Here is a 144,179-nt window from a genome sequence, read left to right on the forward strand (position 1 = left end):
AACTCTGAACTTTGTTATAATTACTTTTAAAAAGACGTCTCTCACCAACTCATAAACAACGTAAATGTCCAATATGTCACTCAACAAAGAATTAACCAAACATGACATTGATTTAATTGATTTCCTTTCAGTCATTGTTAGGATACAACATGTTCTAGGTCCACCTCCTCCAGTGATAGATGGATAGATAGATAGATAGAACAATTACAAAGCACAAATGAAAAACAATCATCAAATACAGCGACAATGAATCACAGCACCGTCCTGAAGTGTCAAATCTTTCCTCCCGCCCCTCTCCTACTTACATTTACCATATATTCTAGTTTACATTTATTCAGGTTTACATGGATTAACAAAGGCTAAAATGAAATGCATTAGTTCTTCAGTATAAATTGTGTGACATAATATGATGTAGGAGATTATAGATACTCTAATGTTGAACCGGAGCCATGAAATAATAAAGGTATTAAAACCAGATTGTCCTGAGGATGAAGAGAGCAGCTCATCCTCTGCATGTTAAGTCACGATCTGAGGGGAAAGGATGGTTTCTACTGTCAGGAGAAGGTTTGTGTGGTTTTGGCACTTCTCCCTCTCACAAACAGGTTTTTGCATCCACTCTGTGTGAATCTGTGAGCGTGAGAGAGAGAGGGTGAGAGAGGATGGGTACCGTATAGGCTGCACCCTCAACCAACGGGAGCTGGCAGTCCCATGAAGAGGGGGGAGACGGGCGGAGGAGGTGGGTGGGGGAGTAAAACGCCGTGGATCGAGGTGAGGCTCAGCTCATTCAGTGGGATCGTTGAGCTGCGGCGCTCCTCGGATTTTACAGAGAAAATCCCTCCGTGTGGTGAGTGAACCCGCTCCTGTCCTGGACCGCTGCACGCCCCGTGGCCTCCCGTCTCCGAAGCGGATGCGACAAGACCCTGCGAGGGGACAAGACCAAAAACTTTTTATCACCGTGGTTTTCAACAAAGGTAAGATGCTGCTTTTTTTTTATTATAGTTTTTTTTATTTTAGTCTGCCAGCAGGAGATGATAGACGACGAGCGGTGGAGAGGATGACTGTGGAGCGTCTTTATCGAATCTTAATTTATTTTTTTTGTTATCACAAGTTACAGGTTAATTAAAAACCACTGATTTACCTGAGAGGTTGTTTGTGCGTGAAAACATTTCAGATTTCAAGTTGAGCAGCAGATCTTCCTCAAATGATCCACTGAGGGCTTTTGCACATTTTTGAATACAGAAGTATTTACATATTGCGACACTTTATCATATAGGCGATAATATACAGGTTTAAAGTGAGAGGCTGCGGTGGACAAGTCCCGGAGCGCAGAGCGTCAACATTACATTACAGGGCTGAACAAAAGAGCTGCAGTTCCTCACACCTTTCTTCAGGTTTCTTCAAAATGATAGATTCAGTGTATGTGTATATAACGTAGAACCTTTTCTGCCTCTGTCAATAACATCACAACCAACAAGCAAATGTGCACTTTTGTCTCGGGCAACACTTTCTTAATTATCTTTCTTGTGCGTTTTTAATTGTTGTGCGCGTCAGCCAAACCTTGTGCGCCTCAGCCACGCGCACATTTGTGTTTCACAGAGACGAAGGAAGCTCTGGACTTAATTTCCCTACAGCAGCATTGGTTATAGACACCAGGTGCAGCTGAAGTGATTCAGTACAACCTCTCTGGACCAATCTGGTCAACAAGTTGTTTGTGTTTGAGTTTTCTTGGCTGCTCTTACAGAGACTTTTATTAGATTGGCATGATTTCGTTAACCTGTTTGTCTCTGACAGACATGATGTTTTTTTAATCGTCATTATCTTCCCTCCTTTGATGCTTTATTTATCAGCATTGGAGTCATCCATGGAATCCTGGTGGCACATCAATTTTTTCCCAAAACATGGGAAAACTGGAATTCTTGTTACCATCTCCACCCACCTCTTGAGCCAATCATTGCAGCCCCTTCCCTCCTTCATAAAACACATGCACGCACACGTGCACACACAGTTTTCCAATAGCACCATCAGCGTCACCATGGAAACCAACTGCCTTGGCACCTTCAGTTGGTCGCCCTCAGCATTACTCTTGGCTTGTCACATGAAAACGTGAGCAGGGTGTGTTTGGAGACGCCTTCGTCAACAGCGTATCGATGATTGGTTGCAGGTTGAGGTTCTGCATGGAACAGATAAAGAGTATATGTTGGGTTTTTTCACTGGACATGTTGCCTCCGCTGTAGGTGGTCCATGGTGGAGGGAACGGGCTGTACCATGTGTGTACTGTGTGGAAGGGATGTGATGTGAACAGCCCTTGGCCTTCAGCATAATTGCCGGGAGAGTCTGTAAAGGAAAGTGTCCATGCATCTAATGCGTTTTGTCCTTTTCCCACAGGCTGCTCTGCTACTGTACTGTGGCATTTGCTGCCTTTACGTGAATGAAAGCTCACACATGCTGAAAGGCAGGATGAGTCATTTAAAGGAAAAATGCATGTCTTTTTTCTTAAATAAGGATTACATGCTGCCGTCACAGCCAATTCACACACATGAGAGTCTACATCAGTGGGAGTGTTTGGCCACATTATGCACATAATTTGCATTTGTTTACAGAGAAGAGCATCATGAGTGAACGGGAATTCATGCAGCGACTTTTATCTGGGCTTGTCACATTAATCCTTTTTACCAGCGTTTGTCAGGAAATCATAGGAAACAAATTATTTTTCCTGGATTTTTTGTCTTTCTAATATTTTTCTTAACATTTTATGACGTTAAAAGTTCAAACAATCAATTGATTCAGTCTATTGAGTATATTGGATGAATTTAAGTAAAGAAAAGATTGTATGGAATTATACTTTTCTTTATAGATGATGCGTTTATATCCTAACACCTTATTAAGGAAGCTCCCTTTATAATGTCACTGATGGATTAAGATTAAGTTGAAATTAATTGCATTATTAATCACTATTCAAATATATTTGTGACAGTGATGACAAAACCATGTTAAGATGCGACTATAACTGTTATAGGTAATAAGGTTTGTTGAATTAAGAAAGTACCAACCTTTCATCCACACACACACACACACACACACACACACACACACACACACACACTCATACTTGCAGGCTGTCACATGCCCAGACTAGACCCTGCAGCAGCGCCTTCCCCCGACTGGAAGTGAAATGAGTCAAAATCATATTTCTCAGAAATGTGTTATGTTAACCATCTGTGAAGATGTGTCTTTAATTAGGGTAGTTGCTCAGGGTACTCAGGGCAGAGTAGATGTTTACATGGACGTGTGTTGTGTGAGTGCGTCTTTGTTCTGCGAGGCACACACACACACATAGGGGGAGGGTAGTTGTGTAGATAAGCAAGTCAGGGGTAAATATTAAAGGAGAGGCAAAGGAAGTAACAGCACACTGGCCCAAAAAATCAATATGCTGATCAACTAACAGCATCTCCATTGAGTGTGAAAATTACATTTCTACCAATCAATCTAGGCTGTTTTTATGGATTGGTTCAAGTGGTGTGTTGCGCTTGAGAATTTGTATTATTATTATTAGAAGACGAATGCTCTGGATGGATTTGTGTGGGATACTCATGTGATGAGTGGTAATGGGAGACCAGATGGCAAATGAGCCATCACCAGGAAGCAGGAATGATGATTAAAAGAAAATTGCATTTACACTGCTGCAGAGTAAACTGGGAGATTAATTGAATTCTAGAGGATTTTCACATGTAATGGAGAGAATGTGGAATTATGGTTTTATTTTATTTTTATATTTTTAATAAAATACCTGGGAATTTCAAACGCAGGCTGCAGATAGGGCCCAATCTATTTCCCTCTTTGTCTTCTGGTTTCGTGCACTGCTCCGTAATTTTATTCAGTGCTGTTTAGCGCCCCGGAAAAACAATGAAACCCTTGAACAATGTGGAAACACTTCAGCTTCTGCCAGATAAACTGAGATTTTACACTGCCAGAAGTGTTGGAGAGAGCGGGGGAGTAATTTGAAGATGTGGGAGTGACGGAAAGTGAAGAAGACGAGGAAGACAGACTGTAAAATTTAGACCTCTCTCTGTTGTTGGTAGGAGATAAATGGCCAAAGGATGGAGTGAGGGAGTGTGTGAGTGAAGAGGGTAGAAGATGGGGCCGCACACGCAGCCCGGGGATGCAGCACATGTCACCTGTCCGATTGCTGGCCAAGTCAAACCTCTCGACTCACTGCAGAGAGACTGATGTAGATAGAGGGTGAGAAAAAAGGGGTCGCGGAGAAGAAGCTGGCAAAAGTGTTGGAATTCGAAGAAAGAGGTTTTAAAAAAAGGCCAGGAGCTGGGTAAAAGATGGAAGACAGGAAACAGGTGACAGGGGAGGCGTCTAGCAATATGTTTGTGCGTCCTCGGGTGTGTGTGTGTCCTTGTGCATCCATTCATGGAACTTCTGTATGCCTTGCTGGCAGTCTGTGGCATCCAGTGCTTGAGTAATCCTCCTGGGAATACGCTGAAGCTGCCAAAGTGCCATCCAGTTCCTCTTTTCACTCTTTACCACCCTCATGCTCGTCCGTCTCTGTCTCTTCTTTTCTCACTCTCTCAATACTCCTCTTTTTCTTCCCTTAGCTGTTCCTTTCACTTCCTCAGTCCTCCCCAATTACTTTAATATCTACTCCTTCAATTCTGCACCTAATTTTCCCTGAACGCCAGAACCCGCTCTCTTTATTGCCGGACCTTGGATCATGATCCGTCTCCTCCTCATCACTGTGATCCCGGTGTGAATCTTCCCACTATGAGGGATTCATGCTCATTTAGTTTTGTTTTTTGCTCCTGTAGTCCTGCCTATAGAATCAGTGTACCAGTTCTCAGAGAGATGAACAGAGTGAGGCCTTTCCCATGGGTTGACCAAACAAAGAGCCTGCCTCCCTTCACTTCTGTATGACTGCACAGGAACAGAAACACAGGCATTCAGCAGCGAGTCTGCTGCTGGGTGGCAGAGCGATAGATCTCTGCTGGCTGTGGTCGAGGCATTTCTTCAGATCTTGCTATGAGACAGCAGCAGTCTTTAAACTGCCCAGACAATCTGGAAGGGAAGGAGCAGAACCTCCCAAAGTGGAACCTCGTGTGTTTATCATTGAATGGACACTTTTCTGCTATTAATTTATATGGCTTTGCTTTTTAATAACATCTTATTTGCAATCCATTTTATATATGTGTTCTGAGGATTATTCCATGTGCTGTCATGTCATGACATCTGTCGTTTGGGAACTTTGCTGAGTTGGATGAGCTCCTACGTCAGAACAGAAATGGACAATATTCAATAAATCATAAAAACCCATACATGGATCAGCTGCAGAATAAAACGTTGATACATGAAGTATGTACCATAGAAAGTACTGTGACACATATAGATATTATAAACCAGAAAAAGATGTACGTATATTCTTTAACTGAAACTATTCAATTAAAAAACATACGTACATTTTTTTAGTTGTTTGTGCAACCAGAATTATTTCAATTTATTCTAATTCAAATGTATGAATCTGAAGTGATTTCAATGTTCTTGTCGTTGATCATTTCTTATGTTGAATAAAACATTTCACAAATGTCTGTGCTGCCAGTGCAAACAATATGTGGGAGTTTTGTGTTGGGTCCCATCTGGTACACAGGTCAGAGGTCATGGTAACAGTAGCTCACATGTGTCACAGCCTGTCAGGTCCACATGTTAAAGAAATGTACATTGATTTTCAAAGCTAAGAGACGAGTGTGAGGCAAACATCCTGAAAAATACTGTGAACTCCTCTGATCATTTTTTTTTTACACATTTCCGAGAAATGTATTTTCACTATGACTCAGATTCAGTCACTTCTCAGTGTTAACGTTGGACATTAACATTCACATACTGGCTGGGGGGCCCCAGAGGGGACTGAGTCAGTGTTTACTGGTACAGTGATGGCCCCATCCCACCCACCGCTCCACCACTGCCACTGTCCTCCGAAAACCCCAAACCACCCACATCCCATTGGCACCTGCTATGTTGGAATTCAGGTCAGCGGGGGAGTCACGGAATTGCTCTGAGAGTGGACGGGGGGGGGGGGGGTGTTGTTGTTTTTTTTTTCTTTCTCTTGGCACCAAAGACCATGCCAGTGAGAACAATCGGCCCACTGTGCACCAACAAAAGAATCATAATTAAAGCACATTGAGTTAGTCGTTCAAAACAAATAGACGACTTCATCTGCAGATTCAGTCAGATGGATTTGCACCGTGTTATGAGGTGGGGGTACTTTGGCTTGTGCCATCGCTCTGTAAACATTATGGCTCAAGACACAACAAATTATATGCAGGGTTGGACTGGGAAAGAAAATCAAACTTCTGCGATTGGATGACATGTGACTGGCAAGTGAGCCCAGCGCCTGAATGACATGATGGTCCACCGGCCCACCAATGTGACAGCCCACTTGACAGTCAACCCCACCCACCGATGTGGCCGCCCACTGGGATTTGTCCTGGTATTCCTGATCCTCAGTCTGACATTTCAATATAAATCAATAAATGTTTAACCTTTTACTTTCATTTAAATTCTAGAAAGATGCTTGGACTCGACCATATCACCTTATTCAAATTATGCTTAAAAACTATATTAAGGAGGACTTTTTATGTTCCTTGAAATGTGGAGAAATTGACTGAGTTGCTGCTTGTCTCCTCGCATCCTTTCTCTTTTCTAGAGCAAAGCTTTTATGACAGTTTCATAATGTGGATAATGGGGGGGGATCAGCGAAAAGGGTATAAAGAGGATGAATAGGAAAAAGGAGGATTGGATAATGCCTCGAGGTTCCATATGGTGACAAAGATGAAGCTGGATATTACTTCACATTTGATCCTCCTGCTATATCCACTGAATGCGAAGATGACTGGGAACTTTCCTAAGTTAAAATTCAAATAAAACTATTCTCATTACCCACTTCACTCACTACCCCTCCCCCATCTCTCCCACCTTCCTCTTCCTTTGCCCCTTTTTTTTTTTTACTATTCCACAAATCCTCAATTAAGTGCGTAATGGGCCCCTGAGGCAGGTTTGTGTGCCTCTTTGTTCGGCTTCGGGGGCATCGGTCGGCATTAATGTTCCTCTTGAGTATGTAAATAGCCCGAGCTGTGGGAGCACTGAGCGGAGCTGCCACTTGTCCGCTTAATCTCAGAGAGCTCCATCACTTTCGGGGACGTTTTCTGGAGCCAAACACGGGACATGCATGAGAACTTCGGTGAAAAAAAAAGGAAACACAATGCCCACACTCGGAGGAGTAACATCAGCACCCACGTCCACCTCCCACTTCTTCCGGAATAACCCCCCCCCCCTTTTTTTGCTCTGTCTCGCTTTCGCTCTCTCTTTCTCACCCCCCTCCCCTTTTCTCCCCCAATACTGCCAGTGGCCCCTCACCCCCTTCCTTCCCCACACATGCCTGACCAATCCCTATCCTGCATGTGTGCTGCTCCCCACTGCTCGGCCTATCCCATCCTAACGAGGAGCCCAGCTGATGGACCCCGCCATCTAGTTGTGTTTACTTCACCCACTCGTCCAGCGGAACACACAACAATCCCCTTCATTGCCTGTTTGTTAGCCTGCTTTTCAGACCTAAAAGAGGAGGGGGGCATGTGTGTGTGTGTGTGTGTGTGTGTGTGTGTGTGTGTGTGTGTGTGTTTGGGGGGGGGTTACAAAAACAAAAACGGAGGAAACAATTAAATTGCCCCTCCTCCCCATGAACCCTGTGCTAGCGGTTTCCCAGCTCGAGATTCTGTGAACTAACTTGGAGGCCTGTAAAGTGGCCCATTATTCTGGTCGGGGTGGCGTGTTCCAAGAGCAGCTCGCCTCAATGGCTGATTAACACAGAGAGGGTTTTGTTTGAGGGTTTTGGCTCTGCACATTATGCACTGGTTAATTAGAAGCTCTCTCTATCCATCCATCCATCGATTATTCTATCCTTATATCTTTATATCTGATTATTCCATTTATCTATCATTCTATCTATCTGTCCATCCGTCCGTCCACCTATCTATCTATCTATCTATCTATCTATCTATCTATCTATCTATCTATCTATCTATCTATCCATCCATCCATCAGGTGAACAGGAAAGTGTTAATCACATAATATAATCTCCAATTGTTTTTTGTATTGAATTTACCTCACAGGTGAATTAAATAGATTATACTTTTTGTTGTCGTTTGCTGTCAAGTTAAATTAATTTAGATCTGTGCAGACTATAGGGGGTTTACCCTCCTCTGAGCGGCCCAAGATCACTGTGCTCTGGGGATTTGGCTGCGTCGGGGATCAAACAATGGAAATGTGTCAAAAATGCTTCTGCCCAGATCTTCTGACAAGACTGTGACTATAAGCGGGCTGTCAGAATTAGGCAAGCGTGTTTGCTCTCAATGGCATTCCAGTGCTGCATGTGCCTGAAGAAATATTTACATTGCTTGACAAAGTATGCAGTGAATAATGACACAGGAAGAAAAACAACGAGCTGAGGAGCGGCAGGGGTCCCCCTGTGGCTTTTCATGTGTAACAGCAGTCAGTAATAGGCGAAGGTTCGCTCCTGTTTTCACAGGATTTTAAGAATCTGAGGAAAACACAGAATAGATGTGGTTCTGAAAGAACAGAGTCAGTGAAGTGGTCCTGAAAGGAAAGCAGACGTACAGAGAGTAGAAGCCTCACACACGTAATGTTACAAACAGTTTGATTCTATAAAAAGGAAAAAAAAAGTTAATGTTTCAACACAAATCAGAAATATCACTTAGAACATCTTTGCAGATTTCTTTTATGATATATTCACGTCACACGTCATTGAATTTGTTGATTAAAAACTCTGTTTGCCTGTCTCTGTTTGCTGGACCCAGATCACACCAGGTTTTCATACAGGTCCAAGGGTTTGATGCCCCGTGTGCTTTGGTGCCTAGAAACAAGACAGAACAAGATGAAAACACAGTTCGAAAGGTCCAAGTCCATCAGACCTGTGTGTGTGTGTGTGTGTGTGTGTGTGTGTGTGTGTGTGTGTGTGTGTGTGTGTGTGTGTGTGTGAGTAAGAGGGAGAAACAGGGAGAAGCTGTGGGAGAGACAGTGAGAGAGAGAGAATTTGTAATGAGGAAGAGAGAGTGAGACACTGACAGCTCTGTCACAATTCTCCACTTTCCTGATCCGCCTCTCCTCCTTGTTGGGTTCTGGTCAGATCCTCGATGTGATGTGTTTTGTTCAGTGCAGATGCGCAGACGAGGAGTTTTCAGCTATTTAATGATCTTACCTTACACAAAATGTGTTTCCATCACCCCCACAGGCCATGTCTACATATGTTTCAGCTTATGTTTACAGTAATGAGCATAGCATGACATCTACCAGTAAATACCATATGGCACATATCCAAGAAGCACTGGAGTTCAAGCACTACACTATAACATTGGTTGTAGTGTATACCTCAGAAATGATGTTGTAGAAAGTATCCAGTATATTTTGTGGCACTAGGGTGTGATAACTTAAATATACAGCAAATATGCCTCAGCACATACATTTGTATGATATTCACATTCACACATTTATTGAAACTATCTAATTAACTGGCCAATTTCCCTGCAGTGGAATTATTAAACGATATTTACTTATAGTAATTACTACATTTTAAAATCTTTCATTTTTATAACCATATGAGCTTGACACAATATAACACTCTGTATGAAAAATTTACATATTTTGTTGAGTTATGTGCTTGCTGGATGTATGTGTGTGCCAGTGGTTGTGCTGCTTAGCTGATAAATGAGCAGCGTGTGTGTGTTTGTGTGTGTGTGTGTGTGTGTGTGTGTGTGTGTGTGTGTGTGTGTGCATATATGCATGTGTGTTCAGGAATGCCCTTTCTGTCTACGCTGCGGGGTGGTGTGAGGAGAGCGGGGCACGGCTACTGCTGCGGGCTGTGCTCACTCCCTACAGACCCCTGAGTTTAATTAGTGAGAGAACATCCATCCTCCTTAGTCCTCTTATTGGCAAATCCTGATTGGGACTGTAACCCCGCCCTCACCCCGCTGCGGGACTGGACCAGCAGAGATTTATGGCCGCAGACGACAGTGCAATATTTTGCGCGCGTGCCTGCAACATGTGTTGTGCTCGGACTAATGTAAGCCAGAGGGGGGTTGGTGTCGGGGGGTGCACAGTGAGAGTATTTGCACGTATCGTCTACACATATTTAAATTTGAGAGTGTGGCAGGTGAGTCTAGCGATGTATGAAGTAATGCAGTAATCCCATTTTCCCAGAGCCAGCTGCCCAACACAGATGTCAGCTCCTCATGTATCCACAGATAACCTGGAAACACAAGCGCTCGTCATATCACTATAGAGACGTGCACCGTCTCACTCACCCCCTTCAATTGATTACCTCTAATCTGACATTCACTCCAACCCTGATTTCCTCTTCTGTTTGCCATTTCATTCCTTTGTCTCCATGCTTATACCTTCATCAGCCACACCTTCCATTTTTCCACCCTCCCCCTTTTTTCCCTCCACCCTTCCCCCATACATTGTTACACATCTATTCATTTTATCCCTCCCACCCTTTCCTCTGTCGACTATACATCTCTCTCTCTGCTTCTGTCATCCCTTTCTCAGCAATGTAACGGGTATGCCATAGCTTTGGTTGTAGTAGGGGGAGGGGTGGTCCTGCCTTACTGGCTCATTTAATGAGGTCCTGTGGGGATCGGGCCGAAACCATCAAAAACCTACGTGCTGCTGTATCGCCAGCTCTGTCAAACAGATGCGCCTTTGCTAATGATAACAGTGTGGCATCGCTTCATATGTGGCTGACGTGAACACAGGAGCGACTATAGGTAGAGAGAGATGAGGGATGAGCTGTAGGTGTGGAACACCTCATGTGATGGAGGAGGCTGAGGGGAGGTGCGGCAGGAAAATCTCACATGACTATGGATGATCTTCCTTCATCCGATGACCTTTCATCCGAGCAGCTTTAGGCAAACGATGGGGGGGAGGGGAGAAACAAAATCCTCCGAAGGACCCAACTGAAAAAAATAGCATCACTCTGAGAACATCACCTAGAGACAGTGAGAGTTACAAAAGATTAAACATGGAATACGAGTGTAGGGTCCAGCATATATTGGACCATATATTTGAGTGTCAAGCTAAAGTTTGATTAGATGCTATCAAACTAAGTTTCTCTGTAGACATTAACCAGGCGGATGGGAATCACCATATTCAGTCCAATGACAACCGCTCTCAGGCATAATGGGCAGTTAGCACATAATTACAGTGGGACTGGTCACATCTGAGAGACCAATGCAGACTACAACACTAGCCTGAGGATTCCCAGAGGCTCCCTCTAATGACCGTCTCATTATTGACACAAAGAGTCGTGGCAAACAAAGGGAAACCTTAGAGGATGCTGAGGGACGGGCACCTATGGTTCAGTCATGCATTATCAGGCACTGTCAGGATGCCGTTGCAGCCTGATTGTAAAATAGAATGGTAAAAACTGAAAATGTGGTGAAAGCGCAGGGACAGTGTTACAGCTGTTACAATGCACTAACTGAAAAGGAGATTGATGATGTTGTAGACACAGATGGAGGCTCCATATGCAAGACCACATTCAATTTGGACAAAAAAAACATTTAACATTTAAAAAACTCGCAAAATATATCTATGACCCTTCAATGTATATTTGATCTTGAGGACTGATGAATGCACAAAAGAGTTTCTGAGTCTAACCTTAAGATTTTAAAAGTAGACCTTCTGATTTTAAAGTAGTGGCCCAACACTTATACCATGTGATATTGCAATACTGCAGAGGACCCATGTTCACAGGAGTAAAAAACTGAGAAGAATTTATTTACTTGCCCCTAAACGAGCTGAAGTGGAAGAGAAACCACATTTTTAGTTTTGTCCTTTTGCAGATAATATTAACATGCAAATATTTACTGCTGAATTGCTGTCAGCTGTCAATACATGTGTTATCCTCTCAGTTTATACAGTTGTATATATGATAATAAATAATGACAACTTTCAGGGTCTCCTGCTAAACTGGTAACTGCGGCTCCTTCAGAACTATACAGAGTCAGGTTGACCTGAGTTGAGAGCTCCACTATATCAGTTTACAAGGATCACACCTTGAAGATCAAACTGCCAAATTACTTCTAAAATAGCCCTTGACAATAACTGCAAGAAAGAATCAGATCAACAGCAGGTAATAAAATGTCAGAATGAATTATTTAGATCTTCTACTATATACTATAAAGAAAATAAAAGTCAAAATATATAAAGCATCTTTATCTAAGCTTTTTCATTATAGTGCCTTTCCATTTACATTTCAAAGTTGAACTGTTAAGAGTTAAAGCATTTCTTTCCTCCTAATTGATTCTTGTAATTTCTGATGGCTGTGAATGGCTTTATTCTGCAAAAATAATCATGCTGCAAAAGTGTTTTCTATTCCCACAAATGAATAAAGCCTCAACAATATATTACTGATTACACGCTCTAATAACTGTTGATGTCTGATTTGTTTTGATCTATGCAGCAGCTAAGTAATGTTGTGGAATTAGACTGTAAATGTGTAGAAATAGTGAGTGGGAATGTGGAATTGATTTTGGAGAATATCAGCAAAAATCAGCGTCGTTCACTGTGCAGGTCCTTTGGCTCTGTCCCAGTCTTTGATACAACTTTATTCTCACTCTGTTCTCACTTGGAAACAATTTGCACCGCTGAGTGACTCTGCACACTTCTGTGTGAGGTCACTCTCTTGAATAAAACAAATGCAAAAAAAGGCTACGCTCCTGTAACAGATATTCTGTTGTAGATGATAGGAACCAAGGTAGTAGATGGAGTAGCTTGACATGTATGCCTGAGCTTAATATAAGCAGACATATTTAAAAGATTCATGTGCAGAGCAAAGGCTGATAATGAAACATATTTTCCAATCATTGAGCAATAATATCTCCATTAACCTCCTGAGACCTTGGTAGATTCATTTAATTTGAGCGCTTGTTGGAGAAACCTTGGGAATGTGGGGACACGGCAGTGTTGATTCATTCCTGGTATTTGGGGTTTAGGTTTGAGGCAACTTCCACCTGATGGGAAAGCTTGTTTTGCACCGGTCCCTGCACTTATAAGAGATACTGTTTCTTAGCAAGCGGCACTCTTTGAGGGTCTTCCTCTATTGAAGAACAGAAGGTTGCAATGCTGATGGACTAAACCAGATTTGCATGATAGTCCACACATCTACCTCATCTATCACTGAATGTATTCATCCAAACGTCCTTCTAGGGATACATAAATGAGAGGCGTAGAGTGACAATGCTTCCCTTTCTTCTGATGCTGGAATTTATCTCCCGCTTCCTATGCACGGCACAACCTGAAGTGTTTGCTAAGAGCTTCATTGGGGGAAGTAGAGAGGGGTGGGTGGGGGATGCTTTTTCACAGCTTCTAGGCAGCCACGATGTGTGAGCCCGTTTCTTCCCACTGCATGGCAAGTGGCTGTGAGGCCCACGGGGGCCAGATATATCCGGAGTCTGGCCCGGCTCCAGTTGTCTTTACCTCACAGTATATTGTGATGCACCAGTCATGAGAACGGGCATCGGGCCCCTTGAGAAACCAGTGGGAAACTGGTGTCCTCATTTACATTTCCCCCTGTGCGATCGCAAGGATCAAAATATATATTGAATTAGAGAAGTATAATCACACCAGTGGTCTCCAACGCAAACGTGTTATTATTTAAGATCATGTTGTGGTTGGTAGAGTGGCAATGATTGTCATCAATTATGTAGATGCTTAAGAAGCGTTTCAATGCTTCACAACTTTCTTTGTTGATATGAAATTTACTCTGGTGATGTAAAGATATTAGCTGCTAATCTATCAAGCTGCATCCCATCTTTTTGTGGTGTGTGTGTGGGATGTGTGTGTGGCATTAGCTTCCTCTTTCCCCCCTTCATCTCCTTCTAACTAAGCCACAGAGTGTTGCTACGACAACCCCTCGTGGTCCTTGCTGCATCGCGGCGGCCCTCAATGCCAGCACTCGGGGAACCTCCTCGCACTGGGAAGGCAGCATAAAATCGGGATAATCGCTGTCGATTATGGGACACAATGGGTGCTGCTTCTGAAAGATTCATTCATCCTGGAAAAAGAGACTGTGGAGGGGGGGGGGTGCCTTGGTCCCTCCGCTGCTCTCCCACGGTGGGCACAGGCATGACATCAGTGGTGCAAAAGAACTGGCATTCTGGAAATGCCCACTGCCCTCCCTCCCTGCGCTATACCCTAATACCCCCCCCCCGCCCATTCAAGCCCCCCTCCCTTCCTTTCTCACCCCTGCCAGTTTGGATGCAGCGCTTGGCCGGGCGAGTTGGGGCCACTGCCACTGTTTGCGTGTGAAACAAAGCCCCTCAGAAGGAAGAGAGAGGAAGCAGAGAGCTTCACATGGCACCAGCCAAGAGCAGGGATGGCTGCCTCAGCCTTCCCCTCACAGGCCCCTCTTTTGGCTGAGAGGTGCTGGTGTGACCCCAGTACCCCTTTTCCCCTAGTGTCCCTCTCAAAAACCCCCTCTCCTGTAACCCCTTCTTCTCTGTCTTGGTCCCTCGCTCTCATCCCCGAAAATGCTCCATTTTCCCCGAGAGAGCCCTTTGAATGAGCATGACATGTCCATGGATTTAGGATGAGTGATTTCTCATGACACAACCTTTGCCGACAGAGATGGCATTCCTCTGGCTTTTGTTGTGCAGCCAGTCATTTGTCTGATGAGGAAATAGCTTTCCAACACATTTCCCTAATTAGAATGATGTGATACTGCTCAATACGATTTGAAGTCCCATGCTGCTGGGAGACTAGAGAGAAATCAGTGTGACACCATCCTCACATGAATCACGGTGGCCATTTGTAGCTCGGACCTTGGAGCTCTGGAGTCATATTGAATAGCTGGGATATGTAAATCTATATGTTGGTGGGCATGTGAGAAACATTTTTTGACAGTATCGTAAAAAGACATGACAATGATCATTACAAATGATCCATGATGTCAACTACTCTGCCTTTGAATCAAAAGATATTGATGATTGGTCTTTTGTAGCATCCCCATTTGCAGAGAGCACCTGCTGTGATATAATATTATGTTGCAGCATAACAACAGGCAGCCATAAACATTAACTTCTCTCTGCTGTCCATCAGAATTGACCTCAAAGCCCCCAAACCACAACATTATGGATATTAAATTTTCCCACACGTCATTCCTTTGTTTATTCCCTTCTCAGCGAAAGGGCTACTTACAAAGCATAGCACAGTTCCATTAGCAGGCATCCTCATGCTCAAATCCCAGCAGCCCGGCCTTACCCTCGCCATCCCTCGTAGCTGGGATGAGTCTGCGACTGTGCTCTCTGGGGGGATTACAGGGTCCAGGGAAGGGAGGATCCCCTGATGGATTTGACTGTTAAGCTCCGATATTGACTCCTCCCCTCCACTTTTTCATTTGCAGGTATTTATATTTTTATGCTAGGTTTGTTTGATGTGTATGCGTGCTGTGTATCTTGGTGTGTAGCTTAGCTGGCTGTAGCTGGTAGTGGTGATGGAGTCAGGGGGGTGGGGACTGGGGACTGGGGTGCAGACATCAGGATGGGGTAATTCAGGTTGCTGTGGCTGTGAATGGGTTTGTCGTCTGGGCTGTGTTGACTCGCTCCTCTCTTGATGCGTTTGGACGAGCTGCTCGGACAGCTGAGAGCCCCTAGCTGTCAGCAGAGCTCTGGTGCTTCCTGCCGCCGGCTCTACCAGGGACCTTATCCTCTGACATCTGGCAGCACTTCTTTTGTTTTTGAGATGGAGTTGTGATCCCGTTAACAATTTCTTGTGCTGATTCGCTCTTAAATACCAAAGCCTGGAGTTTTATCCCATAGTTAATTTATATAGCAGTTACCTCAACTCCACTGGAAATGAAGTAAGTACCATGCATCCCATTTACATTTCTAGGTATAACTTACTTCATTTACTGTAGCCCACTCATGCAATCACTTTTTTTATGTCTAAGTTAAAAGTTGTTATTCATCAGCAGAAAATGAGAGAACTTATGTAGGGTACACTTTGTAGTTTTTAATAATTTTATCATCTTATAGTTGAGGTTGTGTCACATATTTGGATATCAGGTGTTTTATTATAATCTTCATGAATTCGTTATGGCTTCAGAGTCCTGTAATGAAATTAATCTGATTAAGTCCTAGGCTGAGATTAACCACTTTCTTAAGTGATCCAATTAGAGACGGAGGAGAACAAACTGTGTGTGATGACTTTCGAATCATGAACTTTGCCGGACGTGTTCGTCAAAATCAATTATAGTCACTTCATGAGCGGCTTTCAACATCGCAGTGAAGGCTTTTGTATTCAGTTTCGAACAGAAGCAGCTCAAATCCATTTACGTGGAGACAGAAGAAGATTCAATTTCCCGGAATGATTCTTTAGAGCTGAGATAATGAATTCAAATCTCATGCCATGTTAATGAAAGTTTAAATAAAAAAAACAGCAAAGGGTATTTACCTTCTTTTAAAATCATGCCATAAAATAAACACCTTTTCCTCTACTAGAATGAAATAGCACCTCTATGCAGGAGTTTATTATCCTGCTGCATATTCTCATATTCATCGATCATTGGGTTGCAGAGACCCACTCTCATCTGTCTCTGACTTGGGGAAAGAAGCGCTAATGAGAGGATCATGACAGAATAATATCCGACCTCTGTGACGTCTAACATCTGCTTCCGCTCTCTTTCTTCATGCTAAAAATAATGAAAAGGGAGAGAAAAGGGTGGAAAACTCAATTAACAGCCGTCATCATCATCACTCTTGTGGAATGAGATCTCCCTTGAATGCATAATATTTCATGGTTTTATTTCTGGGGGTTTTACTAATTCATCCAGGGTTTTTTATCAGAAGTATGAAATAGCGAGAGAGTGTGATGGTGGCGACTGTTTCCCTGCTGTTTACATGTATTTTCTGTTTTTCACACCTCACTTTGAAATGAATAAGATGAGATAAGACATATCCATCTGTGCGCCTGGAAGCCGACCAGGTAGTCTTCTATAGCCAAGCTCACAATGCAGCGATACACAAAGCCGGGGGAGGTGCATCTTTTAGTGTGCGATTCCGTGTGTCTGTGTGCTCATGTGGAATTATTAGTGACTACTTCCACAGCAACAATGACACAATACAGACCCTTCGGTCGAAAGGAAGTTCTCCCACTGATGTCTATTGATTTGAATTTCTTTGATCAAGTTTCAGCTCTAAGAAAAAAAAACCTGACAGGCGACTTGATTAATATCTATGAAGTGTTCTAACTTCCTAGTGGACTATAGGGGGAGGGTGTGCAAACAAAACAAATTAACTTCACCATTGTGGCTTCTCTTTTTGAGTTAAAGGCCATGAACCCAGGGGTGAGGTGAAAGGGCAGACACACATTATTTCTTCTTTGCTTTTCTTTGTATCCACCCCAACTTTCTTCTTTGTTGGGTCGTTAAAGATATAAAGCAACACATAATCATACTCAAAATATATGTCAAAGCAAGTCCCACAATTTGATAAATTGTTTCTTCAACTTTAAAGGAGACAATGGATATAAACGCCCCCCCTCTTCTTTTCTCTCCTAAAATTGAATGAGGTTTTGTGTGATTTCAAATGAACTCTTTCACAGTCATATCTGAGAATGCATAGGAGAGTGTATAACAGGCAATTTTTGCTCCTCCTCCCTACAATTTGTGAAGTGCTAGTTCTGTAAAGTTGGCATTTTCTTTTTTTTCTTCCTCTCCATCTGTTTCTCCTTTTCATTGTCGTCCTAAATTAATTCTCAAAGAAATCCACCAGGAGATTTTTGTCAGTGTTTGTCTGCTCGTGTTGTAATTAATTATAAACATTACATAATGCTCAATGTGAGCTTAATTTTGGTGAGTCTAAAACTTGTGGTTTTTTTTCAGTGTGATCTGTCGATGTGAATGCTGTTTTAGAATGCTGCTTTATATACTTCATGTGTATAACTATGATATATCTAATTATATCTGGATGGTCAAATCATCCAGAAAGTTATTATAATCAGTATCATTACATAATGTTGAAATGCTTGTAAATTCTTCTAAAATCCCATAAAATCATAGCTGTTAATAATAATACTTACAGAAGTCTTAACAGATGTCTACTCTCTACTACAGAGAAAAACTGAATCTGTTCTCATTGAAACCACAAAACTCGAACAGTAGTTTTACAAGCAGCATCCTGTTGTATCCATGAACAGTGTTGGACTGACAGCTTGATGACACACTTGAAATATTTTTCATAATGTACAATTGCTTCTTCATTTATTGTTTTCGAATATTTTAAGCACATGCAGAATGACTGATTTCTGTTTAATGGTGTTCTTCTTTGCATAATGCTTTACCTATTGTCACTGTGACCCCACATGACCGAACGTGACCATGTGATGTAAACTGAATGATAACGCTGTATGGACAAGAGTTTGTGTTGAAGAGGTTGTGCATTTAGTAAGTTGTATTTTCTTTTTGTCTGTCACAGTGCCAACAGTATGCCTAAACAAGTCGAGGTGAGGATGCACGAGAGTCACCTGGAGCCCATTGAGGCCAGGCCTCAGTCCCGATGTGCCAAAATCTGCTCCAAGCTGTTTAAGAACCTTCTGCTCACACTCACCGTCCTTGGTAAGTCAACTCGTTGCTGTTAAAACTTTCTTTCTTTCTAATTTCCCAGGGCATGCTAGAGATGGGCACCACCACTGAGATCAGTGTTCTGTTAAATCAGAGCTTGATTATGCAGCTTGCTGGTAAAATGAGGAGGAGAGGCAATCTGTGCTTGCTCAGTGTACCAGACAGTGAGATGACTTGGTGTCCTGACCTTCCTCAGCTCTGTGCCACCTGTTGCTGTCGACAGCTCTTTGAGGCCCTGGCCACCAAAACAGTGGTGCATGAAAAATGCTGTGATTATAGCAGTGACTCATTGCACCACAGGGGGGAGATTTAATGAAAAAGATATAATGAAAAGAGTAAAGGGCACGAAAGTAATGATGCAATTTGTGGTTATAGGCATTAAATCAGATTTGTGTTTAACCAGCACATTATTTATACTTTGTTGTGTCTGACACCTATGTGGTCTCCTCACAATATTTTATAAGGGTAAGCAATATGGATGTGTTGTGTGTGTGTGTGTGCGTGTAGATCGTTCAGCAATGTGTGTGCCTCTCTATCTGTGTGCTGCTTGTATGTGTGTTTGTGTGCATGTGTACATCTCACCCCACTTGGCAGGATTCTAGCAGGGCAAGTGAGCCAGCATGATCATTGATCATCTGTCACTTGGCAAATAAGAGCCTGAATGGGAGCTTGCAATTGGGCCAAAGGGAAGGCACAGGAAATCAAGTGCCATCCAAAACCGTTGGGTGTGCAGAATCCATGGGATGCTGCTAGACTGGAGGTTAGATTGGATCCCAGAGGACAGCTTACAATTATTTTTTTCAAAGAAGGCTGGAGGGCTTTTGATTCCAAGTTTGTGTTGTTAAATAATGCCTTGGGATGTCTGATCTTTGGCAGTGGTGGGGTAGCAGGGGAAGTGCAGCCCTGGGGGGCGAGAGGGTGGGATGCTGGAGATTTGTCGGAGGCCAAATACCAGGAACTGGTGGGCAGGCCTGCAGGGAGGTGAAAGGACACAGAGGTCATCTTTACTTCGGGGCAGAAAACGAGTTGTTGGAACATACAGTATGTCAAGGGTGAACAGAGGCTTTGTTAGAGAGGGGTTGAACTTTCCACATTTTCAGGATTCTAGAGAGCAAATGGAAGTCACAGAACAAGTTTGGGGTATCCCAGTGAGGCACAAAGTGAGCCTGAGAGTGAGCCTTTCCCCCCTTTACCTAGTGTTAGTATTAGTCTTTTTCACCTTCGGCACCACAAATCCTCGAAAACGTCTTGGGTTTGCAGACATTACAAATGTTCATTGGAGACATGCTGCTGCCACCCTGCTGCTGCCAAGAGATCTGATCTTAATCCTCCATGAGATTTATCTCTTCAACTGTCCTCGCTAAGCAAGCAGCAGACAGCCTCTTTCACAGCTCCAAACAACTCATTGATGAGGCAGGAGTCAATTATTAAGGCTTTTTGAAGGAGAAAATTGTCGCACATTTGTTTCTTCACAGATTGTATATAAGCTCCTCTCAATAGCAGCAAATACACTCATGTGAATGGTTTTCTTTTTATAAAATAAATGTAATCACTTCTCTCTGACTTCATTACTGATGCTCTTCTTCTTTGCCATTATGCACATTTACTTTCACTCACTAACAAATGCCTTGCACTTCAGGTGTGATCTTGGGAGCTGTATCTGGGATGTTGCTGCGTGTGGCCTCCCCAATACACCCAGATATTGTCATGGTGATCGCTTTTCCTGGAGATATCCTGATGAGGATGCTGAAGATGTTGATCCTGCCACTTATCATCTCCAGTTTAATCACAGGTGCAGTGTGACTGATCATACATCACATTATTACAAGATTAAACTTTAGCGATTGCTTTTATCTTACACACTTGATAGTACAAGTTACCAGCTTGTTTATTGTGAGTTTTATTGTGAGGGCAATTTCACTGCTGTTATACGGATAATGACAGACATGATGCAACAGTCCTGCTGTAATTGTAATCTTGATATTTAAATTGTAATTCGCAATATATCATTTCGCTCCATTATGCCAAGAATCGCGCACATGATCAAACACTTTTATGCAATCTCCTGATGGTTGTTTCATTTAGCCCTCATGCAACACAGCATTGAGTCAACATTTCCATTCACTATGACCAAGTAATTATGAGGTAAACACAATATCGCTTGTTTTGGCTGCAGGTCTGGCCGGTTTGGATGCCAAATCCAGCGGTCGCCTGGGCACCAGAGCTATGGTCTACTACATGACCACCACCATTATTGCTGCTGTCCTGGGAGTCATTCTGGTGTTAGTCATCCACCCTGGCAACCCCAAACTGAAGGAGAATCTGGGCCAGGGCGAGAAGAATGATGATGTCTCCAGCTTGGACGCCTTCTTTGATCTGATCAGGAACTTGTTCCCAGAGAACCTGGTGCAGGCTTGTTTCCAACAGGTAATGGAGGACTAGATGATGAACAAGATCATGTCTGGAAGTTGGGAAGCATGGGACTGTTTTTATTGCCTAGCAGAGGATTTAGCTACACATAAATTCAAACACAAATAAATCATAGAGGATAACCAGTTACATTACACTACTCTGTTTTCTCTGGAACTCAATGATTGTCAGTTGAGTGTCATTTGATAGCATAATGGGCCCGGTGTCAGTCAATAAGCTCAGCACTAGTATATCTTCCTTTGTAACCTCAGATCCAGACGGTCACAAAGAAGACAGAGGTAATAATTGAGGAGAACGTCAATGCCACCACCATGGAGGGACTGGTCGCCAACATCACCAAGGAGCCTCAGTTCATCGTCAAGAAGTCCCTGCAGTTCAAAAGTGGCATGAATGTCCTGGGTGTGTGACATCATTTCTTTCTCCCCACATTAAAAAGCTCACAAGATGATTACCACCATTAAGACCAACAGCCATGCTAGCTGCTGTGTGAGGATGTACAGCATGCTAACATTCTCACAGTGACAATGCTAACATGCTTAAGATAAGCAGGCACCACATTAAGCATGTTCACTGTCTTTTTTTAGTGTTTTAGCACACTATTGGCTCATTAGTGCTAAACAGAGTACAGTGGTTGCTAACAGGAATATCATTAGCATTTTACTAGATGAGAAGTTAAGGAATCATGAAAGTCATTACAGTTCATTATAAAAAGAACATGATTGTCTGTTTCAAATGAATTCATGGTAATTCATTGAATATTTGTTGAGACATTCCTCTGTCACCACAACTGGTGGCGATACCGGAAAGGTCAGGGGTCAACAAAGTCATTAGGATCCATTTATATCTGCAGCAAACCTCATGGAAATGAATCTATTAATATCTGACCAACAGACATTAACATCCCTCTATCATAGCTAAAATTGAAAGTAATATCAATACTTTCATTACCACACCTACACAATTTGACAGAAGCCAACCCTTGAACAAAACTGATGACTTTGAGATGTAAATGTAAAAAAACATGTATGATGCCATAACACGCGAAAAGAGATGCGTCCATTTTAAACAATGTATCGGTCACTGCCCACATACTGAAATGCGTCCTTTATGTCGGCATAGCTGTTGAGCCATGCATCCACTAGAGAGCAGCACAGACACAAGAGTTTCTGACAGCAACTAACTTGTGAAGTAACATCATGTAGGATGTCTGTCGTCTATTACCAACCACAAAATTACCTCCTTAAAAATTGACTGAAATGTCTTCCTGACATCCTATGATTGTCTAGCTTGAACTATTGGCGACAGTGCCACAATTTCCGATGGCACTGTACCACTTTGTCCATATCTGTAAGCTCTGAGAAGATGTGCACAAATAAAGACAAAATAAACGCAGAGTGCAGAAAGAAGGCTATGTCCATTTCCGTATATATGAACCTAGCATTCAGCATTAATAAGTCTTAAAATGTCTCACATACGTATAAGAGTTCCTTCATGCTACACACACACAAACTGGTATTCAAATTTAAGGATACATTTATGGTTTTCTGTCACAGGTCTGATTGGTTTCTTTATTGCATTTGGCATCTGCATGGGCAAGATGGGAGAGAAGGCCAGACTCATGATTGAATTCTTCAACATCCTCAATGAGATTGTGATGAAACTTGTCATCCTGATCATGTGGTTTGTATCACTTAAGAATCTCATTGACTCATTTTGAAACTCATTTGGTTATTTTGAGAGAGAAATAACTGTTTATACCAAATTATATGCCAAGTCATTGCAACATTTTGTGAAATTGACAGTTTCCTGACAAACAGTTTTTGTTTAATACTAAATTTATATGAATAACCAAAGCTTTCTCATCTGATCAGGTACTCTCCCTTCGGTATTGCCTGTCTGATCTGTGGTAAGATAATTTCCATCAAGGATCTGGAGGTGGTGGGAAGGCAGTTGGGCATGTACATGGTGACTGTAATCATCGGCCTCATCATTCATGGAGCAATCTTCCTGCCCAGCATCTATTTCGTTATCGTCAGGAAAAACCCCTTCACCTTCTTCCTGGGTATCTTCCAGGCCTGGATCACTGCGCTTGGTACAGCCTCTAGGTCAGCATCAGGATGGATGGATGGATGGATCCTTCTTAATGTTTATTAAGTCAATGTATAACCCTACACTCCTTTTGCTTTTCCCTCCAGTGCTGGAACACTGCCCGTCACCTTCCGTTGTCTGGAGGAAAACTTGGGTATTGACAAAAGAGTCACTCGTTTTGTGCTCCCAGTCGGTGCCACTATTAACATGGATGGAACTGCTCTGTACGAGGCTGTGGCTGCCATCTTCATTGCCCAAATGAATGGTATCCACCTTGACCCGGGCCAGATTGTCACTGTCAGGTCAGGAAATACTTATGATAATTTTTCTTTGTGCTTAAAATATTTAAGATTTGTCATGTTTTCTTTGGTGTTAGTTTGCCTGTTTGTTAGTTAGCAAGGTAAACCAAAAACTACCTAACTGATTTATATGAAACATTTTTCACTTTCTTCATTATGGTGTGATAGGGTGTTATTCTTAGTGGAGGAATGCCCTCTCAGGGGGTTCCTTCTAGTTCTGTATGAAATTTCTACATTAATGTTGGAAAATTCTGCAATTCAATTATTAAAGTACCAAATTACAGCATATGTTAAAGGAACTTTACACAGTAGGGTTGAGACCTTACGATATTGTAGAGAATCCCAACAGTTCCCATAATGAGCCTTACTATAATTATGCATTCTCTGTATGAAAATAGGCATCTTACATGGACTCTATCGATGTGGCACATACAAAGGACTCAAGTGCACTCAGGAATAAGATTAAAAAACAGAGTTTAATCAGTCCAAAATTGAGGGACACAGTCAGTCAGTCAGTCACATAAGAAGAGGTATCCAAAGCACTGAGCTTAGATGCAGGTTCACCAGTCACAAGGGAACAAGACAAACTGGCAGTGGACAGGGAAAACACAGGGACTAAATACTCTTAAGGGGAGGGCACATAATAAGACACAGGTGCAACATATAAGGGTGGAGCAGTTAATCAAACATGGGGGCCGAGGAATTGAGGATCTGACACAAGACAGAATGTCATTATACAAAATGAAACAGGAAGACATATACTGAATTATAGAAAAAATATATAGAGTAACACTATCGCCCCTATTAGATTAAACTGACTCCACACAATATTCAGAAAAGCAATTTGTACCTCTAAGATTTGTAATCCTCACTATTTGGAGCGTTTTTAAATGGAGGCCTGAGGATACAGCTCAGTAAACACTCTTATCTGCACACACCACTTACTTTGTCTCGAGTATCTGTAACTAACTTCCCCAAATACTCCTCTTCTAATAGAGCGAGTCAAGGACGGATGACCTTAAGCCTGACATTTTTATGGTGCACCAGTCTATGAACTCTCAAATTAAACATCCCCTCTCCCACATTTATATCACTTCATGGGCAATGGAGGACCCACTCTGGTGCTCTCCAGCTTGTTACACAAGCACCACAGAGAGTGCATGTCTTCAATTGTAGTAATGAGGTGAAGCCATTTCTTGTTCATTGGCGCCTGAAGAGTTGCACTGGGGTGAAGAGGAGTGTTGTGGATCCTTTGGTGTATCAGATTTTGGAGAATGTGATTGAGTGCTATTTTATTGTGTCTTCCTCCAGTCTTACAGCCACCCTGGCCAGTGTAGGAGCAGCCAGTATTCCCAGTGCTGGCCTGGTGACTATGCTGCTGATCCTGACTGCTGTCGGCCTGCCAACACAAGACATCAGTCTGCTGGTTGCTGTTGACTGGCTGCTGTGAGTTTGACAAATCAAATGTATATTGTTGTTAGAAATGTATAGGTTTGTGTTTTTCTTGCATCCGCAAATTCTTCCTTGCTTTGCCCTCGTTTACTCATTAACTCTACACATCCCGGTGTCTCTCTCTGTAGGGATCGATTCAGGACCTCGGTGAACGTGGTTGGTGACTCCTACGGTGCAGGCATCGTGTACCACATGTCCAAGGCAGAGCTCGATGAGCTGGATGCACAAACGGCTAAGTCAGATGACATCGAAATGATGACGAAGACCCAGTCTTACTACGACGACATGAAGAACCACCACGAAAACAATTCCAACCAGTGCGTCCTAACCGCTACCGCTACAACCGCTTCCACTACTGCTACCAATTCTGTCGTAGTTGATGAATGCAAGGTACAATTAACGCTTACGGACATAGAGACTTGTATATAACCCTCTCTTTTGTTGCATGCTCACTCTGCACCTTTGCTTGATTTTTCTTTTTCAATCATTGCATCTTTGTTTATAATATTGTAAATACACCCACTGTTATTTTATGACAGAAGTGAAGCGAGAGAACAACAGATGCATGTGTATGTATGTATGTATTTATTTCATTTCTCCGGAATAGCAGCTTTTGCATTGATGGGATGTCTAAGAATTTAAAGTGCTCTTACCAAAGGGTTTTTCTAAATTTCAGCGCATGCAAATGAGGGATAACTCAGCCCTAGCTCAACAGGTAGCTAATCTGATGACTATAAGCTGTTGGGGTTTGGCTCTAACTCAAAAGGCAGCGCCTGATAATCCTCATAATAACCCTAAGGAATTATTTAGCAGCTTTCCCATCCATCAAAAGTTCACACTACATCCGTTTTCTAAAACTAAATATTTCTTGATTGGATTTCTTGAGGCTTTCAATTGTTTACCGGAAATACTTCCAAAGGAGTCATCTCTTGCTGTAGAATGGAAAATGCAGAGAGGAGAAGTGTTGCAGCTAATTAGCAGTTCATATATTCCCTGCATACACACATGCAGCGCGCTGCCACTGACTCATTCCCTGTCAGGGCTTTTGCATTTTGACACCATCTATTTTTGCCCATTGTGAAAGCTGTGTTGAGAAATCGAAAAGCTGTGAAGCAGCTCCCACATTGTAAAATATAACACAGTTTGAATTCAGTCTTTGAATGTTGTACGGGCTTTTTAAATTAATGTAGCTCTTTGCTGACACACGCACACACTGGCAGGAAAGGTCTGCTGATGAGCCTATTCATTTATTAAAGGGTGAAAGGTGTTGCCTAGCGACGCTGGCAACCTGTCACACCAGCAATCTGCCCTTCGTAAAAAAAGTTATATCCTCCACTCTGAGTCTCCATTTATTAGCAGACATTTACATATAAATGCAAAGGCTTGCTATTCCCAGTATCCACCCTGACTGTTTCTTCTGTTTCTGTTCTGTTTGCCTGTAAATAGATCGACTCACATTTCTAACACCATTTTTCAAAGATGCTTCTTCCACTGTAGAGCGCTTGCAAACTAGCAAAAACCTCACAATGCATTCATTCTATAGTGTTTGTTGTGTGTATAATGTTTTGTTTTGAATTCATAGTTTGGTCCTTTTTTAATTTTTTTTAAACCTCATGAGATTTTGGTCATAAATGTTTGGTCTGATCCCATCATGTCAGTAGCAGAAACTCTGCTCTTAGGACCAAACGCATGAACATCAGTGGTCGGAAATGGGATTGAATATTACTCCTTAGTTTTTGCATGTTGCAAAGTAGCTATAATAAGTAAGAGGCTGTTTTTTAATTGCCAAGTAACAGAAAAGACAAATACACTATAAAAATATAATATAATGGAATATAATTAATTCCTACATGGTATTCTGGCTTTACACTACTATAATGTTTACAGCCTTTATCATCTAAAAAAATTCACAATTTAGCACAATTTGTTTTTTTGGATGCCATAGCTTGGTTTACGCCATATTCACCCATCGACCAATCAGATTCGTTTGCTGAAGCTAAATCGATGTTTTTTTTAAACCCAGAAAAGAAGTGTGTGTTGTTATTATCATCTGTGCCTTGGATTGGTTATTTAGATCTCCCTGCTGACTGCTTACAGGTAACCTCAGCCACTAACGGCTCTGCTGCGGAGTGCACGCTTGTTGAGGAGGAACCATGGAAACATGAATAATGGCAGCACAGAGATCCCCTGCTCCTGGGCTCCACAAGCTCTCCTACCTGCTGATAAAAAAAGAGTGAATGAAAAAAAAGTCACACGAACAGAACTACTAATTGTTTTTTTTTTTTAAATGTAGTTTAGTTTTCTTTTTTTTCATAGTCCCTTTAAAGGTTTTTGTAACTGTCTATCTGACTGATATATAATACTATAATTCACTTAACCGTGAAAGGATAACAGAGGTATACCTTACCTGTTAGAGCACAATTTTGTCCTTTATAGCAGATACATGCACAACATACTTCAAGGCTTGGGGAGGGAAGGAAGAGAAATAAAAATGTTACTCTCAGCAATACATCCTGGTTTTACGCGACAAGATGAGAGAAGAAGCGGCTGTTGAACACGGGATGCCTTTAGATCATCTTCCAAGTTTCATACAGGTGATTAATTCTTCTAATGCAGGACGATGAGGGTTAGAGCGTTAATCATGGCCACCAACGTAGACTCTGCACCGAACTTTCTCGCTTTGCATCTCTGTCTGGTTCATGTACTCGCAGAAGGCCGCTGCTTTTCATTCCCAGCCCAGTCTCTCATCTTAAGACCATGACGTAACTGCCCAGTATTACCCACAATTCTTGAGGTGCAGCAAACTGATGAACAGGCAAGAGATAGTGAGACAAACAGGAAAACCAATCCTGAACCTCAGATAGATACAAGCACAGTCACTTATAAAGCACAAATAATAACATGAAGCCCATTTTTATCTCCCTTTTGTTTTCCTTCTTTTTGACTACTGTGAAGAAAAGGGACTTTTTATTCTTTGAGTCACCTGTTGAGAGATATAACACTTGTTTGTGTGTGTGTGTGCGTGTGTGTGTGTGTGTGGTGGAGAGAGAAAGAGAGAGAGAGAGAACATGACCAAGTATTGGGACCAAACAGGCAGAAAATCAATCAACTCACAGAGGCCTTCGACCTGCCTCCATGACACAACACACCTTTCAGTTTTTTCGTAGCGACGTCCATTCTAACTGACGCATCCAGCGTTAGCTTCACTTTTTACGACAAAGCCTCAACAACTCAAAGCAAAGACAAGCACAGCCCTTAATACAGAAGTTTATACTAGACTTACTCTTTGTGACGCCAGTGAAATTAAAGTTAAATTAGTGTTAATGTGATTACAACGAGAGCAAATAAGGATCATATGTAATTGACATATCGGAATAAAACGTAGCACAAAGCAGAGATTTATAAAGAGCACAAACGAAGCGAACCGAGCACAAGCGAAGCCAAAATGCCAATGAGGATAATTATCAGTCAATGATTAAATAGAAAGTCATGCACATTATCGTTCCATGTCGACACTGAACACATTCCAAGTAAAAAAAAAAAAAAGAAATAAGGGGGAGGAAAGATACTCAGGCTTGTACGTTTACTCTTTTACAGGGAATAAAATGCTAAAATGTTTACTTGCTCATTACTTGAGCTTTTCACCTCAAGAAAAAAGCCACTTAGCAGCACATGCATGGAAAGCTTTGCCTTCAATGTTGAAAAAGAAAAATGGTTATAAAATGATAAGATGACAGGAAGGGACGGTTCCCCAGCGCATACGATAAAAACACACACACTTGCGGATTTTAGGCTAAATTCAGTAAGGGAATATTGAAAGCACAAACTACTGACAGGTGTGAACCATCGGAAAATTAAAAAACAGAAACTTACAAATAAACATGGCAGAGAGATCATTAATATCGACACTTCAAAGAACAACACTCTTCAAAGAAGGTTTCCAGCTCCTCGTTTAGCCAGACCTAAAAAAGTTAAATTAAAAATTCAGCCACCAGAGCTCCAGACTGTTCCTACAAACCCTACATGCTGCAGCTGTGTGTCCATACAGGTGAGAAGACAGTTCAGTGGACACACACACTAACACACATAATGCCAGAATGTTGCCAACTGTCAGGTAATATCAAACATTTTCCTCTCATACAACCACATGGCTTAAGTAAAACAAATCTGCAAACATTAAAAAAACAATGCTGGACTACTGGCTCTTTATTGTAGCCTGTGTGAGTGAGAGGTGAGACTCCTGTGATGTGAATTCAAATCTTTTTTATCGGTGTCTACTGTCGACTTTTTTTCTTTTGTGCTTAACGATGATCTCACCTTGAAGGTGTTCACTTTAGATAAATGCCGACAACCCACCGTGCCACCCACACTATAGGAGACTTTTAACGCAAATAGCTCAGCACTCTGTCCTTTTAGTTCCTCTCAAACGACGTCTTTCACTTTGCTTCTTTATTGAGCTCAGCTAACTGAAGTGTGCTTCGACACAACACAAGTCAACACTTCTGCCGTGCACTGCACAGACACAAAACACGAATGCACATACACACACACATTTCTTTTTTCAAACACACACATACAAACACTGAAGGTCACTACATTTATATTTGTAATTGGCACACTGCAGAGCACAGCACTGACTCCCTAACACGGCCTTCGAGCCCGACCTTTCGACCTTGTCATCTCCAGGAAAAAATAAAAAATAAAAAATAATAATTATAAAAACAAAAAACCCTCTCCAGTAAGGAGACGATGCAGACCATGGTGTCACCCACGGGGATTGAGTTTTGGACCACTGTTACGATCAAACTCACAGTTTTAGAAGCATGAACAAAAATAAAATAAAATAATTATTATTTTTTGCACCACTATCTTAAAAGCATGATATTTTGAAGTGCCTCCTGGCACTTTGTGTATATATTGTAGGTAACAGATTTTTTTTCCTTTTTGTTTTCTCTTGGGGGACGTTGAAATGGTATGTAGGAGTATAGTTTCATTGCTGTGACATTTTTCATGTAATCCTCTAGAAAGAAAAAAATATCATCTGTGTCCTGAGTAAAATTAGATTAGATACAAATGTATAGAAAGGAAAACTGTGTAATAAATTGCTTGTTTTTTTTATTCTCTTATAGCTTAACTAGTTGTTTTACTGACCTGTCACACACACCAATATATATATCATTTTTTTTTGTATCTAATGTAAGCGTTTTGAATGTTTGTTCCATGAAGATATAAGCCGTGTGCATTCATTTTCATTGTACATAAATAAATATATAATTGTTCTGTTCAATGGCAATGCAGAGTTTTCCAGAATTACAGTGATCCTGACGCAAACGCTGTTTGCATGACGACAAGAAAAGAAAAGGGGAAAAGAGAGTTGGAAAGAGAGAAAGAGGACGGAAGAGAGAAAGGGAATGTTTTTGCTTTGACTATAGGGGCCAACATGAGTTATTTAGGAGGGAGTTATACTGTGATTAGGCGAAGAGAAGAGAGACGTATTAAAGGGAACTAATCTTGCCCAGGACGTAGAGCAGAGTGAGGAATCCAACACGACCCATAGACGCAGATTTGAGCGAGAGAACAAACATCATGTATTCAGATGCCTGTTACAGTATCGAGCAACATTCCTCAGGTGACTCATCTGAACCATTTTGTCTTTTCAGTGGAGTAAAGTGGCTTTAGTCTCAGGCGTCTTTGTTTACACTGTGCAGAGATCTGGATCTTTTAGATCCGGTGTCGACGTGCTGCATCGTCACACATTTTACCCACTGAGACTCAACGTCATGGAGGCTGATAGAAATCTCAACTCCATAATCTGCCTTTATTCCGCATGCCTTTTCGTTCGCTTTCTAAACAGAATATGCACACACAGACACCTGAGTGAAACGGTACCGATCACATGGATATTGACCAACACAGTGTTTCGACAAAGAGCCAGTATATCATCAAGCTTGTCCTTTTCTACTGTCTTTTGGAGGAAAATACCTTAGTAGAGCTGATAACCCGTCTCACTCCTGCCTACAACATGCTTTCCTCATCTGACTTTTCTAGGCCTTCTTTCTTCTTTGTAAAGTTGTTGTAATTCTGATGTAGAGGCAGAGCATATGTGTGGGGGAGATACACTATCGAGAAAAAAAAAGACAAAAAAAAAAACATGAATTCTTTCCTCGGTCTATGGTATACACAAAAAAATCTGTTTCTACATATCAAGTGTTGTACCTTTGGTGTACATATACAAATATAACTAATAAATGTTGATTCATAACTAAATTCTGCTTCCTCTTTGGATTTTTGCACATTTTCACAAAGAGATAAATGTTTGTGTCATGGTCCAAGTTTGAATGCAAACTGATATTATCTACAATCTTTAAATGACTATTGTTTAATATTCAAAAATGGACAATAATCTGTTTATTAGCTTTTCCTAAAGGCATCTCAGCGGCTTTGGTCATTTATGTCCCTGCAGAGCCAATAAGGGATTGAGTAATCAATTACATTTTAAAGATGATGCACATGCTGAAGAAAAACAACAACTCATGTTTGTGAGATTTGACAATATAGACACCTTACACAGAGAGTGTGTGCATCTCTGCCAAGGATGAAGAACCCTACATTCAATTGGTTTTATATAAGGAAAAAAACATCATGTGGTCTGACAACCTAAATGATTTACGCGTCATAACATGTCACGTAAATCACACATCTAAATGTGGACATGAAAACCGTGTGAAAACATATTTAACTCTTCACTATATGTATCTGCTCAAGGGAAATAAAGTTGACATGATAGCAACACAAAAGGAAGGGCTACGGTTTAACAAAACACTACATGCCATAAAAATATAAAAATCTGCTGGATTCTTTCTATTTTGATCAGCCCACTAAATGAAATTCAGTAAAAATCATTTAACTTTGAAAGACAGCTTTGTAATGTTTATTGCCGACATCAAAATAAATTCATGCCAACTGAGCTGCATGCAGTTTAACTCTTTCAAAATGGCCGTCTTTGTATTCTGTGTTAGCGTGTTCTCTCATCACGACCCCGGTGCCATGGAAACCTCACTTCCTCTTATGTTGGGGCGGAGGGCGGGGGGGCAACGTCACAATTCGCATCCCCTGTCATGCCATTCACTCGCTCGCCTTTGTCTTGGCTCACAGTGAGCAATCAGTGAGTGAACACCACATTCCATCTCTTTCTATATACGTTTATTTCGTTCATGACTTCACAAATCTTTTTTTTTTTTTAACCAGCAACATCTTTTGTTAATTGGTCATGAAACCTGCCTACACGACTACGGCTGCTACTTCCCGTCAGAATGAATGATAAAAGAGCAAACAGCAGGAGCGACAATGAAACAACCAAAATGTGTTTACAGTTCAGCTTTACACCAGAAAAAAAACAAGTGGTCAAACCAGGAATAAAACTGATGTGACACAATGTATGTTATATTTAGCCAATGAGAAGGTCAGTAGCAAAAAACTGCAGCATTTCCCTGTGAGTGGTTTGTTGAGACCAGAACACAAGCTTCATTCATCCCCTCATCTCCGATCAGAAAACATTTCAATAGAAGAAGACCTTTACATTGTCAAGTCTTTGCAGCACATGGGCTGTGCATCATGTGATATTTAGTTGATGCTGAATATCATATATGATATTGCATCTCAGTTAATAACCTCGCATTTACAAAATGATCTGCTACTGATTCAATTCAAATCTTTTGCTGGTTTCCCCCCTGATCAAAGTACACACTGTGTTTTCATACACATCATGATAATTGTTCTGCTCATCCTCAGGATAACATCAAGGAATCAAAATACATTTATACCATATTATCTTGGATGATCAAGTTGATTCATGCAATACTCAATATTGCAAAATCCATTTTTACCTCAGGGGTACTTTGTCTGATTGAATTAAATTTCTAAATTAACACATTCTTCTATTTAAAGGGGATATAAAGCCCCAACCTGCCAAAAAAAGAAAAGAAAGAAAGCATGGGCATCTAATGCTAAGGCATTTCCAAACATGTACTTTATATACAAAGACCAAAGAAAAAGGGGACTGAAAGATGCATAAATTAGGTATTAATCCTCAGGTTTTTTTCTTATATTTTTCGGAATAAAAACAAGCTTCAGTCCACAGGCAACGTCTGAAATATACACAAGGTTACAACATTCAGCAAACAAAATGAAAACACATGAACATTCTTTTTTTTCCTGTCTGCAGAATCTCAAATAAAATAACAAAATTTTCATCATCGACTTCCTACATTTAGGATTCACCAATTCTATTACAAAGAGAATAATCTGTAATTAATATGTTTGTCACAAATGACCCCCCCCCCCTTTAAACCGATGCCTCTCCAGCCCCGTCATCAACTCACAAGCGCACAACTCTAACAAACACAAAGAACAAGACACGAAACGCACTCGCACACCCTACTACGCACCCGCGCATGACACCCCACCGTGCTCAGCATTCATTCATTCTGAACTAAGGCTCACCACATGAAGGTCACCATCTGGGATACCACACAAACTAAATGCTGCACATTTGAAAAGACCTGGTCCTCTCTGAGGGGCAACAGCTTCAGACCCAAAACACTTAAGTTAGACAATCGTTCTATAGTAACACAATCGTTCTATAGTAACACACACTCAGCCTCCATTCATTGCTGATCACCAAAGTGGTTCCAGTGTTTGAAGCCCCCAACCCACGTCTGTCTATTCTCTCTCCCTCTTCACCTCACGCTCTCCCTCTTCGCCTTCAAATTCCACGACTCCCGCCTCACGCCTGCTGCTCTTTATCCGGCGACTCCTCTAGCGTGATGACGGTGAACTCCTCTGTGTTGCCGTTCTCCTGGATCTTCTCCTTGTTCATGAGGGTCACCATCTCCTGCTCTCGCTCCTGGGAGCTGGATGCCAATGCTGTGGCGCCGTTCCCCTCGCCACCGTCCTTGGACGTGATCATCAGCGTCTGTCGTTTGTTGCACAAACTGGACATAGACATTTGTTTAGTATTTACAGTTTTTTCAAGCCTGCAGCAGAATATGTGTAACTGGCTAATGTCTACTACTCCAAAACAAATAACATGTTTCATAATGAAATGAAAATACAAACTGAGGTCCTACCTGTTTCTTTTGGCAACAGCTACACATACGAAAAGAATAGCAGCAACTGCCACAATCACCCCAATGATTACCAGCCAGTCTGGAGGGAGAAATAAGAAGCCAGGAGTCGACAGTATTAAAGCTGAGTCAGTTGGAAATAAAAGGTCACTGTCAGGAGAGAATAGGAATAGGAAATATTCTCACCCAGTGAAGTGCTGCCCTCCTTTTGGTCATTTTCCGGCTCATCAGGACTCCGAACCTGTCCTTTGCCATTTGGTTGTTGTGGAGCTGCATGTTGATGAAACAAAAGGCAAACATTGAATCCTAGATACAGATTATTCACATAATAAGGATATAAGCATGTTTAAAGCGTTAACCCGCATGTTATAAATGTTCAGTTTTTGTGGCTGTATCCAAAAGAATCTCCTCTAAATCACGTTTTGTATTTTCATGTCTTTGTAGCACCAAATCCTGCAAGTAATCTGATGAATGGATTTGATTTGAATTCACATGTGCAGCCAGCTGAACTATATTTATATCCACTTCGATGTCTTTAACACACCGTTTTATATTCAAGGTGTTTTTTGAATTCACTAAAGAAATCAAAGTGTTGAAACCACTGAAGCCTGTTTAGTAACAAATTTACTCCACTGCTCAAACTGACACAAGGGGGCGTCCTGTGTTCTTAAAGTTACTTCAGTTCCCTCGAAACCTGTTGCAGCTCATGTAGATGTGATGTTTTTAAAGTGGTGAATATATTTAGAGCACAAATGAACTAAAATGTCACCATTTTCAATCCTCATCTTTGTGGATGTGTAGAGGGTTGACCAGTAAACTTGCAGAACGTACTCCAAAAACTGATAAATCATCAGTCTCCACAAATACATGAATATAGTTTGTACCACTGAGTTGTTTTATTGATTCAAGTAAAGAGCTGAGTTGTAATCAACTAACTGCTGTCTAGTTGTGCTTTTGATTTCTATCAGTTGTGCACTGTTTAAACTTTCATGTGACTCCCTTACACTTTTTGGTGACGTCATCTCTTTCAGGCTCTGTGCCCCCAGTCTCCTCATTTTCACTGGGAGCCTGTGGTTTCCTTGGCTCTCCAACAGGGGCCGTCGGAGAGACTCTTTCGTCCTCAGAGACGACTGGCGTCATCCCAGATCCAGTGGACTGGTCGAGGTCCTCGAGAGTGAAAGGGAGCACCCCCGTGCTGTTCTCACTCCCACCAAGGGGGTTTTCATCCACAGCCCGGTCGGGTGTGGGAGCCTTTGGATCCTCTGCACTCAGTTCTGTGGGATTAGTGGTGATGACTGTGGTCAATTCAATATCCCAGAGAGCTGCTGTGGTGTCACCACCCTCAATGTCAGAAGGGTCCTTGGGTTGTGACTGGAGAGTGGACCCTGGCTCTGCATCGCCTGATATTGTTGGGATCTGAGGCAGTGGTGAGGGCTCAGCTGATTGGAGAAGAGCATGATGTTCACTTCATCATCTGATGTAGTTGTATCATGTAAACATTTACGTTGCACTATTACAATACATATTAAAATGCATGGTAGAGTTTATCAGTGAAGCTGAGTTTCTTATTCTTATGCTGAGCCATTCTTCATATAACGTTACTGCATAATATGTATAGTTAAATAGTGCTACATTATTGAGAAAGTGGTACATGAATGACAGAACAAAATGACTCACTTCTTGCTTGAAACACTAACAATCTGTCTTCTCTTTAAATTTTAAACATTCGAAATCACAATTTTAGTTTATTATGCTTCTTAACATAAGTGTCAAATGACTGGTTGATATGGTTTCGATCTCAGAGATCCCACGTGATAGTATATTTTTTACTACACTGTGTTATTTGTGATTTTGTGCATTCAATCCATTTTTCTGCATTTGCTGCATTTCTTTCTCAGCTCAGATAAATGAGGCAATGCAAAATGTTACTACAGCGTCATAAGTGGTATTCAGTTCAGTTTAAAGCACAAAGGGGAGATAGGATGAGTAACTGATAAGTTGTCACCCAGATTGATCTGCATTGAATATATGTCCCATCACAGGAAATGTAGCTCAGAGCTGAGAGGATGTTGGCGATGAGATCATTCACTAACGAGACTGAGGTTTTATTCAGTTCATGTTTTCTAAAAGTCAGTATGTGTAATGATAGAAACAGTGCTGTATGTACATACATAATTTTAAAGCTTTGATTATCAGTTCATGTCAGTGCTTAAACTTTTGATATATGGCAACATATGAGTATAATTAAGTTGAGGGTGAATAAAACTGACCTGGTTCATCTGAGGGTAAATGTCCAGTGGATTTAAAGGCTTTTTCACAGTTCTTCTCAGGCCCAACTGAAACATGGTGTACAGGAAGGAGACTTTACCAAAATGGAGACGCACACAGCAACAGGTCTGAGAGATGAAAATTGTAAATTCACATAACTGCAACTGACTACTTCCTGTTGTTATAGTCACCTTTGTCGTCGTAGCAGTAGGCGTCAAAGAGTTCATCTGGTCTAAAGTATAGATGAACAATGAAGCCGCTCATGTTCTTTGCACAGAGTTCATGGTGCGAGTGTCTGAGGATGGCAATGCTCCCATTGTTGATCCAGCCGTTCCTGAATGGACACAGCAAAGTTATTATTAGAAGACATTTTCCGACACAATTTAGAGACGTTTGTCGATGCAAGATGTCTCCAAGTAGCCTTGTCTGAACACATTACATCACATGAAAAACGTAACTAATTTAAACATGGTTGAAGAAAAAATGCTTCATTGCGTTTTGTTTTATTGGAAGTTTGTTTGATTTCTGCCACATGACAAATGTGTAACACCCAACTGGAAAACCTGCCACCTCTTTTCTGGTTTTAGATGTGGTGGTGATCTCGTGCATTTAGAGAAGTTGGAAGAAGAAAAAGAAGCAGGATTGCTTGTAGTCTTTGTGTCCAACGATTTCATTTGTGTCCAACCATTTCATTTTGTTGTGAAAACAAAACCAGATCAAATGTTTGCAGTGTAACAAAGACTTGAACCTTGGTTTAGACTATGGTTCGAACTTTCAGGTGAGAAAACATCTTTAGGAAGATCCACTTTATGAGGCCCTGTAAATGCTTCATCATAAAGGTCCAATGTGTACATTTGATTTAACAATTTGATTTTAATAATTAACATTTTTTGTACAAAGACTTGTAGTTTCACCTGCAGGTTTCCATGTCTTTGGCGTAGGCCTCTTGTACTTGTTCCGGACTTGCCATAGTGGTCTCGAGCTGCTCACACACCTTTAGTGCTGTGGCAAAGCTGAGGGAGTGACGGTCGTTTCCCTCAACCAGGAATACTCCGGCATAGCTGCAGCTCCGAGAATTCACTGCAGGGAAGGAAAAGGGGGTAAAATATACTTTATATTATGAATAATGATGATATGTGAGTAATTTTTGTGTTAGTCTTATATTTTGAGCTTTTTGGCTTCAGAGAGAATACAATATTGTTTAGAAGAAATACAAAACTGTTCATTTCACTCAAGAACAAATCAGATTAACTGATTTACACTCAATGCATCTTTTTAAAATACATGTAAAATCAACCAGTCATTTCATTTTGTTCATTTTCTTCATACCTCAGCATCTCAACATCATATTTATAACAGCAGATACTGAAATAGAATAAAGGTTTAGACCCAGAGTTCTTTTGACTCCAAACCACAGTAAGGATGCAGATGCTGTGGCTGTTACAATGGAAATGATCCCATAGTCATGATTAATGTGATACACAGTGGGATCAGTTGGAGACAGCTGGGATTCATTCAGTGGTTTTACAAGAGGAGCTCTTCACTGCTCAGTGATATTTTTCATGCAGCGTGTTGAGGACACTTGGAGCTTTTTTTGTCCTGTTTGAGGAGATGCAGATTTTTACTTGGTTTCACTGTTACATCTTTCATGATGCTACTGATTCTTGTCATATGTTTTGATGGAGCATGTGAATGCTTTCACATCCATGTAATGCACAATTAGTCAAGTAAGTGTAACTACAGACATCACCTTCCATTGGCACACAGTTGAGCTTTTGAGGCACACGCCAAGCAGATTAGAAAAGTTACCACGTCTGTGTGATAGGTACAATGGCTTTTCACCAAATATCCTAGCAGGACATCTTGTCAGTTGATCTATGCTTAGCGTTATTATAAATAGCAGTCATTTGCTATCGCCAAATCAAAATTAAAGAGAAAATAATAACACCTTGATAAAAGTGTTTGACAGGGTTTTTAAAGATCTGATTTTAACTGTTGAATTAGGAAAGTCGGCCTGGTGCTCTTAGACCTGACAGCTGCTTTTGACACTGTCGATCACTCAATCCTGTTGTCATATTTGTGTCGGGATTAAAGGTGCTGCACTCAGGTGGTTAAAGTCCTACCTAACAGAGTTTCTCTGTCCACCTGGCTGATTATTCCTTCGGGATGGCTCCACTTACATGTGGTGTCCCTCAAGGTTTTATTCTAGGCCCCATCCTATTCTCCTTATATATGCTGCCCCTGGTCTAAATTTATGAAAAATATGATGTCTCTTTCCACTGTGTTGCGGATGATGTACAAATAGTTCACTGCAGCCCCTGTTTGACTGCATACATGACATTAAATCATGGATGAACTTAAACTTAACGTTAGAATGCTGCATGCAGGCATCCTTGGTCCTCTAGTCCCTAATATTCACTCTTCTGTGAAGAGTCTTGGTGTTTATTTTGACAGTGTTTTTAAATTTGACAAGCAGATTTCCTCTGTTGGTAGGTTTAGCTTCTGTCAGTTGAGACTTGGTAAAGACCTATCTCCCACCTAAAGATCTAGAGAGGGTGATCCATGCCTTCATAACTTCTACACTTGATTACTGTAAATCTTTATATGTAGGCTTAAATCATTCATCCATTCAATGTCCTGTAGCTCGTCCAAAATGCTGCTGGTCTTTGCAGTAGCCGCCCTAAAGGTGGTTGAGAATGTTTATATTCCAGCAGGTTTTCTTTTCTTTTCTTCTTATCATTAGCATTTTGATATACTATGTATTGCTGTTTTCTTGTTGTACCTTTTACTTAAAGGTAAAAGGTACAACACTTGTAAAGCACTTTGGTCAACCAAGCTGATAATAAACAATCAAATTGTCATTGACAACATCTCTAAAGCAAGAGCCAAGGAATTTGTCTGGATTTGTCAGTAAACTTCAAAACTGTGCTTTTTGTACAAATCAAATTTTAAAGTTATAGATCAATGAAAGGTTGAACAATAAAATCTGAAGACTAGGACACAGTGTGTGTGTAGTTTTAGTCTTCTTGGCTTTGTGTGCATGAGTAAAGGAGAAACTTTGTTAAGATGAAAACAAAAATGCCATCTAGGCCGAGCAAGCTAAATGCAGATTATTATTATTATTATTCAAATAGCCACACATATGAACCAAAGTAAAGGTGAGAAGGAATAGGAATAAAATTTACTTTGGGGATATCAGCAGATGATCATTTGCAGCGTGAATGAAAACAAGAGACCGAACCTGGGAAGATCTTGCAATATAAACAGGGACAGAGCTCTTACTCTGACTATTTACCCATCTCCATAGTGACTTATGTGCTCTGGTTCCCACACAGAAAAAAAGTGTTCAATGTATTGTGAGAGAATTTCTGTGCAGATGTATTCAAAGCTATTTTGAAAGCACATTATCAATAGTTAAAATATAGAACTAAATAAGAGCATATCCACTGCTGGAAAAAGTGGCATCTGCACATACACTACAAAAGTCCCAATTTTGCATTATCTGCTTGCTGCTTGTTTGAATGCGTTACCATGGTGATGGGTGCACGAGTTGCAAAAGATGTATAAGCAACATCCGACACTTACAGGAAGATGACACACCACACACTTTGTTATTTCAGTGTGCATTATGTTGTGGATTATGTTATATCACGTTATATCACGTGCCACCAAATATTTTTGACAAGTACAGTCTTAACTGACAACATTTTTCCGTTCAGCTCAGAGAAGAAGGAATGCTCTATTTAGAAACCACGTGGACAGATTTCTGATAATACATTCTGATCTTAACTCTTGTATTGCAGAATTCAAATAATGAAATATTAAGATGAAGAAAAGAAATTACATTTTGATATTGACCAACGATTTCAGCGTGTTTATCTCATTGTTGTGCAGAAAGCTGATATGAGTAGGTATGATTAAAAAACAAAAAAATCCCCTGATTTTTCCACTGGCTGCGATGAGTAAACAGAGCACTCGCAACAGCAGGAAGTTGAAGTCTCTGCTGTTAGTGGCAGCTGGGCAACACAAGTGCCAACACTTGTTTTGCATGGCAGTTTCTGTTCTTTGTTATCTCTCTCTCTGTCTCACTCTCACACTCTCTCCATCCCACTCTCTCTCTCTCTCTCTCACACACACACACACACACACACACACACACACACACCTCAAAGAACCTCTACACATGCTGCCACATGGCTCAGTGTCCCTGAAAGTAAAGCGGTGAAAAACAGTCTCAGCCTTGCAAACCTGCCCAGAGAGATCTAAGACAGCGCAGCTATCGGTGGGTTGAAAAAAGGGGGGCTGACATGAATCTGAGGCCTGATCATTAGTATGCAGAGGGATCGGTCATGGGTGTCTTTATAAAGTCCAGAGGCCGGCTATGCCAAAGCACAGGCTCTCCCAAAGCCTCCATTGTCACCTAATGGAGTTGAAACCAAGGAGACTGCAAAGTCTGGGTGGACAGAACCAGAGAGAAAGGGAGCTGTAACACAGGGTCTGTGCCAAAATATCCAGCTGCTCAAGAAGTAATAGACAAGTCTGACTCTAACTTTCACAGTCCTCCCTCCCTCTATCTCCTCTCCTCCTGTTTTCTCTCATTACTCTGTTTGTCTTTTCTATGCAAGCAATAAAGTACAAATTACCCCCTGCAGGCTGGTGTGCAAACACACAGGCTCATCACAGATACCTGCAAACACATTTGAATTTCGGCAGACGATTCCTTGAGTTATTGCTTTTGCTGAGCTGTGACCCTGCATGGACAAGAGCAAGTGAATATGTCAGGTCAAGGTTGAAACCACTCACCAAACTGGCTCATATACATTTTTTTCTTTCTTACATACACCTTCCTGTAAAGGTTCTCACCAGAGTTTCCTGGAAATATCACAAGAACATGAACACAGAATCTTCTGGATACTCTGGCTCCTAAACGTAACTATAACCATCACAACTAAATGGCTAACCCCAAGTTTGTCATCCTTAATGAGACTTTGCATTGACTTCCACTCAGCCTAACCAAAACCTTGAAGTACCTTTAATTATGACCATTTCATGCCTAACTTCAACAATTCACATCTAACACCCGACCTTAACCAGGACCTCAGAAATTATGTTGACTTCATTACAACCAGGCTTTGGTCCCCATGAGGACTACTGGTCAGTATTTATGTTGGTCCTAAAGAGGCTGACCACACACACATACACACACACCACACACACTTTCTTGTGCTTCTGTTTTAGTGAGGACACTATTTGACATAATGCATTCCCTCGCCCTTTAATTCTAATCCTAACCTTAACTCTTAACCCTCAAACAGGCCTTTGAAAAAGAGAGGACTTTCCAAAATGTCCTCACTTTCCAAAACTGTCCTTACTCTGTAAGGGCTAGTCTCAAAAATGGTCCTCACAAATACATAAGTACAAGTACACATACACACACACACAATAAATGACTAAATCCACAACTTCAAGATGTCACACCCACACACGCACTTAGCTGAGGGTCACGATGGGACTTTTACTTTCTGACCTTCAGTTTTTCAACACCTCCATCCATCACTGTGGAAACAACCACACATTTTCTTCTAACTATAAAAGGCAGATGTTCTTATAATTTATTTAAGACTGATTTATTTCAGAGCGACTGGCCTCACATTTCTCCTCTGAATTAAATTCAGTGAATCTAAATAGACGATTTGTGATAAGAAGCTCGACCTCCTTCGTTCTTTCCAAACAGTCATAATGGAGACTTAAGTGGAAAAAACAACACTTCTTTCCGCAGAGGACTTCTTTCACTGGCTGCTTTTGTTGGAACTTTAAACTGGCAACCTGAGGTACATTTGACCAGATCAAAGTTTTCAATCAAATAAATATCGTTCTCTTTAGTCTTTTAGTATCTAAATATATAGGTTTAAATTTGCTTTTTTCGCATGTGGTTTTAGAAATGCCCGTACCCACTTGTTTAGCTGAGGGCAGGAGTCTGCTAGCCTAGCCTAGCTCAGAAAACAGGGAGAAACAAATCTTTTGCACGCTCCATATTTGAAAAATGTGCTTACTGGTTTGGTTCATACACTTTAGACATGACCAAGTTAGCATCTCTCTGGTTACAGTCTTCATGATAACAGCTGAGCCAATCGTCTACCGCCACTTGACATTAGTCATGAGGTGTTTTCAGACATGAACTCCATAACATTGGTCCTAGACTTTTCCTAGAGTTCATCTTTCATATCAGAAGATGGTTCAGGTCAGACACGTTCACGACAACAGGAAATCATCCGGAACATTCAGGTGAGGGGTGGCACCTGGAGACAGGACATAATGTAAAAATCCTGCAGAAATTATTTGTTTTTGTTTACAGCACGTAACACCAGCATTCTTCCTTATCGCCAAAAACGTTCAAATCTCATTGTCTTTTCAAAGTATTTAGTGCTTTTTCCCTGTTTTGCATCTATTGCTTGTAAGAATTGGGATCAACATGCCCGCTCGCTTGCTGTGAATGTTCCTGCTGTATTCTCACATGGCCTCGCTTAGTTGTTTTCTGGACATTTTACCCAGAGGCTCTAGCAGGAATAACTCCACAGACTGGAGCACCTGACTCTGACATTTGCATCCTTACATACATCCCCCCCACCAAATTTCAGGAAAATCTTCAGAACATTTCTGTGGCTTGGTGCATGTCTGAAGGCAGTTTTAATCTTCTTATATAATTCCAGGGGGAAAAAGCATTTCTTGATTCCTTAAAATGAGCTGATTAATCAAACTATTCTCTTAATGTAAGCGTGGTTGTTTTTATTAGTCACGTTTTTTCCTCTTTGTGAAACTCTGAATAAGAAACCTCCGTTTTTTTTGGCCGGGTGTGCACATTCAATGTCAATTATAGATCCAATACAATACTCTGTATTTCTGGTGATACTGGAAATCACAGCCTCGTGCTAGAAGACGTTCGTACATTACAGAGCTCTTACTGAGCAGTTTTCCCAGGGACACAAAGACTTTAGTGTATATGAGAAGGGAAAGCAGACGGGGGTGGTGGGGATGTGTGTAGGGGGTGGTTGGTATGTGTGGAGAGCATGAAACTCATAAAATGGTGTTAAAATGTAATTAGTAGGTTTAACTGCACACAAAACCTGAAATTTGAGAACCTCTAACCATTTAAGAGCAGTTCAATCAGCATCTGTGGCTCTGGGAGATGAAGGGAAAGTGAGGAGAGGATGTTATATGAGATATTGGTGCAGGGCCATTTAGCTTCAGGGTGGCTGGTTTGCAAAGGAGGGTACCGTAGTAGAGGAGGCAAACACGTGTCTGAGAGTCTCAGGTGGCAGGAGATGGTACTCAGAGGCTGCACAGGCACAAGCCCTCTTTGTCAGGGTCCGGTCCGAGTCCACGGGGCCCCTGATCGCCCATCACCTTGAAACATGACACAGGCAACATGCAGGACTGGTTGTTAAAGCCAGAAGGCAAATATGGTGTTTGCAGGAAGTCCAGTGGTCAGGTTGGCCTGAGCGCATGTATTTGAGTTTGTTGTTCTCTGTGGTTGTGGTCAGTCTGTTAATCACCATATCTGCACTTGATGGAGAAACTCTAAAGATACAAGAGCACACATCAGATAAAATAACAGACTATTGGATGAGTTGAAAGCTCTGAATATCTTTATCTTTTTGTTCAGCGATGTAAAAAGATTCCTGAGTGTTATGGACGGGAAATTATCAAATTTGGAAGATCTCAGATTGGTCGTTACTCTTTTCAGTCTCATCGTTAACTTAATTATTGAAGCGTACTAATTTATTGAAATTAATCCAAATTGGATTTTTATTACACCCCTTAAAGAGGTCATATAGCTATGAAATTAAATAGATGAGAATAATTCAATTACCAACTGGAACAAACTAATTTGACTGCCTTGAGAGCAGGTTCCGTCAAGAGAAACCAGCAACCTTTATTCCAGTCAGTTTTCATTGAGCCATTCACGCTCATAGATGCCTATTGGTATGCATCCAGAATGCGTTGTAAAGAACCCGCCATAAATCCCATCTTGGTTTACACGGAAGTCTGGCCACAAGTCCACAACTCCTGCTCTTAACGCTGTAGACACAGCTATGAGTTTCGGGTTCAAAGAGGGCATCTGGACCAGGACGAGCAGTAACCACCTCAGGGTGCTTCGATTCAAAACCAGACACCAATTGCTTTCAACACTCAAACATAGAGATACACGCAGGCAAGCCACTAACAAAGGGAGGGGATGCACCTCCTTCCATCTTTACACATACAGTCCGACTACAGTCTCTTATTTGTCTTTGAATAAATGAAAAATATTGGTTGAATGTTTAACTTGATGCTGTTCGTACTTGTACCAAAGGTCTTTGAGAACAACCCCACCACCACCACCTCAAGGGATCAAGCCAAAAAAACCTTAGACCTGTTTGATTCAGCGACAACTTCTCCTCCAGAGATATAAATCGCTCCGAGCAATAAATCCTGTCAAAGCCGTACACACAGAGAGAGCACATGTGAGACAAAGAGAGAAGAGGGAGACTCTGAGGGGAGAAAAGCTACAGCAACTGCTGAACATCCTTTGTGTTAGAGAATAGAGCGTTAAGCGTGGCGGCACAGACTCCAGCTGAAGCAGCACTGTAAGGAGGGGGAAAAAAAGAAAAGAGGAAAATATCTCTTATTTCTGCCTCTAACTAAAACAGGGAGCAGCTTCTGAAAGCTATAGACTGATCATCCAAATCCCTGCTAAATACTTCCCGATGTGTGAATGCATGTGAGACAGAGAATGAGCGAGAGCGCCTGTCTCCTTTGTGTCTAACAGGAGTCTGAGGCTGCCAGACGTAAGCCTGTCTGTGCTGGTGTAGCACGCGCTCTCTTGCCGGCGTCCACATGTCCATTCTTATGAGCAGCAGCAGCCTCAGCCTCTTTTTTACTTTCACTGTCTTCTTCCTTACATGAACACAAATTCTCAATAATAAGCTCAGGAAGAAAAGAAAAGATGCAAAATAAAAAAATAAGAAAGTAATCAATACTGTCTGGTTGTAAGATCTGGTAACAAAGGAGGTTTACCAGACAGTCAGACAGTCACAATTTAGGCAGAGTAAGGTAGGGGGAAATAAAATAAAAAAATCCACAAACAAAGAGCCATCCACTGGGCGAAGGCACAATCTCCTCACCTTGAAGTTGCTCTGACCTGGACGAGGCCAGTAATCCAAAGGTGACCCCCAAGAGAAGCATCCACATCCTGGGCAAAGCGTCTGGCGATGAATGGGTGACTATCTGGTAGTAAAGGTGTGTAACAGTTCTCCTGTGGTCCTGTCTTCCTTCTGCCAGGAGTGGTGTGTGTGTGTGTGTGTGTGTGTGTGTGTGTGTGTGTGCGCGTGTGTGTGTATGTGTGTGTATGTGTGTGAAAGAGAGAGACTGAATGAGTGAGAGAGCAGTAAAAAAAAAAAGAGAGAGAGAGAGAGGGAGGACTGGTACTGTGGAGGGAGTAGCTGTGAGTGTCTGTTCGTTCCTGGAGCTGACTCAGACTTTACCCCAACTTTTCTATTCTGTGCCCGAGAGACGCAGAGGCTAGTGGAACACACACACACACACACACACACACACACACACACACACACACACACACACACACACACACACACACACGCACACACACACGTGAGCACACACCCTTCTGCCTCTCCCACATTTGCCCCACCTCCTGTCCCGCCCCACCTCATGCAGCCTCTCTCTCTCTTTTTTCTTTCCTCTCTCTTGCCCTCCACCCACCCTTCCCGTTGAGGCAGTAAGAGGAGGAGGGGGCAAGAGAGGAAGGTGAGATAAAGAGAAGGTGATCTCTCTCTCTTTTTTTTCTTGTCTAGCCGTCCCTCCCCCTCTTTTCATGTTCCTGACAGCAACAGTTTCTGAGAGGCCATTTTTTTCTTTGCTCTGTCCTGACTTCATTTTCGATTCATCTGATTTTCCCTCCCTCTTGCTCAGCGTGGTCCCGTGCCACCAATTGAAAGGGGTCACATCCATTTCAAAGAGAGACACCTCATCTTCCAGCTTTCACAGATACATAAGACGGAGAAAGAAATCTCCTGTTGCGCACATTTTTCTGCTTTCCTTTTCTCATCTTACAGCAAAAGGATTCACTTACTTAAAATTCTGATTGCAAGACACATGAATGGCAAAAATGATGGTCAAGACAATCTACTCCACCTCAATCTATCTACTATATCTCAGCATCACAACAACCTTCCACTTCCAACCCTCAGGTTTCACATTGCTCTTCACCAGATGTCGGACTGAGTCATCTCAGCTTTTGGGAATCTCCCTGGCAACAGCTCATCTTGTGTTGTTTGCATGTGATGTGCAATATCTCCATTAACAACTGTGAATAGAAAGCATGACTGCTTCTCTGTAATTGTGTGACTTCCTCACCAGCCGACCATAAAGAATGTGTAATGGCGTGGCTGGCAACTTTGTAGTCATGGGAACAGCACTCAAATAAACTGACGTGACCCGGCCTGCCCTTTACTCTAAAACTGTTATTGTTACCATCAAAGGCTCATGGTGTTTAAAACTGTTTAAAATATTCTCTCCATTATATCAAGATGAGCTGGGAGCTGTTGAATTCAGGCTGGGGCCACAGGGAGAGATTCAATATATGCTGCTCATGTTATGATATTCTATTAATAATAATATTCATAGCAATTTAAATCTGTGGCTGTGTACATTGTTAATAAAGTGCAAATTATAAGTTATGTTTCCCAACTTGAAACTTATTTCACTCTTCAGCAGTGAAAAACAGGAAGTAACAAAACATTAAAACTGTATAGTGGCTAAACATCAACAATATAGTTCTACTCAAAATAACAAAGCTAACATGTAATATTATATATATTAGGCAAGTTTAATGATTGCCATGTTAACAATCTTTATTCAGTATTGTATTAGTTTAGCTAATATTTACTACTTACCAGAGCACAGCTGAGGATAATGGGAATTTATTCTCTAAACACATCTGTTAGGAATTGGCTGCTGGTTGCAGGGTTTTTTCTGAAACCTTAAAAGTGACCTGCAGTAATTAACCGGGGAAATTCAGTCGTTACAGCTGCAGGCAGGTCAGAATGAGGTAGACAAGAGAATATTAACATATTTTTAAAAAAGCAGTAGATTAAAAACAAATAAATAAAACATGTAGAGTATGTTGTCATAATCGATAATGTCACTTAGGTTGACAAGTTCCATCCACTGTATCCCGTGTCTTAATGGCAACTAAAGTCAACACTGCACTTCTTTGCGTCCTCAACAACATACATGTCACGTGTGATGCTGATATGATGAACTCTTCTTGAGATATATGAGCCACACTCAGATAGACAGACAGGGATTTCTGGAAATTATATTCCTGTATTTGAAGTGCAGCCCCCGTTCAGCTTTTAAATAAGGGGTTTCTGGGGGTTTAGGGTTCGGGTTATTCTAGTTCATCCAAAGTGGATCACGAATGTACTACATATCATGGCGATCAATCCAGAAGCATTTGGAGAGATTTCATACAAAGCCACTAAAGTCCAGCTTGTAGTGACACAAAAGAATATCCAAAGGCATCAGGATATTTGCAGCAGATTTCATGGACATTCATGTAATATTTGAGATATTGCTGTGTGGACTGAAGTAGTGAACAAACCAACAGATGGATGCTGCCATCCCCATAGAGCCATGCAAAAAATGCCAGAATACACCTGAGCACAAGAGCCTTAGAACGAATCTTTCACACAGCTACTTCTGATCTGTAGATAAACAGGACAATGAATATGTGGAACTCAAACAATGCTTCAAACAATGAGAACAATGGCTGTGTCCCAATTGGTCAATGAGACAAGGCCCTTGACTTCCCTTTTGGCTTCTGGTTTGGGCAGATTAGAGAGTTAAGTCAAGTTTTGTGAGTAGTATGAAAAACTGCCAGACTGATGGTCTGTGGTCTGTGATCGGTAAACGTTGGATTCAACTGGAGATTTTAAAGATCCAGCGTATAACGTAACACAGATTCTAAAAGTTTCTCTTCTAATGAGCTGGCACGCACCAGTCATTTAAAATGAAAAGACTGCATCAAAATGATTCACACCTCTTCCCCCCAACACATACAAGTGACTTCCTGTTTCAACTGTTGCCATAGTTACCTTAGCTCTGAAGCAATGACAGTGAGGAAACAAACATGTTTACACAACGTTTACACCATGCAGGAAAGACTGTAGGTAGAATTTTTTTTTAAATTTTTCTATGTAGAAACAACACTGAACTTTTGCTTTGGGTATCAAATGTACAAGTTAAATAAAGAGAGTGTGATTTAAAATGAGTGTGCTCGCTATGATATGAGGACGAACATAAATGTTGGGAAACAAAAATGTATTTATATTCCGTGGTAAAGGTTAAACAACGACAATGTGACAATGAAATCCCAGCAGATAATGAGAAACTGAGCAGAGAGACAGAGACACTGGAGATAAATGAGTTTTTTTTATCCCTCTCAGAACAATGCCTGTCCTCATTTCTCTCTCTGGAGAAACAACATTGTCGCAAACTGCAACAATATTGAATAGTTGAGTCGGTGTGGAGCATTCGCCATGATTGATAAATCTCTTTTCAAACAGTTGAACAAACACATGTCTTACATGGTCTAGAAAAAGATCAGCTCGGTCAACACTTCAGTGCGATGGAATGCACAAATCTCTCAATCAACGTCAGACCAAGCAAATAAAATAAACTTGTTCACCCCATCATCGATGTTTAAGAGCTTGTGTGAACATGAATGTGACCTAAATGGATCATCTCTCTTTACTTATAGTCTGAAGTGGCTTTGAAAGAAGAGGGACAAGGCAGTTTGTAACCAGAGCAGCTAGACCACAGATGGCTTCAGGGTTTTTATCTTTGCCATCTTTGATGTATGACGTCACTGCAGCACACAAAAGAAAACAGTTGTATATGAGACACCCTAAATTAAACATCTGACCGACTGCTGAGTCAGCAGGGAAACCAAACTTTCCATGATGGCTGCTCAGTGAGGACACCCACATGCACTCTCATCAGACGTCCTCGTAGCCGGGGATCATTGTGGAAATAGCCGACTTGTGGCACCTCCTCAGCATTCCTCTGAGGCAACGTGCCTTTTTCCCCCCATCCAGCGCACTGACTGGAATGTGAGCAGGAGATGACCATATACGTACAGAGCAAGTGGGATGAAAACCATCCAAATTTGCTCAGAGGTGCTGTAATGACATTACTTTGTGCAGTTTCTGGTCCAGAATATTTGTGTGAAATATCAGCTGGTGACAAAGTCATGAAGTTTCCACACATTTTGATCTGAGTCACCTAAAGTAGGACAGTTGTTTTTTTTTGCCTTTTGCTGCTTCCTCTTCAGTGAAGCTACCGAGGGCGATGGAAGGTCTGTCTATGTTGCAGCCCGTGCTGGAGGTCTGGGAGGTGAGGGAGGTTGTTAGGAGTGTGCCCTTATTGTGTATCTCTGGTCGATGGATGAGCAGTGTCTCGGACTGAATGAGCTATCCCAGCGTCATGGGAGCATGACTGGACTGCTTCAAAAGACCAGGCTTTGTGCAACAACAACAAAACATGCGTCTCGCTTGTGTTTGGGTGCTGGGACAGCGCAGCAGGCGTGTTTGGACAGCGAGTGTCACAGACTACTGTATAGCCAACTGGAATGTCGTGTGTCATCCCCCATCTGGGTCGTACGCTCATGATAAGCCTCTGTAATCTCACAGGTGAAATGTTTGCATATGCCATACTTTTTTTTCTGGGAAATTCGCCTCCTGTGACCTTTTAGATTTCATCGTCCCACCACTGCATGTTTTATCCTTGGTCGAGCTACTTATGGAGTATTTGGGTTTGTACTGGACTTTTTAAATAGTTTTACAATTAGCTCTACATCGTAGCTTCTAATGTCAACTTGCCCACATGCAAATGTTAAAGAAATGCTCTACACACAATACCAACACATTATGTTCTGAGCGTTCATGTTTTTTCCACATTTCGACATCAAAGCACATGACACAAACCAAAGTTGAAACTATTTCACAATTCAATGTGAAAAAAAGGACCATCCAAGGAATATGTGAATGTACACTGAGACAAAAAAGCTATGACAAGCTGTATTTCCCCTTTTTTGCCAGGTTTGTGCCTTGTGTCAGTTTTTCCTGAAGTTCTAAATGTAGCACAGCTCAGACAGAAGAAGGAAGTGGAAGTCCAAGGTGGTAACTTTGCAGCAGCTTTTCTATTTAAAGTGTACAACTTAGTTAAAAGACAACTGAATAGAGAGGTGCCGGTAGTGAGGGAAAATGGAGAGACAAGAGGAAATCCTGTCAACAATGGTTGAACAAACTTGAGCGTGAGATAATGTGGATGAGAGCAAGCCACTCCCCAACACTGGTGATCATTCACTAAGCCTATTCACACAGGGAGATGTGTGTGTCTGAGTGTGTTAGGGAGACGAGGGAAAGAGACAGGGAAGGACTTGTTGTAGAAAGTTCCCTGTGAAGCACCAAAGTCAGGGAACGAGAAGACAGAAAAATATTTCACTGGATCAAAATCAATGATGATCGCTCCTCTGTTGCTAACAAGTGAAAAACTGTCAGGTCATACCAAGAGTCATATATTCAACATCAGCTTCTGGAAAACACAAGAGACGACTGGTCACAAGCTGATCACAAGGATAAGATGTTTACAAGCCCCTCCCCCACTGAATTTTCTGTACATCCCCTGAGCATGTGACAAGCGTATGGTATTTACATCAATACAGTTACAAAGGCAGATAACAGAAACTTTATGCTTCATGCTAATTCACTTTCACAGATTCCTGACTGAAATGGTTTATTATTGGATAATGCAGCCATTAGGATTTTTCCTGTGAAGTGAGCAAATTATTCAAAATTGATTCTTATTTTTATCCTGCCAAACACAACCTTCCTTCAGAAGACAGTATCCGTTGAAAATTCATTAGATTTCATTTGAAAGTCTTGGAACAGTTAATTCATGCAGTAGATGTACTACCCATCTTTGATAGAGCCCAGGAGGATGGGGAGGAGCTGGATAGTGAACGGGTGGGGTGCAGACTCAGGTTCTAGCCCCTCATTGAACCCGTCAGACGTGGAGCTCATTCAGACCATTTTTGCGATTTGGACCAACATATTTTTAGGGAAAACAAATACCAGCACAACAGAGGTGCTTGCTTGACCACTTCTGTCTCCATAGCAACTCGCTCCATCCCTCTGCACCATACTGTGCCTCCATGAGTCTGACCTACACTCCTTGCTTGAGCCGCTGCACTATCTTCAAGAACCTTTGTGCAGTTCATCAAAACCTCGGCGTGAAAAAATATCTGATCACTTCGGGTCTGGCTGCTCTATCCATCAGTTACCTATAACGAGATTGGCGGGCAGCAGTCAGAGGAGTAAATGTCAGACTGTGACAGGGAAGCTGATGAAATGTCAGAACCTGTTTTGCTGCATTTATTTTGGGCAGAGCTGATATTTGGACGGGCATTGTTCAACAGCTGTTTAAACAGCTGTTGTCAGGCTGATAGTAAAATGTGTCACAGAAAAAAGTAGTGCACTAACCACAAATAAGAAAGAGAAAAATTATGCAGCTTCCACAGCAAGAAGCACATACTTCTGAATATTATGCCTGTAAGAAATAGCATACTAATGTGGCACACGTTAACACTGTGTACACTGTGACCACTGATATCGAATCAGTCCAAGAGACAACTGGTCAAAATGTGAAGACATTCCTCAAAGGCAGACTTGAGACATCATGTTTAAATGCAAAAAACATCTTTGGAATCAGTTGAGTCTAACTGAACATTAGTGAGACTTTCATGAAGCAAAGAAGTTTTGTGCGGACACAGTGACTTTGACCTTTTAACTCTCAATTCTACTCAGTTCATCTCTGAGTCCATTCCTCAGTGTTTTTCCACATCATTGTACATTACACATATGCTTTAAAAGGGCACTGTTTCTCCTCTCATCACTTTTTATTGAGCTTACCAGACATCACCGTGGTAACTAGCCCTGTTGAAGGTGCATGTGTGTCTTCAGAACAGTAGCCACACTGTAGAAAACAGTGGGAATTTGCCAATTGCCTGTATGGCCCCCATGTACTGTCCCTGTATGTCTCCCTCCTAAATGCAGAATCACGACAATCTGATACCACAGCAACCACAGAACAAAATGTCCTCGCTCCAGCCATTGAGAAGTGGTTAGGTGTGTGAAAACTTGTGGCAAAAGCAGAAAAATTGAGAAAAGGGGCATTTATAGAGTCACTATCATGGGAGTAACAGAATCAGACTTGATAATAATTCAGTCCCTGTACCTTGTTGTCTTCATCTCATCTTAGAAAACAGCACCTGCCCTAATTTTTAATTTTTTTCCCATGTAGCATTATGTGAAAAACAAATCTAAGATGGAGACAAATCACAGTCTGTGATCACAGCTTCTTCCTTTATCTCCAAAAGAAACAATACTAGACCCTGGTCATGCATATCTGGGATAAGCTCTGCCTGACTGGTGCTGATACATACTGTATGTAAACAGCTGTTCTGCCCATGCTTACAGCAAAGATACACATCTGCCAGTGGAGGCTGACCCGTATACTCCGCTCAGCAAATTATCCTAATTGGCTTCTTTGAAATAATTATTATGTAATCTCTTTAGATTTTAATTAAACCCACCCACCCACCCACACACCCACACACACACACACACACACACACACACATCTGTGGTTTCCGTGATAGCTGTAGGTGGGAGGAACATGTTTTAATGAGGCGCACAGACATCTGAAGGTTGAACAGTGTGTTTTATTGGCATCTGAGGACACCAAAACCTAAATGGTTGTATTTAGTCTGTATTTAGTCGGACTTAATGGATTAGTTTTTTTTAGGGATGTCACAGCATCAGTTTTAAATAAGTGAAAACATATTAACATGAACAACGTCTTAAATTTAGTTGGTATGTTGTAACAGGAAATGAGGGGGGGGGTTTCCCTTAGTGGGCACAGCATCGCCAATAAATATATCTGACAAATGTACACAGGTTTTTCAGGCCCATGTTCTATTGCATGTGTATAAATAGTGACACAGAATAGATGCAATGGTTCTGAAAAATACAACTTTAACTTTCTATATATACACAAACTGGTGTGATAGACCAAACATCCCTTTTACAGTATGTGGGCACCCGTCAGTTCGGTCTTGATAATATTTGGCACCACTGCTAGAACCCTGTGTCACAGAAGCCCACTCCATCACAATGCTTAGTTATTATGTGTGAGACAAGCCACAAACTGAAGTTAACACTATACACAAGACTACTTTGTCAGCCTTGATCCAATGGGAATCCGCTTTTTAAGAACCGTCTGATTGTGACAGAATGCCAGGCTTTATCAGGAAGGTGTTTCGTGCTGTCTCTGTGTTTTTCAGGCTAGGGCCATGCGTTGGGGTTGTTCTAGGTTGGCTCGGAATTTATCAAGAAACCGTGAGGCTAATTCGTCATCCACTAGTCGTCCGTCGCTGGACAGTGTGACTGTCATCAGCTGCTGGGTGCGCAGGGTCTGGTCCTCCTCGCGTAGTCGCAGCTCGGCCCTGGAAGTCCCAACGGCGAGGATGCATGCCTGAGGAGGGTTGATCACGGCGCTGAAGCCACTGATGCCGAACATCCCGAGATTAGATATACTGCCAGGGATAGAAATGGAAGAAAGAAGTCAGACTCAGCAAGGGGGAGGGACAATGCATAAAAATTAACTAAGTGGACATAACCGTGGTTCTAAACCAGCTCCTTGATGCAAAGAACATTACCACATGGAGAAAGAGGGTGAATTAAATATATGAATTATAACTGGCTGTGAGCATCTAATTTAATAAAACAGAACATTAATCAGTAAAGATTAATACGGCAGATTCAGCCTTCGAATCTCTCACTAAATGCAGTGTAGGGTCACTTAGACTGACTGGGGGGGCAGTTTGCTGCCTTAATGAGAATCCTAGCTCAGGGGGAAACAGGCAAATGAATGGAGGGAGGGAAGTCACACACATATCCTCAGGAGGACATGGAGGACTGCAGCTCCATTGGAATTCATTGCTCTTGCCTGACACAGAAACCCCATTTATGTCTCAATGACACCATTAATTCTAATGGGCTGAAAAGCCTCTCTTTCCACTTTTTGGCAATTAATGGTGCAGTATCTAATGATCCTTGTCATCCAAGACCACATTCAGTTCAGTACCACATGAACTGTAGGACATGCATAATATATATTGACTCTTTGTCAAACCAGATTTTAGTTGTGAAAGTAGAAAAAGATATCATATCACTGAGTTGGAAGAAAAAGATAGAAGGGCCTCTGTTCCCGCACATAAGGAAATATATCGATTGGATTGAGAAATTGAAATTTTTATGTCACTACTGTGCCTCTTCTTAAGAAATGATGTGTCAGGTTTATGTTTGTAGAAATGTTTCTTGTTCTGTAATTATATTTTTCTTAATGTGAAGCAATCGATGACTTGGGATGCAAGATACATTTCAGAAGAGAAATAAAGTGTAATGTAATGTAATCTAAAGGTTTACCTGAATGAGCCTCCCTGGTACTCCTCAGGTAGAAGTTTTCCATCACGAGCCTTTTGGGCCAAAGCCTAGGGAAGAAGCAATATTCATCACTTACAGAGGAGATAACCAGAGAGCTGGATTTGCCTTTGTGGAATAAGCACACTGCTGGCTGACTGCTGTTCAGTACCACATTTTGTAGATATCCAGGGAAGAACAGTATTAGGATTCATCTACTCGAAAATATCACAATACAAATTGGGCCTGTCCAACCTGTGGATGTTGAGATATTTCACAGGATAAAAAAGAAACCTTTTACTTGTTGGTGGCTCTTTGTGTAAAGTTCTCTGGGACACATGGATACATGTACAATATTTCATGGCAATACATCTAATACCTGTTGCAATATTTGAGTTGATTGGGCCAACAGAGCAAAAAGACCTCAACTCTATCCCAACAGCGAAGCCGCTAGCATAGCAAAAAACGTGTGTAGACCAAGAAGACATATTTTCTTTGTAAGGCTAGACTCAACTATTATGATATTTTGATATTCTATTCTATAAACTCTGGTGTGCTGAAAGAACACCAGAGCTTGTCTATTCCAACTAGAAAAAAAGCCACAATAAGCTTTTAATTAAGACAAACCTCTTACTCACTGCAATTCAGCAAAAGTGTCAAGAGCCTTTCGGAGGTCAATTTTGAAATACCATATTTAAGTAAATGATCCAGTGTCTAACAACCCCTGAGATAAATGAAAACTACCAGACTGTGCAATGCTAAAATGAAGCAAGGGAACATGACAACGCCCAGAGGGAAGATGAGGCACCTGACGAGGAAAACACATCACTGCAGCTACTTCCTATAAAATGTATGTTCTATCAGAGCATGAACAACCCTGGACAAAACACAATGAATCTGTCAGATGAGAACAAAGTATGAAGATGGTATCGTTTCAAGTACATTTGCAGATGATCCACTTTATGTTTACAAAGGATGATTTCTGTGATCCAAGAAACATACACTCATGGTCATATCAGATATAATCGTATAAATCTGATGACAATACAGGCTCTGCATTATACTCCAGACTTTGCTGAAAGACTGAGTGAGCTACTCATGAAAAGGTATTTTTACACAGATCTTTTTTGAAGCTTTTGCTCTCTGTGAGGATGAAACTGTTCATTGGCCACAGCATCTTTATTCTGCATGAATTTTGTTCAAATGTAAATGTACAGAAAGGTTAATGAAGAGGTTGCAACCAACACAGAACATCAAGTGTAAGCATCCATATCTTTTAGACACAGTGGGATATGCCGAGCACATTTGAGATAAGAGTCGTAAGTACAAAAAGAGTCTGACGTTTCTCTCCATCCTCAGTTGCTAGTGGCGGACTGACCTCTCCAAGCCTCAGTCACACCACATGTTGACTTTGATTTGATAGCAATAAGCACATGTAGAGTGAGCTCAAAGCAGATGTATAACTGAAGAGCAGTGGGAGGCAAAGTGCTTTTTGGAAGCTCAATTTGTTTGAAGGAATGTCTGCAGAATTGGTTCCAATGCCTTATACCAGCTGTTATGCATAACATTATGTCATTATAGGTATTGTTATCATCAAATATGGACTGCACAGGTCAACAATAATTAACATGATTCAATTCTTAAAAGCTCCAATAACAACGCAGTAATATTCTGCACTGTATTCCACAGCAGTATAATATCCCACCTTCAACACTCACGTATGCTGTAATATAAACATTTCTTTGTTAATATGTTGCAGATACATACAACTACATCATTTCAACTCTGAGGCATCATATTCACAGCTGGCCTTTCTCACACTTGCAGCATAATATAACATTAATGTGCTAAATTACCTGTCGAGACAAACAGACAAGCAGTAACAATATTTCAGCATCTGATTGCACCATTGCCGCTGGATTGTTAGTAAGAGTCTGAAAGGATAATTACACACCCACTCCCTCAACTCAGCGCACAGCTCTCACTGATAGTTGCAGACATGCTGTGTGCATTCCCCCAAAAAACTACCACATACGTTCTTACCATTGCTGACAATTGTTACAAATAATCATCAACTTTGGCCTCTGTCACAGGTGGACACGTTCATTTTCACCCCTTTTCTGCTCTGTGATGTTGTTCAAACCAGAAGCAACTAATTCTAAATAGTCTAAATACGACACACAGCCCAACACAGCTATGATAATGATGCTAGCAGCACTAACTGACCTCTGAGAATGTGCTGGGCCTACCAGAGTGAATGCAGACTTGGAGGTTTTGTTTGTTTAATCAAAATCATATCTTCACAGAGACATAAATAGCAGCCCTGAGCAATTGGGTACTAGACTGGGTCACTGCTGGTGAGAAACACATTCATTACCTTGATCTCCAGAAATGTATTTATTTTGATTTCTGTGTCTCTTCAATAAGAAAGTGGCTCATAGGGAGTGTGTCTGTATATGAATGTCAGAATTAGATTTTTTTGTTTGTGAGTTGGTGAGTTAATGTCTGTCCCCAGCTGCTGACTGTGGGCAGGGGAAAGAGCAGACCATTGCAACTTTGCACTCCATCTGTGGCCAGTGACAGCTGTGACCTGCAACCTAATGGCACAAAGATCAGACTATCTGAGATCTATCAGGATGATTTGAAGACCACTTCTACTATACACACTCCTAACAATAGGAAATAGACGTAATAAGTGACACAGGGGGGTGTTTTCCCACACATTTGGGATACAGTCAAGCCTAAACTCCCTTATCTATTTCCAAAAACAAGCCAACAGCAACATATCACCTGAAGTGGAACAATGAAAACCCCCATAGCTTCAAGTTAGCAACCAACCATGAGGGAAACTCCCACAATGTTACCCATTAACAAACTGTAAAAAAAGGGTTGATAATATTTTCTTGCTCTTAATTTCTCTTGAGCCTGTGATTTCTACCTTTGCATTAGCTGAGATCTCCTGGACCCCTTTGTTTGCAGCATCCTTGATGATGGGGGTGATGAGGCCTTTGTCAGTCGCCACAGCGATTGAAATGTGGATAGAATCAAGCGCTTGGGGGCCATCACCGGACCAGGTGACATTTACTTCTGGCATCTCCTGTGATAAAAAAAATCAAGAGGTCAGCGCAGTTTCTGACAGGGAAAAAACGACGAGACGTTGACGGATTAAAAAGCCGACTGCTTCCTGGTTACATTGTGTATACAGGCAGTTCATAACTGCAGGTTTGGTATAACACCAAACGTGATCTATGTGACTTTTATAAAGTATTTGTATATCGTATATTGTATTTCTACAATAAGGAAAAATGCACACTGCTCATCCAGGATCAGGCTTGGCTGAGGTGCTGTAGCTTAAAGACCTTCAACTAAATGATAAAAAATATAAAGAATTATATCTTTATATTACATTAAATGTGGAAGAATAATAATAAATCAATGTGTTGGTGAAAGTACACACTTTCTATCAGGAAAACTAATGTACAACATATTTACTGCATCTATACACATACAGTAGATATGTATATACATAATCAGAGAATCAGACTGACTGACATTGATTATGATTAATCTTTTGTGGTGAAGCGTCCATAACAGGTTATTCTACATTATAAATCTTCTACATTCAATTCTTGGTCCTGTGAACACAGAAAAGGTTGTCTGCTCACATAAAGTAGAGCAGAGCACTCTGCCAAAGCATTCCAGTTGCTTAAAGTGGTGACACAAAACTGGCCTCAGATGCCACTTCCTGATGTACTTAGGTCAAAGAAGGAAGTACGGTTGCTTTTTACAGTTTTTGAATGTTACATAAGTGAATCACATATTTCAGCTCTGAGCAGAAGCCACAGAGGTATTTTAACCACGTGGGACGTTGGACTAACAGTAACACAGTGTTTAGACAATGAGATAGTCTTGTGTTGCTTTGCTGGGAAACACATCAATGTTTCACATTCTTCACATTTAATGTCACACTCTCATTGCAGCTTCTCATACATGTCTTCTGTCGTCTGGTACATGTAGATGCTTCAGGGTGACACATTCAGTGATGCATGTACAGCATTCCATGCTAAGTAATAAACATAAGTGGGTTGATAGGGTGCGCAGCTCTTATCGGATGCTGCTGAGACATTCCTCGCTGAAATAACTAAATTACCAGAGGGCCACATCTAACCTGCATTTCCTTTCACACATTCCTCAGATCAAACAGTAGCTTAAGTCACATTAAAACAAGTATTTTAGAGATGTCCCTCTGTTTGGGTTTTCTTCCATTCTTCAGGGAGATGAATGGTTGAAGAAATACCTCAGAACTTTCAAGAACAAAACGATCTGAGCGTCTGCGTATATATTTAGTCTCTTCTTATGATGGCAAGACTAATGCCACCAGTTGAAACACCAGCTGCAAATTGAACCAAAGAAGTTCAGTAACAGAAGTCACAAACTGTGACCACAGGCTTTAGTCACAGCATTAGGGGATGAATTCATAAAAAGATTGGTCTCAACAGGTTTAAGGAAAAAATTACAGCAAAAGGAAAAGATTCTTAACAATACTTACTTTAAGTGTGACAGCAGCAGCCTTGATAATGAAATCATTAACAGACACTTTGATCTGTTCTGAAAAGACAAAGAAGACACAGTGTGTGAGCCTGATTCAAACTCTATGAGAAGTAATTTCTGCTTATTACAACCAGTTTGAGCTGGTCTGGTAGATAGTGTCAAAGAGGGGCCAAGGACAGAGATTAACATTTGACAAAGACGTTTGACATGTGATAATATACAAAGTGGATTGTTAAGGAAATTTTGGAGAATGAAAAATGTTTCCAAAGTGCTGAAATGGGCCCTATTCACGAAAAAGGTGTAAAATTGTTAGCAAATTGTGTTGGCCTGTACACCACTTGATTAGAATCCACCCCTTTCTATCTGTCACTAGCTTTTGTTTTGATCCTCCCCCTTTCTGTGTGTGTGTGTGTGTGTGTGTGTGTGTTTCACCAGCAGACCGAGCGGGTTTGGCCTGGCAACGCTGCCAACTTTTACTAGTGTCCATTAGTGCTGTACTAGACAGTTATGAATGCTGCGAGTGGGATGATTAACGAGCTAACCGTGAAATCGCTCTGCTCCTGAACAATGAGGGTCCGCAAAAACAACCGGAGAGAGAATCCCTCATACACACACAACCTTCGCTAATAGGTCTGGTATGGCCAAACTGTTTCCTCCGTCAAAGAGACGAGACCCAGAGAGATTAACTGTTTGTTTGACAGTTCGGCAAAGTTAAGCTGAATAAACCCATTTAAGCAATAGTGTGTTGAATGTTTAAAAAGATAGGTAAGTGAAAAAGTGCTCTTGCTATATAAACATGAAAAAAGCACAGATTACATTAAAGAAATCCATGAAGAGAAGCTATTAAGGATAATTATTCTGTAGCCTGAATGTGTCAAAATGCTTAAGGGGGGCTGTTGTGACAGATGTTGAGCAAACACACATCCTGACGGCTGTTTAACCAGAACTTGTGGTTTGCTCAAAAACATTTGCCAGAGGATGTGAGGTGAAGAAAGTAACAGAGGTTCCTGCCAAAACATGGGGAATATAGTGCTACATCCTGCGAGTGTTAAATTTTGTATTCAAACTGTACCAGACTCACACTAACCATACAGTACATATAACTTACTGATACTATAGAGATGTACACAGCTATCCACAAGTACACACACTCTCTGAAATATCCCTTTTGATGCGCTTTTTTATCGTGAATACTGTTGTTTATCACACAGGGTGTACCGAAGAGCAAACACTCTAAAGAATCAATTTTAAATAGTCTGACGCAGAGAGAAATGATTACTCTGGTGGAATACTTTACTCTGTCAGCACAAAGAAACAACTCTGTTAATGTAACTGTTGTTTTCAATCACAGTTGCGAAAGAAAAACAGCTTTTATATGATATTTGTCAGTGAGCTTGCTTGTTGATATAATTTGTTGTCTCAACTGTATTGAGCTGAGATATGAGAGGCAGCCACTGTATTAATGAAATGTGATTAGATAAAAACTACGTTATATGATGATGACTATGTGCGTCTTTTCAAGGTACAATCAGCCATGTTGTGATGTGGAGTGTGGGGAAAGAGAACTGAAAATCCCATAATGCATTATTCAGCCCAATTTACAGTTTATCCACTTCAGACACCACAGAGCATGTAACCTGTGAATCACCAACACCAGTTATTGTGTTACATATATGTGCAGTATGTGTACATCAATTTCTCCAAACATGTCTGTGAAATGGAGATGTGTGCCATGTTTGAATCAGAGGAACATGACTGAGAGGACATGTACCACAGCTTCTTTCAATGACTGTCATCTTTGTCAAATGAGCAGTCATGTGAAAACCCTGAAATCCGCATCTTCATGGAAAAGTTTCCTCCAAAACGCCACATGTCCGTGTTAAGTAACAGTGCTAACATGTCCGTGTTAAGTAACAGTGCTAGCGTGTCTGCGCTCCCTCGAAAGTTTTGTGTTTTCACCTTTGGCCAAATCTTTGCGGAGCTTTGTGACGGCAGCCATGTCACAGTCAACGGAGGCGTACGCATGGGGGATGGTGGTCTTCGATTGTGTCAGTCTCTGAGCGATCACACGGCGCACATTAGAGGCTGGGATCTCTGTGAAAGTGCCCTGAGGGAGGACAAGTGAAGGGGAGGGGTAAATAATGAGGAAAGGAGTGAGGAGAAAGAGATGGCAGTTTGAGAAAGACAAGATGAGGGTAAAAGATTGTAGCGATTATATTGACAAGTTTGTTATAATGAGTTTAAGATTGATTAGGAGTGACTGCTATGTGAGAAAGACAATGTGTCAATCTGCTTATTTATAGATGCTGTTGCTCACATCAATGGTCTTATTTTACAGCATATGCACCCATGAGGACTAAAACTGAATATGGAAGAAAAACTAAAAACAAAAGGGCCTGTCAACAAGATTTGAATAACAAAAAATAACATAGCTATCGGAAGCTGTTCGATAAAAACCCTGCTCGCTCATACAGAGACGAGACTACATGGCATTATCGCAAAATAGACAACGAGGCATATAAGTATTTTCATGTAAGCGAGTGAAAGTAGTGCTCACTGGTGCTCCTGGCTTCCCTGGTACAGAGAGAGGGGGTACGTTGGGTCTGCTGCCAGGAGGTGGAGGACTAGCGACCGGGGTGGGAGCAGGACTCTGGGCAGCTGGGGTAGCCATAGCTGGTTCTGCTTTGGGGGCAGGAGACGTCTTCAAAAGATTTAATGCATCTCTGGTGAAAAAAACAGAAAAGGAAATAAGGTAAGGAAAAATAAACGAAAAATAAACAAAAGATAAACATTTTCATTTTGAAATATTGATGCAATAAATTCAATATTATTATAAAAATCTTACACAGGACTGAATTATAATGTTACTCTCTGCCATGACCGACTAGAAATCCAAATATTACAGCTCACTCTTTGACGGCATGTCTGTCTCAGTGACGGGCTGCAGAACTGAGTAAATATTAGATGTGGATGAAATATTCATGACGTTAACACATTTCTAATCAAGAACATTAACATGGGAACAAAGTGCTTCTCACAGGCTATTCCAAAAATATTATGCAGACTTAAGTAATGTTTTTAAGCTAATTTTATTTGGGTCCATTGTTGTGGAATTGCATAAGTGCACTAGCTGATTCCCAGAATGCCACTGGTGACAGGATGACCTATTCAATTTCAAGCAAAAGGCAGACTTTTTCTTTTCATCATGTTTTTCTTCATTTCTAATATTACTATTAATGATGTCCTCATTTTTTTACTGTTGCTAACAAAATCAAACATTTCTTTATACAAGAGTATAAAACAATGTACTGTGATACATTATTAACCCATCTACTCCCACTTGGCAAGCTTACACGTAGCTCTCTCTGTCACTTTTGTTTGGTTTCTATCTGTGTCAGACTTATAGAGGGTGGGGTAACTATCGGTCATCCTCCAGTGGATGGGCGTCATGAGAATCATTTGTAAGTCACAAACAAACTGCAGCAGGAAGGATCAGGTGACAGCTGCAGCAACGGAAAAGATGTTTGTTTTTTCATTTTTCCTTTCCACTGGTGCGGCAATCCACAGATAACCCTACTTTTCCTGTGGCACTTCATCAAATAGCACAGACTAATTACATGTTGGTGCATATGCCTCATTCAAACATGTTTCTGCCATTTCATAAAGGTTGCATGTATGATTGTACAGTGCTAAGACAACTGTCCTGGATTTTTTTTCCACTCACTAGTTTTGACAGTGAAAACAGTGGGAGGGGCAGGTATCAGGTGTGCCTGCTTGAAGCATTGTGGCACGAGTTCAATGCACTCCAGGGTCCATCTACCCATATGCATCCCGTCCTTTGTCTGGACCAGCTGTCTCTGACCTCACCATGTAGCCAGGAACAGTCTGGGCCCGGCAGCTATTTTCTACTTGTTCAATATCCGAGCTGCTGTTTTTCCTCCCTCAATCACAGTAGTCCCTCCTTTTCTCTCGGGAGTATTTGTTTGTGGAGGGACTGAGGCAACTTGGAAATCCCCCAGCTAACTTGAGAGGGTTTAATATTGCAGAATTCAGATAACCAAAAAATAAATAAGAAAATGCAACTGAGAGGTTGCATGTGACTAAAAAAAAAAAAAACACAAGTGCAAGCAAATGAAAAAGAACATTATGCTTCAGTAAGAACTTTAAAAAGAAGACGAGTTGTGCAAAAAATGTGCGAATGAGGATCCTATATATAAATTTACACAATGTTTCTGTTATGAAACAAGAGGAAGGCGGGTCAACAGCAGCCTACAGTGGCCATTTAACAATGATGACACCATAGATACCTTTTGTGTAGCTGGCTGGCATGTGCTTTTCACACCGACCATTTACAACCCACAGACAGCCAAGGCAAAGGAGCCTCTGAAAGACTGCGGGAGGGTGACTGGAATATTAAATAGGGAGCAAGGCAGTGCTCACGCTCACGCTGGAACACACATAGAAAATGAGAACCGAATGTAAACAGACACACATAAATAAACTTTGTCTTCTACTGCCAGAGTTTTAGTGTACTGGACTGAAACACAATTTATGAACAATTTTAAATAAAAATACTCTTTGGGGCCAGCTCCATCACTACTTATCCTCTTCCTGTAAGTTTGAAGTACTAAACTGCTGCTGTAGAGAGCAAAAACTAAAATAAATGCAGACGTCTCAATTTAGTGAGCACCGGACAGCTTCTATTTATTGTAATGTAGACAAATTTATATTTAACTATTATCTATATTTTAAAGTTCAATTCCTTCATACTGACAATCAAACCAAAAAAAGCTTCAAACCAATACTGATGGAAGGAGCATATAGTTTACATTACCTACTGTGTCCTTCTGAAAAAATGTAATAATTGATGAGAGTAAAACTCCAGAAAGGTTATGATTAATATACAGGTGAAATTAGTTATTTAGATATGGGAGTGATTCATATATATAGCATTACACCTGTATCTATAACAATCCAATAAGGATCATAAGGCACTTTTCTTATCAATGTTAAAAAGTGCTTTGCAAGGAGTAAACACAAGATAGATAAAAATAAGAATAAAACAAAGGATCATGAGCATAACATCAGTGTTTATAAAAGCTAATGATAATCTTTTGCAAAAACTTTCAGAAAAAGTTAGCATTTTAAAAAAGCAGGATAATTCATCTGTCTTAGTTCAATGGGCACTGAATTCCATAATGTGAGGGCTCTAATGGCAAAACTTCCGATACTCTTTGTTATGAGCCAAGACCTGGGAGAAACCAGTAGGGTCTCTCTGTGGATCTTGGCGGTCGAGAGGGCACATACCAGGGACAAGGCCATTTAAGGCCTTAAAAGTGAGTAATACATTTTTTTTAATCAATGCTAAAATTGAAGGAGTCAGTTTAGAGGGAAGCACAGGAATATTTCTACAGTATATATCCACACACTGGTTCTGCCTATAGGAAATATAAAGACTGGTAGGGTTCACAAAAACCATCAATCATTACCCATTCCTGTGTTAGCTTAGCCTGATGGCTAACATTGCTATTTATAACAATGACGAAAGGTAAGGGGAGAAAAGGTTGTGATATAAATGCATGTCTTATGTAACATGCTATGATCTCATCCCTGGGACGTATGACCTCCATTATTCACGTCCACTATAGAGGGGCCCCACGGAGCGGAGGGTGGAATGGGAGGGGTGGGTACCCTTCCTTGGTTTTAGTCTTATCTGAAGTGCCACAGGACAAAGAAAGGGAAATAAGGTCTATTCTACCCTTTCTTGAAGGAGCTAAACATATGTGAAACTATTCACACGAGGATATTTGGTTTCCAACAAGAACAGAACTCTTTAGTCTCTCAATGTACCTGAGCTACAGCCCATATTGTACGACTTTAGGTTCAGACATTTTCCTCTAGATTTCTCACAGACTTGAAATAAAAAAATTTAAAAAACAAATCACATCAATAAAATGTTTTGGCATCAACTGGCTACTGGATGTGTTCCAATTCCAAACAAATACTCAGCATCTGGTAGCTTTACCAAAGCTATTACTGAACAAACTAAACTAAAACTAAAAATGTCCACGCTTGAGTAAGCAGCCACCAGACATTGGTCAATGATCAATGCATCCTTTTAGCCATAAAAAAGGATGTTCCTTATTTGAATTCATACTGGACACTCTCTACATTATTGTTCATCCATTTCAGAAATTAAGTTTTCAATAGCTTGAATTTGACTGTTTCTTCAAATAAAAAGAGAAAAACAGGTTTGGCGGTGTTTTAAAAGTGAGACTGAAGATATCTGTCCTTTTTCTGTGCCTTGGTCAGCAAACTGTTTGAATCAGCATCATTCAATCTGTGAAGTCCTCTCAGCAAGAGAGAGAGAGACACACTGCTTTTTCTTACACCTCTTTTCCTGCAGCGTCTCATCTGCTCCTTCTTTTCAGCATCAGCCTCCATTTCTGAAGACTCTCTATGCTAATTACTCAGCTAAAGTGTCAAGAGAGGTAAAGAGAGGAAACTCGGAAACTGCAATTATAGAAAATTCTTCAAGACCTAGAAATCATACAAGTCATTGTGGTTATAAAATTGTTTCAGCTCTAAATCAGCGTTTTTGTGACATTTAAAACTATAATTGAAATTATAATTAAAACTATCATTATAGTAATAACTATAATCAATAATAAAAAGGAGTTATCAGTATTTACAGTGGTAGGTTTATTAAGCTTCCCATCAATTTTTCTTTTACTGTAAAACAAACACACGTCCAAAAAAACATATGGTCTGTGTTACTACGGTCACCAGCGGGTCCTGGAGAATAGGTTGCTATGGCAACAGTAGTTGCTTAATGAGTTTCCCCAGCAGGGTGTTAGGTGGTTAACGAGAGCATTCAATCAGCTCCCCACTGACAGCAGGTAGCCATTAGAGGACGCGTTTGTATGTGTGTGTTTCACAGCTTTCTTTAGTCTGAATTCACAAGCACATTAAAAATATTAACCACGTCTTAGTCACACTGTATATCACAGTAAATCTATCATCCCACGACTTGCATAATGACAGGTTTATTTGAGATCTCTCTGACCTCATCACCAGGAATAAAGTCAAATGTTAAAAAGAAAAAATGTCATACAGTCGTCACAGATAAAAGGATGATAAAAAAGTTCTGGGGGACGATGCTTCACATAGCACATATTTTTCTGTCATCAGTAGGTGTTTAATTCTTCTGAAAACTGTGAGTGGGATAGGCTAAAGTGATTTTATGAGTTATTGCAATAGTTTTTACATGCCTGCAGCTCCCACCCAAATAAAGAAGAAAGGAAAAAATATGTTTTCTAAATGAGTGTGTCCTCCGTGTGGTTGAGCTTTTTATAACTTCTGACTGGACCTGGGAAAACTAAAACTAATTTTGTTTTGTAAGTATGATTTTGTATTCTATGTAGTTTGCAGTAAGAAGAGCACAATGTATATGTAGTTTGACTTATGCCACATCCACACTAGTTTTTTCATTTTAAAATGAGAATCAATCTGTGTCCATTTTAACACAACTACAAACATACATATCACATGACGCTTGTGCATGGGAACTTTTGCAGATTGCTCAAATAATAGCTTGGCTCATGCACATAGGCAGTTGCACTATTAGCAAATGAAGAATTTAACTGAAAAACAGTGCTTGCAATTTGTCATCCATGTTGCATTCACCAGGGGTAGACGAGGCTGATGCCTTTTGTTTTCATCTGGAAAAAGGTCACATGGTAGGAGCGTGACGAATGAGGGTAGGATAAGTTGTGACTGATAAGATCCAATCAGGAAGTCTGCACTTTTCTGCCTGTCCATACTAAACTGCAACCTCAGAGTCTTAAAACTAAAGCAGAGCCTGCAGTCTCAGTTTTAGGAGCTTGAAAAAGCATTAAAGCCTTCGGGTATACTCACTCCTTGGTGATAAGTCCTCTTGGTCCAGTAGCTGTGGCCAGCTTTGGATCCAAACCATGGGTGTCCAGGATGTGTCTTGCTGCCGGACTCAGACGTAATCTGAAACAAGGAAGAGTGTATGACACAATTATAAAATAGTAAACTATAAGCTTTTACTTTAAAGACTAAAAACAGCATACTGATAAAAGTCAAAGCTAATCTTGCAAGTCTATACAGTGGTCTGAATATCTGAGACCGCTTCCTCACTGTCCATACTTGTCCAAAGCATTTAGCAATATGTCACTGTCATTTCTGTTCAAGCCTCTACTGAACAAAGTTGGTGGTAAACTGTCTATTATTGGCATTAAGATTGACTGTGTTAAAATTTCTGCATCTATTTCAGGATAATCATGCGACCTGCACAACACATCCACCTTTCATCTTTCACACCTGTCAAGCTGAGGCAGCCATGGTGCAAATCATAATATGTGGACGGGCTCAGCGTAAAATGTTTGCATGACAAATAGATCCTGTTTGTTCTGTGGCAGCTGCTTTGCTTTCCACGAGTATTTCAAGTGTAAACAGGGGCAGGTAGGATCACACACATTCTGAAATGTGAACTGAGAAAGGTCATATTACTAAGAGTGTCTGATGATAGGACCTTCAATCGTCACAACTGTAAACTGAGCATTGAGAGTCTTAAGTTAATTGTTTGTGTCTCTTTATGCCACCGAATCTGGTGTAAGGCTGCTTTACCTACACAGAGGCGGAGACTTAAAAATTACATTAAAAACTGCAAGGGCAGTCAGAGAGCGCATATCTCCGTCATGATACAAGCCTCCACAAATTTCATGGAAGTCAGTCCACAGCCTGCACGGCACTGTTACCCACCATTACTGCCAAATTGTGTGTGTGTTTACATGGATCTCTATTCACTCCATTAACACTTTACTGTAAATTAAGAGTAAAGAAAAAATTGAAAGGGGTGTGATTTGAACAGTTGAACTGAAATCAGGCAGCACTCACGGTCCTGATGTGGCCAACACTGGAGGAGGTGGTGGTGGAGCAGCAGGGGGTACAACTGGGGCAGCGGCTGCATGCGTGGCAGGTGGTGCTGCCGTTGGAGCTGCAGCATCTGGAGGGGGGATCTCAACCTGCTTCCATTCCTGCCCTTCCTCCACCATGAGGGCAATGAGAGTGCCCAGGCGCACATTGCGACTGCCCTCCTCCATCTGTAAAGAGGACAAGAGAGGTACTAATATAGTGAGGACTGAACATTAGCGAAACACGTTCTGTCACTTTAATAATATTTACTTTATATGAATAGCACTTATCTAAACAAGGTCACAAAGTGCTTCACAAACGGTTGAGACCTTAAAATGTATAGAAAAACCCAGCAGTTCCCACAATGAGGAAACACTTTGGTGACTGTGGAGAGAAAAATATCCCTCATTTACTGGAAGAAACCAGACATCATTACCTTTATGCCTCTTTAAACCAAACACCTACTGTCATAGACAGCAGAGTCAAAAGCTGCCCCATTTAATAGACTACATAAAATATATGTGCAATAAAAGTAAGATAAAAAGGGATAGAAGGAATTAAAACAACACAGTAGGACCAGAGTTACAGGTAGTGAGTTGGCGAGCCTAATCTCATCAGGCAGGGAGTTCCAGAGCCTCGGGGCCCTGACAGAGAAAGCCCAGTTACCCTGAGGAGCCAGCCTTGACCTAGGGACAGCTAACAAGGAAAGGCAGGCCGATCTCAGGTTGCAACTGGGATTGTAGGGAGTCAAGAGCTGCGAAATGTAAGAAGGGGCCAGCCCACATTGTTTTAAACACAACTGAGATCGCTGGAGTAAAGGTTAAGGACTGTTTAAATAAGAAATTAAATGAAGGGTTGTAGTGATACTGACATTAATCATTTAACCAGTGGTCGCTTAACAGATAAACCTTTGACAGCCACTATAAGGGGGCCTCTTGAAAATGACACTGCCTTCTAATTCACATCAATTTCATCACTCCATTTTCTCACTCTCTTAACATGACAAAATCCTGGCTGTGCTGGAATAGGCTCTTGGAGTGCACTGGACGTGTTTTCATGCTGTTCAAAGCTGTCAACCATTGATCCACTATCTTGTTACGGAGTAATCCAAGCAAGCCTTTTGCTATGCTGCCCAAGCTGTGCAAGGTGATGTTCCTCAGTCAATATTGATCAGTCTAAATGAAAGGCCCGGGCACAGTACGCAGGGCTGGGCTGCTGCGCTTCATCTCCTTTTCAAGAAGGTATCCACTCAGTGTTCTGTCTCTTAAAGATGTAGCTCAATACAAGGAGAGACGTCCTACATACTTGCACTCATCAGCCAAAAGATGATAACCTGCAATTCTAAACAATAAAATAATGTCACAATAAAATGGTGCAAACTGAAAGTACTACTAGTAAATCCACAGTTATCAACACACTCCACCCCCACCTTGTCTTTCTCGCAGGCATACACAATCAAAAGCAGCATAATCATATCCACCTAAGTGGAAAGAACAGCTGAATATATGAGCACCTGCGCTCACTGTTAGGTCTGCATAGAACTACAGCAGCACAGAATAAGCAGGTCTTCCTGACTGTCCTGCAGCAAGGTTACAGAGACAAACAGACAAAACCAAACCGGTACCCTGTGGTGCAAAGTACTGAAATTCAATATTTACTTACATCTGACATAATAAATAAGAGCATTACGGGTTCTGATGAGCATATGAGGATTATACTTCTATAGCTACGTAGGGATTTAATGTAAAAGCAAACTGAATGTTGGTGATGAACACAAGCCTATTCTACCACAAACCGACACAACATGCTCTAGGTTGTAACATGAGAAAACCTTTATCTCTGTGGTGTGTGGTCCTCTGTGATGATATTTTTTGGTGAATGTATTATGGTCAACCGGTGTTCCACCTAGCTCTACATGTTCCATGTCTCTACCCCTTGTACAGGACTAGGTGATGGATGAAGGTAAAGCCTAAAGGCTTCTGTAAAGTTCCACAGAAAGTCCCTGTCTTAAATCCCTCAGGGATTTGTTTAAGAGACTAGAGAGGCAACATGTTTCCCATAACGCTGCAATATGTGATCTGTTTTTAAGACAGTTGTCAAGATGTATCAAGATAATCTGAGGAGGAAAATAGCCCTGAAGAGACCAAACGAAAAGATACATAATAAACTGAATGTATTCATTGCAGTGTGAAATGTGTAGATGTACAAACACACTCATACAAAACAGCATGTTCTCATGTGTCATCATCTAATAGACACAAAATAGCAAGAGGGCATAAGAGAATGTGTCATAATTCTGCAGCCAGATCTTCAAACTAAATCTAAAACAATTATATGATACATATAGAATTTATACCCACTCAAATAATGCATCCACCCAAAAAAGCTGTTTAGGCCATGTACGTATTAAGTTTACAAGAAATACACTTACAAGTACAGAGAGGGTGAACTTAAAATCACTAGAATGCTTGTGAATTTGTTTTGCAGCTGATTCTCAATACAGTTTGAGGCCACAAACAACTGTTTCCAAGAAGAGTAATAATAATTCCTGCAAACACACAGACAAACATGACTGCTTACTTGTGGCTTCTCAAAGTAAGATCATATGCACTGTATATGCACTGGTGGGTCGTTGCATAATCACATGCTAAATTCACTGTTTTGATGTGGGGCTCAACACTGCCATCAAATGGTTATAGAACACAGTGAAAGAAGTGTAAATGATGCTCATGTCTCAGCATCTGCAATGGTTCAGAATCAGATTCCTTCTGTTTGTCAAGGATGATTTTACTGATTTATAAAGAGGTGCAACTGTCAGGGAAGAAGCCAGTAGTATAATTCTGCCTTTACTGTGTGGTTGTCAAATTAAAAGAATCTCCACTGGACAGGTACCTGGGTAACCTCAGATCTTAAGTAATTTATAGAAAGTTTAAAGTGTGCATATATAGCCGGGAATTAAAATGAAACTCAACTCTTCTACGTGAATGGACGGCCTCTTAGGAGTAAAATCTTCAAGATCAATGTGTGATCTTTATGCCCTGTCCTCACAGCCATCTTTTCCCTAAAGCTTCACATAAACGGCCTCATGACACTAGAGAAAGACCCTGATTCAGAAGGTAGCCATTTTTAAATGGCAAAATTCTCACTGAGAAAGGTCTACCAGAGCTCAGAGGAGGCTCTTAAGGGACCTCTTCAGAGCCCATCAGGCATGGTAATGATATTACAGAGTCAAACTAGACCTTTAATGAGGTTTAACCTACTTATCACCAAACTGTTATCATATAAGTCCCCTGAGAGTCTAAACGGCTCAGTTACATTGAGCTTAGTCTCAACAGTTATCAACTTTCACTGATTTGATGCTGTGAAGCTTTTAAAAAATTCCATTAAACTTGATAATTTCAGCTTTGTCACTCGGTTGTTGCAGAGGACATCAGCTCATGGTCAAATGGCACTGGAAAATGGTTTAGTGTGCGTAAGTTTATTTGTTTCAGGAAGACAGATTTAACCTCAGCATGCACATAAACAGAGGGAAAAAACAAGACTTCGTGCTTAGGGGATGAGATATGGGTTGTCTCTGATCAATAGTGCATGACAAATATCGCAGCAGTAGTCTGCCAGCCCAATGTGATGTAAAACACAAAGACACAATTCTGTCTTTCTGCTTTTTTCTTAAAGGTATGACATCATAAACATGTGGTGCTCCCCCAAACAGAAATATGGACTGTAAAATATTTCAGTTTACTCCTTTGCCTACAGCGCACAGGTAACATGCTCTTGTTTTAAAATAACTATGTTATAAATTCTGTGGACAATAGATGCAGGATTTCCAACAATCTTGACCTCAGGAGGTTAGAGAGTGATTTATACAAAATATTGATTTAGAGGACACAGAGTTGTTGATGTTTAAATTTATCACCTGGATGAAAGTGTGGAGATGAAGAGAGGAGGGGAAAAGAGATGATAAATGGGAAAGTGACAGGTTAGGATCGCAGAATGTGCTGGATATCTTCATCAGTTTATCCAGCTATCCAACCCCCTACTGCATCTATTCCTCATATCAATCTCCACTTCATCTAAAATACACCTACCCATGAATCCATCTTTAAACCGGCATTCGCCATTTCATCCTCAGCAGCATTAAATTGTAAATACATCCGAACACAGAGGAACTATGTGCTGTATACGTATTTGTCATTTCCTACAGGCTATGATTGATTGTACCCGAGGCAGATTTTCAGATTGAAGCCCTCGGGTCAGGGTAGAGCCACACAGTAATAGTATGATGAGATACATTAATGTGTGCTCAGGGTGCTGGTGCTGCCTACCCCCAACCATTACAACCCAGAATGAGCAAGCTCCCTCCCCCATTCTCTCACCCCCAAAAGCCATGGTTGGAAATTGGTGGAGGACCATTGTGGTATTTGACCCTCATAAATAATCCCAGTGGAGCACAGGAAGTCCCACGTCTACTGCAGCCTGTCCAGGCATTTGGCCACAGGCGGGTAATTACGACAGCCCTTAAATTAGAAACGTAGTGGGTGCTTGAAGAGCCACAATTACACCACTGAGGGCTAATGTACTCTGACCCAGACAAAGCGGATGCCACTTTGCCCATGCCAAGTATGTGAGTGTACAGATCTAAGAAATAATGCCACAAGCTGCAGTTTCTCTTATTAAATATACACATCCTCTCTATCAAAGAGAGACAGGGCTAAGGGGCTTATCTAATGCAGACAATCTTTCTCTGCCAGCTTCAGCAGCAGAGCCCTTACCCCAAGTTCTTGGGTGGTTGCTATGGAAACTACATCATCCCCACTAGTAGCTAAGACAAGGATGGAGTAGGGCAATGTGGAAGAATGGAAGTGGAGTGAAAAGCAGGAAAAATGAGACACAAGCCTATAGTTTATTATAGATACTCATCCCTCTGATAATTAATTCATTAATTTAGGCACCTCTAGGTGTGTGACAGAGCATGTTAAGGCATTATATATTCTTCAAGAATAATGTATCTGGATGCACATTTGTTATGTTCATCTGCTGGTGGCGCCTTTGTTAAGGTTGTACAAACAGACACATCGGCCAATTAAAACCTGCTCCACTCAGGCGTCACATTAGCATGTCCAAATTTACACAGCTAAGGAGCGTGTTGTGTTATTAGATAAAGCTCTTTGTGGCATGCAGCAAGGCTTTCGGTCCTTGTGCATGCATGGGAACAAACAACACCTCACCATCAACTGAAACTGGGAAAGTAGATGTCCATTTTGTTAATTGATGTCTATTTCCTCCCACTTTACAAACTGCACAAAAGCAAAAGAAGATAAATCTTGTTGTTTCAGTGCTGGCGAAATGAACATGCAGTGGAATACTGATGAAAGACACGATGATTGCTCTGTCTTTGGCAGCCCATTAAAAATTCAAACAACAAACAGCACAACCGAGGGGATGGAGGGGAGAGAAATATTTGTCACTGGAGACATCTTGTCAAAGCTTTGCTGTCACTGCATAGAGAAAACACATTTAACAATTGTACCTAATTAGCATATGCAAAGAATGAACCCTAAAAGACACACACACACACACACAAATATTAACAGGACTACACTCTACATTGTGTATGGTTATGTCATTTAATATTTAAATTGTTGACTTTACATAGTTTGATGGCATAATATCAGAAAAATTCAAAACTCAAAAACAATCTTGTCAAAAAGAAGAAACCTGGTGCTGATATATAGGAACACATAATTTTAATTTAATTTCAGCTTAATTTCAAACTGTTGGCTTTCTCTATATTATGGTATGGTCTTGATATTACTATGTTAAGTGTATGTTAGAAATAAAATTGAAATCAACTGAACCCTCTGCTTTCAATAGAAAGCCACAATAAAGGCTTAAGTACGAGTCGACCTGTTGTTTTTCAAATAAATTACGTTATCTAATCATCTCATGCAGAGGAGGTTTATGGTTTGGTTTTTATTTTGCTCACTCACCAAGATCTTTGCCAAGATACCATCGTCATTAGACTCCAAGGTAACAACGGCCTTGTCTGTCTCGATCTCACAAAGGGCATCGCCTGCTGCCACAGCTTCACCTGAAGACATAAAGAAACACATACAAAAGCTTTCAATAAAACACAAACACTCTTGCTAAGAATTTAACTTAAGGGGTTTTATGTGCAAATCAAATATTTCAGCTGCAGTTAGAAATAAATGCATGAATCATAATCAGCATCAGCAAAACACCTGCACTTTCACTGAACCTTTCTCACACAGCGAACAAATTAGTTGCAATAAGAATGAAAGGATTCCATTGAAGGGACAAAAAGGTTATGCAGGAAGAATATCTGCTCTGGCTGAGGCTGACATATCAAAGGCAGAGCCTAATCAATGTTTCATGGGAAAGAATGTGAGATACGAAAATGCTGCTTGTCTGATAGAAGGCAAGATCTTTGCCTATCTGTGGAGTCCCAGTAGATTCCCATTGGTCTATCACACGAGAGAGCTGGAATATATTAGCATCTATTTAGCAGTTGGAAAAGGACGGCAATTAGGAGCCACTGCTTCACTTCTTCACGTCTTCCATACTCATACATGCATTTTTTAACATTTTATGGAACAGCTCAGATGGGCTTGTATTAGGAAGATACAGAGACAAACTGTTTCCATGGACAGAATTGAAGAGCGGAGGAAAAACTGCTGTTCAGGGGTCAACAGAGTCGTTATAGTGATTACATGTGTGGGTGTTAATGAGCAGGTCTCTCATAAACAGCAGGAGACTGTTAACCCTGTTGTGAGAGTAGATAGACTACTACGGGAAGCATTGGGGCTGTTTAAAGCTTAGTGCTCTGCTTTGGCATTTATACACAAAAAAATCTGAATATACTTTAAAATTGATTCATATCACATTATCACGTGTGTGTGTGTGTGTGTGTGTGTGTGTGTGTGTGTGTGTGTGTGTGTGTGTGTGTGTGTGTGTGTGTGTGTGTGTGTACCCCACACTGATCTTTCTATTTCAGCTTCTCTTTTCATTAACCCATCAAACATCAACTCACACTTCAGCTGACTGTCTAGCATTGCGCTCTGTATGTTTTTTTTTTGCATGAAATTGTATCTTGTACAAATCTCTCAAGCAGAGACAAAATAAGTCACAATGTTTTTTAGTGTTACATTTTACCCGCACAGCACAGAGAGCAGTTAAAACAAACAACTTGACTCACGGGTTGTGTCTGACATAAGACGATGGTGTTCATTAGCTACTCCCCAAACGGACATGGTGTCTGGAAGGGAACGTTTGATTTATTGTTCCTATCCTAACCAGGTTTATGGACTGGATCACTGTTGAAGATGTTGTTAGCATCAAGCAAGGACGGATAATGAGAATAACAGCACCAGCAGCAACAATAATGGCATCCCTACACTGCAATGTCCACTTTGATTATGTTTATATTTACCCAGTGTCTTATAGTGTATGGAAATGACTTAAATCTCTTTTTACTGCAAGCGTTGCAATATGGGGCCTCTGCAGGGCCAATGAAAACATACGGAGGTCCAATAAAATCCTGACCTACCACCCAAGAGGGACAGTAGGGGACAAATTATATTGTCAGCTGAACAGCTCATTTTAAAAGGAAATGTTAGAATCAATAGAATCATTTTGAAGAACGCTTTCAGCATTTATTTAGACAGTCAAGGTAATGAACAGGATGATCCAATCCTCTTCGTGACATATGTCAGAGAATTAAGGGTACATGAGATAAAGGTCAAGGGTTATCTAGATCTGACATCTGGTGACGCTTCTATCTTCTGGCAGGAAAAACCAGGGCAGTGCTGTGTGACAAAAGCAAAAATTACCTTGTGAAATCTCAAATTAAAAGCTAAATAGAAACAGACAAGAGCATATAGGCCGTGTTTAAGGTTGGGAGATGTGTGGGAAGGAAAGCGGGTGCGTCAAGGGAAGAGTAGCTGGGGATGGGTGGGGGGAAGGTTGAAAGAGCACAGGCAGTATTGACGTTGGAAGCCCCTGAGAATAAGCAGTAGTGGAGTCAAGATTGGATTTGTATGAGGTTTTAACACCGTGTGACCCCAGGGGTTAGGTGTGATGTGCAATATTAAAGATTAAACATGCGACCCCAAGCCTTTTCACCTCTGCTCTAGTAGAGAGGAAGTGGGAAAAGGACAACAAAAATAGACTACTGTTCTCCCCTATCTGGGTCAGTAAAAGAAGCATACGGTACATTAATTGTGCTAATTGATCTTAAATGATGCTGAAATATAGTGTAGCTTTATCACTTTTCTCAGTGAGAAGGTTGCCACTTAAAACGGCTAACACATCATTTGACCAGAGCCTGACCTTTATTTTATTTTACTTGATATTGTATATTGTGGGACAGGAAAGTGCCAAAAGTAAACAAATGTTGTGACAATCTTAGCAGTTAAAAAATAATTCTGGTTGCAATAATGTCATGCAGCTTGGAGACGAAAAATGAGCAAAGTGATTCTTGAATTGTGAAAATTGAGTTTAACTTTGTAAACATTTCTCAGAACAAGAAGCAGGAATAGCACATATCAATATTCAATAATGTCCTGCACAAATAATTCCAAAACAAAATGCTGATCTTATTTCAATGTGTCAGTGAAATGGTACTTAATTCATTTGAATAGTAATTCAGGGAACAAGACAATAGGTACTTTTCTAACCTTCAAACCACTTGAAACATGATTTCACTGTAGTTTATCACAGTAGTATCATGAAACCTTTTTTGTAAGCTCTCATAAAATCCTATGATGACTCTGGGGGCAGAAAGGAGCATCCTGGATGCATTTTGGTTGTCAAAAGAATTTATCTTTCCTGCTTTCCCGCTTACAAACACATGTACACATGTACACATCTCACCCCGAGCCACAGAAGCAAATGGCAACACGGCAGAGCAGCCAATCACAATTCAGACTGCTTCACCTCCTCATAAATGAGAGTGGCTGAGGCGCATGGCCAGGCAGAGCTGCTAAGCATTGATGAATAGTGACTAGCGCGCTTCCTTGAGCCAATTAGCCACCAGAGACCCTCAGGTGCTCCACTGCTCAGGCCTCCGCCTCACAGAGGAAAGTGGTGTCAAAGAGTAAATGATTTCTATTGGTCCATCATTGTGGGAACAGAAATGTTGAGCTTTATGATCCGATGGAAACAGATGGAGACATTTTTACTCTCAGAATTATATATGTTATGACTGCGAGGGAGAATTCAAATGTAATTAGAGTTAACAACAAATAAAAAAATACATCTAGAAGGACAGTAAAGCATCCGTTCCTTTAGATAAGAAATTATAACAGACAACAGTTGTAGCAGGTTAGTTAAGCAGAAGAGTGTGGTGATGAGGTGGTAAATAAATCCATTATGTAATTTGTTTCTTTTACCTTCCTGCTTCAGCCATTTGACTATGTTCCCTTCCTCCATGGTGGGGGACAGAGCAGGCATTTGCACTTTGAGTGGGGTGACACCTAGGGGACAGAAACGGAACAACAGTTAACTTATACCCAGGCGGTGGTCGTGGAAAATAAAGAAAAAAATATTTCCATAAAAAAACATATTCATAATCTTCCAACAAACAGGTCTTCAACTTCAACTAGGCTATGTGTATGTCAAAATAAGTCAAGCAACACACCCAGAAGTTGCAATGTTTGGCTGCAACAAGGCCCTCAGGCGCTTGACAGAGGAGCGCTGGCAGGTCACTTATATAATTGTGAGTGTGACTGACACAGCACTAGAGGCTGCAGAGGTACTCATATACTTGCAGGCCTTCCAGCAAGCACCAAAGACCCGACTGTCACCAGCTGCAGCCACTCAAGAGGCCAGAGTTTAACTGGCTGCAAGCAACATTTTGGACACTAGTCTTCAGGCTGCCAGAGAAAAGCACAGATCCAAGCTGCAGTGGCATCAGTGCTTCCCTACAGCTAGCCTGGAGTGCTGCAGATGAAAGCACAGCCTGGGCAATTGTTCAAACATGACACAATTCAAAAGAAATGCCCCTTTGTCTAGTGAATTCTATACTCTCAGTGAAATTCACAGATATGTGATGTTTAGAGAGAGAATGTGATATAGATAATGACAGACAATGAAAAATTAAATGTCCTTGAGATATGACACTAGATGAAATCACTGGCAGACATAAAATCAAAACTATTCTGAGGTATTATGTCTCTCAGCTGTGCAAAACTGATTGGAATTAATCAAATAAATCATGAAATGACAAATGCTCAGGTTAGGGTTATTGGTTATGTGGTCAAGGAAGCAGAATAAAAGCATGAACAGTGTTTAGTAATTGACACAGCAGCGCTTTTTAAAATCCAGGATTAAATGTACTGCAAGAATACACACAAACACAACTAACATATTTGAATCAGTTTAGTTACGTTAACACAAACAGTGTAAAAATGTGAATTATATCAATCACACATTCAAGTAAAGTACATCAGATGATAAAGGGCTTGTCACCTCACACTAAATGTTCCAGAAAAATAAAATTGGTCTTTGTCCATGTTGTGTGATGCTGCCATCTGGTGGATAAAGAAGCTAGGTACCAGTCTCATTACCTCAATTTTGACATTTTCTTTCTCTGAAAATATAACTGTTCTGTGTAAGTCAACTGTTAAAGAAACAAGTATATTGAGCAAGATTACTGAAATCATTGTCAATGATTTCCCTTCATGATTTACACATTGTATCTAATTACAATACAGCAATGAAATACAACTTGATGTAGGACCACAGAAAACAGGTGAATGAGCTGTCTTGAACATGATCCACCTTTTTAGCTGTGATGGTAATAATAGTCTTATCATCATCTGAACATGACAAACCCTTTTCACAGCAGTCGTATCCACAATACCAGAGACCTGACTCTGACTCATATGGAATGCAGTCATAATTAGTATTAACAATGTGCTGATCCTGTTTTGACAAGCGAAAATGTGTGCTGTGTAAAGGGACTATTGTACAGTAGGAGTGAAACCACTGAAACTAGTTGGTCTTTTTTTCATGGAAATTTTGACATGTCACAGCAGGAAAAACCAAGTTTATTTAACGATATCAGTATCTGCATTTGCTTGCTGAGGTGAAAACTTTTACAAAGTCAACAATGTCATTAAGAAAAGATATACATTTTTGTTTAGTTTGCATGTTTATTTTCTTAATTGAAGTTCTATACATCTGATTCTATCTTCTTTAATCTATTGTTGTTAATAATAAAGTTAATAGTAAAATTGTAATGCTTAGGCTTAATAAGTTAATACGAGAACTGAAACATTGTTGTTATCAGACAAACATGCAGTCGTTCTACACAAGTCAGACTGACTTTTAGTTTATGTATTTTGTAAATACGTAATGTTTGACATATATTTTGTATATTTAGATTCAGTTGTTACAGCAGCAGTCAGGTCACAATGAGGTAGACAAGAGCTGAGCATGTACATTATAAACACCTTACACTGAAGTGGTTTGTATAGAAGGGTGAAAAAGATCAGACTAGGTTGAACCTGTGGTGACACATGATGACACAGAGAGACTCATGCAATGTTAAACAAACAGTGGCTGCCCCCTGGACTAAAGAGGCTCTGTCTCTAACCCATCATGAGTGTTTGTGACCAGCGTGTGACACATATCACCTAAAACCCACCATTACAACCAGGAGTCTTGGATCTAGCAGCACCACAATGTCTATTGAGAGGCAGTTTACGTCTATTTCAAGTTGATTACGACCATGTCTAATTGTGTTTCCCTTCTCCTATCACACAAACTACATAAAACCCGAAGAACACAATCTGTGCCACACAAGCCTTCACACTTAAAAGCACTGTTATTAGTTGTTATAACCGAATTACACCGTTAGCCAAGCTAACGATCGTGGTGAATGTCAGGAGACAAACGGACGTGTCATCCTTCTGTTTGACCGTCAACACTCACCGAGGACCCAGGGCGACAAGTAGAAACGTCGGACCTGCTCCTGCCATGGTGTTGTCGCCCGTACACATTTGTTAAAATGAGACAACCTGAGGCCAAATAAAATCCCTTGACGACCCAGACGCAAGGAAGCCGCCATGTTGTCGTCCTCACCCCTCGGTGAGAGGTGTGTGTACAAAAGCCGGACTGTAAATCAACGGAGGTGAAGAAAGGGAAGATCGGCAAAATATAATTATTTTAAGACAATAGTAGACATATAATAGCATCTAAAATCGACCGTGATTTATTTTTATTTTAGCACAGAAAATATATTTCTAAATAATTTACATATAAACAGTTAGGCTAAAAGAAGTCGCACCTTTGGGTCCTCGAGAACGAGCACTCTTTTCTTCTGTTGCACACAAATGATCGGAACTAGTGTTCAGATCGCTACTGCCCCCTGCTGGTGGGATGTCACAGGCTCCGACAGAAAATAATGGGTTTAAGATAGATGGATGGATGGATAGATAGATAGATAGATAGATAGATAGATAGATGGATATATATATAGATAGATAGATAGGTGTTCAGCTGCAACATGCAACTTCAACACTAGATATCACAAAATTCTACACACTGTACCTTTAAATGTGTGATGACACATAGATGACTTCATTCATTTGAAAGTGTGTGCCAAAGAGGAAATCAAGTGAGTTAATTCTCAAGACTGCACAGGGAAAAGACAATAGTGGAAAATACTAAAATGCGAGCAGGAAACTGGCTTTACTAAAAGCTGTAATTACCACACATTGCTGCTTTATCATGACTGTATTATGCTTCCTTGTATATCAGGTTTTGGTTTCATCAAAAATTCAGGGAACAGACTCGTTGGTGAATTGCACAATGATTATTAAATGTTGATGTTAGCACAGTCACTTCATGGTTAGTCTTTTTTTAAATTTAATGTACATGCAAAATAAGTTGTTTGAGTCTTAAAAGCTGATTCAGCACATGCCTCCAAACATCTGGGATTATATTTGGTTTCACCATTAAACCTCCTCTTTAATGTTATATTTTTTTGATAAGATAATAAAGCGGTTAGTTGTTTCTAAATGGGCAGAGAACTGCCACACAAGCCCACAAAAAGTAAAGCTGGCATCATTGGCACAGTTCTAATCTGTCCAACTCACTCAATCTGTTGGGGCTGATCGCCTGCAGGTCTGTTTCAGTGTGAGGAGAATGTGATACGGGGACCTGATAAGCTGGGCCTGTGTATCTGCTGAGAAAACACAATAGTCCTACTAATGAGGCATGGGACATACACAGAATCCCAGCTGGCTGTCTTCATGGCCCATACTTTAGCTATCCTTCATCACTTCCCTGTTTTTCTATCTGACTGAATATTTTCCATTTTTAATGATAAAACAGCTTTTGCGTTTCTCTGACTATGAGAGATAAAAGCAATCACGGAATGATAAAGCATGTTGTTTTTGGTAAAACAAAGGCACCAATTGTTTCAACTGTGCAGCCTGTAGTGTAACATACAGGGCAAGAGGCCACTAGTTTATTTTCTTACGTTTCATTGTCATCTTTCTAGACAGTTGTCTGTGCCTTTCACAATATAATGCTGCTTTTGTGCAATGAAACCACTCAACAAAAACCCATGGAATACACAACTCTTCTCAGGTGCACATTGGTGCTTTTCTTCCTCCCCAGATCTCTTACAACTGGTTTGGGTGCATGTTTGCCTATGTGCCATCAGCGTCTGCTGCCATGTGCCCTCAAACCAAGTTTTGAAATTACTCGTCATACTAGTTTAACTGTGTTTTGCCACATTTGTTTGACATATTGTCCTCTCTTACTTGCAGCTAACACTCGTGAACCATATAAGTCAAAGGCTAAGAGAATCATGTTTAAAACTCACAGCAAGCTGCGTTGTGCATATAAAGTCTCTTAATTTGAATCAAATGTCAGGGGCTGACATGATCTCTCTTGTGGGTATGTAAAGCTGGGGTTTGTGCTCACAGGGAAGTGATGGGCTAGGAAAATCGAGCTCCTGTCTTTTTGCGTCAGCTGTGTGATAAGTTCAGGCAATTTGCCTAACTGTTCACTAATCTACGGTTGGTCATTTCAAACATGTTCCCATATCACAGCTCACAGCAGCACGCACATTATTCAAACATGAAAGTGATGCCAGATTGATCTTTTCATGGAAAATATCATTAATTTCCATTTTTGGCAATTTGTGCTTTATTAACGGTCAGGTACAATGCAAAGGCTAATAAAATAAATTGAAGCCAAATGAAGGTAAATTATATTTAGAATTTTTCACCTCATTTGTTTGTGGCACTTTGCTTCGCAACTATTAAACATAATTTCCTTCTCACTGTCAAGTTTGAAGTGTTTAAAACAATCTAAACAATAATAACAAACATTAAATAAAGTTTTGTTGAATCCCTTGACTTAAAAGTACATTTGTCTCAAGTCAAGTGCTGCTCCAGAGAATCGACAGTATGATTGCTCGATGTGAAGTTTAACAACACAGTATCTAAACAATGGGTTATGATGGATACACACTTTCATTTGAATCCTGATTCCTGCCTATTTCGTGTAATATGACAATATGGCAATCAGTATCTACTATCTCAAACCAATCTGAAGCAGTCACTGACTACTAAGTCTCTGCACACATAAAAAGACAGAGCTAACAGTAAACAAGGAATGACTTAAATGTGCACCTTACTGAATCAGGAATTGTACATAGATGTCGGACATATAATTGGTCCCTCTTTGTAAATTGTGGCCCCTTCATGGCCCCGGATTTAGAAAAATCCTAGATCCGCCACTGAAATAAAACAAAACCATATTATTATTGATTGTGTAATATGAATTCAATGTGTTCAGTTCCCATCTTCATGGTGTTAGTTTGTGTGGCTGATGTGTGTCAGAGCAGAGAGAAAGAAACCAGAGGCACGTGACGATGGGTAAATTTAGAAGCCAGCAGGACAGATAACAGCAGAATGTAAAAAGGGGAAACCAAATCAAGATATCACAGTGAAGATTAGACCCAGATTTGCTTGCACAGGTCACATAATGGAGCCCTTTTATTTTTGACACTGCTTTAATCTCGTTGGACCATCGAGATGAACGTGGTTAATCAAGAACCAGCTTGGCAGTTATGGCACGCACTGGCAAGAGATTAACTGTGTAGCATCTCACACGGTTAGGATAAAAAACCAGGAATGATGAGCTCTGAGTGCATGTGGCTGAGATCTAAGTCACACTGTTGACAGTTATTATTGATCAACTCTGGGAAAGAACAGCTGCTCTATAGGTTTGTAGACTGGAGCCAAAAAGCTGATTTATACAGTCTAACTAATCAGAATAATATTTCCTGCTGTCGTAGCATTTAAAATTCCCAAGAATCAGCTTTTTCTTGACTTACACAATCAGACAGTGAAATAGTAAACATGCAATTCTGCAAAATGGCTTTCATAAAGTAAAAAAAGGTCTCAAGCTTTATTTATAATAAACATCAACAAACATTTACACACTGAGCTTATTGAAAGCAAACAATGAAATGAGCTAAGAAAGACAAACTTCCAATATACCATTATTTAACTGTTACTATTTACACTTTACTTCAATGCTGCATGGTGCTTATGGCACATTCTTGTATTTTCATTCTTTATGTTGTTAAATTAATGCAGAGATCAAACATCGTTCCCAAAGGACACTTCACAGTATCGATATCATAAAGAGTAATTTTGTGTGTTTGAATTCTGGATCAACTCATTTGGGGCTTGAACAGTAGAGAGTGAAGTAAACCAGCATCTGTCATGTTTTCTGTAAGTCCTTGACAGTGTCTTCATTCATATATGTTTGAGGTTAGACTGCTAGCATGTATCATAAGCAAAGGTTTTTTCAATAAGGCACAGTAAACAACATCTCAGTGCATTGTCACAACAAAGGGATTCATTTAAAGAAAAAAAAGGCAAACATACATAAAACGTGTAAACACTTCAAACAAATCCTCATTAGAAAACATTCAATTCAAACCATAATAAAACGTCACATTTTTACGTATGACAGAACATAAATTAATCACTTCTCTGACTCCCTCCATCCTCGGGCGTTCCTTCCAAACTTGTAAACCAGTCTGCGTCCGTCTACTCGTTCTAAGATTTCCCTTTTGTAGTAATATCTGCAACACAGGACATATTGCAATGACTAGCAAATCAAATTCAGAATGATTTTCCTACAGATCATCTAAAGCCTGTTTATATTTTCAACATTCAACCAACAGTTCAACTGCTTTACGTTCTTATTTGTTATGTGGCAGTTCAGCTGCTTTTAGCTGTGTGTCAGTCAGCTGTCTGTATGCATTAACATGCCCAGCCTGCTGAAAATTCAGCTTTAAACTAAATACTTAAATATAAGGGGCGAGCCAAGTGCATTGGTCCTAAGCTCATGGTGCAGGTGCATCTATGGAGCATGTTCACCTAATTCTAATGGCAGAAAAAAAGTCACTGCTCCACTGGCATGATTAAAAAAGAGTAAGTAGTAACAGGTGGAACCAGGGGAACTTGTACCTTGGTGGATCAACTGCTGTTAAAATGATTGTTTGTAAGAGATACAACTTTCCTGCAGAGGAAAAGGTTTCACTTTTGTGCATGAGTCACCAGTTAGTGTGTCTGTGACAAGCCCACTGTACGTATGTTGTGCACATGCCTATTCAGACACCTACTACGGTCTTGATCACTCTTCCTTGGAATAACACGGTATTATACACAATTTACTGAAGATGTGGTTTTTGTTGACTCAAGATAGAAACGTGCCAAAAATGCACCCGACCACTCCTTGTTTTAACAGCAGCAAAATCATGATGTGCATTAGTGGATCTGAAATTTAAACAACGTGGGTGATGCACGGTAAAATAACAACTAATTGGCAAAGACATGCACCAGGGCCCTTGGTGTTTTCAGCGATACACTCCTGGAGATGAGTGAGTGTCTATTACTTCAACTGTCACTTCAAACCATTTTAGTGAATTAACTTCAGGGGTCACTTCAGTTCATTTATGTGCTTGAACTGAATCTGAAACTCCCACTTAAAATCTCTCATTAACATCTAAAGACAGGTTTGTTCAGAAAGTTAACAATGGTAACACAAATGTTTTAAACAATGCATTAACAAGATATACAGGAGGTGGACATAATTCAAGTAAATCAAATGAAAGAAAACTGTTTGGTTGTCCCTACCTCTGCTTTCTCTGTTTGGTGATTATCACCTTCAAGCTGTGAATCCTCCCGCATCACTACAGTAACTAGAAAATCAGCTTTGTGGTCACAGTGAAAGTACCTGCAGGTTCCCAGTGGTTTGCATTGCATTGAGATTAAAGTCATTAGATTAGCTCATTTGGATGTAAAGCTGTGACAATTGCAGCAGCCGGGAAAATCTTCTGAGGAGAAGTCATTTCGGTTCACTTGGGGGAATAGTGAACCACACAACACTTCTAAAATGGGTCCATTTGAGGTAATCAGTGGTTGGGAATGGTAAATGTGTGTTTTAAAGGGGTTGAGTTCACTGGTTTTAGATGTGTAACTCCCAATGAAGCCCCCAATAAGTGCCTATTAAGTTAATTGAATGAGCAACAATGCAGTTTTAATTATTTCCCCTCTTCACAGAATTTAGCCTTGTGTGAATGTAGGATGACTTTTTAATGTATTAAAAGTTTCAGTTGCTTGGAGAGAAAGTTTCCATAAATGAACTTAAAGGATACATTTAAAATGATGCGGTTTATCTACATTGCCTTGTTCTGCGTGTGTGTGTGTTTACACTCTGCAAACACATGGTTTTGAATTTGTGCAAATACATATATGATGGCCATGCAGGTTTACCTCATTGCCCGACTGAGTTTCTCATAGGTCATGCTGCTGTTATTCTTCTTCTTGCCCCACAGTTGCGCCACTGCCTCTGACTTCAGGAAGCGGAAAACTCCCTCCGTCCGGTCCTCCCACTTGATCAGCCCTGGGTTTCGCTCTGGGCTCAGAAGAATGTCCCTGATGAACTCCCACAAGTGGGTCCCCCTTGGATCTGTGGAGGGTTGGGCTGTAGGTTAAATGGTTGGCTTTATATTGCGAAAAAGAAATGTCATAAAATAGTATATATTTATCTTACTTACTGTGTTTTCTGACCTGATGGGGACGGCTGTAGGATCTTTTTATGTCTGAGAAATAGAAAAGACATCATTTTGAATGCTTATGTCAATTTGAAACTGTGACAGTTTGATTTGAGTTAATGCAATAGTCAAAGTTATGTTGGGTGAATTATTAGTTCCTGACCAGGACTAGAAGGGGTGGGAGAGGCAACTGGTTCGAGGGGGCGAATCATGGGATCGTAGATCTCTGAGTTTAAGGGAAAAAAAATAAGAGGGAAAATCAGAAAAATAAACGATTTGTAATATATGATCTTTTTTAAATATAGCATCAGTAATGAAGCAGATATTTCTAGTACCTCCGGGTGGATAGCTGACATCTGGAAATGGACAGGGGAAATCAACTGTAAAAGAAAAACAAGTAAGCAAAATTAATATTTAAGCCTTTGTTTAATTTCATTTGCTTTTGTTTAAGAAAGTCTTACATTCAGGTTTGAGTTCCAGCTGTCCTACTTCCACGTGGTACTGGGCTGTTTAGAGATAGGAAGAAAAAATTAATTACTTGCACGCATCAGAAAATTTAATGTATCAGTATTATGTAATGTATGAAGATCAATTATTTACTATCCTACATTACATTAAACACTCTTTATGAGATTTCATGCAGCACTAAAAAAACAGTTGTGTTCATTTATGGGATATTTCGACATCGTTTTACAGCCCAGCAGTGCCACAACATTTACTGTTCTCATTCTCATCTATTTCTCTTTCAGATAAAAGAAGTTTAAATATTGCGTCTTGCACTCTCATCTCGTCTGGTTGTTCTTCACAATAACAAAAAAAGTTTTAAACCACAAGCAACACGGCTAATCTAATTATCATTTAATAACACTAACAATCTGTCTTACGCAACACAATGACCTCAGTTCTTTGTGGTACTTATAACCAGTTACAACAGCCAGTTCAACAATGTCAGTTGTGTGAAAATATCAGATACAGAGCTGGTTTTGTATAGACAGTAACAATAGCAGCATTGCGCTGTGGTTTGTTCTCCCTTGAAAATTTCCCTCAACCTAGAGGTTAAACCTGTTGTGCCTGGTCTCCTGTGCCGCTGTTATGAAACACGATCAAGCTCAGACATTTTTGTTTTCTTAATTTCCTTTAAGCCACATTTATAATAGTTAGGTGAAGTCTCAGGACTGTGGTTTGTTTAATAAGTCCAATTAAAAAACAGGGGATGAGCTCAAATCTCAGCATGTGTCTCAGCCTCACACCCCCCCTGTGCTTTGTTAGAAGAACCACTCCAGCAAGAGCAAACAACAAATACATCATCCCCTTCACTTTAAGCGCTCCTTCACCTCTCCCGCACCAGGCAGTGTGACCCCTGACCGACTCTATGATCCCTGCTCAGCATCACTTCATCAACACTGCTCCACACCAAGCTCAAACCAGCTCCTCTTTTCCTCTGGACCAATAATCTTCTTTTGTTTTGCCCCTTTAGCCCCCCCACCCTTTTTAGACTTTCGGACGCACCGCTCCACTTGAGCTCTGTGAGGCTGTGGAAGAGAATGGTTCCCATGCTGCCAGCGGCGCGGATGAAGTCTTGGTAGCTCAAGCTGCAGAGTTGATGACCGTCCATGTCAAAGTTCTGGAAGGGAATGTTTGAGGCATCGATCTGGTGCATGTCCATGACTTGTTGCAGCCACTCCCACACCTGGTACTTGCTCCAGAACTGAGGCTGGGACTCGTGAGGCCACAGGCGACTTGTGTAACCAGACAACACCATCGACACTGGAGACAGACGTCAGCAGTTAGCACTGTATGAAAACACTGTAAATATCGTATTTATCTACATCAGTGAATTAATCTTTAGAGCAATCTTTAATGTAAATCTACATCTGATGAAGGAAACACGAATTCCACCACCAAAGGTATTTGTCAATAATTAATCTGCAGAGCAGTTTATTGAAAGAGCTGCTGAGCTGCTTCTCAGTCGGGATTCTCTAATTCATGTCTGGCGTATGCTAAGCTTTGGGGCTCACCAGGTGAGCGATACATCAGTTGCTAATTGTTGAATGATTTTCATTTTCCATCGTTTCATAACCAGAGAGAGAGCATGACTGATGAACGGAGAGCAAATTAGCATATTTTCTTGGGGCGTTTTAGGAAATTTAATTAACCTATTCATGTCAGTGGATAGTGCATAATGCTCGGAAGGCTCACAGCAGGGTTCATCATGTGTGTGTTAGTGTGGGTCAAATCCTCACCGTCAGGGTAGGAGTTAGTGGGGCTCCAGGTCGTGGTCAGCTGGCTGTCCAGGGTGGTTGTTGGAGTTATGCTCATTGCAGCGTCTAAACTGTGATGCACCATGGCCGAGGGGCTGAGGCAGAACAGGAGTAACACACTAATTCAATCTTTACAGATTTGGAGCATCCGATCACAGAAGACTACTAAAACGACTAAGGTGAAACATACAAGCCTTCCAATGGTTAAATTGTAATTTTTACTTTAATATTTTGTTTAATTCATCTGGATGTTCAGGTCCATTAATGTTATTATCCTTTTCAAACGCAGTTTTAAAGGGTCATGTTTGAAAATAGCAAACTGATGTATTTACATTCAGTGTTTGTTATTTTACTAGCAGCCACAAGAATTGCAACGTGTCAGGCATCACAATAAACACTAAACATGATCTGTAACGGAGCTGCTCAACGAATGATTTTTGTATTATTTCCCTTTTCTTGCTGCTACCATGGTAACCACAGGACAATTCACCAAATGGCAACAAACAGTAACTAAGTTCATACTCAATGTTCACACTTACAGTGCTGCTTTGTGGACTATTTTGAATGTTCATGGGGTGCACTCCCTCTCATGCTGCCGTCTGCAGTTATTACCCAGAACTTGTAAACACATAAAGATAAAGGTGTGCTTCAGACTCAGCCACTAGCTTATTTGCATCTGAAATAGATACAGCCTGTCAGAATTTCGTCCGCTACACTGAGTTGTCCAGTTGGAGATAGAGGACTGTTACACGCACATAACAGCTTAGTCATATCTCACAATATCTGGTTTTATTTTGAGCTTGGATTCTGAACGGTTGAAACATGAGACAAAACAAACTGCCAACAAAAATAAATGACTGCTCTAAATTCTACCATCTGAATTATAGGTTTTGTTTCATATATTCTATTATTCTGTTGTTAACATGATCCCTGTTTCTTTTGAAGGTGAACATTTTCCAACATTTACATTTCTAATATGACCAAAAACTAAATCAAGGCTGACTTATCATATCATAATCAAACTAAAAGGGCAACATGATGACAGACATCTGATTCACATGTCTGCACAATGAAACCACATTTTTACACAGTGACCCTCACTTCACCTGCTTCCCAGGAAAGCCTGTTCACACCTTAGTGTTGGGCTATCAGCAAATTACACCACGCCTTGTCACACGTTTTAGAAAGACATACTCTGCTGCTACATCTACAAACAGGGGAATTAATCTCCTTTACCTGGCAAATCAATTGCAAAACAACCCAAAGTCAAGATCCCTGTAACATATTTCGCCCGTGGACAGGTGACACATGCTCTCATGCTAAAGTAGATCATCTGCCAAGTCTGCTCAAACACCTTATCTTGTGTTAACCCTCAATGATGTTTACTTCTACCTAACAGGTATCAATGAGGCAGCAAGTTATTTCCGTCAATACAACAATCACGGAGCAGTGCTGCAGGGAAGGAGATGAAGACGTAGCCATAGTTAGTGATCGATATTCTCTTCGCTGAGTCATAGTGCATGACAAGAAATCACTGCTGCATATAGGTTTGTAATGATATAAGGACATAATCGATACTTAAGCAATCGACTCTGACAGACAGAAGGCTTCATTTCTGGCCTTACGATATCATTGAACTTGTTCTGTTTAGATTATATTCATTTTTCTATTTGAATTTACTCTGTCATTGTATTCATTTCTTTTAAACGAACCTAAATCTGAAGTTGATGCCTCAGCACATGCAACCTCGGTGATACCAACAGAATGAGGAGTTGTTTTTGATGTGAAAGCATTGAAACAATCATGTATAGAGGGAGATATTGAAGCAAGCACTTGAATGTGCTTAGTATTAAAGGAAACCCTTTTTTTAATGACTGATATTCTCAGTGAATGTCTCAAAAATGTCCTATGCTGTTCAGTACAATGGTCCACATGTGTATTTTTTATATAATTGAAGATTGTTGCAAGAACAGCCGAGGCCTAAACCCACCTGAAGAAAAACAAATCCTGCATTTTTCATGATGTGAAGAAAATTCTTTCTCCAGTATTTCCACATCTGCACAGGCACTGTGACCCAAACATGCTAATAAAAGCACCCTATGGTATTAGAAGTCAATAGCATTAAGACACACTGAGCGTATTAGACTGGCCTTGTTTCTGAAAAGCTTTTTTCCCAGCATCAATATCAACAGCCTACCGGAGCAGTAGAATGATGTCCGACCAGGCCTGACAGAGGTCTCACGTAGATCCGCTCTCAGCCCAATAGAGATCAATACAATGTGTAGAGACACCAATACTCTACAGGACCTGTGTTTACGCTGAGATGAGTTGAGTCCTTCAGCTTCCCAAACATTTGAATTAACAGATGAAGGTATGCAGGCACACTAGGTGCTGCCCCACCACAATGGCTGTTTTATCCTCCTAACTTCCTTATCCTGCTCCAATTGGCTACCTGCTCAGGCTCATATCAGGTGAGTATTTGCATGATGCACACCCACACAGACATAAAACACACACACACACAACTTTTATATCCCTGACTGGCACCGTTCCCTCTCACTCTTTCAGCAAAGCACACGCTTGTGAGGAGCTGTATACACAGGCATGGATCCAAACACTCTCAAAAGCCCACAGAGGCTGCGTTAAATTGCTTAAAGTCATTGCTCCTGCAGTTGCTTAAAATAGTGTTTAACCTTTAGAGAAATTTCCCCCGTGTTATTATGTAGCACAACATTTGTTTTCCTCATTTCATCATGATGAATGAGGTGCTGACAGTTTAGGTAAGAGGACCTGAGAGAATTTGTCTTTTCCTTTTTTGTTTGCAAGTCACTGGAACTGGCAGAAGAAAAGAAAATGGCAGTGTGCTTGAAAAGACTATCGGAAAACGTGTTTGACAAATGTCTCATTTCCAACTATCAGTGGCCTCATTCAGCTTTTAACTTGCATATTAGATTCACAATTTGTGAGCGCTGATCGCTATTGAGGGCAAGCTTATTTTCCCATGGAGCTACGGATGACCTCGCTTTGTAGCTATCAAACTTTGATCAGCTGTATACATTCCACCGACATGCAGCTATCCACAGGTGTCTGAGTGGACACTGTCAGGTTAATAATTAGCTTTGGTATGTGTCCTACAAATCCGCCGCACAACAATGACAGGAGTGGAGAAACAAAAAGGCCTTTGTTATGTGTGCATTCCTTGCCAGTGTTCATATACACATGACTGTTTTGCTGGTATTGTGCACTTCCCTGGTTGACACTCACAAGATGTGTTCTCTTTGAGGAGAACATCAAATAGCTCTGTAAATGACATGTTCGAGCTAAGTCAGTGCAAACACTGTTATACACAAGGAAAAAAAATCATGTTTCTATTCAAATCGAATGCACTGCAGGGCTGTGCCAATAAAGAAACACTTTGAATTTGTCAATCATTGCTTTCATTCCTTTTTCTCTAGTTTTTTTTTGTAATGTTGACGTCAGTCAAATTCAGAGTGTGTATTTCCAAATTCAAAACTGAACACTTTCTGTGCACAATTAACTGTGTTTAAAAAAAGCATTTTATCCGAACTATGCCACCCTGTTATATGTATATATATTTGCTGTTGCCCTACACTCACAGCGATCAGAGGGAGTTCAAACATGCTATTTTTGCATGACTCCAATTAGTGGTTTGGGCAAAATGTAACATGTTTGATCTGGGATCTAAATGTGATCTGTAGCATTGTACAACTACAGTACCTCCTGGGACCTGAGGCAATAATGGTAAGATGTTGATAGTTGAAGTGACTCGGAGCAGGGTTGAATTGTATAACAGGCTGAAATGTGGAGAGGCTTGTGAGGAAAAGTGTGCAGATAATCTCAATAATTTTATTTAATATAAGTACAACAAGCCACGTAATCATTTCAGGCTGTCTTAATGTTTATTCATCTTGACAAAGCTGGAATAAAACATGCATTGCACTATTAAACAGCATATCTTATTATCCAAACAGGCCAACATTAATGGTCTAAATTTGTTCCATAGATCCCTGTGATCAACACTCTGGCCTCTGTGCTCTCCACACTGAGTGTGCTTTGGAAGCGCTCGCTCTCTCTCTCTCTCTCTCTCTCTGAGCATGTGGGACTTGGACTCCTGCCCACAGCTCAGCCTCAGAGGTAATGAGGGAATTCAGAGTTAGCACGATTATTCCCCTCATCTCCCCGTGCATGCAAGATCGCTAAAGTCCTAATGGTAAAAACCTACAACTCCTGATCTCCCTGCGACTCCCTGATGGCATCCAACCTGCGCAGGTTATGGATAAGTCGCCCGTGGCCCTCCCTGCAGCTGGTCTGCTACCTATTTGTAACACAGGTGCTATTTTCTGGATTTTTACCCATTCTCTTTCTGAGAGGGGTAAACCGCCTCCAGGGTGCAATATGGGACCTGAACTTCATTCTGCACTGTCCCACTGTGAAGGCCTGCCACTGATTTTATTGAAGTAAGATTAATACGATCATCAGCACTGAACTGAACTTCTCATTATGGTCACCAGTGTGGCCCTCTTCTCAGCTTCTTCTTTTTTTGTTCTTTCTCTATCAGCCTTTTTCCTTTTTTTTGCCCTGTCACAAGGAGAGCCTGGTACTTGGCATCTCATTTCATGGATCTTCGTTCTGCTTTTTCAGGGTGGATGTGGGTCGACATATGCAGAAGTCCGCTGGGGGAATAGCAGAAGGGGAGAAAGAGAGTGGGAGAGATCAAAGTCTGTCATATCAACTCCGCTCTGTGTGAGTCAGCCTCCCGACATCGTGAGAGGCAGCGAAGACGACGTCCTCCCAGACACAAGAAAAATGTCATCAAAATGCTGGCATTATAGACAGCCTAATCTATTTTTAAATAGAGAATCAAGCAGAGGCTTATGTCACCCCTCCAATAATAGTACACTGCTGATCCATTTATAAAAGGGCTAATAACTTGCTTATTGGTGGTGTGAAATATTAATGCTTCATGTGAGGATGCGGTCAAAAGTTTCCCTTTGATGGGAAAGACTGTCAAAGCCGTCAGTCACAGGAAACAGACAAGACAGGAGGAGGGTACAGTTTGCATGCTCTAATGAACAGGAACTTATTAGCGGGAGTATGTCTATCAATGTCCCACTTGCCTCCCCTCTTTCATTAGCTGCTTATCACGCCCGTTAGTGTCATCTTTAATACTTCACATTTTGATTAGCATATGATCCACGGGGAAAGAAGGAAAAATCATTTTATTAGTGTCAATTACTGCTACAAATGACAATTTCACTGCTTAAATCGTAATTTTACGTTTCCTCTCTGTCAAAGAACAATGGCTGCGTAATTACAGTGATGAGAAGTGCAACAGAAAAATGAATTATTCACAACCCCCTCTCTTCCTTTCTTGTTCTTTTGAACACTGCCGTTTCCATTTGCCTGGCATCTGGCTGCCTGTATTTATCATTCTGCATGAGGAATGATAATACATACAAATTCGGCATGTCCCCACAAGTGTTCAGATGAAGGAGTGCTAGAGCATGGTGTGAGAATGGTGTTGAAAAAAAAATCTTTTCACCTGAGTAGTGTCCAGGAGGACTGCACTGAACTGCACTCGTCGAGCCGGGGGTGTAGATCCGTCCTCAGCCCGTAGGTGACACTGTTGTCTCGTACTCTGCTGGGCATCTCTGGAGGCAAAGGAAGGAGGAGTGAAAAAACAGATGTGATATGAGAATGTGTAGGCAATGAAACACACTCCCTGACAGTTATTGACGGCAGTACCTATGGATGGTGCTACTCATGCGGGTTACAGTAATACATACATTAACAGCTCTTACACGGAGGTGAGAATGTGAGAGTGGAGGACACAGTGCTGCACTGACTCCAAGGAGTGCAGGTCCGGTTTGTTGGCTTAGCTATACTGTAGGGGTTTGCCACAGCTATGAAGGAAGTGTTTCAATAACACATCACACAGATGGGCCACAAACACAGTTATAACGTGACATGAATGAGTGCTGGTCTCTCAGTGTCCTAACTACTGCAGGTACCATACATCAGCAGGTAAAGTCACACTGAGGCTGTAACATGTAACCAGCATGACTGTACAGTGTCATATTATAGACAGCCAGCGGACCCTGGACATGATGACATTGTTTTTTTTATGACACGTCTTATTTTTGTTAATTCATGTTAAATAAGTTCTATATGAATAAAAGTATAAATATTATCATAAATAATATTATTTTCTATTAATGTATTCTTGTTATTGGTGACTAAAAGTATCACAATGAATATCACCTGAAGCTGCTACAATAAATAACTGATTAATCATGATAAAGACTTTGCCTCTTTCCTCTCAGCTCCATTAAAATTATAACTACCTTGTTCAGTGTCTCAGTTTTACGGCCCCTGGTCTTGGTTCTCTCTCACTGATCCCATCGGCACCATTTGCAGAAGCAGCAGGTGTTTTTCAGCAGAGAGGCTCTAAAATCTCCAACCTGCACAGCACTAAACAGCAGACACACTTATCGACTATAGCTGGTGAACACAGCAGAAAATTTAGCTGTTAAAGAGCCAGATATTTCACTCAGGAGTTGGTCGAGAGCAAATAGAGCAAAAAGAGTGTGGAGATGATCTCTAAGGCTGATATGTGTTCACTGAATGTTTACATTGTAAGCCGACTTTGGCTGAAAACACTTGTTAATGCATTGGTTTAAATATGTTGAAATCTGCTAATTTGACATCTGAAAATATTGATACCAGTCCCTTAACTGCAGGGTATTAGTTTATCTTAGCAGTAGAAGAAATCAACCCATTGGTTACATAGGAGCTCATGTTAAACGATCAGAATGATCCAATAGAAATAGTTACGCATGGAAAACACATTTGAATGCCATGACAACACAAGGGACACCATCCATTGACACATACATCAGAGAAGCACGACGATGTCGTGACATATACATCTCTGAGTATATATTGTTACTCCAATGGATTAGACCATTATATTTCATAAAAACATAGTAACAAAGGATCATTGATTGGTCTAATTGTATGAACTGTTTATACTATGTTATGACAATGGATGCTTGTTTCCTGCATATAATCATCATTATCAAAAATCATCAGTAAAATTAAGCATCACGTTAGTTCATGCAGGACACTGAGTCATGTGCTTAGCTGTCAGCTACTATCACCCACCAATCACAGCCCATTCTCTCACCAAAGTGGTCCCTTTAAATACGACCTCATCCTCACTGATCCCTGCTCAGCTACACTGCCACCCACTTGCCTCCACCACCCCAGCCTCCACCTTTTAGTACCAAGTCCAAAACACGGTCGTGGTAAACGATATTCATATTAAACAAACTTACATTGCCTGCTTCGGCCACCAGGGGTTCTGCACATGTTCCCTGTTTTATTTTAGCACACTGCTCAGCTAATCCAGGAATCTCAATCTCAAGAATGGAGCCTTCAGTGCCAATCATAACTGTGTCCCCATTGTGCAACAAATGGGTAAATCATGACAAAGTGTTCCTGACTGAATTGTCTTCGATGTTACTTAACATCAAATAGATCTTATTGATGATCAGTTATATTTTTGCTGGAATGATTGATCTGTTGATGAGCTGACTAACAGGCAGTGGAGTGGACATATGAGCTCATCTAATTAGTCAGACATTGGTGAGGCTTATGGGTAAAGTAGTTACCATGGAAACACAGTATGCATCTGATCTTTGTCCAGCCATCACAAAGTAACAACCCTTCTTTTCAGAGGCTGTTGGGAATCAAAGAACTGAAATGTGATGGGGGGAGAGGAAATATAGAAAGATTGTTTATAGAGGCAGAACATCATGTGACTTACCAGCTCTGAAGGTTTATCCATACTGTCAGCTAACTTGCACAAGCAGGGGGTTGATATTCTGGTCTTAGTGAATTAGCTGCAGTGCCTTCACAGCTGTCAACCTTTTCCTGAAATCACTAGATACCCCTCACTGTGTGCATATGATTCTGGTATGATAATTCGGTGAAACCACATGTTGCAGGGCAGATTAATCAATTTTGACCCTCCCCCGCCGTGTTTAAGCTGCTGTCGTACTTTGGGATAATGCAGGATAATATTTTTCAGTTTTGCACATTGTACAAGTGCTTTACAGGTAACATAAATCAGAAAACAGCAGGTCTTCACAATAATGAGGTGTAATGTTGGTGGTTTGGCATATTTCATTAGTGGAGGAAGTGGGGAGCATGATTTTTTTTGTTTCTGCATGAGTAGTGATGGTATTTATTTCTCCTGCATGAGAGTCTGATGCTCGATATACCCGTTCACCCAGACCTCTACATTTTACCTCATACCGCTGTCATTAACATAAAGACCTGGACAGCCTTTTAATAACTTCTCTGACTCCTATACAGTCAAATGTTACATTTACATTTATTGGTAAATGTAATAGGTTATAGGTCACCTCTGATATTTCAAGTTTTGCCTTTGCTTTTCTTGCTATAAAATATCTGCTGTGAAGATGTCTATTGGCATTAAATTGTGAAACTGGTTGCAAAAGGTCCAAATTCTGGCTTATTTAAAACAAACAAAAAAAATCTCAACCCATCATCCAAGTAATACTTTATTGTTAGATTTAACCTCTGGTCAAACAAAAACATTTTATTTCGTGAAGTTTTTAATCAGTGCTCTTTCAATGCAGCAATACAGTTGAAGCCAACACAATTAGCATCATCCCCCCCAAAATAGAACCAAATGTTGATTAAATCTTGCTCTGTGTTGCACTTTTATTCGTCTCAGTTCATTAAGAATCAATTAAGAGAGATGGGAAGAAAGACTGCAGACAGCAGCAAGCATGGATTTCAGAGACAAAAAAACAAGGTTAAGGGTTCAAATCCCAGGATCTGTGCTTGCGTAGGTTGTACTGCTTCCACAGATATGCAGGGTAGGTTGATTGGAGACTCTCAAATGACTGTAGGTGTGATTGGTTGTTAGTCCTTGTATGTTGGACCTGCAATACTCTGGTGGTCTATCTAGGCTGTACCTCGCTTCTTACCCAACCTATAAGATCCTACTGGGCAACCAGGTATAGATAATAAATGGATGGAATTCACAAGTGAGTTCATAGATGTTGTTCCATTCATTATTTAGTGATGCGCACCAGGCTCTGCTGCATCATGATGTCCAGCAGCAAACCTTTTGGCTTTCTGGCTTCAAAAGCAAAAGAGGAAAGATCATTTTTCATCCAGAAACTGACCCATCAGTAATGTCAAACAGTCAAACAAGACTAAGGCGCTGTGCAATTACAATGAGCCCGCCTCATCAGCGTGCTGTTTGTTGACCTATTCCACTAAATGAGCAGCCAGCAATTGATCATAAGGTGGGTGCCATTGTTCTAGGACATGTGAATAACACATCTGGATCCTTAAAGTGTCTGATGTCCCAGCCATCCCAACCATCAGTACCTTTGCTTTTCTCTTTGTCTCACTGTCCCTCTCTGTCTCACTGCCTCCATTAAGAGTTAATCATTTCTCAGCAGGGAAATTTAATAATTTGTAATCTGAAAGCTTTTCTGAGCAACTTTGACAGTCTCAAAGTGGCACACCATGCCACCTGCGGAGCTAACAAACGAGGGGGAAAGGAGGAGGACATGAAAAACTGTACAGTAAGAAATTAGAGATGGAGGGGAGGAGAGCGAGAATTAGCATTCCTGGGGCTGCATGTGTAGCTAATTATTTGTGAACATTGTGACAGGGGGGCTGTAGAGTGCAGTAATGGGATCCCTGTTACTTAATGAACATGTCACAAGCTTTTGTTTGCGCTGAAGGAATGAAACAGTGCTTGATGACAACTGGCCAACCTGTGGGCATTGTCTGCTGCGCGTTATGTCCCTTTGCATGTCTGCCTGTATGACTGCTTTTCTAGGGGTGGTGGTATGTGATTGCAAACTCCATACACACTCTGATGAAGAGAACAGTCATTTTCTTCTGATGACAACATTCAATGTATTCCATAGATGTACATTGTATTTGGCTTCTCATATGTTCATACTACAAATTATTTACCCATGGCAAACTGTCTTTTATGTGTCTGTGTATAAATCAGTTATTCTCCCCTCTTTTCTTCTCCATATCACAGAATTAAATACACCACCAATGCAATTAAAGCAGTATAATCATATGGATGTCTATCACTATGTCTATGGAAAAAGGTAACAAGATATGAATGGATCTAAATCTTGATTGTGAAATCTACCTCCAGTCTTCACCTTTAATGACCGTTAATCAGTTTTGTTCCAAAAACAGTCCCGCCCAGCTGGCTCTGCTTTGTATTAATTAATAACTATTAGTGTGTTCAGCAGTCATGTGAATGGTGTCTGAGATCTCCAACATCGTGGGTGAAGATGAGAAATGAAAGCAGCACTGGTCAAATGTGTCAATTTGTCAATTTAAGCAATGGGGATATCTAAAGGTATTTATTAGGTCGGTGCACCACTTTGTTCCAGAACAGTTATGAATGGATTTGCAGAACTCCAGGTTCCCCCTGAATCCTAGAGTTTGGTCATCGACTGCCTTTTGTGCTGGATCAGCAGCAAACGTTTTAACATTCATCAGATGGATTGGAAAAAGCAGTCACAGTTACCAGTTATCCTATATTGTTTCCTCTTGTGCCATCACGAGTTTATAATCAAGCATTTTGAGTGAAATGTCATATTTACATTGATATTTCCTTCACTTCGTTATCAGTCAATGCTTCAGTTTATTCCTGCAAAATGAATAATATACAACTAGTGTAAGTGAGTTTAGCACTAAGCTGGTGTCATGCTAAACTAAAGCATTACATCTGTTAAACACAAGCATTTAAGCATCGTCATTGTGAGCATGCTGTGCTGAGCATGTTAGTATTTGGCTTGAGGCACTGCAGTGCCCATGAGCACAGTCCGACCTGTCTGGATCTGCTTCTGAGGCCGGATCTCTTATAACCTTGTTATTTATGCCGCAAGAGCAGGACCATGTTTTATTTCTACAACAACTGATATTTTAATTATAACAAATGACAACTTGGAAACAATGAAAGTGAAAAGGGTGGTTTATACTCATGGGTGGCTACAACCTACAAAGAAGCTACTGAACTTTGTGAGTCATTGTTTAGCTGTCCAGCAACTTAACTGTTCTGAGTCACACTCCCTTCTCTCATAACTTTTCAGAGGAGGCCTATTTTGACATCTGCATGTTAGCATCTACAAATATATTTAGTAGCATATGAGGTATTTTATCAAATCTATGCAATCACCAAATCAAGATAGAAGATTCATGCCAGTCACTGATATTCAAATGAAATGTGTGGAGTCCCAGGAGAGTCTACATTTCCAACATGAGACAATTCCTCTCATACGGTAAAATATATATTGTAGAGAAACTACTCAAATACAATTAAGTCACCGTAATCACTTTCTGGAAACGACAGCGAGAAGAGAAAGATTAATGGTGTGGAAGACTTATGTGTGTGTGTGTGGGGGGGGGTATTCTTCACCATCTTGGCCCTCTCACCCACTTCCTTTCAGCCCCCATCCTTTTTGAACAGCTGAAAAGTCTGAGATACATTATTGGAGCTAATCAAAGTCGAATGAGGAAAGCGCTGAGGTGAGACAGCAGAAATTACCTCCGTCCTCAGCCTGCCTGTTCTCTGTGCCCTCTTTCACTGAGCCTCCGTCCACACATTGTCTGGTAGAGGTGGAGGGATAAAGGGTGGAGGGAGATGATGGTGGCGGGGCGCATCTGCGGTGTAGTCTCTATTGCACCCTGATGTGAAGGTGATGAAATGATTCTCTAATACGATGAAGTGAGAATGAAAAGAAATGAAGGTTACAGTAGAGGGTGATTAAGAGTAATGTTATTTAATTTTTCTTCTTCATTGTCCAGATGGTGATAGCTCTTGTGACAAAGCCGGGCAGATGGTGACTCTACAGAATTTACTTTAATAAATCATCCTGAACAACATCCCCCCACATAATGATCAAACCACCTCGTAGACTTTACAGTGACTCCCTTCAAGTCTGGTAGGTGGGTGTCATGTCTGTCTGCACAGAGCTGAAACTGGATCAGGTTCCTGGAGTTGGGGCTGGATGTCTAGAGGTACATATGACAGAGAGAATTGAGCCTGGGACATTCTCTCCATTGACGTTTGGCACCAGGCAGAGTCAGCAACCTTCCACATGCTTACAGTAAAGAGCTTTAAAAGCAGAGTTCCTTGAGAGAAACTGGGAACAGTTGTGAAGTGTTGTATTTAAGCACTGTTAGACTGGTTGCTGAGTCTTACAGACGTGATAAAATCTCATTAAAAATAAAAGAGTCAATGATAACAGCAACAATCAACAATAATAATAATGACAGTAATGATGTTAATGGCAAAAAAACTGGACAATATTAATAATAGCTGAGTAGTAGTTGCAGCTCTGGAGTCATAGATACCTGCAGGATGAGGACCAGGAGAGAGAGGACAGACAGGAAGAGCCCAAATATGTGTTTCCTTATTCCCTTCAGAAAAAGCTTTTTAGATAATATAGGAAGAGATAATCCTTAGTAATAATGATTAGATAATCATGCCCATTAGCCATGAATTGCAGATCTGGGTTTTTTTCTCCACCTGCTTTAACAGTTCCGCCGGCATCAGTCTACAAAATCCTGCATCAGTCCTCTATATTCTAATGCTCTTGGAATAGTAAACACATCAAGACTGGAGACGTTAGAGGGGCAAAGTCATGAAGCTGATCACATAGAGGATAGATAAAACAAATTAATACATTTGTGTGCGTTTGCAAGTGTTTACACTGACAGAAAAGGTTCAAGGGGCCATCTGAACCCAAGCAAAATGAAGCAACCTCAAACGACTGCTGCCTATGTTTATGAGTCCTTTCTCGTTTATTGACTGGCCATCTTTAAATGGCCGTGGGTGCTTGTTAAATATTAGTTTGACAGTAGAAAGAGTTCAATTCACCTGCCCACATGCTCACACAAACACACGGACATCACCCTGTGATTGGTGCACCAGTACACTATCACCTCCTTGGCATCTGTCACCTCACACGATGATCACAGAGTTTTACCAAACAGTGACAGCCCCTCTGTCTGTTCTCATCGTCCCTGCTGGCAGACCACTTCTCCCCCTGTCCTCTTGCATTATCTATTTACACATGGCTCTCCTAGCCTACGGATGGACAAGAGGGCCTAAAAGGTTTGTTTGGATTTATTTTTGTTCATTTTGTGGTCTGCCTATGGAGTGTTATGGTGGCTCCGCAGCAGGACTGACCCTGCGGTTCAAATGCTCTAACAGCCCATAAACAGAGACAAGGCCTGCAGATGACAACCTGCCACTGCCCTGGCTCCATCATCTGCAGCTCACCAAGCCCTTTAAATAGGTGTCTGGGGTGTCATCGTCTCTGAGGGCTGCCTTATGGGGAGGTGTATAATAAAACCAAGACTATAAACCTGAGTGTAAGTGGCACAGCCTCGCCTGTGGCTCATGCTGCAACTTTTGAGCAGCAGCAGAATGCAGGCTGTGTTGGTCGTATGAGAGAGGGGGCGAGAGGGAGAAGAGCGAGGACGGATGGAAGAGGAGTAATGAAAGAGAAGCTTTATGACATTAAGAGATGGAGCCAGTAAATCAGCATTACTGTCAGACTCATGCGTTCTCTGCACAATTTTCTGGCAGCCATAGCTTTTGATATGATTGGGAGAATGTCCACCTGTAGCTGTTATACAGTTTGATTGTGGATCCTTACTGTGTCTTATCATGTGCATTTTGAGAATTAATAAGATTTAAAAACATGAATTAAAATTGAATTTAATTCAACACTATATTTAAAGTGAAACAAAACTGATTATGTCACTCTCCACCTGAAGGTTCTTTGTTAAAAACTGTTAATAAAGATGGATGACGCATTACCACTTCCTCCTACTATCCAAGAATTAAGCTAAAATATCACAGATAAAAACGCTGCCCTCTTGTGCATTAATAGCTAAAGTCTGCAATTGGGGATGGAGCAGCGGTAGTGAGGTCCTACCTCATGTTCTGACCAATCACGCGTCAGTCTCAGCTGTCAATCATGATGTCTCACACCATTTTTTTAGCATAAAATAATGAAACGTACAATAATTAACACTTGGTCATACATCAGTGCTACAACAGCTACTTAAAATGACAGAGACCATCTTTGATTTGATGTATTCTTCGATATTTTAGTTTGGCCAATGTCCCATTCCTTATCATTTAGGAGGTGGTATTTAATACCTGTACTGCAGCCAGCCAACAGGGGGCAATAGAGGCATTTTGACAGTTTTAGGGAGCAGTCACATCGTCCTTCTTCACAGACCGACAGTCTATGGTCATAATTTTCGACCCACTGAGCAGTTTTCTCTTTCTGGCTCAAAGCTGTGCTCCACCACAGTCGGGGAACTTGGCCGCTCACAGTCTGCCCAGTAATGATGTTTTCCCTGCTCACAGTGTTGAGGAGAGATGGTCTGTCCTAAGCCCTGGCTTTCAAAGAAAAAAAAACTGTTTTCCAGCAGCTATATAACTGCATATAGTAGTAGTCAGATCCCGGGAGAAAAATGGCCCAGAACTTAAAACATTGTGAGCTGCTGCCATGTTTTTATGAATACGTTGACATTTATTTATTTATTTATTTTATATTGCATTGTTGATGTCTTGACCCTCAGATCCAGATGGAATCATTCAAGTGACGGGGAAAATAATAAATAACGGAGCAGAGGCTATTCACAGTCTTCCTGCTGATTTATGAATGCAAATGTTGTAAGAGGCCTGGTGTCGGATTTTAATGAGCTACAGTATGTGTATCTGCGGAGGATGAATGACTAATGTGCTTATATTTCCCTTCAAATCTCCTTTCTCCATGATGTGTAACAGTGATGGCAAAGGGGGGAAAGGGTGAGGAAATGATGTGCTGCATTATATGACTAGTGACTGATCTTGTGTCATCTCAGCTGCTGTATTTAGGCCCATTGTTAACCATCACATGCATGGCTGTATTTGTGGTTTTTCCACCATATCAGCGTAATGACCACCATCTTGTAAAGGGTCCCTGTGAGAGTCATTATCTCTGATCCACTCGTCGATGACAGGGAAAAGGGGACAGCGAGGACGGATGTGAGATGACAGGCGCTGCGCTGTCTGATGTCCCCCTCATGTCTCCAGGGGGAAGACTCACAGCCCCTATTCTTACAACGAATCCACTGAGCAACAAAAGTAATCAGCCCTCTTCAGCATCAAACTCAGGAATTGTGTTTTGGAAAGTCACATATTTACTCATTGATGTGCGTCTTGAGGGGCGGCCTACCAGCTGTGCACACCATAACATCCAGGTCACCAGGGTTTGGAGGAAAGCCTCCTCACACGCCACATGCTCCATGACATTTAGATAGGATGCTTTATTGTGAAGGGACTAAAGCTGTTACTTGACTCAAGGTCTGCGTGCATGTCACAATGCTTTGTTTTGACTTTGCATGCATCAGCAGGCTGAGTTTAGGTGATGAGTATATTTTGTCTTGTCGAAATCCAAGAGCACCAATCATCATATTTGATTGAAATGTGCTTGTTTCAGAAGTTGTGTGTCAACCAACACAAAACGCAACTTAAGTTTGCTATGTATTGCATTGATTTTATTCAATATTTTTTTCATGATTAAACTTTAATCATGAAAAAAAAATGGACTAGTTATCTCAATAACACAAATTTAAAAGTGCAGATTCTAAATCGGTTCATTTACCTGTGGTAACCTGTGTTTGCCTGAACTCAGGGCATTGTATTAAACAGCAGTCTTTCTTACTTATCATTTTTCTAAATCAATCTCCACACCCAATACAAAACCACACAGCCAAAAATCACATACATTTTCATACATAATGTATAAACTGTCTATATTTTATGTGGAAAGGAAACATTTCTGCATTCAAACCAAGCCTGTAACTTATAAAAGATATTTACATTCACTGAAACAGTTACAGCCTAGGCTGGAAGAAAAGTGATGGTGATACTGTGCAATAAGTAACTGGAGTAGTTGCGTAACTGTCTCTGCATGCAATTATGTTATTAATGATAGCAGCACCGGTTAATAATAATAATAATATTACTTGTATCTCTTTTTGTGTCATGTCAAATCTGGATCCTGTAGCTCTGGAGTCAGAGTTACCTGCATATGAGAGAGAGAGTCTTTCCTTATCCATACATACGTCACATATCAAGTATCCAGAGTAATGGTTGTGTGTATGTATTTTTAATATTCTTAATCATGATGTATTACTAATGTTGCCCGGGTGGATGCCTTAGTTTACACATCATTGGGGAACATTTCAGTGAGAACTTGTTTGATAGGTCGATGACAGAGTTTAGTGCATTGTGTTCACAAGTTGTTGTTGTGTCCTCGGTTTTCTTTTTACAGCTGGCTGAGTTGCTCTGCTATGCGGGAGCCATGTTTTCTTGTAACAGCCTAGCTGCACAGTCCAGCTGTGCCTGTTGACGCTGTACTTTGTCAAAGTGGTTGTGTGTCTAATGTCATTCTCTGTAGTCCTGTAATGTGCCACTCTGCTCTGTCTCTTTAGGGCCTCTGAACACTGTATTCTGCTTCGTGACCCCTTGTGTTTAAACAAGCGCTGGAATTTTGTTGAAGGGTTGTAATTTGGTTCTGTCTCCTCTGTTTTAGGGTCCTACTGAGGTTGTCATCTCTTGGCTTAGTAGGGTTTTTCGTTTTTAGATGACGCCATTTTTAGCCATATTCATTTGAATCAAGTCACATAATGCATATGTTATATGTACTTTACAAAAGTCTCCAAAAAACATTTGCAGGGGAAATAGTTTCAGTGTGAAATGTGAGATCGCAGCTTTTCTTTGGCTGTATTTACATGGATTCAAGGACACGTACTAAGAACACGATATGCATCTTGTTGGAAAACATATTTGGTGATGCTGCTTATAGAAATGACAGTCTGATTGGACATTGAAATGTTCTTTTCACGCTTTCATTTCAGTGCAAGTTGCAGTGCTTTGTGATCACAACATATTCACATGTTGGTTCTATTTATACCACAGATTCAAATTGGCATTAAAATATAAACTGCAAATAAGGTCCTGCATCCCTTCCTTGTATGTCTCTGCTGATGTGTCAGAGCTCTATTTTTAACAGTTTAATAATTTGGGTGTCTGCAGTATGTGATGTTATCTTGACATTTGGAATCCCATTATTTAAGTGGATTTTTTTGTTAAGTCTTGATGAGTAGATAAATAAAGAGTTTATTGCTCAACAAAAGTAACGAAGAACAGGCAGTGGAGGCAGAGAGCAGGCTGGCTGGTGGAATCCCAGGGACGGCACGAGAGCTGAGCACATGGAAGAAAAACTCTGCACTGAAGACACAATGTAGGCGAACAGGAAGGCACACAGGATTACCTGAGTAAACGGAGAAAAAACACTGGAGAGGTACTTCCAAAAACAAGAACACCGAACAAACACGCAGAGCAAGTACAAAAATAGACAGAATTATCTGGCAGAGCAGTGGAGTCAATACCAGGCTTTTATGGGCGGGTTGATGAGTTGAGTCAGAGCAGGTGAGCCTTGTGTGCTGCAGGAGAACACAGAATCATGACATATTTTTCAGTTTACTGGCACCAAACTCATTCATGTCTCTTCACATTAAAGCCAGCCTTCATACACTTATTGATTTTGGTGTGTGCCTTTTCTGAGTGTTTGTGTGGACTTGGTAAATGTATAGCTCTGTAACAGCATTTTTCAACTCTTATTAAGTCCTTGTCTCTAAGCAGTGACCTGGCTCTAAAGATACATTTTTTATAAAGTGAAAGGTTATGGCATTTGGGGAAAAGACACAAATGTAATTAAGATGAGCTGTTATAACATATAGATTAACATAATGAATACTATGAAATTCAGTAGAGATAGGGTAATTAATTATGGGCTCAAAGATGGTCTTCTTAAATTACTGAGATCAGACACTAGACATTATACATTGTTTTCACAATCTGTGGAAAGAACTTCTCTCCTGTCTGCAGCCTGTTTGTCCACTCGTCTCTGTTGCTCTTGACGATCGCATTTGTTTAGTTAATGATGTTGGATCAAGAGTCCCAATCTCTGTGCACGTCACGTCTCGACTCTAACAGATGAACTGTTGGATATTTTCAATGTATTTCAATAAATGTCTCATAAACTCAACAGAGCTTCACACAAAGACAAAGTAAACTTCATTGTAGGTCAGCAGCAGGGGAGAGAGGAGGGAGGACAGGTTACAAGGTTACAAGGATACCGGACCTATAATGTGTATGCCCTAATCCCGAAGGAGCAACTGCAAAATGAACATAGCGGAAACCCTGACTACCTAATACTGGACATAGTACCCTTTTAAAATACATTTTAATGACAATTAGAAGTTGTACATTTTCAATTCAAAAGAACCTCTCTATTTCGCACCCAGGTCTTATCAAAGGCACTTATCGGGAGCTTGGCCCTGCAGAAATCTAGTAAGATATGTATGCTTAGTAGCATCTCTGCAGATTAGGCGGATGAATAAAGAGAGAACTATGAAGGAGATAAAACCAGTGTGAGATAAAATGGCCCCCTGGAGGAATATCTCCTGCAGGCCTCGAAAACTTGGATGCACAAACACTCTATGCACACACACACATACACACACACACACACACAATATAAACATTATACTGTATAATTCTCTCAACACAACACCTGCATGCATGGACAGAGCCCCATAAATTTGAAAAAAGGGAAAAAACCAGTCAGCCATATGACTGCAGGAAAGAGCAAGATGTTAGAGGTAAAAGAGACGGGCGATGGTGGCAGAAAAGGAGAATTGCCTTCATTAAAAATTATCTTCTGAAGCTTTGTTTTTGACCTTGAAAGTGACATTACTGCTTCAGCTCGCTTGATTCCGTTCACTCACGCGCAAAGTGCTGTGAACTCTCAGTCCATCAAGCCATATACAACAGACGTCTTGTAAACCATTCCCCAGGTACATTTATATGAGACATTAAACACAGCTTGGCTAGCTTTTGGTATCTATTTACTTCATCACTTCATCACTTTACTCTGACCCCAATTACATTAGGTAAACTGCTGATCCAAACAACACACGCTTAACAGGCTATTGACAATAGTGGTGATAACCCCATTGAGCCGAGACAATCTGGGAATAACAGCAATTACTGACTCTCTGGTGTAAAATAATTAAAACATGCCACGTGTCTGTTCCTGTTGTCGCAGTAATGATGATCTATGATGTGTTGAGTGAATAATTTATATTTCATACGTATGACTGTTAGGAAATATATTTCATATCTACCGCATTTTGATTGTTAGTGTCATCTGAGCTGAACACACTGTAGTCGTTATTCTTACCCTGCAGTTCATTACAAAGATCATATCAGCTTTAAAAGTTGTTTAAGCTTTAATGTTATGGTACGCTACGTACGCAATAACACATTTCCTCTCCTATAGCTATTTGTCAATAAAATTCTTCCACAGGTAAAACATGTACAGGTCCAATGTAGGGGTGCAGTAATGATGTGCTATGACAAACTTAAGAAAGGATCATGCAGGAAAGTGGTCACAGACACCTAGAAGGATTTATTACCTTTTTGTCTCCCTCTTATTGTCTTCCAATATGGACGATTCTGCATGAGGCGGACAGGACGGCTCAGGTGCTGTCAAGCTGTCCTTTATTTCACACATCAGCGACCTCTCAGTATTATAGGCATGGCGTGAAGGCTCTTTGGGCGGTTGATATATTATAATGCTCACAGATTATTATAAAGGCACAGTGAGCAATCAGCTGGATAGGAAATATGATTTACCTATTATGATATCGAGGATGGAGAGTCAGGTTCTGCATCCCTTTGACATGCTCTAGAAAAATGTATCTGACTCACTTTTGATACAAAACATGCATTAGGCTGAGATAAGTGATTGTAACACGATGAATATATCACACTTTATTGAATATACCAGGCTTTATTTGAGGTCCTGGTGTAACTCATCACAGATGGAAAGTGAAGCCAATGCGGAAGTGCCTGAAACCTGTGCTCTCTAAAAAGGTAAGTCGAGGGCGACTCAACTTGTTGTAAAGAATTTTGTTAATGTAGAAGTCTTTGAGAAGATGACCCTGCTACCCACTGGATTTATAACATCAGGAAACATCTTCATACAGCATTTCGGGTCTCAATCAATAGTTTGTAGTAGATGTTTAAACACTGTATGCAATTGCAATTGTACAAACACTGTATACTCCTCGAGCTCTCGGTCAAACTCACCCTTGATAAATATGGTTACGTCTGGTTTCAACAAACCAAGATGGTGTCGGTCAAAAATACCAAACTTCAAAGCTTCAGGTCACAAATCAATGGGTGTTGACGTCACAGTGACTTGCCATTTGGTCATATTCAATAACACAAGTTAATTTTGATACTGTGTGCATTTTCTTGTATGCACAATTTCAGCAGCTTTCAAGGAGAAATGTCGATAGGACAAAGATAAACCTACTTTTGACTCCTCTGACATTGGAGAATCACATCTCTTATAACCTTGCAAACATAACATTTCTTGGGCACCACTTTGTTTGCACTCTTTCTCTGTCCCTCATTCCTTCATGTTGCTTCTTCTTTGTGGCCTCCACTAATGCACTCCTCTCCCACCTGCTATCCTTAGAAATGCGCCAGCCTTTGACTGGTGAAGTTGCAACTCAGAATCCATCTTATGTCAGCAATGTAGTCTACCACCTCCCAAGTCACTGGTGCAACACCTCTGTATGGCAACAACATGCCATTAGTGGTCTCCAGTCAACATGTGCACTTTCACAAGGCTGGCAAAGAAACTCTGCAGGGAATTATCCACTCTCAATGTGTGTGTGTGTGTGCGTGTGCTTTTCTCATCCCTTATATATCCCTTGAGAGAAAGCATTCACTCTATCTAAGAACACAACACTGAGAGCTGGTCACACCTCATTAATCAACCAGGAATCCTTGTTTTTTGCAGCCATACACCTGTATCCTTTGTAACAACCTTCACAAATCTATCAACACATAAGGAAGACACAAGGCCTGTCTGTCTTGTGTGTGTATATACACACGTGTGCAAGGTGAGAGAGGCTTGATTTAACCACAGCTTCCATGTTCCTGTCCTTCCCTTCTTTCTCCTCATGATGACTGTCTAGGTCAGCCCAGATTTATAATTGGGTCCAAGGAGGAACCCTGATACAATGGTAATGGGACATCCCCATCACACGCACACACACTTAATGCCACCTTCACCTATCAGCCATTCTCTATCGTCAAGGCTACGCACAACCTTTCTGTGCACATGAATCCTTTGAACCTATTAAGAGGAAAGTTAATGTGCCATTATGCTCAACAGTACAACCACCTATTAACTATGAGACATGATAAAGGGAACTTTGGTCCTGCCTTGAAGGAGAGCTTCAGTCAAGGCTCCTCCTGTATTCATGTTTAGTTGAACCAACCATCTTGTTTTTTTATTGTGTGTGTATGTATATATATATTATATTTTTCAAATATATATCGGACAATTTATCAGTTTCAGAATATTATTTAATCCTTAATATCGGTACCAGCATTACTCCCACAAAACCATATAGGTCGGTATGACCCATGGAGAGTTTTATTTGGGAGGAGGGGGTTGGGGGATGTGGTGTATCATTAGGGTTGGAGTGGGGTGGTAGGGAAAGACTGATACTCTACACAGGGGGTGGGTTCAACTCCCTTTAAACAGACAATTTGGCATACCTAGGACACGCAAGGAGCACAATGGTAATGAACTATGAGTAACTACCCAAAGGACCTCTGCTCAAAACACAACTCTGTAGAACACTGACTCTATTTCAATGCATCACTATGCAGGAACACTACATCATCACTTTTGACCTGATACCATAAGACAGCATAAGAGCTGGTCGAGCTTGGAGCTTGGTGTGGCTGGAGGTAACGCCCAACAGTTACAGTTGAGTTGAAGACTACAACTCAATGTGTAAAGTGCAGGGACTGAATTCATTGACTGAATTCATTGTTACCAGGTGAACTTGTAGAAGCTAGCTAATTGGCTTAGTGTTAAGAAAAAGTGAGCTGGACAGAGTTTGTGTCATAACAGTTGTAACACTAGTATGAACCATCTTGTACCCCGGCCTCTCTGCTGCTGCTCTCCAATCCTCTTTACAGCCACTGTCATAACTTCAAGGCCATACCAGAAGCAGTATAGAGAGGAGAATGGAAGCTGAGTCTGAGTATTCACCTTCAGGAGAGGTGGCACTTCATACAATCCAGCGTAGGAGATAGAGTATGTGCGTGTTCTTTTTTCTGTGTTCCTCGCTGTGTTTTTGTGCTTGTGTGACTGAATTATTAATACTTGACAAATGACAGCCATTTCGAACAGGACCCTCCACTCGACATCGATTAAATATAAACAATGCGCATGTGTGAGCAAATGTGTTTCTACCACTGCCACAAGAGCTGCAATCCACTTTTAGCCTGAGAGAGTGAGGCAGAGATTGTGGGTCACTTGGTATGCAGCAGAGGGACAGACAAGAATGTTTTCACATAATTGTTCTGTCATCATCTTCTCAGATATACATGTATGCTTTTATCTGTGGATTTTTTTATTGTTCATATGTGCTTCTGTGTGTATACTTGTGTGAGGGACAAAGAGGGAGCAGAAGGAGCAGAGAATACAGCATAAGAACAGAATATAGAGAACACAAGAGTGCAAATTTGTGTTTATAAAAGAGAGGGATGAAGTGGCAAGAGTGGATAAAAATGGAGTATTTGATTATATGAGCAAAGCACATGACAGCACTTGTTTGTGTGGGTGCAGGTGTCTGCGAGTGTCCATGTGTTCCTCCTGTCCATTTTCACCTGGGAGCGAGAAAGCTGAGAATGAGATCAAAGGCAAACAACTTTATGGTGGGCTCCATAATTCAGCAGCTATACCAGGGGTCATAGTCTTTCCTTTGAGGTTGAGCTGCAGAGATGAATCTTTAATGCACTCCTGCCTGAGAATAATGGATGGCACGGGCCAGCAACTACCCAGCTCTACTGTAGGAGCTGGGTGCAGGGGACAAATGAATGGGGGTGAGGGAGGGTAGAGAGTGGATGGAGGACATATGGAGTCTGGACAGGGAATGAACAAGGCAAAGGATGTGCTCAGGAGAAAGCACGAGAAAGATAATGTGTTTAGCTTCAAAATATGCCAGTTCATTTGTTTATCTTTTGCCTGTGTGGAAACAACATGTGAGTTGCGTGTGCAAGCATGCACTGCATGCTTTATCACAACGCCTGACTGTTCATGTGTAAGCTGAATTTCCCCAGATTTTTTTTCACAGCTGCATAGCTTGGAGGTGCCCTTAGGGTAGCGGGAGAGATTGAGCTGCACCACCCTTCCCACAGTGACCCACAAAAGCTTTCTGCCCCCCATGGTCCCCTGGCAGTCCCGCCCCTGTCCACCTGCTCTCCCCCTGCACCTGGACTGGAACGATAGGCTCACTCGCAATATTATCTCTGTCCACCTGGAGGATGGGATGTCTTCGGGACCTCCTGGGGGAGAATAAACAAATCTGCAGCACAGCAGGTATTGCAGAAGCATAGGTTTTGTGGCTTAGCACAGCACATAATACCAGAATAAATCTACTTAGTTAATGTTACTAATCAACTAAACTGTGTTTCACAGTTTCCCTGAAGAAAAGGATAATCTTCTGTTTCCTCTATGAGACTAGGCAGATTGATTTCCACTGATTCAGGAGAAGGATTTCTGCTTCCTCAAACATTGTCAGTCACCATATAGCAAGTAGAAAAATGAGCTCAAAGAAACATCTACTGTAGAAATGGGACAAGTTTATGTTCATGTTGCATTACTCAAATGTTATACTCCTCATATCCACAAACAGGCCATCTTCAAGTTAAAGCTCCACTTATTTATATCCCTCACGGCCCAGATGAGCATTAGTCCTTCTGATGTTTAGAGTGCTGTCAGAGTGGTGTCATGCACTGCACTAACATGCTAACGTACTGCATAGTTGCGCCTGAGGGGACAGAGGGAAAACTATTGTGGCATAATAGCAAGAGTTTGTTTTTCCTCCCAGTGAACTAGTTTGTAGGTATATTGCATTAAATCATATCCACAGAGTGCAGCTTATTTACTAAAAGTAATGTATTAAAAGGGAATGTTATATTATTAGAGTGAGTGAGCGAGAGAGAGGGAGAGAGAAGGAGTCATACAGTGCTGTGAAAGTGGGTCACCCGCAGCAGGAATGAATGGAGCCGGCTCGTCTGAGCCGAAATGAGGTATAAAATACAAACAAATGAGCTTGCGATGCAATAAACCAAGCATCGCACATTACCCCAGTCCTTTCCCCCACTCTCTCTTGCACACAGACACACACCTACAAGCACACACACTTCACATTTTAGCTTGCACAAGATTACATCTCAGCATCTTAGTCAATCAAAACCTCCCATTCCCTCCCTATTCTCGATCTCTAACCCAGCGCGGACTGGAGGCAGGGGCGATGGTGGGGGGGGGTAACAGATTTTGGGGTGGTGATGGAGAAAAGGAGAAAGAAGGAGGGAGGAAAAACATTCGTTCCTAACCTGACAAGGGAGAGAGGGAGAAAGTGAGACAGACAGAGCGAGAGATAATCCTTTTTTGTAGCTCAACATATATTCCATGATCAGTGGCTGTGAAAGCAGCCGGGCACACGGCGGCAGAATGCTCAGAGTAGTGGACGAGAGTTCATTATGGAATGACATTGACTCAGGCTGATATCCTGAGACGAATCAGATTGCAAAATGAGACATATGCATTTTTTTCACCTCTCTATTCTCAGTCCCTGGCGTACAATGAAATATTAACTCGCCCTGTATGGCAGCCCCTTAAATTGCATGTGCTGGTCACACAAAGGGCCCAGCAAATGTGCCATTACCTCATTTTAATCGGAACCGTTTTTCTCGGCTACCTGCTCGCTCTCGCCCACCAAGAGGACAGATTGTTGATCTGAGGGATCGAAATAGGGAACAGAAAGACAATCCCATTCCAGACTCTTAAATTCCACTCTCACCTCCATTTAAGGACATCCATCAACTGATGAGGATCATGTCTTTTTCTTCAAAAAGAGCAGCAAAATGTGGGAGATGAGCTGCCAATGAATGTGTGGTGACATGTGGATCTTCACTCTGCTTCATGGTGTTGCTGATTAAGATGTAATTAAATGTTGACCATATCACTGCTCATCATGTTAACAAATTAAATTTGCAGTTACTGCTTCTTTTGCGATTCTATTCACACGAAGCTCCACAACACAATGGAACACAACATGATGTGATATGCAGTGTATAATGGCATTATTATTTTGTGCAATAGAAATTTAATTTCTGTTATACGGGAAATGTTCAGATACTAGAGGTGAAGATAAAATTTCATAAAATTTGCTATTTTGTCTCGATTTTCTATTTTAGCTCTCTGACATGGCAAATGAACAGTCCCATTTGTAATTCCCAACAGAGCCACTGTACTTTTCACTGAGCAATGCCAAACCACTGACTACTGCTGTCATGTTGTCGTCATATAATTATGTTTTAATTGGAAAATATTTCTTCTTGTCTCCTTTTGAGGCCTCAATCCAATAAAGTTTCAATAAGTGCCCTAAAATGACCAAGGGAGTTAGATTGGCTCTACTTGGAAACGCTGAACAGATGCACCGTAGTTGCAAAAAATATGAAACCAATAGGAGCGTACCATGGTAGGTGTACTGGACCTTCGTCATCGTGGTAGAAACATTAAACAGGCGGTTATGATATGTGGAACCGTGATGGGTTGAAAAGCTTGGTTAGGTTCAGAAAAAAAATCTTGTTGAATTCCGGTAAAATACATTATGGTAAGAGGAACGTCTTTATCACGGTTACAATAACACACATTCTGTTAAGGTTGAGGCATGATGTGTCATCCCAGCATGGATTTTGTTGCTCCTGTCATAATTACCACGACCACTAGAGGTCCCCTAACAATAAAACGTAACTAAGGCTGTTGATAAGCCTCTTACACAAATGAAATATTATGTTCAAGTGACAAATCCCTCTATAGTGGCCATGTGATGACAAAGGTCCCCAGAGGAAGGAGGTCAGGGGTGAGTGCTTGGGTCAACAAACAACAAAGCATTGCCAAGGTCATTTCCTAACCTTAAACGAGTGTTTGTTATTGTGACAATGATCGTCAATATCCTATAACAATGGTCTTTCCCAGAATCAACAAAGTACTTGTGACCCAAACCTTGGTCGTGCCTTTCTGAAAGACACAGATAAATGATGTTGTCCTGCTCCCTGGATCATTAGATCAGAAAAAACCTTCTTACGGACAACTAACATCTTTGTTACTTCTCTTATTGTGTTTTTCTTTAACTTGTTATTGTAGAACCAAAAAAGCCAGCGATTAAGATGATTCTGTATAACTATGCATTTCTCACCACCATTCTTGGATGTTGGTTGTCTTGCCTATCAGAAAACATGCAAAGATCATAAAAAGATTTCCTGATTTAAAAAATTCCTACTAATTCAGCAGTTCTGTAGGCTCAAGTCTTTTAGCCATGTGTGATTCAAACAAGCCAGATAATTTCCCAGCAGTCTAAATTTATTGTATTCTTATTATCTCAACGATGGTCCTGCTACCACACCTCAGGTTCCCCACCTAATGCGTCTCTCAGGGATTTCATAGGGGCCTAATTAGCCATGTTGATGGATTGTATAGAGCGTGTGCTATGGTCTTTACGCAGGGTGGTGGGCTGTGAGACTCTCCAGAGTCTATGTTAACACAGTCGTTCCCTTTTGGAGAGTGCTAGCCATTAGCAGGCTTTTCACCCAGCCAACACAGGGGATTATGGGAATAAAGGCATGAGACTTTGTGACCTTGGCCTCACACAGCCACTCTAGCATCAGCATATCACGTTGGGGTTGTGAGTGTTTGTCTGCTGCACCGTGTGATGTTTGCGTGTGTCCATTCACGCTTCTGTCTATGTTGGGAATGCAAGTGTGGTTTTCTCGGCTGTGAGGAAATAACAAAGATGGGCTGAAGGGTTCACACATAAACACTTCCTCCAAGGTCGAACCTGAGAGCATGCACCACCTATTCTCTGAAACCTGTGTGCTGTCTTTGGCAACAATCATGAGAATAACAGAGATCTGATAACTATTAGAAACTCACCTCACTGCGTGCTGAGGCACTGCAATTCTCACCAGGATGAGCTGAAATTTCAAGGGATCAACAGGGAACGGGGGAATTGCCCCTCCTCCTTATCAATAGGAAGTTATACTCTGTATTTTGCTCTGTCTCCATCAACCTATATATTAACAGAGAAACAATTCCATGGAGCCTGACAGCCCCGCAAGAGCTTTATAGTGTTCAAAGCCTCATTGTGGTGTTACCTTGTGAAAACACCCCAAACTGACAATAGATTTGCCTGCTGGAAAACAGGCAAAGAGATGGACATGCAATGAAATGCCCTTTTTTTCCCTGTTGATGTATCTTACGTGCTGAGATGTGTGACCTAGCAGAAGATGATTTCTGTCACAACTGATCTGTTGCACTGAACCCTCACTTGCTGCTGTCGGCAACTCAATTTAAGGTGAATGCTACACATCCATCACCTGCAGAGATGAACTGCAGGTGAGTGCAACATTTACAAACCATTTGGTTCTTTCTGTTTGCTGCTGTCTCAGCTCGTCCCTCCCTCCACTGCAATTCAATTTCCATTTCCCTGTCAGTCTTGTTCTTTGTCTTTCGTGACATTTCTTACACCACACTACACTAGCACAACACAAATGCATGCACAAGCACACATCAGGTATAATTGGCCAAAAACGCAGACACTGACATGGACATGTGCACGTTGCCTGGTGCAGAGAGTGGTTGCACCGATAACCAGTAGAGGGAAACAAAGCGCTGCCATTTTCCCCCCAGTGAAACTGTTGTCATAGCAGCAGTTTTCTGTTGTTCTAGGTCCTTTGTCATCCTTCACCCACAGATATGTTCTGGGAGTTATTTCTAAAGAGATTAAACTACAACCAACATACAATACCTGTATACAGATTTACTTTTGCAGAGATCTCATGCAACAGATACAATAATGTTCCATATGAGGATAAAAAGGCTGTTTTGTTGGACAATAAGGGGTCTGACTCCATGCAGGTGTATAATGTCCAGCAGCTTAAAACTATGATTATGGGAAGGGGAGAGCCTGCCCTCACATCACATCATTCACTCCTGCCCACAAAGCAGTACAGAGGTACAGGTGATCAGTCTCCAGTCCGAAAGCTTATTCTGCAATGCATTTAAAATGAATCAAACCAGAATGTGTGAGATGGAGAGACCCATTTATTATAGTTATCTGCACAATACTAAAAAATTTTTCTCTCCCCCTAACCCTTATCATTTTCCGCACAATTTCTTTTTCTTAATCACCGCTGGGAAAGAAAGGGGAACAGTGTGTTGAAGTGTCTTGACCTGTGACCTTGTGATACAAACAGCGCCTGAAGAAGAAGAAAAAGAAGATCAGACAATGTGCCCCCCCCACATCTTTCGTCCCACCCCCATCACTGTCTTCATTTAAATACTGCACATCATCGGGATACATTATTCATACAATCAACTTGCTAATCATCTTTTATGGAATATCATCTAGGGAATGGCTATTTTTACTTAGCTCATTTTGATGCCTTGTTTTCGTTCACTTCCAGCTGAGCAGAGAGTGAAAATAATAACAATTAGGTGGATGCACAGAAAAGCAATGGGTGAGCTGAGCACGGAACGCTCATTGAAAGTCACGCCTATCACAGAGCTATCACGCCATTACTCATTTGATGTTCATCCTTTCTGCTTCAAAAATCATCCATCCAGACCAGAATTTTAGAGAGGGCCACAGTACTTTGCACCTCAAAACTCCAGAAAGAGAAGTGAAGAGTTTCACAAGGTGGACTAATATGTTAAGACAGGTGCCAGTGTCCATCATATCACTGTGCTGATATGCATGCTGCTGCTGTAAGCTGACATGTCAGGCCCGGGCTTTTCAATGCAACCCCTCACTCAGTGTTGACAGGTTACAACAGCTTTTTTCCACCGGTGAAGACGGTATAGCTCGGTTATGAAGAAATACTGTACAGTAGACTGTAAACTCGGAAGAGTCTTCTGATAACATCAAAGCAGTTCTCATGTGTCATAAGATTCAAGACAGTTTTGTGACGATCAAGGTGGATCTGGTTGGACTCATAACAGAATCTACACAAACACACATCAGAGTCTTTGGAACTTGGCAAGACGTAATGAAGCGCAAGGATCCTGATGGAACAGAAGCAGTGTACTTTTTACTTGATGACAAAGTCAAACATGTTACAGCCTGTCTTAGACCTGATTGTCTTTTGTTGTTTATTTCTGAATTGTTCTTTCTATCTAGTCATTTCTCTACGGCTGATTCCTGAAGGTGGAATACTCATAAAACTCCATTCATGGGGGAAGATGCAAGATTCATGCTATTTTGCATTTTATACTCGTTTGATATTTTCGTCTGTCCTCATTCTCTATGTTTTTTCTTTACTTTCTGATTTCCTTATTTGTGATATTTCTTTCAGCGCATAAAAGATTCATACGAGGGCTTAAATCAGGCTCTGCGCAGGACAGATAGCAAAAGGAATTAACAGCCATTTCACGCTAGCACCTCGGTGGCCGAGCGGGGCATTGGGAGAAGGAAGCAGCTTGGGTGTAGCCGGGGTGCTGACGGCCCCCGAGACACTCTGTAATTGTCCTGCTCTGAAGAGCAGGTAGGTGTGCAAATTACCAAATGTGCCGTGTAAGCCCATTTCAGCGAGCTCAATCATCGTCAAACATTTCCAACTTTCGAGCAGTTTCATTTTTGGTTCATTTTTGGAAGTCTCAGTCTCATGAATGGAGAAGAGTTTTTCCTGTCTGTTAAGGTTTAAATGCTAAGAGATGAAATGGAAGATGTGCCCTGGCTCTTGGCCCACTGAGCATTTAAATTTTTTTAAAGACCAATTTAATCAATTCATCATTTATATTAACAACCTCCTTTGAGCAAAGGAAATTTCCATTTTTAACTACTGTGCATATAAATATTGTGTTTACATGCGGTGCAAAATTAGTTTCAGACTTTACTACACACATGAGACTTAGGAGAGGTTTATTCTCTCTCAGTTAAATTAATTGAGACTCATGGAATATTATCAGCTACTTATATATCTACTCAGAAAAAGCTGAAAGATTTCCTTACATGTCGATCAGCATTATATTTCTCTTCACATTCCACACCATCACTTTGCCACTCTGTCCAACTTTTTACTCGACAAAAATTCCTCCCCCTTGATGTATTGCCTTTATATAAGAAAGTGTCAAACCTGCAGGAATGTGAAAGATTGCAGGGCGACCTGGGAGCGCCTCGGGGTGGGCAAAAAATACCAGCTGATGTCACTTGGGCTTCTGCTAACAGAGCTGCAGCCACTGTAGGTGGCACTGGGGTTGGGAACCAGAGAGAGAACAAAGGAAACACTGACCTATGGGTGTGTGACACTAAAGTGGCACTGCAAAACAGGGCAGGCTGTACACAGAGTAGTCCTGGCACGATGCACTATGATTTCTATCTGGCCTCTCCAAGCCTTCACTGTCATCCACAGGCCAGTTTTGGGGCAGGCGCCAGGACTTCAGGGCACAGATCCTGGAAGCTGTCTGGTGTGCGGAGTAATGCTGACAGAGCAGGGGTTGGAGGTGAACAGTCCACACCACTGACCTAAAACACTGGAACAGCACCAACGTCCTTACACAAGGTAAGTTCATTGAGAATGAATTGCTGTGTTCAGCACTGTTCTATGAACAGTTACACTAAAGTAGACACATTTATTTTGTATTTTGTTTTAATTTGCATTTTGTCTATGTAGTGGTTGTAAGTTCAGGTTAGTCAAAGTAGACATTTGGGGAAATATACATATTTGATTGTGGTTGCAAGTAGATGAGTTCTTACTTATTTATTTATTCATTTGATTGGGAGAAATGCATGTTAATGAATGTCAGTAAATAGGCTACAAGATGTTCAAGATGCTGGATTGTAGCAAGAATGCCAATTTACATGTGCAGTCATATGATCACAGATGTGGTTTGAATTAAGTCAGTGTTGTTGAGATGTGGAATATGTAAGACACTCCATCATTGCAAATGGGATGTCATTACAATATTCTTTACTTCCCTTTGTTGGCAGCTCAGAGACAATATCTCCTGTAAATATGAAGCTACTATAATTTGATATGCATGCCAGCCTAAGACCTCCCGACCTGGGAAGAGGTGCTCAGGACGGGTCAGTGAGTGTCGAAATGTGGTTACGATTGGTTAGTGAGCCCATTCCTCGTACATGCATGCAGCATGCTCTCAGTGACAGCTACACAGGGAGACCCGGTAAAGAGACAGACAGGGCTGGTCAAAAGTTTATGAATCCATGGACCAACGGATATGGTGGACCACCTGGATTTGTCCCAGGATGCCCGATTGCCAGACCAATGCTTCATCTGCCATCTGCACATGTCCAGCTGCTGTAGAGCGGCACTAAACATAACGGTGATGTCTTAATACCAATATCCAGTACTGATATGTTCTGTGGGCTCATATGTGGGTTGATTACAAAATCCAAATTCAAATTCACATTTCAAATGGATTCTGGCTCTGACTAGACAGTTGATTTTGAAGAAATTACAGATTACCAATCAAGTGGCTGACAATTACCAAGTTTTTAAAATTTCTGCTTTTCTTTAATATTTTTTTTAATCTACTTTTGAGGACATTTTGGCTCTAAATGTGTTTTATTAAAGATTTGGAAGTCAAACAAAATGCCATAATATTTACCTGCTTTTGCTATGGGCCATTTGCTATGTTAAAGAAAGTGTTACAAATATCCCTGGATCCACAGACTCATCCAGATTATGGCCAGATTTAATGCTAATACTTAAACCAAGTTTCTCAGAAAAATCTGTTCATGAGTTGAACCTAATCCTGTTGACAAACATACCAACCAACTGACCAACCAACAGACATGGGTGAAAACATAATCTCCTTGGCAGAGGTAATGATGTCAGGGATTTGTATTGATCACTATACCATACAAAGAAACTGTAAAAAAGCCTTTTCCAATGGATTTACATCAGAGAAAATCTCCAAAAACGTATCTCACTTGTATAAATTAACATCAGAGCCAGACAGATGTTTAGCATTCTTCTATAGCTCTTTGCCTTCTCTCTAGTCTTTGGTTTTGGAAATTCTTAATTTTTCCATCCTATTTTTCATCTATAAGCCTGTCACACTGAAACATTACAATAGAATTCCTGTGTCAAGTCATGTTGCCCTGATGGCTGAACAAATGCCTCGGCAATAACAGCAAACAGCCAAAAGAAAATACATTCACTCCAGTGGCCACATTCCGCCACATTCTGTGGTTTCGAGTGCCACTCAAATGACGCTTCTTTCGGAGCACTGCATAGGCCACCAGCATCTATGGAGAGGAGCGCACTTCAACTGTAAAATTGAGCAGGCGTGTTGACCCACGAGTTGCCGCTTGGGCTGCAGCCCCTCAGTATTCAACAACCCAACCAGATCAGAAGCAGCACCGTCTCCTCCACTCATCTTATAGTAGAGAGGCTCTCCGTCCATTTCACTCAAGTCCGCAGTGCAGCGATAAGACAACCTGTTGACGCGTGGCACCTAACTTCACGTGTCATGGTCGAGAGTGTTTTCCATTCTGTGCCTGTCACTGTAGTGGGTGGCCGGTTGCCACACTTGATTGGTTCTCTGAGTGGACAGAGATACTTCTACAGTGTTGTCCAAAAGAAAATGGAAAAAGAAAAATCAAGGTTCACCGACAGCAATCTGTGTAAGAGAGTGACTTTAGCAGACAGGCTGCTCTGCTTCTACTCTGACTCATCACCTAAAAGTGAAAAAGTGATGAATGTAGAATTGTTGGCCACTGTAGAATGAGCGTTGGGCACAGCGACTACAGATGAATCGTCGGCTCTACTTTCAGCTGAGTCATCTGTGAAATCCATATCTTGCTATTTTTACAACACCCACTGCTAATGCAACCCACATTTTATTTTTCCACTGGCATGATTTGCCCTGGGAATACAATAAAGTCACTGCTAATGAAAACACAAACACAGGACAGTGGGCGTTCAGGACTTCATCCCTCATCCACAGAGCGAGCCGAATCAACCGGGCTCTTATCTAAATGTTGACATTTGAACTTCAGCGTAATATCTTGAGGAATTATGGGCTTTAGCCACCCTTAATGGTCGAGGCGATGGATCGAAATCAGCAGTCATCCCGCAGCAGCAGGCTCGCCCGCCCCCTGGAAACACAGAGAAGTGGAGAGGCATGATGAATAATATATCCAAAAGGGGAGGCGATATGACAGCAGGAAATTAAACACACTAATACTGGGCATGGAGGACAGGGCGATCAGGACTTAATTAAAGACTTGGAGGAGTAGAGGGCATGATTTAAGGCCAGAGATATACTACTTTCCTGCTGACATCAACGATAAGCTAAGGATTATGGGGGCATGGTAACTGGGTCTGTTTCGGTAGACCTTGTGCCCTCTTACGACTCTCATAATGAGCTGCTATTTCTGCTGTGGCATAATTACCACCCTCACATGTTAACATGATGTAAGTGTCTGGGGAAGAGTGCGCTTTCAAATAACAAATGTGTTGGAAATGCATTTTACTTCACCTCGTCCTCTTTTGTTTGAACACTGGGCGTCTTTAATAGAAACTAAACAGAGAGACATTCAGTTTTGATTATAGGCAAAGGCTCTACTGTTTAATTATGTGTAAGTACCAGCATCTTTCTTGGTAGCACATCTCTCTTGTTGTACAGCAGCTATTTAATAGAGATGCACTACTCATGACTGATGTCGGGGTGAGCCAAACATTCGCTCAGTACAATTTATAACATGAGAAATTAAAGAAAGGGGGGAGTAAAAACTGCTTTCCCTCAGCTGCATCACACATCTCTCCGGGGGGCCGGGGAAAAGGTGGCTCGGGCTGCTATTCGTCTTTGGCTGACATGTTTATTTTTAGTTACACTTTCTGTTTGGCAATTCAACAATGGTTTTATTAGCAACTGCACGTGTTGCTGTGGTTTTTGTATATACTGTATAAGATAACGTTTTAACTACTTAACTATTTGACTTTATCTCATGACTCTGAAACTGGGAGGTACAAGCTTTTTTGCACATGGCTAGAGATGCTTGTACCCCATTTACACTTGGTGTTTAATTGGATTTTGTGCGATCAAGTTTTCATAGAATCAACTGCCACAACTGACCACATGAAAGTACAGGTGTAAATGCAACAGTAGAGCTCTAGACTTGAAATGCTTTAATTTCCAAAATTAGTAGCTGTTAATACTGATTATTCTTACGTTACATTTTCCAAGGTGAGCGTTTGCTGCAGCAGCTCTTCATCCTCATCCCCATGAACATTGGTGAATATTTTTATCAAAGCAGACACGATGTCATTCTGAGTCTGAATTAAGCAACTCGAAAAAATCAAATGTTTCTTCTCAGCTAAACATGTCTTACGCCCCAACTGCTCCTCGTTCTCTCCACCTCTCTTTGCTGCCTCCACTTCCCCTTCCCGTACATACTGGGTGTGAGGTTGATAAATGGAGTTAATTGTTTTATGGCATGGCTGGCCTGATGCTGGCAGCGCAATCAGACTGAATGAGGAGGCCTTGGGGAGGCCATTACCCTTCCCATTGTTATAAAGGACAGGAGGACAAGTCCAGGCCAGTGCACTCTGGAGGGACCGGGTCACTGGGAGAGACCCTCTAGCACTGTGGCAACCTCTGAAACACACCTATTCAAGAGCACACAGGGGGTGCACCTCTAGAAGTAAATTAAGATTTTTGCCGTTCAATTCGTCCATTGCTGTTTGTGTCCTGACATTCACAGCTCTACTTTCATCAGTACAATAGAGGAAAAACTGATAACTTAACCAGCTTTGTTCCATCACGTCTGTAACTATGAATCCCAATTATATTAGACATTTTACAGCTGTCCTACTCAATATCTTTTATTGACAATGGATCCCGTGACTGTGTAATGTGAAAAGAGTCATTCTCATCAGTGTCATTTTCTAACACAGGACAAAACTGTTTTTAGCTAATACAAGAAGCTGTGATCAACCCACTGTTTTCTACCTGTTCTATAACAAATGGCAGAAAGACAAATGGCAGAAAGACAAATAGCGTCAAGTTTTATTTATTATTTGTATTAACTTGGTGATATTGGTCTTGTGAAAATTTGTCAAGTGACAAATGTGTGTGAATAAGCAATGATAAGCTATATCAGCTGAAACTGACTCATGACTGGTGTTTTCGTAGGACTGCTGCTCAGACTTTGGCTCCAAACTCACACGATGGTGACTTTTGTATTCGGGATATTTGAGCTTAATTTGTAGGTAGTGGAAGGAAGAGGAGATGTGTTGTCCATATTTTTACACAGTCTGAATAATGAATCTGAATAATGAAATTATTTTAATTATTTTCTTGAAAGACTCTGAAGACGTGCAGCAGCTTCCCATGCATATCTTGACTTTGAACTTTTTAGGAACCTGGTGTTCACCTTTAGATTTTGTTTGGCTCAAACGCTTGACTGAGATAGAAAACTGATATTGGCATAGTAATAAAGAAATATGTGTGAGAATAAATTTGTTTTTTCAATAAATGTGGGATTTCTGGCAGCGAAGATGGCGGTGTGGGTCGTCACCTGTATCACACCTCCCACTCACTGATTCATATGTAATGTATTCAATGGAAGTAATGGGATATATGAAGACAGTGTTTCTGTTTTAATTATTTAATTACATACACTTACATAATCTCTCTCCCCTCTTCTGATGAAGTGGATGTAACTTCATGTTCTACTAATACATTTCGATGAAATTTGTGCAACAACAGAAATATACTCACTCTGCCCTGTTACCGTCAACACTGACTCCACAGCAGCCATCTGTCCAGCCTCTAAAAGCTTTGCCTGGATTGTGGCGTCGTACAGCTCCACTGCCAAAATGCTGCATCAATTGGCAGCCATAGAAAATACTGCACTCTCGGTTAATAGCAAATCAGGTGTTTCATCACCTGGACAGTAGAGAACATGGCCAAGGCTGTGGAACAGGCAGGAACAATGAGGTTTTCTGGGCGACAGAACATGTGTTTTCCCCGACAAAACACACAAGTGGAAGTCTGGTTTGAGGGATTTTGGGAAATCGAAATGATTTTTTCTTGACTGTGCCAAATTCCTGTGTTTCCTCTCGATGCTCCTGCAGAATGTGAGCCAGGGTTCTGATGTTGGTGTACACAGAGGAAACATCCATCGACTCAAATTGATTTGTCTAATGTTGCCTGTTGAAAACATATGAAGTGGATGTACTTAGTAAGGACAACTTTGACATGAAACACAGTATAACAAAGTTATTATCAGGCGCAACCATATCTATACTGGATTATTTTGTTTAAAATCCCAGTGATTCTTTGGTTTCTGTCCTTTTTCTTCTTCATTGATGACCTTTACAGTCAGTAGAAATACATTGCAACTCCTGCTCTCCCATTAGTAGAGCATCTAAATAGGGATTTACTTATAAAAATATTGCCTGTCAAGGACAATGATGCAGTAGCTAAAGATAAGCCCTCTCAGTAATTACCATTGACATTGCTGTCCAGGTGTAGCACAAGTGTTCCTGTGGGATTGTGTTCTTTTTACAGCTCATAACAATATTACTCCATATAATACTGTTACTACAGACCAAAATATCCAAAGGTCTCCATAAAACCGTAAAAATATGATCAAGGTGTAGTAGGTTTTGAATACCATAATGTCAGCATAACATATTTGCAATAAGATTATTGCATATCAAACATACTGTTCTTCATCACTTTACCACAAATCCACAGTTCCTGACATGATTAGCTGTTTCATTTAGGTGATTCTTGTTTGTCACATTTTGTTCCTTGTCAGACAGAAAATAATTTTCTCTTGCCCCAGTTGTGTTCGTGTCCTCTCGTACTTACAGTTGCTGCAGAACAATGATTTTCGATTTAACCATGCTAATCTCCCCCCTAAGAGACATCTGAACAAGAACATTTTCTGTCCCATTTTTGGCATCGCGCTTCAGCTCTCTGTTCCAGCAGAAATGTGTTTCACTGTCCCTCCAGCATGGTCATCAGTGTTTGCGTGAGGCTCAGTTCCACTCGCGTAAACCCAACACACATAGTGCTGCTACTGCCAAGAGAAACACAAGTAGACCACCTTTCTTCCTGCACCAACAGTGGAAACGCTGAGCTCCTCCCAGCTGTCGCTGCCTGTCCCAATCAAGGCTGCGCTTTCCCTCGATGCAGTTTTCTCCAATCACCGGAGCTGATTACAGCCATAGCTCATCAGTTTCACAATGGCCGTGGATATGAGTGGAGTTAGTTTGTCAGAGGGCAATCAGTGCCAAATGGAGCCTCTTCACGCTTTGGTTCACCCTTGCCCATTAGTTAATCATGATTGTCTCCTTCCTCTAACAAGTCCCCAGCAGCCTTTAGAAAACTCACCATGCAAAACACAAAAATTTAACTGATCCACATGTTTAAACATTAAGTTTGAATGCATTAATATGAAGTTATGTATCATTAAAATGTACATATTTCTGCTTAATAAGACCTTAGTTCACTTTTTAGTGTTTAATTGATATAATCTTAAGTTTTATTTTCTGCAGAGGTAAAAAAAGCAATAAAAAGAGGAAAACCTCAGAGAGGGTTGATACAGGGGCAGTGCAAATAAACTTAATAGCCTCAATACAGTTCAGAATCAAGATGTGGTGATAAAAATGACCTTAGAATGAGTCCAACATATAAGAAATTCATTATAACAGCATTTTCATTGTCAGACAAGTCACTATAGTATAGCCATTAGTACAACCCAGTGCATTTCCACTGAAAATGTCTGTATTATATTAGTGGGTAGTGGTAATTATTGATGGCTCATCTCCCCGTAGACTGATAAGGTGGCCACGCTGACATATGGATTGCTGTGCTCTGCATATCTGAGGTTGGAAACATTGATCTCTGGGATTAATGCCGGCCCCCGTGGAGTTGATGGCAGTCAAATAGTGTTTCTGTAATTATACATTTACATGGGGCTACTATCTTGAAAGGTGCTGACACTCACACTTTAATGTTGCACAGCCACTCAGGTGGGAAAAGATTTTTTCCCCCTCACTTAATTGCTGTACTTCTTCGTGAGTTGAAAATGACCTAACCACTCTTTACAAATGGAATAATTCATTTTTTCTTTTCTTTTTGTCTCCAACTGCATAAAATTTTCAATCCCAAATGAAAACCCAGCGTTGTACGCCAGCAGCCAAGAGGAAAGAGCCAATCACTAGTTCTTCGGAGCAACGATTGCTGATATATTGATAAGTCACTTTGAAATTCAACAGAATGTTATTTAAGCAGACCTACCTGAATCAGAACATAACTTTGTCAGGCTCACCACCATTTTCCAACCCTAGCCTGAGGGATTTCAGGCACAAATGGCGGCTCGGCCATTGCAACAGTCAGCCAACATCAAAGACTTGGATTCTCACAAGCCAGATATTAATAATGGTGAGTCTGTGTGGAGTGAATGCAGAGATCCATTCACCAGAGTTTGCAATCAGTGCAGAGCAGGAGCATTCATCCTTCCTATGTCGGGCGAATGAAGCTGTAGCTATACTGTGCGGCTTTAGATTACATGAGGGTTGGAGGATGCTTTGATCATTTGCACAGGCGTCACACAGGCATTGGAAAAACAAACCTTATAGGAAGTATAATGGTACTTTGTAGAATGCATACCACTTCCAAGGTATGTATTCTGATGCTTTTCAACAAGATCCATGCATTATTCCCCAGGAATATGGAGAACAAGTCCTATCTTGTTCCTTTTTCCTGATTTTTGCCAATATAAAACAGACCATTTTTTGACCAATGTCCCATTGTTTCCTGGGAATTCATTCAGAAGTTATCCTGCTGACAATAAAACAGACCAATCACCCACACAATGAATAAACAAATGGATAGGGGTGAAAAGACAACCTCCTTGGCAGAGATAAAAAAAAAAAAATTCACTTTAGTTGTCCCAGTAGTCTAAATATTTTCTCCTCTTTGGAATAATAACAATCAAACAAAAACTATAAACTAGTGTAAATGTTTCTTGTTTCTACTATTTGTGGCAAATTGAATGAGTATGAATGCAACACATTCTTCTTGACTCAACTGAGATGTAGTGCGGTAGAAAGTAGTTTGGTGCAGTATGAATGCTGCAGAACTGTTGGTCATGATATACCGGTTGAATAATTTATGTTGGTGTTTGCCTGTGTTAATTGGCAATGGGGCAGCTTACACTGATTCTTGAGGACAGTGATGCAGTGGTTAAAGATAAGCCTTCTCAGTAATTACTATTGACATTGCTTTAAAGGTAAGCCATGAAAGAGTTCCTTTGGGGTCTCGGTCTTTTCTTTTCTCGACAATAACACAACAGAAGGAAAAAAAAATCGTTCAGTTAAATAACAAGAACAAGAGTCACATAGAAAAAGCTTCAACATCATGCTTCACATATCTGTTCAAATTCCTTTTGGACTCCTCACAGGTCTCCTACAAGATGATAAAAGGATAGGTGGAGTGAGAATAAAGTTCAGGTATTCAATGAGAGTAACAAATAAAATGTACCTATTATTTTGTTTTGTCAATTCTCATCTTACTTTTACAGCAATTGAATATTGGTATGAACTGGCACAAGGAAAACACAGAACACGATTTTAGGCGATCTACTCTCTAAAGCTTAATCTGTGAGCTAAATGCTAACTTTGTAATGGTAACAGAGGTAAGATTTGCAAAATGACAATGCAAACATGCAGATGTGAGACTGGTATCATCACCTTAGTGAGCATGTTAACGGTTGGCATTTACAAGAGTAAGGATTACAGTAATGTAATCAGTTTTGCAAGTACTTTGTTACAAAATAAAGTACTGGATAAAGAAGACCTTCAATGTAAAGATATTATATATTACTTTTTATAATGATGTGGTTACAATTGCACCACCTGTAGGTCAGGGGAAAAACAGAAATTAGAATTCATAAGAAAAGAATATTATCAAATTATTTTTGAAAAATGTTTTTGCACTTTACATGGGCCTGTGTATGTCCACAGCAATGAGCCACAATATTAACACTAGTAACTGGTTTGAATGTTGTGTTTGATCTGTTTGATGGCCAAGCATTTCTAATGCAACCTTTTTTGTGTGATGTTCTGCGATCAATGCTAACACACACCCTTAGTAAATATGCTCATGAGGAGGCTTTGACCTGAGTAAAGATATTTTTTTACTTCTTCTACTGTATTCATTAATGTGTCACCTGAAATTCTTAACATGGCATTAATGTGAGCTGCAGTTTAATTGTAAAGTGTTATTTTTCAGCAAAGTAAAGAAGGAAGAAATATGAAAATGTTCTTTAATATTTGTTTAGAAATGCCTGATGCCAGATAGTTGTTGGCAAAAAAGAATGCATACACCTAGTATGTAGTTAAATGGTCTTGCCACTCTTGTAAATAAGGATTTAAATATGTACTTTTCTGTGTCCTACACAAAAGAATCCAACTATATTTGATATTACTTATTATTTTGTTATTACATGTCTTGCTGGGATGAGCAGGGCACCCTTGCGCTGGGGCCGCAGCCCACTGAATGATGGGAAAACTAGGAGGGAGTGAAGTGATGTGTCTCACATCACATTCAGCTGAAGGCCCCTGTCCTGTCAAGCTTGATTTTCCATCACATGTGGTAGAGGCAGGTAATCCCACTTATTCCAGCAAATATGCATGTATCAGACAAGTGACAGAAAATATTCATCGTGGTTTTCTTCGAGACATGACGGCAGCATGTGTTTGCTCTAAAGTGTTGCTCACAACAGGGACAGTGTGACTGGAATAGGGAGAGGAGACGGCATTTCAACTGGCAAAAGAGCTATTTATTGACAACTGAGTGAGCGAAAAATAAACTGATATTGTCCCAACATTTTTCCTGATTGTGTTTTGTTTATTTTTGCCTTTGGACCTGCATCATTAACTCATTGTCCCTGTTATTATGGTGCAATACCACTGCCGTGTGTGAGGCATATGCTTCCATCAAACTCTCATTAACCTTGTGTCTGATTATGTCCTGCATGGTGACATAACTCTCTGAGATTCCCCTCACACAACAGAGTGGCCATTTACAGCTTGATGATGATTAACAGTCCAAACAAACAGTTGCCCTCCAGGCTGAGCTCAGACAACTGTGACTGCAATGTGGTCCTCAGGTGCTGGAAAAAAAACAAAAGTTACGTGGGCCGATATTTCTATATCTCTGGCTGAAAGAGAATATTGATTTTAAGGTACCCTGATTACATTTGGGAAAAAGATCCTGGTGATTTTTAAGGGAAATTTGTTTTTTTCGGGAATTGCTGAGACTTGGAGGGGAAAAGTGATATCACTCACTCTTTATCTTGCAGCTGGCGAGGCTAGTTTAGATTAATTAAAAGACTGGAAACAGGAGGAAACAACTCGGCTAGCTCAGCCTAAACAAAGTAAAATGCTCCCACAGCAACTTTAAAACTTTTAAAGCCAAAGTCAAAAATCCCACTAACACCTGTCTTTTGTCTGCAATGGGAATAGATACAATAAGAAATTACTCTGCAGAAGACACAGGTTTCTATTGGCTCCGGCTCCGATAGGCAATGATGGAAACATGAGTCTTCTTCAGTCTGGAAGTCTAGATGTTAATGCTGCATATTTTCCAGCACAATGTTATGATGAGAACTGAACTTCCAGGCAATAACATGAAATTAGCCATGAATGTAAATGAACAATGTTAATTAGTGAGTTTTTGCTTTGTATCGTGCAAGATACATACCAGCTGTGTTGATTTCTGATGTGTAAGTTTCAAATGCATTTGAAACAAACGCAAGTAATTTTTTAGCAGGTTTATTTGGAATAAAAAAAAAAGCATATGCCTGCTAATTGTGGTGTTAAAAAGGATATGGCCTTAATGCTTGTCCCTTAAACTGGAGAGTGCACAAGTACTGAGTCGTTTGTTATTGAGGTTTTAATTTGAGCAATTCTTCTTTAGACCAAGTCACAGTTTCACTATTAATCTCACCCCTTTGACAAATATGATACTGATTAACCTATGTTGCTCAAAATGAGTAAACTTCTTTAGGTCATGCCCCGAAAGAGCCAGAGGGATAAGGCTATTTTTCAGCCTCTATCTGTGCTTTCATTCAAAAAAAATGTCTAAACTTTTTAGTATTTCTTAACCTAAAAAGTCTAAGATATGATAAGAAAAGATAATTCCCCCTATCCTCCATTAGTCCCACAATGGAGGAATTTGCAAAGTAGCAGCAGCAAGGGCACTAGAGTAAAGTAATGAGTAACATGCAATACTTATATACAAAATATAGAAAAATATCAATGGAATAAAAACTAATACATACAGTGTAAACAACAATTAATGACTTGTACGGTTGCTGCATCTGATTTGCTCCATTCACAAGTTATCTGTGCTCAAGTTCTGTAACTATGCCACTTGACCAGGTAAGAAGATAATCTTACTGAGGGGCCCTTCTGTGTGTAATAAGGGGCCCACTTTCATAAAGGTCTTAGCCTATTCATAGGCTGGTCGTCAATGCAAAATTGAAAAGGTAACATTTTAAACAGTTGAATAAATCTCCCACTCTTTAAAGAGAAGTAGCACATACACCAAAGGACATTGTGAACTCGCTCAATGAATTCAAATTTTACACAAATCCCATAAAATGCCCTGCCGCTTCACACTCAGCGGCATTTCCTCATATTTGGATTTTCTCCCCTCCCGTGATTCACAGATGGCTTATGAAAAGGCCCATTAACACGAGCCAGACAGAGAAGCTGATATGGGTTTTAAATGCTTTAAGATGGAGAGCCATATTTTCATTGCAGGGCCAAGTGGGGAAGGTCAACAATTGCACAGCTAGTGGTGGGTCTGACTCCCGTATTCCCCCACGTAGAAAATAAGCAATGTGCGTATATGCAATAACTGAGTTGTTGAAATCTTGCAATTTGCTGCTCCATTTAAAATTTGAATTGACATGGATAAATGGGGTGAGAGTCCTCAAAATTGTGGGTGATCTTTTGCATTCATTATAGTGCTAATAAAGTTTGCTGACGTGCCAGCATTTAATTAATATTTGTTTTAATTTAATTCAAGCTCTGAGTTAACACGCTGCAATCAATATTTAATGTTTTCAGTGAATATTTATAATTGCACCGTGAGAGAGTAATTGGTTAGCAGCACAATGGTCCACATTCTCTCGATGCATGAGAAAGGAGAATCAAACTTTTCCACTCTTCTTCTTTGACAGCAGAGCAGTGCTGCAAGAGCAAACGCAGGCTTCAACATACTGAATGAACTGGGTGTGTGCTTAGGCAGGAAGTCGGGCAGAACATTGTGTGTCTGTTGTTGGATTGCGGTGTTATTTGAATGTGTTCTGCCAGTTTGTCAGCAACAAGGTCAAAACATTATATCGAGATATTTTTTCTGAGGTACACAAACAACAAAAGAGAGACAATATATGATCCTCGGTTATATTTTCATACTGCCGTAATAACGTAATTGATCTTAAAAGCATCAATAATTGTGTTTTTCGATAGCCAACAGAAGGCTTGATTATTTTTCTTCTACCCTGGCAACAGTCCAGCTAGACCTCCTAATGAAATGGATTTGATGCAGGCAGAACTTTGGATGATGAGCTGACTGTACAATTTTACTCAATGTGAAGTTGCCCTCCGAGTTCAAGGTTAAGTGAGGCGCAGGGAAATAAAGTGAATATCGCTGCATTGTTGGTCTTTTAGGATTCAGAGATGAGGGGGCAGGATGACATTAACTGCTGTTCTGTGGGCAGAACAACTGAAGTTCAGCATTACATGAAAACATCACAGTAAACCTCAAATTATATGGAGTTACAGGGATTCAAAAAATGAGCTGCTCAGTGTATTTAAGACTTAAGACACCAGGAATACATTTTCTTTAACTACAGATAAACATTTGAAGTCACGATAATGTCAATTTGACATAAGTCATGTTTCAATTGATTTTAAAATTTGTCATTATCAAGCTAATTTGAAGCAAACATTTGAAATGTCACAAAAAAAGAAAATGCAAATTAGAAGCATTTCAATCAGCTTGTTTGCAGCAAAAACGCTTGGCTGTGTCATCAGAAGTTTGCTGTATAAGGTTACCTTATGCACTATAGTAATAAACATCAGAAATATAGGAAGTTTAGATCATGAACCGGAAAAAAAATGCTGTTTTCCTACCACTACAACACCATGAAGAAAAAATAAATCTACAACAGAAAGTGGTGAAAGGGTTTCAAATGTATTTTTGAACTTGCTTCACTGACTTGTGCTTCACAACTAATTCCAAAAAGTGTTTCCATTACTTTTTGTAATGCAGTATTTAAAATGTGCATAGAAATAATTTGATGGAAACACCGCTATTGTTAATCTTTTCTGAAGTCCAGATCCTTGTTTTTGTATTATTTACAAATTAAACTTAGACGGCAAAATAAGTAAGGCAAGTATCTTCAAGACTTTATCCAGAGGTGATAGCCAAAAGCAGAAGCACTGAAATATGTTCCTTTCTAATCAATTGTAGAATCTTAGCTATCGTACTTCATGCAGGAAAAATAAGTTTGGTTAAAATCTATCATCAAAATAGATTTTTAGAATATTTGACATGAAAAACTTCTAGAAGTGTAATGTTTTTCTTACCATGACCCCTTGTTATGTACCATACAATTCTGTAGACAGTACTGCCTTTTAAAACGTAATCTTTAATAAACTGAACTGTGCTTGATGATTGCTTGAGGGTCATAGAGAAATAGAGATCTTAAAAAAAAAGCTACCCTGCAGGAGTGGGAAGGGGTCAGGCATGGTTTCTAATATCAAACTGAGATCTGCCAGCAATGCTAAAACAGGGTCATACAAAAGGGAACAACCATTATTGATCTGGTAGATAATCAGCTCTCTGATGAATTGAACAGATTTTTATCTTCGTTTGTCTTGATGAACTAAACATCCCCACAGGGTGCTTGATGTCTGCAGTCTCCTTGTTTTGTCTGCTGCTATGACTGGTTCCCTTAATGCACCACAACAACAGCATCTCTGTAGCACCTCTTCCCACAACAAGCACAGCTTTGTATGCTCGGTCACATCCGCTCCTGAGTCCACATCAGCCTCGTCCACTAGTGTCTCACTAGGATCCCAGGTCAGTAACACTGCACCGATCAGCTTTATTCATTGCAACCCACAAAGCTTCCACAGTCAGTTCAGGACAACTTCAACTTTCCTGTTAAAGAGAGTTTTTTCTCTTCACAGTCGCCAACATACTGCTCAATGTGGGAACTGTGGGGTTTCGCTATACTTTTTTAGGTCTTGACCTTCTTTGTAAAGAGCCTTGAGATAATGTATATTATGATTTGGTGTTATACAAATAAAACTAAATTGAATTGAATCTTCACCAAAATATTTTTTCCTGTTTTGAATGAACACATTATATGTCTGGCTCAATAAGTTAAAGCATCTCCTTACCTGAATAAATGAGTGTCCTTAAAAAGCAATCAGATAGGTTGTCCACGGAGCAGGTTATTATGACCCCTAGTTACATTTTATTGTAAAGTACCATCTAGCGGTCGTACTTGTAATGACAGAAGCAAAGAAGAATGTTGGAGCTAATAAATGTTGAACTATTATTTACAGCTACTGAGAGACGTCGGAAGATATATTAGGTACAACCATTGAGGTGATTGGGGCTGGGTGACATAAGTCTGCTTGTCCAGCCACTAAGAGACACGGATAAGACACGGCATCAAGCTGACGGATCCCAAGTACTACAGTCTACAACATTTTTTGTGTGTGTGTCTAGTAACAAATAATGCAGCTGCGTTGTATCTACAGCTGATTCAACACTTGACGGGTGAGAAAGTCTGCATGGGTCAACAAAACACAAAACTTTGATACAGGACACTGCAACTCATTCCGTGTGTGGAATCGATTGTCCAGGTTTATCAGTCCACAACTATAACCGTGTCTTACTTGTTGTAACCATGATAGCAAATTATGTAACCCTGAAGAATTTTGTGCCTCAATATGACCAAACCATGACCATGTCATAAGCTTAGCAGCATGTCTCTAAATGTAACGCTGATTCCCACGTGTCACCGTGGGGTGCTATTTCAGGAGATGCTCCTATGAACTGTATCAGACAGTAGGGTCATAACATTCTGTGTATGGATGTTCAGGTTGGAGGACTAAGTATATAAGATTATGACTATTTCATGATGCACAATGTGAGCTTCTGCATGAAAACTTCCTAAAATAAAACCACAACAGACTTTGGGGATAGTTTCTACTGAATCGTCTCCTTGTTAAACTTCACTTGACCTTTGTCTTGAATTTGATCTTGAACTATATAAAAATAACAATAAAATAATGACAGCATAATGACACATTGGTTTTTAGTGTCTCATTTATGGGCTGCCATCATATTGACAATTAGCACTGATGTTAGCGGGCAAAACACCATTTTACCATAATAGCCCAGGAAGGAGATTAGCCACAGCTGTACAATTTATTCCAATTAACATCACCACTAATGAACAACTTAGTAACATCAAAACTTCTGCAGCTTCACTTTTGAGTTATATATGGTTTCTCTCAAATTTAAGAAGGAATTCGATTATGAACCTCAACGATTCAAACAGCACTTTGAAGCTATGAAAGTGCTCAAAGTAATTTATCACCATTGTCTTTTATTAGAATGAGTTTTGTTTTTGAAAGCACATTAAGCATGAATATAGCTATCAGAGTTGTGAAGGACTTCTTAGTTTGTTTTTCCTTTTGCTTGCATCACTTTGAGTGAAAGAAATATCAATTTCTTACAGGCTTCGGTCTGTAATGGGGCTTTGTTGGCTCAACAATTTAGCATATCACAATGAGTTATTCAGCCAATTGCTGTTTAAGCTTCTCTATTCCATGGCTCTGTGCTTATTACAAACATGGTGCACTGCAGCCTCTATTTTGCAGCACTGAAGAAAACAACATGGCTAAGAATAGTGAGGTCTAAAACTTTTCTGACAAATAATTCATGGCATGTCCCAGACTGATCGATGCAATTGATTTTATGTGTCTCTAAGGACCAGCTGATATCACTACAGGCCTGTTTCTCCTGTAAGACTCTGTCAGTGTTGTAGCCACACTCCAGACATGTGGCTGGAATTCCTTGTCCAAAGTTCTACTACCGACATATTCCGTCACAAACTGAGCAAAGACTGTGGGCTGTGGCAATAGTAACATGGGTTATAGTGATGTTTCTGTCTTAACTATTTAGTTTACTCATAGTAGATGAGCCAGACTGCTTCACTATGTCTCTGTCAATCTTTCAGGGTTATGTCTCTGTCTTGTTGAATCTCTGATTATACTCAACCATGTAGCATCACAATACAGAGCATTGTAGAGTGCTTCGCAGGGTTGGGACAAAGCGAGCATCAACTGCTATGTTTCATTTGCAGTAGTGTATGTTATTGTATTTTTAGTTACTCTTATCTTATTTTATGACACTTGCATGTCGAGTTGCTTGAGGTGCCTGAGATTTAAGATTTTCATTGCAAACATGTACGCTGTATCTGTTGTGGAGATGACAATAAAACCTTTGAACTTTGAACTTTGCAGCAGCAGGGTTGTCAACCAGGGCAGTTAGTCTTTAAAGAGTCATTTTTCACTTAATCATCTATTCATCCAGGAGAGAGAGCTGAGCAGCAGGTAAACTGCCCCTTTCAGAGCCCATAGAAAACTCCCACTGAGGACTGATCCTCTGGGCACTGTCTGCACTCTCGTGTCTCCTTGTAGAGAAACAAATGGCAGGTTAGCCACACCTCTCGAAGCCAGTACCTACTGGTAACAGAGTCTTTCATGTAGCAAACTCCTACAGTGAAGCTCGCCCAAAGCCTTAGAGATCAGTGAGAGAGGGCAAGGCACCAGCCCATTGGAGACATACAGGCAACTGAGTAGTGCAATACGTTGCAAGCACCAGTAGCTATTAAAGCCAATAAAGCTTATTTTGGCCTCACTCATCCAGTCCAGGAAGACTCAGCATGGTATTATGAGATATCAAATATTGGCATGGATGTGGACAAATGGGCATTATTGTGTGCGATTGTAGTTTAGAACCAAATAAATATCCGGATCAGGTGGATTTAAATGTGGCTTCCAAAGGAGTTAGACATATACATGCATTTTCCACCAATATGTAGCTGAGATGAATGTGGATGGCACAAGGAATTAACATATGTATCTTTCACAGCTGAATTATGTGGAAATGAACATGCTGGATTTGGTGCAAAGGAGACGATTGGGCCATGATGGACGTTTGTCCTCCACTGAGTGTCATTCTAGGTGACCACGGTTCAAATTAGTATTACAGCAACTCTACATTCTATAAATAAACTCAACAACTCTTCAAATTCAACCAGATTTAGAATGTGTCTTTGTGTGAAACGGACTAAATGTGCATGTAACTCTCACCCTGTGTAGGAGCGTAGAGTCACTCAATTGTTTATAAATCAATATGCAATCTTTGTGAGACCGTTAGAAGTGTGGTTAAGCTAAAGCGATAGAAAAAAGGCCGATAATGTGGTCACAGAACTAGAGGTATAGTATATATCTATTGTTGTAATATTTTTGTACAATCTGCCAGTAACAGTAAAAATATAAAAAGTCGACGCATCCATGTTTGTCGACTGGAAAGTCAGAGAGGGGAGAGATCAGAGGAGGATGAGAGACAAAGAAGCATTTTTCACAACCAGCTGCTCAGGCACAGCATATTAGACAATGTGTAGAAGAGGACTTGGTGACCCGTGTCCCCCACCTTTCAAATCCCATCTCCCTCAATGAAATCAGGTGTCAAAGTTTGCAGAGGATGTAGTGAAAACAAGCCAAACTCGATCACGTCTGCAGCTGTCACAGCTGTTGAGGGGGCCAATAAAATAACCTAATAAAGAAGAGAGACTTGTCTCCAGCTCAGCTCGGTCGGAGGACAGCAGGGCAGAAACTCTTTACAATGGCATCAGTGCATGAGATTGTTAACGACTAAACCTGGTGAACATCTTTAAGCACAGTGGTAAATCTGTGCTGTGTAGAACAGGTCTGGAATCAGTATGGAAAATGATTGTTTTGAGGCCAATGTTCTAAACCAATGACAATGAGAAAAATGAAGCTTTTTAAATATTGATTTTGCATCAGAACAAAGTGAGAGCTGTCCAACAAACAGTGATGTGGTAAATTATTACAGAAAGACAAAAGTGGTTTCAATGATGAATTCTGTAGAAAAAAAAAATTTGCTTTCATCCAGAAAAAGCATCAGCAGTTACAATGTGAGGATTAAAACATGCTTCTATTAACACGTCTTCAAATAATCTAAAAACAATAAAAGCTTATGAGACTTCTCCATCATGACTGCAAACAGCCATAAGATCAAAACTTTTTTCCTGAAATATCGTAGACCTTTCTCACTTTTTTTTTTTTTTTTTACAGCTGAATCCCTTTTCTCTCAAGGTAAAACCACTCAGATTTGAAATGAGTCTATAGTGTTGGCAGAGTACTTCAATTTGTTCATCTGAAACCATTACTTTAAAAAGTAAAGAAAAGCGAGCAATCCTCATATTTTTACAGACTAAAATTTTGTCACTCAAAGACGATAAAAGCAAGTACATACAGTACACAGAAAAAAAACCCAGTACACCTGTGTATTAGCACTAAAATAGTATATGATTGTGTCATCTTACAATAAATCTACTAGTTTAAAGTCAAGCTTAAGTGCAGCATATCTTATCTTACACGCTATTACTTATAAACAGGCAGGTCAAATGAACTTCACGGAGCATTTGTAGTTATGAATAACACAGCTTCTCCATCTTTGGAGTAAGTTGTGTCTACTGAAACATGGACCCACATGCCCAAGATGGGTCAGAGTAAAAGAGCATCACTATGCAACTTACATAAGCTGGGACACTGTTGCAGCAGTGGTTAGGAGACACAGGAAGACCCCGACTGCTTCATCAAGTAAGTGAACTCAAACTGACAAATTCATTTTACTGCAAAAGGCAGAGTGTAGCAGCAGGTGAAAGTAAAGGGAAAGCTGGTTGATGGCTGTATTGAGGTGAATGCAGGTGAGGGATTTAAGAAAGAACTGGAGGCCCAGCGTGATGGGCTGGTTGTGGACTGGTGAGCTGAGCAGTGACTCAAGTAGGTTGACTGGTTTGCAGGGAATTATCCTTAAGGCACAAGGAGACGAAGTTAGCGTAAAGAAAATACTGAGTGGCCCGCAAACTGATACCAGAGAGGCTACTGGAATCGCTGCATTGTGCTATGCACAATTCGATATTTACGCACCCTGAGATCAGATGGGGTCCTGCGTATGATGACCTTGCCAAAGTGATATTGTGCTGAAATATAAAAGTTTATATACTCAATATACTCAAATGCTTCTTCCTCCCAGTTTCCAAAGCTTGGGCAGGAGATTAATTTTTCTAAAAATCATTCAAGAGAATCAAGTATTTTGAGAGGAGAAAAAGTTACAACTATGACCTAACATGGTGTTTCCTTGGACACACAGGAATATTAACAAAAACCCCTCCAGCAAGGAGCATCTGAAATCATCTATCATCTTGACAGATTGGTAAACACTGGTTTCATTCATACCCAGATAGAAAAGATATTAAAAATAAAGGGGGATGCCTAAAATATTCAAAAATATTCTCAGTAGTGAGGCTGAAGTACTGAGTTTTCCTCTAATCATAGTGTGATTAGTCAAATATGTTTTTTTTTTTTTTTTTAATTATTGGTTTTATTTTCTTTGGCTTATTTTTATTAAATGGACCGGAATTGTATCTCTAAAACGTAATGTTTCAGTGATATTAACCAGGGATGTTTTCAGTTTTGTTATCTTCTAAACAGACGTTGCACTGAGAGCAAACACCAAAGGCAGCACATTGTTCACGTTTGGCTTGAATTCAGATCCATCTGAGCGCTGATATTAGTTTTACTCCTGAACTTTCAAACCGTCTTGTCTGCCAAGTCTTTCCTGGAAAATGAACTGTTGTGGGGGCCGGCCTCTCATGGACTCACCGGAGATGATTGATGGCACTGCAGTCTGTCTTCCACTGTCATTTCCTCCTTTGAAGACATCCTCCTTGGTCCCTCTATTGTGACACAGTGGGCTACTCAAAGGTGACACAACTTATTTCACATGTCACTTCTCATCTTAAAAAGGTAAAGAAAAGGGACTGAAATCAAGCGAATTCCTGCACAAGTCAATTTATTGAATTCAATTTACACGTCATGAAACAGCCAACTGCTTGTGAACTTTACTGTATGTGTTTGAAGTCATCAAATTTGAGCCAATCAAATCACAAAACACTAACTTGTGACATTGTGACTCAACAAATGTGTTAATGGTATTTTGCAACCTTTTGTTTCTAATACTCAAAATGTGCACTTGATATTCAATACTGAATCTATTGCAACAAAGAAATAAAATAGAATTTATATTTGTTTTTCCCCCATTTGTTTGCGTGTTTGTTTGTGGAAGGATGGAACATTAGCCAAGAAAGAACCCATCTCACATTTGGGCAAAGATCAGGAAAGAGATTCTTTAACATGAGGATGTAGGGCATTTTTAAATCTTTTCAGATTTCTCATGGGATAATGCACAGGTCTTGATGAAGAAAAGATGTAGCTAATTTTAGGGGACTGATATCCATGAGTATGTGAAATTTGGCATGGATTCAAAGTAAATCTAGCGGATTTAAATACAGGTTCACTGGGGGGAAGGTTTGATTGAATTTAAGGGGACTGTTGGGCCGGTGGTATACACTCCACTGAATGCCATTCTAGTTACCTACATCTAGAGTAAATTTCTGTGCGGTGTCGTGTAAAGAATAAACAGAAACAAACAGCAATGCTTTAATTTATAAGATAGTAATGTTCCTCCATTTCAACATAGCCTGACTGTCTTATTTCTTTTTCTATTTCAGGCAAACAAAATCCCTCTAAAATTATGCAACTTTGTCTTGATTCATGTGGACAGCTGTCTCTAAGGCAGACCTAGTTATGGCTCCCCTTTAGCCGCCCTCCTATTATGTTTTAAGCTGATACTTGTTCACAAATTAGACCCGAGTGGCGCCATTAATTACGGGTGAAGATCAATTGTTGAATTGTTATTTTAGCCACTAGTCTGGGTTCAGCAGCAGGACAGGGCTGGGGAATGTGAGGAGGAGACAGAGGATGACACCACAAGGCCATAACGAGTTGTGTCTTCCCCATTAATCAATGCCTTCCACACAATTTGCTGTCTGTGAATTGGGACTGACCTGTCTCGAGGGTCACTTGCCAATTTTCGGCTGCAGTCAGCCCGCATCGTGCTGAGCTCTGTGCTTATGCCCGGTGTTCCTTTTGAGTGATTCCATCTTTAAGATCAGGGCTGCTGCATTTCTCTCTCTCCGTGAGGCTGATATCATTCTCGCTAAAGGCACCCCTACACAACGTCACCAGGGGTTTAAGGAGGATATTTACCGCTGCTAATGGCGACTGGATAGGTATAGGATGATTGTGTGGGCCTTTTATGGTTTTGTTCATTCGTGTGAAGCCCCTTTTCCCATGCAGGAGGCTCACAGAAGCTGCACTTCATGGTTCACAGCTCAAATGAGCATTCCAGCAACAAATCAGAAGGACAGATGAGAAAAGCTGCTGATAAAAACTGTTGGAATCTCCCCAGATCATCAAAACAAATAAACGATAAAATCTAATATAACATGTAAATGGATTCTAACCATAACCATAGACGTCACTGCTGATGCTATTAACCATTCACTTTGCCCTCTGGCACAACACATATATCATTTAAAACGATAAAGATAGCAGATTGAAGTCAGTGTTGATAACTGTCGTTGATAGGATTTTCTCACCAGCTAATTCAGCTAACGCTGACATCATTGCAACAAAGCAGGTGAAGCTATAATGACTGAGGCTGCTTACTACTTCAGATAGTAAGCAGGATATGCCAATGACTGCAGCTCACATTACAGCAGACAGCTAATAAAAGTTTTGCTCTTGTGTTTTTGGTTTTTTGACTTTGAGTTCTCACATTACCTTTATTTAACTTCATAGTCCCACTTCAGTGAACTCAGTGAAGACCTGTAGGAGCCGCTCCTTTTGATCTTAGCTCCTGTCAAGAAGAGTGCCGTCTCTCTCCAGGTGAGAGACAGTTACAAAAGCAGGGATTTTGTCTCCAAAGTAAAGACTAAGCAACGAAAAGAGACATGTGATAATAAGTGCTACAGTGCGGTGTCCAGACACAGTCTGGTTTCTCACCATTACATCCCTGGTGGTGAAGCAACCTGCCAGTTTGAAAAGAGACTACATCACCCATTATCTTTAACCTGCTTCCCCTATCTACCCACCGTCTTACTTCTAACTGCCAGTAAAGGTACAGAAGTTCTAACATGTGGTAATTGGTTCAAAGGATGACATGCACATTAACGGCAATGATGTTTTGTGATATTTTAATTTGGTGCGATGTGTAATTGTAACCAGGTGCTCCACCGCTGATGCAGGTATCAAATTCAAAATCATTTCCCACAGCAGTCTGAAAACAGTGATGATGGGATTGAGGAATTAATTATACACAGGTTTATGAACACTGGTGAGATAGAGGAGGATTGTTTTTGTTTTGGAATAAATTTGAGTAATTATCCTTTTGTTGACGGCATACAGTTTGCTGCATTCATGGTTTGTATTCAAGTAGGACATTTCTAGTGGAAGCAAAGATTGTCATTGCAGTGTTGTATCTCTAGGAAACAATACCCTGTCTGATCTCACCTGTTTATTAATTGTAAAATCGTTGCCAGATGTATGATAATTATCATATTTGTACAATGATTTTGCCCTTTGCGCGATGTACAATTAATAAAACCAAAACTTCCATGATGATCATTTTTTTGACTTTTAGTATTATTGGTTGTAATCTGGATAGTAAAATATCTTGCATGTCTGTGTTACGCATCTCTTCTCACGTCTCGTCTTTCCAGGAAATCATGCTTGTGACCCCGTCCCTACACTGGTGATGTACGATAACTTTCCTCAAAATACGATAATTTTAAGCTCCTGGTACGATACTTCAACATTTCCCATCTAAAATGCTGAGCAGTTTAGACCAGCAGATGTCAACATGTTAATGTTGCCTCAGAATGTACAGGCAAAGCATAGCTGCAGCAATTTTAACATGTGTCAGTACTTTATCAGCCATAATATGTAGTATGTATGGCCATGGTGGGTACATTACAGTGATATTACAATGACTAAGATCCTTTTTAAGAGACACACACACATTCTTGCCTGTGCAGTGTCATCAACACCATTTAACTAAAGCAGTCATGTGAAACTTGCCTCAGCAGCCAGGAGTTTAGTTGAGGTGCTGGTGGTCCAACACGATGGCAGCCTAAGCTGCTGCCTCGACTGGTTTTATTTTCTCAGCTGTGACACATAAAAAAGCTCTGACAGCATTTCACAATGTGAGTAAGTGAAATAACAGATAATATCCTTTGTGCATATGAATACCTTGGGATTTACACTGGCTCTGTGAAACGTAGATTTTCGTTTACAGATACTGTAAATGTTGCATCACATAGAAGGAGGACTTCATTTTGCACAATACTCCTTTTAGTTGAACACTGTCTGTTCCAAGCATACCGAGGGGTGAGAGGAAACCATAATGTCTTTACAACACTGCACACAGACGCAGTAAACTCTTCTGCAATTATGCACAATTTTCCAGTGTCAAAACGCCTCATTCAATCTTGTTGCTAACCCTCAACACAAATCAATGGGCAAATCAACGTAGTTCATTAAATTGAAACCCCATGGGATTAACTGTAGTTGCTTGGTCACCAAGAAAACAAAATTGCAGACTCACAGTACTCTATCACTGTAACTGGACAAAAAAAAAAAATCCTGAGAGATGCACAGTCGGACTGGGTTTTGCATTAATGAGTCTCGCTGCAGCTCAGAAGACAATGAAACAGTAGACAGACT

At 40.7% G+C, this 144,179-nt stretch overlaps 4 protein-coding genes across 8 annotated transcripts; 1 reads left to right on the forward strand and 3 right to left on the reverse strand.

Annotated features, from left to right (window-relative positions):
* Window positions 1-745: 745 nt before the first annotated feature.
* slc1a2b (solute carrier family 1 member 2b) lies at window positions 746-31,227 on the forward strand. Of its 4 annotated transcripts, none has more exons than XM_020078437.2 (11): window positions 746-971; window positions 18,546-18,685; window positions 20,331-20,483; window positions 20,868-21,118; window positions 21,373-21,520; window positions 22,675-22,801; window positions 22,993-23,226; window positions 23,317-23,511; window positions 24,820-24,954; window positions 25,089-25,350; window positions 27,058-31,227. In XM_020078437.2, the coding sequence occupies exons 2-11, from the start codon at window positions 18,556-18,558 to the stop codon at window positions 27,127-27,129; spliced, it is 1,707 nt and encodes a 568-aa protein (XP_019933996.2). In that variant the 5' UTR covers window positions 746-971; window positions 18,546-18,555; the 3' UTR covers window positions 27,130-31,227. The 4 variants fall into 4 exon arrangements, with proteins under 4 accessions (XP_019933996.2, XP_019933997.2, XP_019933995.2 ...); XM_020078438.2 differs by lacking the exon at window positions 746-971 and adding an exon at window positions 15,353-15,475; XM_020078436.2 differs by lacking the exon at window positions 746-971 and adding an exon at window positions 15,664-15,931.
* A 919-nt stretch (window positions 31,228-32,146) lies between these two features.
* cd44b (CD44 molecule (IN blood group) b) lies at window positions 32,147-46,049 on the reverse strand. Its single transcript, XM_020078465.2, has 8 exons — window positions 45,518-46,049; window positions 37,268-37,433; window positions 36,545-36,687; window positions 36,356-36,421; window positions 35,090-35,524; window positions 34,272-34,355; window positions 34,089-34,167; window positions 32,147-33,953 (listed from the first exon to the last, which is right to left on the reverse strand). Exons 1-8 carry the CDS (start codon window positions 45,582-45,584, stop codon window positions 33,746-33,748), a joined length of 1,248 nt encoding a protein of 415 aa, XP_019934024.2. The 5' UTR covers window positions 45,585-46,049; the 3' UTR covers window positions 32,147-33,745.
* Window positions 46,050-53,179: 7,130 nt separating this feature from the next.
* pdhx (pyruvate dehydrogenase complex component X) lies at window positions 53,180-80,594 on the reverse strand. 2 transcript variants are annotated; one of them, XM_020079454.2, is made up of 11 exons: window positions 80,405-80,594; window positions 77,860-77,943; window positions 74,440-74,540; window positions 68,432-68,637; window positions 67,427-67,525; window positions 62,067-62,232; window positions 61,469-61,616; window positions 59,508-59,566; window positions 57,897-58,055; window positions 54,965-55,029; window positions 53,180-54,072 (listed from the first exon to the last, which is right to left on the reverse strand). In XM_020079454.2, exons 1-11 carry the CDS (start codon window positions 80,538-80,540, stop codon window positions 53,817-53,819), a joined length of 1,479 nt encoding a protein of 492 aa, XP_019935013.2. In that variant the 5' UTR covers window positions 80,541-80,594; the 3' UTR covers window positions 53,180-53,816. The 2 variants fall into 2 exon arrangements, with proteins under 2 accessions (XP_019935013.2, XP_069384688.1); XM_069528587.1 differs by having other exon boundaries at window positions 74,440-76,275; window positions 80,405-80,564.
* A 3,272-nt stretch (window positions 80,595-83,866) lies between these two features.
* ehf (ets homologous factor) lies at window positions 83,867-91,161 on the reverse strand. Its single transcript, XM_020078779.2, has 9 exons — window positions 91,020-91,161; window positions 88,805-88,917; window positions 88,071-88,328; window positions 87,023-87,067; window positions 86,897-86,941; window positions 86,725-86,787; window positions 86,565-86,609; window positions 86,281-86,476; window positions 83,867-84,584 (listed from the first exon to the last, which is right to left on the reverse strand). Exons 2-9 carry the CDS (start codon window positions 88,905-88,907, stop codon window positions 84,485-84,487), a joined length of 855 nt encoding a protein of 284 aa, XP_019934338.2. The 5' UTR covers window positions 88,908-88,917; window positions 91,020-91,161; the 3' UTR covers window positions 83,867-84,484.
* Window positions 91,162-144,179: the final 53,018 nt, after the last annotated feature.

Source organism: Paralichthys olivaceus, chromosome 7 (genome assembly GCF_024713975.1).
Source record: "Paralichthys olivaceus isolate ysfri-2021 chromosome 7, ASM2471397v2, whole genome shotgun sequence".
Classification (NCBI taxonomy): Eukaryota; Metazoa; Chordata; class Actinopteri; order Pleuronectiformes; family Paralichthyidae; genus Paralichthys; species Paralichthys olivaceus.

What these genes read in the sequence shown, in the direction of transcription:
- slc1a2b (XM_020078436.2), top strand. An exon ending in GCTCACACTCACCGTCCTTG is followed by an intron (nt 18,686 to 20,330) that starts GTAAGTCAACTC and finishes CTTGCACTTCAG; the next exon opens with GTGTGATCTTGGGAGCTGTA. An exon ending in TCGTAGTTGATGAATGCAAG is followed by an intron (nt 25,351 to 27,057) that starts GTACAATTAACG and finishes GACTGCTTACAG; the next exon opens with GTAACCTCAGCCACTAACGG.
- cd44b (XM_020078465.2), bottom strand. Translation starts at nt 45,584, where the DNA reads ATGTGGATGCTTCTCTTGGGGGTCACCTTTGGATTACTGGCCTCGTCC. An exon ending in CTACTGCTACGACGACAAAG is followed by an intron (nt 36,422 to 36,544) that starts GTGACTATAACA and finishes ACCATGTTTCAG; the next exon opens with TTGGGCCTGAGAAGAACTGT. An exon ending in GCTGTTGCCAAAAGAAACAG is followed by an intron (nt 33,954 to 34,088) that starts GTAGGACCTCAG and finishes GTCTATGTCCAG; the next exon opens with TTTGTGCAACAAACGACAGA.
- pdhx (XM_020079454.2), bottom strand. Translation starts at nt 80,540, where the DNA reads ATGGCGGCTTCCTTGCGTCTGGGTCGTCAAGGGATTTTATTTGGCCTC. An exon ending in CTTGTCGCCCTGGGTCCTCG is followed by an intron (nt 77,944 to 80,404) that starts GTGAGTGTTGAC and finishes TCTGTCCCCTAG; the next exon opens with GTGTCACCCCACTCAAAGTG. An exon ending in CCGCAAAGATTTGGCCAAAG is followed by an intron (nt 59,567 to 61,468) that starts GTGAAAACACAA and finishes TTGTCTTTTCAG; the next exon opens with AACAGATCAAAGTGTCTGTT.
- ehf (XM_020078779.2), bottom strand. Translation starts at nt 88,907, where the DNA reads ATGGTGCATCACAGTTTAGACGCTGCAATGAGCATAACTCCAACAACC. An exon ending in CACTAACTCCTACCCTGACG is followed by an intron (nt 88,329 to 88,804) that starts GTGAGGATTTGA and finishes GTCTGTCTCCAG; the next exon opens with TGTCGATGGTGTTGTCTGGT. An exon ending in CACAGAGCTCAAGTGGAGCG is followed by an intron (nt 87,068 to 88,070) that starts GTGCGTCCGAAA and finishes ATCTCTAAACAG; the next exon opens with CCCAGTACCACGTGGAAGTA.